We start from the raw sequence: 144179 nt of genomic DNA, 5'->3' as shown, positions 1-144179 counted from the left end.
GGTACGTAGAGAGCCCCTTTGCGGAGGAGTAGTCCGTCGCGTATCTGGAACTCGTCGTCCCTCGCTGTGCCGTTTCGCACCTCCTCCATCTTGGATTGCGCAAACGAATCCGCCTGTAGCGCACGACGGACTGCGTCCAGGTCCACTGCGGCTGAAGCGCACGCCCACACCTCTGGTGCGAAAATGTGTTTGGCCGCTGCCGGTGCCGCTTCCTCGAGATACTGCGGCTTCCTGGATAGCGCATCCGCCATGACGTTGTTGTCTCCCGGGATGTATTCTATCCGGAAATCGAAATCTGCAAAGAACTCCGCCCAGCGGATGTGTCTCTGGTTCAGGAACTTCGCCGTGCGCCAGTACTCCAGGTTCTTGTGGTCCGTGCGAACCTGCACTGTGTGTCTGGCTCCGACGAGGAAGTGCCGCCACGCCTTGAAAGCAGCATGAATGGCCAGCAACTCCCTGTCCCAGATGGTGTAGTTCTGCTCCGACGTGCTGAGCTTCCTGGAGTAGAATGCGCACGGTCTCCAGTCCCCTTGCGGATCTTGCTGCAACAGGACCGCCCCCACCGCTCTGTCCGAGGCGTCCGTTTCAACCCTCATCGGTTTGCTGGGGTTTACGTGTAGCAGCTGTTCTTCGGACGCGAAGAGACGCTTGAGCCTCCGAAAGGACTGCTCCGCCTGGTCCGTCCAGGTGAACTTCTTCTTCTTGGAGCTGAGGGTGTCCGTGATGGCTGCTGTCTCCTTCGCGAACCCCTTGATGAACTTGCGATAAAAGTTGGCGAAACCGACGAACTTCTGGACCTCCTTCCGGTTGCGCGGGCTCTTCCAGTCCAACACTGAGCGGACCTTGGCGCTGTCCATGGCAAGTCCCTTGTCGGACAGCTTGTAGCCCAGGAAATCCACCTCTGTCGTGTCGAACTGGCACTTCTCCAGTTTGGCGTAAAGTCTGTGCTCCCGTAGTCTTTGCAGGACCTCCTTGACGTCCTCCTCGTGCGCCTCCTGCGAGTCCGAAAAGATCAGGATATCATCTAAGAAGCAGACGCACTTCTTGTAGAGGAGTCCCGCTAGCACGTGGTGCATGAAAGCTTGGAAACAATGGGAGCCATTTTGGAGACCAAACGGCATGACTCTGTATTCATAGGTTCCTAAAGGCGTAAACATGGCTGTCTTCCACTCGTCGCCCTCCCGCATGCGTATAAGGTTGTAGGCCCCTCGTAGATCCAACTTGGTGAAGATCCGCCCCTTCCTCACTGTCGCGAGCAGGTCGTCAATTTTGGGCATGGGGAATGCTGTGGGCTTTGTCCTGGAATTGATGAGTCTATAATCCACTATGAGCCTCCGTTCGGGCGTGTCTCTCTTCTTCACGAAAAACACGGGACTGCCCCCCACTGCTTTGGATTCCCGGATGAATCCCCGCTTCAAATTGCGATCTATGAACTCCCTGAGTTCTTGCATTTCGTCTTCAGACATGGAGTACAGTTTCCCAGTCGGCAGCGTCGCCCCTGGCAGGAGGTCAATCTTGCAGTCGTAGGGTCTGTGGGGAGGCAGCTTGTCTGCTTCCTTCTCGCAGAAGACTTCCAAAAAGGCCTTGTACTTGTTGGGCACCGCTTGCACCATGCCTAGGTGTAGCTGCGGTGCATCCTCTTGCCCCTCCTCTTCCTGGCAGGTCTGGATGCAATGCGCTGCGCAGTAGGAAGAGCAGAAGGTCAATTGCCGCTGGTACCACGCTAATGCCGGGCTGTGCCTATCCAGCCAACTCATGCCCAACACTATGGGCGTGTCCGACAGGTGAGTGACGTTGAAACTGATGACTTCACGGTGGTTCCCAATTTGCATCACCAGAGGCGGTGTCTGCTGTACCACCTCTCCTCCCAGTATCTTCCTGCCATCTACTGTGACAACATTTAGGGGCGTCGTGGCTGGCAGGAGTGCTATGCGATGCTGCTTGACGAAGTCCAACCCTACAAAGTCTGCGTTGCTACCAGAGTCAATGGTAATAGGGACCTCCAGGGTGAGCCCATCGGGCAGCTGGAGCGATGCAGTGAGTTGCACCACTGGTTTGGGTGGGAGGGGGTCCGTGGGCTGCAAAATCTCTGGGGACTGCTTCACTGACTCGCCTGGTTGAGCCCCAGTGCCTCTGTCTCCAACCAGGCTCCTCCGTTTCCCTGGGGCTGCTCCTCCTGCTGAATTGCTCCTTTAACAGTTGCTGAGGCTGCAGTGTGCTTCTGGAGCCTCTGGGGACACTCTTTGGCCATGTGCAGTGCACTGTCGCAGATGTAACACTTCCTGCTCCCTCTAGGAGCCTTCGCCTTGACTGCTCCTGGTGTTTGGGCTCTGCTTGCTGTCTGAGCCCTTGCACCTCCGATTTCCATTGGCTCCTCCCCCCTCATCAGAGCAGGCGTGGACTGAGCGCGCTCTGTCTCTCTGGGTAGGAAGGGAGTCGTTCTAACTGACGTGTTTGCTCTTCCCCCCTGCTCCCTGCTCCACGGGCGTTCTTCCAGGCGCACCCCAATTGCGAGCGCCCTTTGGACAACTTCTGTTGTATTTTGGGGTCTCTCTCCCCTCGCCAGCTCATCTTTCACGGCTCCATTCAGCCCCTCCCAGAACAGATCCCTGACGGCAGCTGAGTCCTTCTGCCAGCCCAGCACATTTACTAACCCAAAAAAGCGGGAATGATACTGGCGCACTGTCGCTTTTCCTTGCCGCAATCCATGCATTTCCCTTCTAGCGACATCCACATCCACCATTGATTTAAAGCAAGCGTCCATGGCTCCAATAAAGGCACTTGAATCTTTGAGGGCGGGGTCATTTTCGCGTAACAAGGTTCGCAGCCACGACTTAGCTTCCCCATGCAGATGAGTGATTATGAAACCCACTTTCTCCTCCTCATCTCTAAAATCTTTCCGAAGCAAATTGAGCGCGAAAACTACTTCTGCTCTGAAGTTAGGGTACTGCTGCAGGTTCCCGTCAAAATGGGTCACCAGGCTTGCCCCCCTTTTCCCGAGGGCAACTCCCTCCGGCTTGGCTCCCAGCTGCCCCTCCTTTCCCCATTTGTCCCACCTGGCTTGCAGATCCTGGCAGAGCGCAGCTGTTTCTCCTTCTTTTTTCTTAGACGCAGCCAATTCTGCGTAGAGCGTTGACACCGCTTCCTGCAATTGCTTGATTTTTTCCTCTGTAGTCATCTTTGCCTATCTTCGTGAGCTTGCAGAGTTTTTAGGAGATGGGACTTACTGTCAGCGCTGCCCAAGGTCCCAGCTCACACAAGACCAACGCTGCTTCTTGCTCAAGTTTAAAAGTCTTTATTGAAGTTCAGTCTCATTTCCAGACGTGCAGCGCGCAACGCTACATCTATCCGTCAGACCGTAGAAGTCCCATCTGAATCTCCACCCCCCTGACACCAGCTTAAGATTCTAGCTTTACTCCACCTTTTCCTCTGTTCCTTCTTTCTCTGGGTCCTTCTGCTAGTCGGAGTCTCTGCCCTCCGAGATTCTTCTGACGCTGATTCTCCCGACTCCTCCCCCCCCCCCTCTTTCGGGCTTTAGGACCTGGCTCCCAATCCGGGTTTTCTGCTGTCCCGCGCTCCTCCACATTTGAACTTGGCGCGCGCGCGCAGCCTCCCACTTTCCTTCTGACCGTTACACTTGTGTCACTGCTCCCCCTTTCGGGGAGGCTAGCTGGACCTGGCCTTCCCTCCTTCTCCCCACTCCCCGATGGAGGAGAAGATGGTCCTGACTCACGTGACTCTTCCCCCCCACTGTGCTCTGGTGGGGAAACTGGCCCTACTCCTCCGCTACTCCTTTGGGACTCCCCTCTGGTTCCTTGTTTATGGATCGTCCCCTCTGGGATTCGCCTCGCCCTTACCATAGGCGCCCTCTCCTGGGAATCTTCTGATTCGCTGGAGAAGCTCATGGAATCTCTCGGTCCACTGTCATATTCCCCTACGCTCCCCTCTGATTCCTCTCCTCCGCTCTCTATCTGCTCTCTCCCCTGCTCTTCTGCTCCTGAGCCTCTGACAGCAGCGTTTCCCAAATCTCTTGCGCGTATTCCAAATCCTGAATATGCACAAGTTGATCATCCGAGACACACAGAATTATAGCCGTCCTGGCCTTCACATTCTGTGATTCCCAACCTCGCGTTGGTGCTTGAGGGATGGGGTTCTCAATCACCCCAAAAAGCCTCTGATTCTGCAGCAGGGCCTTCATCTTTACAGACCAAGATGAATAATTGTCATTAGTCAGGGGAGGCGGGTAAGGCAAGGCTCCCCCCTTCTTGGCATCCATTTTGAATCCAAGTCTCAGCTCTCACTCTCGAGCCTGTAAAATCCAAAAGTCTCTTTTGGGTTGTTTTTCTGCCTTCCTGGCAGGCAAACTGCAAGCTGTCTGAAAGTCCTTGCAAAGAAGCGAAGACAAAACAACTTTCGCTTTCCCAGGCTCTGACTGAGCCAGCCCCAGGTGTCAGTAACTTTCCACTGTACTGACTGTCGTTGCCTAGCAACTGTGCATACCTTTCTTCAGATAGGAATTCTTATCTCACCACAAGAATCCCTGGTATGCAAGCCTTTGCTCTCAGAGCTGTTTTTCCAAACGCAGCTCCTGTGAACCAGAGAATCAAATCAATCTGCGTTCACACTTCAAGCCCGATATTCAGCATACCTTTTGGGGCTCCGTTGCTTGGAAAACACCCCCTCTTGGTGTCCAGCCGTCTGTTCAGCTTCTGGCTGCAATGCAGACGTTATCTACTTTCCTTGGTGCAGAGGATGGCACACGATCCATCAACCTCTCACCTCTCATGCTGATTCCCATGGATCAGATAACCAGCGGCGTCTGCTACCATTTGTCGGAATCAAGCCTTAATCAGTCAGAGGAATTGGCCACTCTCCAGGTGCCCGGCTTGAGTTCCTTGTTGATCTCCCCCGTCAGCGACTCCCGGCAAGACAAGGCGAGATCCCGGCGATCCTTCTTCAAACGTGAGAAGAACACACCTTTCCTCCCCCATCCCCAGGGAGGGGAGAGAGACAGACAGAAATGTATTTACATGCCTTTATTTCTGTCTTTCCAGCAGTACAGAGAAAACGTGTCTGCACTCTTTCTACACTGACAGCAGAGAGTGAAAAACTCCACCCATGTACATCCAGTACAGGGTCATGTGGCACTCTGAGCTAACATCCGGTGCTCAGTGCACATAATAGACTGTCCCTTGTTCCCACGGTACAGTCCCATAACATCAACATCCTGTTTGGCTTTCCAGCCATCTGGAGCACTCAGCAGCATTGCTCCTTTTTCGTAACAAGAAAGGACTCTCTTCAACTGAAGCCATTGTCTACCTCCAAGTTAGAACTACAGTTTGGGGCACATGCTGTCAGTCACCCACCATTTGGCCTTTGGCTGAATTTACTGTTAGAATTCCCCTTCATGGATCACTGCCTTGCCTGGCAAAGGGGCTTGAAGAACTCAGAGAAGCTATGAACTATGCCAAGCAGGGCACCCAAGATGGACAGGTCATAATGGAGAGTTTGGACCAAACGTGATCCACCTGGAGGAGGAACCGGCAAGCCACTCCAGTATCCCTGCCAAGAAAACTCCATGGACAAAGACAACAGGCATATAAAAGTTATGACGCTGGAAGATGAGCCCCTCAGGTCAGAAGGCGTCTAACATGCTACTGAGGAAGAGCGGAGGACAAGTACAAGTAGATTCAGAGCTGATGAAGCGGCTAGGCCAAAGCCGAAAGGACGCTCAGTTGCGGATATGCCTGGAAGCGAAAGGAAAGTCCAATGCTGTAAAGAAAAATATTGCATAGGAACCTGGAATGTAAGAACCATGAACCTGGGTAAGTTGGATGTGGTCAAAAATGAGATGGCAAGAATAAATATTGACATCCTGGGCATCAGTGAACTAAAATGGACGGTGTCAGCGCTGCCCAAGGTCCCAGCTCACACAAGACCAACGCTGCTCCTTGCTCAAGTTTAAAAGTCTTTATTGAAGTTCAGTCTCATTTCTAGACGCGCAGCGTGCAACGCTACATCTATCCGTCAGACCGTAGAACTCCCATCTGAGTCTCCTCCCCCTTGACACCAGCTTAAGATTCTAGCCTTACTCCACCTCTTCCTCTGTTCCTTCTTTCTCTGGGTCTTTCTGCTAGTCGGAGTCTCAGCCCTCCGAGATTCCTCTGACGCTGATTCTCCCGACTCCTCCCCCCCCCTCTTTCGGGCTTTAGGACCTGGCTCCCAATCCGGGTTTTCTGCTGTCCCGCGCTCCTCCACATTTGAACTTGGCGCGCGCGCGCAGCCTCCCACTTTCCTTCTGACCGTTACACTTGTGTCACTGCTCCCCCTTTCGGGGAGGCTAGCTGGACCTGGCCTTCCCTCCGTCTCCCCACTCCCCGATGGAGGAGAAGCTGGCCCTGACTCACGTGACTCTTCCCCCCCACTGTGCTCTGGTGGGGGAACTGGCCCTACTGCTCCGCTACTCCCTTGGGACTCCCCTCTGGTTCCTTGTTTATGGATCGTCCCCTCTGGGATTCGCCTCGCCCTTACCATAGGCGCCCCCTCCTGGGAATCTTCAGATTCGCTGGAGAAGCTCATGGAATCTCTCGGTCCACTGTCATATTCCCCTACGCTCCCCTCCGATTCCTCTCCTCCGCTCTCTATTTGCTCTCTCCCCTGCTCTTCTGCTCCTGAACCTCTGACAGACGGGAATGGGGGAATTCAGTTCGGATGACCACCATATCTACTACTGTGGGCAAGAAACCCGTAAAAGAAATGGAGTGGCCCTCATAGTCAACAAAAGAGTGGTGAAAGCTGTACTAGGATGCAATCTCAAAAATGATAGAATGATCTCAATACGAATCCAAGGCAGACCTTTTAACATCACAGTAATCTAAGTTTATGCACCAACTACTGGTGCTGAAGAAACTGAAATTGACCAATTCTATGAAGACGTACAACACCTTATAGAAGTGACACCAAAGAAGGATGTTCTTTTCATCATAGGGGATTGGAATACTAAAGTAGGGAGTCAAGAGATAAAAGGAACAACTGGCAAGTTTGGCCTTGGAGATCAAAACGAAGCAGGGCAAAGGCTAATAGAGTTCTGTCAAGCGAATAAGCTGGTCATCACAATCACTCTTTTCCAACGACACAAGAGACGACTCTACATATGGACATCACCAGATGGGCAGCATCGAAATCAGATTGATTATATTCTCTGCAGCCAAAGATGGAGAAGCTCAATACAGTCAGCAAAAACAAGACCTGAAGCTGACTGTGGCTCAGATCATCAGCTTCTTATAGCAAAATTCAGGCTTAAAATGAAGAAAGTAGGAAAAACCACTGGGCCGGTAAGATACAATCTAAATCAAATCCCTTATGAATACACAGTGGAAGTGAGGAACAGGTTTAAGGATTTAGATTTGCTGGACAGAGTGCCTGAAGAACTATGGATGGAGGCTCGCAACATTATACAGGAGGCAGCAACAAAAAACATCCCAATGAAAAGGAAATGCAAGAAAGCAAAGTGGCTGTCCAACAAGGCCTTACAAATAGCAGGGGAGTGAAGGCAAGCAAAATGTGAGGGAGATAGTGAAAGATACAGGAAATTGAATGCAGATTTCCAAAAAATAGCAAAGAGAGACAAAAAGGCCTTCTTAAACGAGCAATGCAAAGAAGTAGAGGAAAACAACAGAATGGGAAGAACCAGAGATTTGTTCACGAAAATTGGAGATATGAAAGTAACATTTCGTCCAAAGATTACCATAATAAAGGACAAAAGTGGTAAGGACCTAACAGAAGCAGAAGACATCAAAAAGAGGTGGCAAGAATACACAGAGGAATTATACCAGAAAGATATGGATGGCTCGTACACCCCAGGTAGTGTGGTTGCTGACCTTGAGCCAGACATCCTGGAGAGTGAAGTCAAATGGGCCTTAGAAAGCACTGCAAATAACAAGGCCAGTGGAAGCGATGGTATTCCAGCTGAACTATTTAAAATTTTAAAAGATGATGCTGTTAAGGTGCTACACTCAATATGCCAGCAAGTTTGGAAAACTCAGCAGTGGCCAGAGGATTGGAGAAGATCAGTCTACGTCCCAATCCCAAAGAAGGGCAATGCCAAAGAATGCTCCAACTACCGCACAATTGCACTCATTTCACACGCTAGCAAGGTTATGCTTAAAATTCTATAAGGAAGACTCAAGCAGTATGTGAACCGAGAACTCCCAGAAGTGCAAGCTGGATTTAGAAGAGGCAGAGGAACCAGAGACCAAATTGCAAACATGCGCTGGATTATGAAGAAAGCTAGAGAGTTCCAGAAAGACATCTACTTCTGCTTCATTGACTATGCAAAAGCCTTTGACTGTGTCGACCACAGCAAACTATGGCAAGTTCTTAAAGAAATGGGAGTGCCTGATCACCTCATCTATCTCCTGAGAAATCTCTATGTGGGACAAGAAGCTACAGTTAGAACTGGATATGGAACAACTGATTGGTTCAAAATTGGGAAAGGAGTACGACAAGGCTGTATATTGTCTCCCTGGTTATTTAACTTATATGCAGAATTCATCATGCGAAAGGCTGGGCTGGATGAATCCCTAGCCGGAATTAAGATTGCCGGAAGAAATATCAACAACCTCAGATATGCAGATGACACAACATTGATGGCAGAAAGTGTGCAAGAATTAAAGAACCTTTTAATGAGGGTGAAAGAGGAGAGCGCAAAATATGGTCTGAAGCTCAACATCAAAAAAAGGAAGATCATGGCCACTGGGCCCATCACCACCTGGCAAATAGAAGGGGAAGAAATGGAGGCAGTGAGAGATTTTACTTTCTTGGGCTCCATGATCACTGCAGATGGTGACAGCAGCCACGAATTTAAAAGATGCCTGCTTCTTGGGAGAAAAGCAATGACAAACCTAGACAGCATCTTAAAAAGCAGAGACATCGCCTTGCCGACAAAGGTCTGTATAGTTAAAGCTATGGTTTTCCCAGTAGTGATGTATGGAAGTGAGAGCTGGACCATAAAGAAGGCTGATTGCCAAAGAACTAATGCTTTTGAATTATGGTGCTGGAGGAGACTCTTGAGAGTCCCATGGACTGCAAGAAGATCAAACCTCTCCAGTCTAAAGGAAATCAGCCCTGAGTGCTCACTGGAAGGACAGATCCTGAAGCTGAGACTCCAACACTTTGGCCACCTCATCAGAACAGAAGACTCCCTGGAAAAGACCCTGATGTTGGGATAGATGGAGGATGCAAGGAGAAGGGGACAACAGGACGAGATGGTGGGACAGTGTTCTCGAAGCTACCAGCATGAGTTTGACCAAACTGCGGGAGGCAGTGGAAGACAGGAGGGCCTGGCGTGCTCTGGTCCATAGGATCACGAAGAGTAGGACATGACTAAATGACTAAACAACAAAAATCCATTAGTCTTCAAAGCAGGGGTTGCGAACCTTTGGCCTGTGAGCCAAATTTAGGCCAGCACAGGTCTCAACTTGACATGTAAGGCTGTTTTCTCCAAACCACACCCACCTGTCCTATAATATGCGACATCAGGTGTGGGGCAGAGGCAGCAGCCATCGAGGCTTTGACCGCCAGAAGGGGCCGTGGCAGCAGCGCAGGTCATTGAGGCTTTGACAGCTAGAAGGGGCTGCGGCAGCAGCGCAGGTCATCGAGGCTTTGACAGCCATAAGGGGCCGCGGCAGCATTTAGACAGCTAGAAGGGGCTGCGGCAGCAGCGCAGGTCATCGAGGCTTTGACAGCCATAAGGGGCCGCGGCAGCATTTAGACAGCTAGAAGGGGCTGCGGCAGCAGCGCAGGTCATCGAGGCTTTGACAGCCAGAAGAGGCAGAGGCAGCAGCGCAGATCGTTGAGGCTTTGACAGCTAGAAGGGGCAGCGGCAGCAGCGCAGGTCATTGAGGCTTTGACAGCCAGAAGCGGCAGCGGCAGCAGCAGCAGCGCAGGTCTTTGAGTCTTTGTTTTTTTGTTTTTTTTTATAATATTTATTGAAATTTCAAAAAATTACAAAAATAAAGAAAAATAAAACAAAAAATACAAAATACAGAAAAATAAAAACAATTATAAACAAGTCAATCTTTCCATATCTTATCTTTCTTTCTTTTTTTAAATTTCTTTTTATTGAGTTCTTTACTACAGAAAACATAAAAACATTGAGAAACAAAACAAAGAAAAATACCAACGAGAAAAAAAACAACGAAGACAACACACATAGCAAATAAACAAACAAATCAACTCTAAAAAACTAATTGACTTCCCTCCATCTCGGTTTGAGCTATACAAACACAATACCTCTCTGCAGTTTTATTTGGCTAAATCTGTACGTCGCAGGTTTTATATTTCACCTACTGTGATTTTAATATTTCCTAGATTTGCTTCAATGTATGTTGTAAATTTGTTCCAGTCATTAATAAACTTTATACTTTTTTGATGTCTGATTTTCTGTGTCATCTTTGCTAATTCTATATACTCGAATAATTTAATTTGCCATTCTCTGACGGTTGGGATGTTAGGAGTTTTCCAGTTTTGCGCTAGCAGTATCCTGGCGGCTACCGTTGCATACTGGAATAATGTTTGATCTTCTTTTTTAATCTCTCCAATAATATCTTATCTTATCTTTCATTTGCTTATTTCCTTGACCTCCTCACACCTCCCTTTTTTGTATTCTAGTTCAATTAGTTAATTCAGCAAATCCTTTCCATCTTTGTTTTTATCTTAGTAATTTATCTTAATATATTGTGACTTTACATTCTCACCTGTTAACAATCCATTTTTACTTACTCCTTTGTAACATTGCTGCTAAAACCACATAACTTCATTCCAGCATTCCTTCTAACATTCCTTAATTTTACAATGTTTCTGAGGAAAATTGGCTTCCAGGTGGAAAAATCTAAATTAGAAACAGAAGTGCTAGAACTTAAAACTAAAATTATGTCAAAAATGTATAACTTGCTGCTGAAATGGAACACACAGGATGAAACGGTTAAGTCAGCTATGATTAAATGGGCACAAGATCTTGGACACAACATCATGTTTGCTGACTGGGAACAGTTATGGACCACAGGTATGAAATTTACGGCATGTAATGCCTTAAGAGAGAATATTATGAAAATGATATATAGGTGGTACATGACCCCTGTCAAGCTTGCAAAAATATATCATTTGCCCGATAATAAATGCTGGAAATGTAAGGAGGTTGAAAGTACATTCTTTCACCTTTGGTGGACGTGCCCAAAGATTAAGGCTTTCTGGGAAATGATTTATAATGAAATGAAAAAGGTATTTAAGTATACCTTCCTGAAAAAACCAGAGGCTTTTCTCTTGGGCATAGTCGGTCATTTGGTGCCAAAGAAGGACAGAACTTTTTTTATGTATGCTACAACGGCAGCAAGAATACTTATAGCAAAGCACTGGAAGACTCAAGATCTACCCACTCTGGAAGAATGGCAGATGAAGTTGATTGACTGTATGGGACTGGCAGAAATGACCGGCAGAATCCGCGACCAGGGAGAAGAGTCAGCAGAAGAAGATTGGAAGAAATTTAAGGACCATTTACAGAAATACTACAAAATTAATGAACTCTGAAAAGATGTTGGATTGAATTTTTGTGGTCTCTAGCTGTTATGATAAAGATAATAGGGATTAAAATTGTTTAAGTCACTAAATTTAAAAAAAGTTGAGTGGAAAATAAGGTGTTATTTTAAAAGGAATGTTAAGAGATTAGGATTTGCTGGATCAACAAGTTGAACTAGAAAACAAGAAGGGGAGGTACGAGGAAGTCAAAGAAACATGTTATTGAAAAATTGTTATGGAAATTGACTTGTTTTTAATATTTTTCTTTTTCTTTTTCTTTTTGTGTTTATATAAAATTGGAAAATCTAATAAATATTTATTAAAAAAAATTTTTTTTACAATGTTTCTGTAGATAGTCTTTAAATTTCTTCCAACCTTCTTCTACCGACTCTTCTCCCTGGTCTCGGATTCTGCCAGTCATTTCCGCCAGTTCCATGTAATCCATCAACTTCATCTGCCATTCTTCCCGGGTGGGTAGATCTTGTGCCTTCCAATACTTTGCGATAAGTATTCTTGCTGCTGCTGTAGCATACATAAAAAAAATTCTATCCTTCTTTAACACCAATTGGCCGACCATGCCCAGGAGAAAGGCCTCTGGTTTCTTCAGAAAGGTATATTTAAATACCCTTTTCATTTCATTATAGATCATCTCCCAGAAAGCCTTAATCCTTGGGCACGTCCACCAAAGGTGAAAGAATGTACCTTCAGTCTCTTTACATTTCCAGCATTTATTATCAGGCAAATGATATATTTTTGCAAGCTTGACTGGTGTCAGGTACCACCTGTATATCATTTTCATAATATTCTCTCTTAAGGCATTACATGCCGTAAACTTCATACATGTGGTCCATAACTGTTCCCAGTTAGCCAACATAATGTTGTGTCCAACATCTTGTGCCCATTTAATCATAGCCGATTTCACCGTTTCATCCTGAGTATTCCATTTCAGCAGCAAGTTATACATCCTTGACAGAATCTTAGTTTTGGGATCTAACAGTTCTGTTTCCAATTTTGATTTTTCCACCTGGAAGCCAATTTTCTTGTCCAAATTGTATGCCTCCTGTCAGAGCCGCCCGAGGTCCCAGCTCACAAAGGACCAACGCTGCTTCGTTGTTAAGTACAAAAGTCTTTATTGAAGTTCAGTTTCACTTCCAGAGCCACAGCGCGCAGCTCTACGTCTCAACTGTCAGACCGCTGATGCTCCGTCTGAGTCTCCTCCCCCCAGACACCAATTTAAGACTCTAGCCTTACTCCACCTCTTCCTCTGTTCCTTCCGCCTCTGGTTCCGCCTGTCCGTTGGGGTCTCGCCCTTTCTAGACTCTTCTGACGCTGAATCCCCTGAGCCTTCCCCCTCCCTCCGGCGGGCTTTAGGAGCTGGTTCCCCATCCGGGTCTCCTGCTGTCCCCCGCGCCTGTACATTTGAACTTGGCGCGCGCGCCCAGCTAGTAACTTTCCTCCTGACCGTTTCACTGCTGCTGTCACTGCTTCCCCCTCTGGGGGGGCTAGCTGCAACTGACCTCCCCTCCATTCCCCCACTCTCCGATGGAGGCGTGGTCAGCCCTGACTCACCTCCTCTTCCCGCTGGAGGGGACGCTGGCCCTGACACATGTGACTCTTCCCCCCCACTACGCTCTGGTGGGGAAACTGGTCCTTATCCCCCGCTGCTGCTTTGGGGTTCCCCTCTGGCTCCTTGTTTCTGGTGCGTCCCCCCTGGGACCCCCCTTGCCCTGACCATCGGCGCCCCCTTCTGGGAATCTTCTGACTCACTGGAGAAGCTCATGGAATCTCTCGGGCCACTGTCATACTCCCCTACGCTTCCCTCGGATTCTTCCCCTTCGCTCTCCATTTCCTCTCTCCCCAGTGCTCCTGCTCCGGAGCCCCTGACACCTCCATTATTTGATAATAATGAAGCCAATCTCACACTTCGTTTTTTAGTTTTTCAAAGCTCTGCAATTTTAATTTATCTCCCTCTTGTTCCAAAATTTCCCAATATTTCGGCCATTTGGCCTCCAAATAGAGCTTTTTGTGAGCCTTCGCTTCCATCGGTGACAACCACCTTGGGGTTTTATTTTCAAGTAGGTCCTTATATCTTGTCCAGACATTAAACAATGCTTTCCTGACAATATGGTTTTTAAACGCTTTATGTGCTTTGACCTTATCATACCACAAATATGCATGCCACCCAAATACATTATTGAAACCTTCTAAATCCAAAATGTCTGTGTTTTCAAGAAGCAGCCATTCTCCCAGCCAGCAAAATGCAGCTGATTCATAGTAAAGTTTAAGGTCTGGCAGGGCAAATCCACCTCTTTCTTTTGCATCAGTTAGTATTTTAAATTTTATTCTGGGTTTCTTGCCCTGCCAGACAAATCTAGAAATATCTCTCTGCCACTTCTTGAAACAGTCCATTTTATCCAAAATTTGCAGTGTTTGAAACAAAAACAACATTCTTGGCAATACATTCATTTTTATCACAGCAATACGGTCTAGCAATGAAAGCTTCAGATTTGACCATATTTCTAAATCCTTTTTCACTTCCATCCAACATTTTTCATAATTATCTTTGAATAAATTCACATTCTTGGCAGTCATATTAACCCCCAGGTATTTCACTTTCTTAACCAATGTTAATCCTGTCTCCTTCTGAAACCTCTCTCTCTCAATCACTGTTAGATTTTTCTCTAGAACCTTAGTTTTTAACTTATTCAACTTAAATCCCGCAACCTGACCAAATTCTTGAATCAGTTCCAATACTCTTTTAGTACTAGATTCTGGCTCCTGTAATGTCAATACTAGATCATCAGCAAATGCTTTCAATTTGTACTGTTTGGCTCCGACTTGTATACCTTTAACCAATTGGTCCCTTCTAATCATATTTAAAAGAACCTCCAGGACCGATATAAAAAGCAATGGGGAAATTGGGCAACCTTGTCGTGTTCCTTTCTCTATCTTAAATTCCTCCGTCACTACATTATTGACAATTAATTTAGCCTTTTGTTCTGAATATATTGCACCTATGCCATTTCCAAAACCTTGACCAACCCCCATCCCCTGTAAATTCTTCTTCATAAAGCTCCAGGAAATATTGTCAAAAGCTTTCTCTGCATCCACAAATATCAAAACTGCTTTGGTATTCATATGCACTTGTAGTTTTTCTAAAATGTTAATTATATTTCTCGTATTATCAGACAAGTGTCTGCCCGGGAGAAAGCCTGCTTGATCTTTATGTATCTCTTCTGCTAATACCTTTTTTAGTCTTTTGGCCAAAATATCTGCAAAAATTTTATAATCCACATTAAGCAAAGATATGGGGCGGTAATTCTTAAGCTGTGTCTTCTCGGAGTCTAGGAGTCTTGGTTGACCACAAACTTGACATGAGCCAACAGTGTGACACGGCAGCTAAAAAAGCCAATGCAATTCTGGGCTGCATCAATAGTATAGCATCTAGATCAAGGGAAGTAATAGTGCCACTGTATTCTGCTCTGGTCAGACCTCACCTGGAGTACTGTGTCCAGTTCTGGGCACCACAGTTCAAGAAGGACACTGACAAACTGGAACGTGTCCAGAGGAGGGCAACCAAAATGGTCAAAGGCCTGGAAACGATGCCTTATGAGGAACGGCTAAGGGAGCTGGGCATGTTTAGCCTGGAGAAGAGGAGGTTAAGGGGTGATATGATAGCCATGTTCAAATATATAAAAGGATGTCACATAGAGGAGGGAGAAAGGTTGTTTTCTGCTGCTCCAGAGAAGCGGACACGGAGCAATGGATCCAAACTACAAGAAAGAAGATTCCACCTAAACATTAGGAAGAACTTCCTGACAGTAAGAGCTGTTCAACAGTGGAATTTGCTGCCAAGGAGTGTGGTGGAGTCTCCTTCTTTGGAGGTCTTTAAGCAGAGGCTTGACAACCATATGTCAAGAGTGCTCTGATGGTGTTTCCTGCTTGGCAGGGGGTTGGACTCGATGGCCCTTGTGGTCTCTTCCAACTCTATGATTCTATGATTCTATGATTCTATGACTCTGTTTTTGGTATAAGTGTAATATAAGCTTCCTTCCACGACTCTGGTTCTTTTTTCCCTTCCAAAATTTCATTACAGACTTCCTTTAATGGTTGTATTATCCATTCTTTCAAAGATCTATAGTATCTTGAAGTCAAGCCATCCGGCCCTGGAGATTTACCCAATTGCATATTCTGAATGGCACCCTCTACCTCCTGCTCGGTTATTTTATAATTCAGCATTAACTTATTTTCTTGAGAGATTTTTTGTAGTCCGTTTATTTTCAAAAATCGGTCAATATCAATTTCTTTCTGTGTCCCTTGTGTATATAATTGTTTAAAGTACCTCTGGAAGCTCTTTCTAATCTCCACTGGATTCTGTATATTCTTTCCTTCCACTTCCAAATTTGTAATAGTATTGGGTTTTTGTCTTTTTTTCATTTGCCAAGCCAGCAATTTCCCACATTTATTAGCCGATTCGAATGTCTTTTGTCTCATTTGTTTAATTTCCATTCTATTTCCTGGTTCATCATTGTCAGAGGCTCAGGAGCAGAAGAGCAGGGGAGAGAGCAGATAGAGAGCGGAGGAGAGGAATCAGAGGGGAGCGTAGGGGAATATGACAGTGGACCGAGAGATTCCATGAGCTTCTCCAGCGAATCAGAAGATTCCCAGGAGAGGGCGCCTATGGTAAGGGCGAGGCGAATCCCAGAGGGGACGATCCATAAACAAGGAACCAGAGGGGAGTCCCAAAGGAGTAGCGGAGGAGTAGGGCCAGTTTCCCCACCAGAGCACAGTGGGGGGGAAGAGTCACGTGAGTCAGGACCATCTTCTCCTCCATCGGGGAGTGGGGAGAAGGAGGGAAGGCCAGGTCCAGCTAGCCTCCCCGAAAGGCGGAGCAGTGACACAAGTGTAACGGTCAGAAGGAAAGTGGGAGGCTGCGCGCGCGCGCCAAGTTCAAATGTGGAGGAGCGCGGGACAGCAGAAAACCCGGATTGGGAGCCAGGTCCTAAAGCCCGAAAGAGGGGGGGGGGAGGAGTCGGGAGAATCAGCGTCAGAAGAATCTCGGAGGGCAGAGACTCCGACTAGCAGAAGGACCCAGAGAAAGAAGGAACAGAGGAAAAGGTGGAGTAAAGCTAGAATCTTAAGCTGGTGTCAGGGGGGCGGAGATTCAGATGGGACTTCTGCGGTCTGACGGATAGATGTAGCGTTGCGCGCTGCACGTCTGGAAATGAGACTGAACTTCAATAAAGACTTTTAAACTTGAGCAAGAAGCAGCGTTGGTCTTGTGTGAGCTGGGACCTTGGGCAGCGCTGACAGTAAGTCCCATCTCACAAAAACTCTGCAAGCTCACGAAGATAGGCAAAGATGACTACAGAGGAAAAAATCAAGCAATTGCAGGAAGCGGTGTCAACGCTCTACGCAGAATTGGCTGCGTCTAAGAAAAAAGAAGGAGAAACAGCTGCGCTCTGCCAGGATCTGCAAGCCAGGTGGGACAAATGGGGAAAGGAGGGGCAGCTGGGAGCCAAGCCGGAGGGAGTTGCCCTCGGGAAAAGGGGGGCAAGCCTGGTGACCCATTTTGACGGGAACCTGCAGCAGTACCCTAACTTCAGAGCAGAAGTAGTTTTCGCGCTCAATTTGCTTCGGAAAGATTTTAGAGATGAGGAGGAGAAAGTGGGTTTCATAATCACTCATCTGCATGGGGAAGCTAAGTCGTGGCTGCGAACCTTGTTACGCGAAAATGACCCCGCCCTCAAAGATTCAAGTGCCTTTATTGGAGCCATGGACGCTTGCTTTAAATCAATGGTGGATGTGGATGTCGCTAGAAGGGAAATGCATGGATTGCGGCAAGGAAAAGCGACAGTGCGCCAGTATCATTCCCGCTTTTTTGGGTTAGTAAATGTGCTGGGCTGGCAGAAGGACTCAGCTGCCGTCAGGGATCTGTTCTGGGAGGGGCTGAATGGAGCCGTGAAAGATGAGCTGGCGAGGGGAGAGAGACCCCAAAATACAACAGAAGTTGTCCAAAGGGCGCTCGCAATTGGGGTGCGCCTGGAAGAACGCCCGTGGAGCAGGGAGCAGGGGGGAAGAGCAAACACGTCAGTTAGAACGACTCCCTTCCTACCCAGAGAGACAGAGCGCGCTCAGTCCACGCCTGCTCTGATGAGGGGGGAGGAGCCAATGGAAATCGGAGGTGCAAGGGCTCAGACAGCAAGCAGAGCCCAAACACCAGGAGCAGTCAAGGCGAAGGCTCCTAGAGGGAGCAGGAAGTGTTACATCTGCGACAGTGCACTGCACATGGCCAAAGAGTGTCCCCAGAGGCTCCAGAAGCACACTGCAGCCTCAGCAACTGTTAAAGGAGCAATTCAGCAGGAGGAGGAGCCCCAGGGAAACGGAGGAGCCTGGTTGGAGACAGAGGCACTGGGGCTGAACCAGGCGAGTCAGTGAAGCAGTCCCCAGAGATTTTGCAGCCCACGGACCCCCTCCCACCCAAACCAGTGGTGCAACTCACTGCATCGCTCCAGCTGCCCGATGGGCTCACCCTGGAGGTCCCTATTACCATTGACTCTGGTAGCAACGCAGACTTTGTAGGGTTGGACTTCGTCAAGCAGCATCGCATAGCACTCCTGCCAGCCACGACGCCCCTAAATGTTGTCACAGTAGATGGCAGGAAGATACTGGGAGGAGAGGTGGTACAGCAGACACCGCCTCTGGTGATGCAAATTGGGAACCACCGTGAAGTCATCAGTTTCAACGTCACTCACCTGTCGGACACGCCCATAGTGTTGGGCATGAGTTGGCTGGATAGGCACAGCCCGGCATTAGCGTGGTACCAGCGGCAATTGACCTTCTGCTCTTCCTACTGCGCAGCGCATTGCATCCAGACCTGCCAGGAAGAGGAGGGGCAAGAGGATGCACCGCAGCTACACCTAGGCATGGTGCAAGCGGTGCCCAACAAGTACAAGGCCTTTTTGGAAGTCTTCTGCGAGAAGGAAGCAGACAAGCTGCCTCCCCACAGACCCTACGACTGCAAGATTGACCTCCTGCCAGGGGCGACGCTGCCGACTGGGAAACTGTACTCCATGTCTGAAGACGAAATGCAAGAACTCAGGGAGTTCATAGATCGCAATTTGAAGCGGGGATTCATCCGGGAATCCAAAGCAGTGGGGGGCAGTCCCGTGTTTTTCGTGAAGAAGAGAGACACGCCCGAACGGAGGCTCATAGTGGATTATAGAATCATCAATTCCAGGACAAAGCCCACAGCATTCCCCATGCCCAAAATTGACGACCTGCTCGCGACGGTGAGGAAGGGGCGGATCTTCACCAAGTTGGATCTACGAGGGGCCTACAACCTTATACGCATGCGGGAGGGCGACGAGTGGAAGACAGCCATGTTTACGCCTTTAGGAACCTATGAATACAGAGTCATGCCGTTTGGTCTCCAAAATGGCTCCCATTGTTTCCAAGCTTTCATGCACCACGTGCTAGCGGGACTCCTCTACAAGAAGTGCGTCTGCTTCTTAGATGATATCCTGATCTTTTCGGACTCGCAGGAGGCGCACGAGGAGGACGTCAAGGAGGTCCTGCAAAGACTACGGGAGCACAGACTTTACGCCAAACTGGAGAAGTGCCAGTTCGACACGACAGAGGTGGATTTCCTGGGCTACAAGCTGTCCGACAAGGGACTTGCCATGGACAGCGCCAAGGTCCGCTCAGTGTTGGACTGGAAGAGCCCGCGCAACCGGAAGGAGGTCCAGAAGTTCGTCGGTTTCGCCAACTTTTATCGCAAGTTCATCAAGGGGTTCGCGAAGGAGACAGCAGCCATCACGGACACCCTCAGCTCCAAGAAGAAGAAGTTCACCTGGACGGACCAGGCGGAGCAGTCCTTTCGGAGGCTCAAGCGTCTCTTCGCGTCCGAAGAACAGCTGCTACACGTAAACCCCAGCAAACCGATGAGGGTTGAAACGGACGCCTCGGACAGAGCGGTGGGGGCGGTCCTGTTGCAGCAAGATCCGCAAGGGGACTGGAGACCGTGCGCATTCTACTCCAGGAAGCTCAGCACGTCGGAGCAGAACTACACCATCTGGGACAGGGAGTTGCTGGCCATTCATGCTGCTTTCAAGGCGTGGCGGCACTTCCTCGTCGGAGCCAGACACACAGTGCAGGTTCGCACGGACCACAAGAACCTGGAGTACTGGCGCACGGCGAAGTTCCTGAACCAGAGACACATCCGCTGGGCGGAGTTCTTTGCAGATTTCGATTTCCGGATAGAATACATCCCGGGAGACAACAACGTCATGGCGGATGCGCTATCCAGGAAGCCGCAGTATCTCGAGGAAGCGGCACCGGCAGCGGCCAAACACATTTTCGCACCAGAGGTGTGGGCGTGCGCTTCAGCCGCAGTGGACCTGGACGCAGTCCGTCGTGCGCTACAGGCGGATTCGTTTGCGCAATCCAAGATGGAGGAGGTGCGAAACGGCACAGCGAGGGACGACGAGTTCCAGATACGCGACGGACTACTCCTCCGCAAAGGGGCTCTCTACGTACCGGGAGACGACCTTCGCGCGAGAGTCTTGCAGCAGCTGCACGACGCGCCCAGCGCTGGGCACTTCGGCAAGGACAAGACGGCGGAATTAGTCACCAGGGACTTTTGGTGGCCCAAGGTGCGGGGAGAAGTTGCGGATTACGTTTCCAGGTGTGACACCTGCCAAAGGGCCAAGCCAGTACACAGGAAGCCGGCGGGTCTGCTGGAACCGCTGCAGACGCCGCTCGAACCATGGGAGAAAGTGGCCCTGGACTTTGTTACAGATCTGCCCAGTTCGTGCGGCAAAACAGCGGTACTCGTGGTCGTAGACCTCTTCACCAAGATGGCGCATTTCATTCCGTGCGCGAAGGTGGCCACAGCGGAACAGACCGCCAAGCTGTTCATAGACCACGTTTTCAAAGCTCACGGCCTGCCGCGGTCCATCCTGTCCGACCGGGGTCGCCAATTCATCTCGAACTTTTGGCAGAAGCTGCTGGGCATCCTGAACGTCAAGATCAACTTAGCGTCGGCACGACACCCGCAGACCAACGGACAAGCGGAGAGGGTCAACGCCATCATGCAGCAGTACCTGCGATGCTACGCCAATCAACAGCCCTCGACCTGGGTGGACTACCTACCGCTAGCCGAGTTTGCCTACAACAACACGAAGCACGGGTCTACAGGGGTGACACCGTTCTTCGCCAACAATGGGCGCCACCCCAGAACCTTCCCGGGGTTGGAGACCGAGGCAGAGGGGGAGCCACGGGGGGCAGAGCACTTAGCCGCAGAGTTACAGGAGGTCCATGAGCAACTCCGAAGGCACTTGGAACTCGCGAAACACGCCTACAAGATGCAGGCAGACAGGCACAGGAGGGTTGGGGAAGACATACAGGTAGGGGACTGGGTCTGGTTAGCAGCTCAGGCAGTGCCGGCCAGAACGCTAGCTAAGAGGAAGCTAGGACACAAGCAGCTGGGACCTTACCAGGTCGCGGCACAAATCAATCCAGTGGCCTACCGGTTGACACTCCCGGAGGGCTCCAGAATGCACCCAGTCTTTCACAGGTCAGTGCTCACGCCTTACAAGGCGCCCCACAGGTTTCAGGCGCCAGGGAACGCACCAGCTCCACGTAGCCCATCGCCAACAGGGGAGGGACCACAGAGGGCGACGCCACTCAACGAGGTCACAGAGATTTTGGACTCCAGATGGGGGGAAGAGGGAGTTGAATATCTCCTCGCCAGGGAGGGTACTCCGGCCAGCGCCAACGAGTGGGTGCCTTGCTACGCCGTGGAGGAGCACTATCTCAAAGACGAGTTCCATTCGATCTTCCCACACAGACCCATGCCGGCGGAGTATTTCGACGACTGGCTTTTCACACCCACACTGTCAGCCAGCACGTTCCAAGGTTTCTCCTCAGATGAGGAGCCGACGCCGGGGATGAGCTCCCCGGAGGGGTCGCTCTCGGGGTTTGCCACGGACCGCTCCTATTGGTGGGACACTCAACCAGAAGTGGGGTGGAGCAGGGAACTGCTGAGGGGGCCCTTGCACACAGCCTCACCCGAGGGACCGGGTGGAGAGGAGGACATGGACGTGTGGGGGGAGGATCTTGGTTTTGAGCACGACAGCAGAGAAATGGAAGCAGGGGAAGTCGACGTCGACGAACCCATCGTGGGGGGGCCTGATCCCGCGGGCCGGTTGCACACCAGGGGGAGAGAACAGAAGCCAGCACTCACACCCCCAGCGCTGGAGCACCTGGAACCCACACCCGAAGAGGGGGAGGGGGGAAGGGGGGGCTTCGAGGGGGGGATGGATGTCAGAGGCTCAGGAGCAGAAGAGCAGGGGAGAGAGCAGATAGAGAGCGGAGGAGAGGAATCAGAGGGGAGCGTAGGGGAATATGACAGTGGACCGAGAGATTCCATGAGCTTCTCCAGCGAATCAGAAGATTCCCAGGAGAGGGCGCCTATGGTAAGGGCGAGGCGAATCCCAGAGGGGACGATCCATAAACAAGGAACCAGAGGGGAGTCCCAAAGGAGTAGCGGAGGAGTAGGGCCAGTTTCCCCACCAGAGCACAGTGGGGGGGAAGAGTCACGTGAGTCAGGACCATCTTCTCCTCCATCGGGGAGTGGGGAGAAGGAGGGAAGGCCAGGTCCAGCTAGCCTCCCCGAAAGGGGGAGCAGTGACACAAGTGTAACGGTCAGAAGGAAAGTGGGAGGCTGCGCGCGCGCGCCAAGTTCAAATGTGGAGGAGCGCGGGACAGCAGAAAACCCGGATTGGGAGCCAGGTCCTAAAGCCCGAAAGAGGGGGGGGGAGGAGTCGGGAGAATCAGCGTCAGAAGAATCTCGGAGGGCAGAGACTCCGACTAGCAGAAGGACCCAGAGAAAGAAGGAACAGAGGAAAAGGTGGAGTAAAGCTAGAATCTTAAGCTGGTGTCAGGGGGGCGGAGATTCAGATGGGACTTCTACGGTCTGACGGATAGATGTAGCGTTGCGCGCTGCACGTCTGGAAATGAGACTGAACTTCAATAAAGACTTTTAAACTTGAGCAAGAAGCAGCGTTGGTCTTGTGTGAGCTGGGACCTTGGGCAGCGCTGACAATCATTTTCATATATTGTACTTGATGTAATTTTATCTCTCTCAAGATCTCCTGCGACTTTGGTTTCGCTCTCAATTTCTTCTCTCCTTCCTTTATTTTCTCCAAAATTTTGTCTTTTTTCTCATTTTGAGCTCTCTTCTTTATTGCATTCTGTTGTATCAGAAATCCTCTCATAACCACTTTGCTTGCATCGCAGATTACTCTTTTTTCAACAATGGTATCCATATTTATCTCAAAATAATCTCTTAAGGTTTTTTGGGCCTTCTTAGTCACTTCTTCGTTCCTAAACAAGGTGTCGTTCATCCTCCATCTAAAGGAACCAATTGGTGTTAGTTTCATTTCCATCTTCACAGCATTATGGTCGGAGCAAGTTTATAGGCAAATTTCCACTTTTCTTGTCTTCGGAGCCAGCCCTCTAGTTACCCAAATTTGGTCAATTCTTGTCCATGTCATTTTGGCTTCAGAGAAGAAAGTTCCCTCTCTTCCCAAGGGGTTCTTTATTCTCCAAATATCAACTAAATCCATATTGTCAGTCATGTCAAAGAAGGTTTTTGGTAGTCTGCCATCCTTAGTAACTACCTGTCTCTGTGCCTTGTCCATATTTGTAGATACCACTCCATTCATATCCCCCATCACGATCATATTGTAATCCAAATAGTCCATCAGAGTCTCATGCAACTTCTTAAAAAATTCTGATCTCCCCTCATTTGGTGCATAAACGCCTACTATCAAAAATTTCTCTCCTTGTAATTGAATTTCAATAGCAACAAATCTTCCTTGGTCATCTTTACTACTGCATAAATTACTACTCCTCTTTTTTTAACTTTGTCTGATGAAATAAATTCCTGGCCCAATCTTTTATTACTCAATACTTTCCTGTGCAGCCTTATCAAATGTGTTTCCTGTAGGCAAATCAAGTCCAATTGTTCCTTTTTTAATAAATGAAAGACTCTTCGCCTTTTTTGAGGGGAATTGAGTCCATTCACGTTCCAGCTTAATAGTTGCAGTGCCATGATGAAGTTACTCTGTCGACGCTTTGACAGCCAGAAGAGGCAGAGGCAGCAGCGCAGATCGTCGAGGCTTTGACAGCCAGAAGAGGCAGAGGCAGCAGCACAGGTCCTCAAGGCTTTGACAGCCAGAAGAGGCAGAGGCAGCAGCGCAGGTCGTCGTGGCTTTGACAGCCAGAAGAGGCAGAGGCAGCAGCGCAGGTCATCAAGGCTTTGACAGCCCTAAAAGGCAGAGGCAGCAGGGCAGGTCATCGAGGCATTGACAGCCAGAAGGGGCAGTGACATCAGCACAGGTCGTCGAGTCTTTGACAGCCAGAAGAGGCGGAGGCAGCAGTACAGGTCGTCAAGGCTTTGACAGCTAGAAGAGGCAGAGGCAGCAGCACAGGTCGTCGAGTCTTTGACAGCCAGAAGAGGCAGAGGCAGCAGCGCAGGTCATCGACTCTTTGACAGCCAGAAGAGGCAGAGGCAGCAGCGCAGGTCATCAAGGCTTTGACAGCCCTAAAAGGCAGAGGCAGCAGGGCAGGTCATCGAGGCATTGACAGCCAGAAGGGGCAGTGACATCAGCACAGGTCGTCGAGTCTTTGACAGCCAGAAGAGGCGGAGGCAGCAGTACAGGTCGTCAAGGCTTTGACAGCTAGAAGAGGCAGAGGCAGCAGCACAGGTCGTCGAGTCTTTGACAGCCAGAAGAGGCAGAGGCAGCAGCGCAGGTCATCGACTCTTTGACAGCCAGAAGAGGCAGAGGCAGCAGCGCAGATCGTCGAAGCTTTGACAGCCAGAAGGTGCAGGGGCAGCAGCGCAGGTCGTCGAGGCTTTGACAGCCAGAAGGGGCTGTGGCAGAAGCACAGGTCGTCGAGTCTTTGACAGCCAAAAGAGGCAGAGGCAGCAGCGCAGGTCATCGACTCTTTGACAGCCAGAAGAGGCAGAGGCAGCAGCGCAGATCGTCGAAGCTTTGACAGCCAGAAGGGGCTGCGGCAGAAGCACAGGTCATCGAGGCTTTGACAGCCAGAAGGGGCAGTGACATCAGCACAGCTCGTCGAGTCTTTGACAGCCAAAAGAGGCAGAGGCAGCAGCGCAGGTCATCGACTTTTTGACAGCCAGAAGAGGCAGAGGCAGCAGCACAGGTCGTTGAGGATTTGACAGCCAGAAGAGGCAGAGGCAGCAGCACAGGTCGTCGAGTCTTTGACAGCCAAAAGAGGCAGAGGCAGCAGCACAGGTCATCGACTCTTTGACAGCCAGAAGAGGCAGAGGCAGCAGCGCAGATCGTCGAAGCTTTGACAGCCAGAAGGGGCTGCGGCAGAAGCACAGGTCATCGAGGCTTTGACAGCCAGAAGAGGCGGAGGCAGCAGCACAGGTCATCGAGGCTTTGACAGCCGGAAGGGGCAGAGGCAGCAGCACAGGTCATCGAAGCTTTGACAGCCAGAAGGGGCTGCAGCAGCAGCGCAGGTCGTCGAGTCTTTGACAGCCAGAAGAGGCAGAGGCAGCAGCGCAGGTCATCAAGGCTTTGACAACCAGAAAAGGCAGAGGCAGCAGCGCAGGTCATCGACTCTTTGACAGCCAGAAGAGGCAGAGGCAGCAGCGCAGATCGTCGAGGCTTTGACAGCCAGAAGGGGCTGCGGCAGAAGCACAGGTCATCGAGGCTTTGACAGCCAGAAGGGGCTGCAGCAGCAGCGCAGGTCGTCGAGTCTTTGACAGCCAGAAGAGGCAGAGGCAGCAGCGCAGGTCATCAAGGCTTTGACAACCAGAAAAGGCAGAGGCAGCAGCACAGGTCGTCGAGTCTTTGACAGCCAGAAGAGGCAGAGGCAGCAGCGCAGGTCATCGACTCTTTGACAGCCAGAAGAGGCAGAGGCAGCAGCGCAGATCGTCGAAGCTTTGACAGCCAGAAGGTGCAGGGGCAGCAGCGCAGGTCGTCGAGTCTTTGACAGCCAAAAGAGGCAGAGGCAGCAGCGCAGATCGTCGAAGCTTTGACAGCCAGAAGGGGCTGCGGCAGAAGCACAGGTCATTGAGGCTTTGACAGCCAGAAGGGGCAGTGACATCAGCACAGCTCGTCGAGTCTTTGACAGCCAAAAGAGGCAGAGGCAGCAGCGCAGGTCATCGACTTTTTGACAGCCAGAAGAGGCAGAGGCAGCAGCACAGGTCGTTGAGGATTTGACAGCCAGAAGAGGCAGAGGCAGCAGCACAGGTCGTCGAGTCTTTGACAGCCAAAAGAGGCAGAGGCAGCAGCACAGGTCATCGACTCTTTGACAGCCAGAAGAGGCAGAGGCAGCAGCGCAGATCGTCGAAGCTTTGACAGCCAGAAGAGGCGGAGGCAGCAGCACAGGTCATCGAGGCTTTGACAGCCGGAAGGGGCAGAGGCAGCAGCACAGGTCATCGAAGCTTTGACAGCCAGAAGGGGCTGCAGCAGCAGCGCAGGTCGTTGAGGATTTGACAGCCAGAAGAGGCAGAGGCAGCAGCGCAGGTCATCAAGGCTTTGACAACCAGAAAAGGCAGAGGCAGCAGCACAGGTCATGGAGGCTTTGACAGCCAGAAGGTGCAGGGGCAGGAGCGCAGGTCATCGAGGCTTTGACAGCCAGAAGGTGCAGGGGCAGAAGCACAGGTCATCAAGGCTTTGACAGCCCTAAAAGGCAGACGCAGCAGCGCAGGTGATCGAGGCTTTGCCAGCCAGAAGGGGCAGTGACGTCAGCACAGGTCGTCGAGTCTTTGACAGCCAGAAGAGGCAGAGGCAGCAGCGCTGGTCGTCGAGGCTTTGACAGCCAGAAGAGGCAGAGGCAGCAGCGCAGGTCGTTGAGTCTTTGACAGCCAGAAGAGGCAGAGGCAGCAGCGCAGATTGTCGAAGCTTTGACAGCCAGAAGAGGCAGAGGCAGCAGCGCAGGTCATCGACTCTTTGACAGCCAGAAGAGGCAGAGGCAGCAGCGCAGATCGTCGAAGCTTGGACAGCCAGAAGAGGCAGAGGCAGCAGCGCTGGTCGTCGAGGCTTTGACAGCCAGAATGGGCTGCGGCAGAAGCACAGGTCATCGAGGCTTTGACAGCCAGAAGAGACAGAGGCAGCAGTGCAGGGCATCAACTCTTTGACAGCCAGAAGAGGTAGAGGCAGCAGCGCAGATCGTCGAAGCTTTGACAGCCAGAAGGGGCAGAGGCAGCAGCGCAGGTCATCGAGGCTTTGACAGCCAGAAGGGGCAGTGACATCAGCACAGGTCGTCGTGGCTTTGACAGCCAGAAGAGGCGGAGGCAGCAGCACATTACGTTCATTTTTATTGCCGCCATCCTTCCCATCCACGAAAGTTTAACTCTATTCCATATATCTAGATCTTTTTTAATTTCCTTCCATGTTGTCAAGTAATTATCTTGGATTAAATTTATATTTTTTGTAGTTAGCCAAATTCCCAGATATTTTTTTTTTTTAGCCACCTTAATTCCATTCTGTATCTCTAATTCTTCTCTTTCATCCTTTCCCAGATTCTTAGTCATCATTTTTGTCTTTAATTTATTCAGTTTAAAACCGGATAGTTTGCCATATTCTTCTAATATTTCCAGCACCTTGCTGACACTTTTTTGCGGCTCTTCTAGGGATAGCATCAAATCATCTGCGTAAGCTTTTAATTTATATTCTTTCGTTCCTACTTTAATCCCTCGAATCTCTGGTGTTGCTCTTATTTTACTCGCGATAACCTCTAATACTATGATGAACAAAAGCGGGGAAAGAGGGCAGCCCTGTCTTGTTCCTTTTTCGATTCTAAATGGATTTGTTAAGTTGTTATTTATAATCAATTTGGCAGACTGACTCGAATATACTGCCTTTATTCCTTTCATGAATTCGCCCTCTATCCCTGCCTTTTCCATACTTTTTAATAGGAACGACCATGAGACATTGTCAAATGCCTTCTCTGCGTCGATAAAAATCAGCGCCGCAGGTATCTCATTCTTACACTCCAGATATTCAATGATGTTTATAGTATGTCTTACATTATCTTTAAGAAACCTGTTTAGGAGGAATCCTGCTTGATCTTATGAATTAGATTTGCTAGACACTTTTTAAGTCTGTTTGCCATTACCTCTGCAAAGATTTTGTAGTCATTATTTAATAATAATAATAATAATAATAATTTATTATTTGTACCCCGCCCATCTGGCTGGGTTTCCCCAGCCACTCTGGGCGGCTTCCATAGAAACCAAAAATACACTAAAACATCACAGATTAAAAACTTCCCTGAACAGGGCTGCCTTAAGATGTCTTCTGAATGTCAGGTAGTTATTTATCGCTTTGACATCTGATGGGAGGGCGTTCCACAGGGCAGGCGCCACTACCGAGAAGGCCCTCTGCCTGGTTCCCTGTAGCTTTGCTTCTCGCAATGAGGGAACCGCCAGAAGGCCCTCGGCGCTGGACCTCAGCATCCGGGCAGAACGATGGGGGTGGAGACGCTCCTTCAGGTATACTGGGCCGAGGCCGTTTAGGGCTTTAAAGGTCAACACCAGCACTTTGAATTGTGCTCGGAAACGTACTGGGAGCCAATGTAGGTCTTTCAAGACCGGTGTTATATGGTCTCGGCGGCCGCCCCCAGTCACCAGTCTAGCTGCCGCATTCTGGATTAGTTGTAGTTTCCGAGTCACCTTCAAAGGTAGCCCCACGTAGAGCGCATTGCAGTAGTCCAAGCGGGAGATAACCAGAGCATGCACCACTCTGGCGAGACAGTCCGCGGGCAGGTAGGGTCTCAGCCTGCGTACCAGGTGGAGTTGGTAGACAGCTGCCCTGGACACAGAATTGACCTGCGCCTCCATGGACAGCTGTGAGTCCAAAATGACTCCCAGGCTGCGCACCTGGTCCTTCAGGGGCACAGTTACCCCATTCAGGACCAGGGAGTCCTCCACACCAGCCCGCCCCCTGTCCCCCAAAAACAGTACTTCTGTCTTGTCAGGATTCAACCTCAATCCATTAGCCGCCATCCATCCTCCAACTGCCTCCAGGCACTCACACAGGACCTTCACCGCCTTCACTGGTTCTGATAATAATGATATAGGCCTGTAGTTTTTGATGTTTAATTTATCCGTGTCCGGTTTAGGGATCATCGTGATGTGAGCCTCTTTCCATGACTCTGGTATCTTTCCTCCCCCTAATATTTTATTCATGATATCACATAGCACTGGCGTTAGTTGATTTTCTAATACTTTGTAGTATTTTGCAGACAGTCCATCCGGTCCTGGGGCCTTCCCTAGTTTCATTTTTCTTATCGCATTCTGGATCTCTTCTATTTTTATAGGTTTGTTTAGTTATGGTCTTCCCGCTGCAGTCTTCTAAATATTTTTCTATTTGGTTTAAATCTTCATCTTCCTTTTTATACAGTTTCTCATAAAATTTGAGGAAATTTTCCTTTATTCCTTTTGGATCTTCTATCAATTGCTCCCCTATTTTTATCTTATTTATCACATTTTGTTTTTGCCTTCTTCGCAATTGCCAAGCCAGTAGTTTACCTGTTTTATTAGCTGATTCGAAATATTTTTGCTTCATTAACTTAATTTTCCATTCGATTTCATGATTTGTCAGCATTGAATATTGTGTTTGTAATCAGGTCGTCGAGTCTCTGACAGCCAGAAGAGGCAGAGGCAGAAGCGCAGATCGTCGAAGCTTTGACAGCCAGAACGGGCTGCGGCAGAAGCACAGGTCACCGAGGCTTTGACAGCCAGAAGAGGCAGAGGCAGCAGTGCAGGTCATCGACTCTTTGACAGCCAGAAGAGGCAGAGGCAGAAGCGCAGATCATCAAAGCTTTGACAGCCAGAACGGGCTGCGGCAGAAGCACAGGTCATCGAGGCTTTGACAGCCAGAAGAGGCAGAGGCAGCAGTGCAAGTCATCGACTCTTTGACAGCCAGAAGGGGCAGAGGCAGCAGCACAGGTCATCGAAGCTTTGACAGCCAGAAGGGGCTGCGGCAGCAGCGCAGGTCATCGAGTCTTTGACAGCCAGAAGAGGCAGAGGCAGCAGCGCAGGTCATCGACTCTTTGACAGCCAGAAGAGGCAGAGGCAGCAGCGCAGATCGTCGAAGCTTTGACAGCCAGAAGAGGCAGAGGCAGCAGCGCAGGTCATCGACTCTTTGACAGCCAGAAGAGGCAGAGGCAGCAGCGCAGATCGTCGAAGCTTGGACAGCCAGAAGAGGCAGAGGCAGCAGCGCAGGTCATCGACTCTTTGACAGCCAGAAGAGGCAGAGGCAGAAGCGCAGATCATCGAAGCTTTGACAGCCAGAACGGGCTGCGGCAGAAGCACAGGTCATCGAGGCTTTGACAGCCAGAAGAGGCAGAGGCAGCAGTGCAAGTCATCGACTCTTTGACAGCCAGAAGGGGCAGAGGCAGCAGCACAGGTCATCGAAGCTTTGACAGCCAGAAGGGGCTGCGGCAGCAGCGCAGGTCGTCGAGTCTTTGACAGCCAGAAGAGGCAGAGGCAGCAGTGCAGGTCATCGACTCTTTGACAGCCAGAAGAGGCAGAGGCAGCAGCACAGGTCATCGAAGCTTTGACAGCCAGAAGGGGCTGCAGCAGCAGCGCAGGTCGTCGAGTCTTTGACAGCCAAAAGAGGCAGAGGCAGCAGCGCAGGTCATCGACTCTTTGACAGCCAGAAGAGGCAGAGGCAGCAGCGCAGATCGTCGAAGCTTTGACAGCCAGAAGGGGCTGCGGCAGAAGCACAGGTCATCGAGGCTTTGACAGCCAGAAGGGGCAGTGACATCAGCACAGGGCGTCGAGGCTTTGACAGCCAGAAGAGGCAGAGGCAGCAGCGCAGGTTGTCGTGGCTTTGACAGCCAGAAGGGGCTGCAGCAGCAGCGCAAGTCGTCGAGTCTTTGACAGCCAGAAGAGGCAGAGGCAGCAGCGCAGGTTGTCGAGGCTTTGACAGCCAGAAGGGGCAGAGGCAGCAGCACAGGTCATCGAAGCTTTGACACCAGAAGGGGCTGCGGCAGCAGCGCAGGTCGTCGAGTCTTTGACAGCCAGAAGAGGCAGAGGCAGCAGCGCAGGTCATCAAGGCTTTGACAGCCAGAAAAGGCGGAGGCAGCAGCACAGGTCATGGAGGCTTTGACAGCCAGAAGGGGCTGCGGCAGCAGCGCAGGTGATCGAGGCTTTGCCAGCCAGAAGGGGCAGTGACATCAGCACAGGTCGTCGAGTCTTTGACAGCCAGAAGAGGCAGAGGCAGCAGCGCAGATCTTTGAGGCTTTGACAGCCAGAAGGGGCAGAGGCAGCAGCACAGGTCCTCAAGGCTTTGACAGCCAGAAGAGGCACAGTCAGCAGCGCAGGTCATCGAGGCTTTGACATCCAGAAGAGGCACAGTCAGCAGCGCAGGTCATCGTGGCTTTGACAGTGAGAAGAGGCGGAAGCAGCAGCACAGGTCATCAAGGCTTTGACAGCCAGAAGGGGCAGCGGGAGCAGCGCAGGTCATCGAGTCTTTGTTGTTGTTTTTTATAAAATATTTATTGAGATTTTACAAAAACATAGGTTTACAAAATACAAAGAAGACATATGAAAAGAAAAAGATAAAAAAGAAAACATACAGAAATACATAAAAAATAAAAAATAAAAATAAAAATACAAAATACAAAAAATGAGTAGATAAATAAAAATTAAAAACAAATCGTTTTTTGTAACTTTAAACTCATTAGCTTGTTTCCTTGACCTCTTCACACCTCCCCTTTTTGTATTCCCATTTAAATAATCAAATCAGCAAATCCTTACCCTCTTTTGTTTATCTTAACTCTATATCTTAACATATTATAACTCTATATTTCCATCCATTATCAATTCATTTTTGCATATTCTTATTAACTTTGTTGCTAATGCCACTTATTTTCAATCCAACATCATTTTAGGATTCATTAATTTTACAGTGTTTCTGCAGATAGTCTTTAAATTTCTTCCAATCTTCTTCCACCAACTCTTCTCCCAGGTCTCGGATTCTGCCAGTCATTTCCGCCAATTCCATATAGTCCATCACCTTCATCTGCCACTCTTCCAGGGTGGGTAAATCTTGTGTCTTCCAATTCTTTGCAATAAGTATTCTTGCTGCTGTTGTTGTATACATAAAGAAAGTTCTATCCTTCTTTGGCACCAATTGGCCGACTATGCCCAGGAGAAAGGCCTCTGGTTTCTTCAGGAAGGTATATTTAAATACCTTTTTCATTTCATTATAGATCATCTCCCAGAAAGCCTTAATCTTTGGGCACGTCCACCAAAGGTGAAAGAATGTACCTTCATTTTCTTTACATTTCCAACATTTGTTATCGGGCAAATGATATATTTTTGCAAGCTTGACTGGTGTCATGTACCACCTGTATATCATTTTCATAATATTCTCTCTTAAGGCATTACATGCCGTAAATTTCATACCGGTGGTCCACAACTGTTCCCAGTCAGCAAACATAATGTTGTGACCAATATCTTGTGCCCATTTGATCATAGCAGATTTAACCGTTTCATCCTGCGTATTCCATTTTAACAGCAAGTTGTACATTCTTGAAAGTATCTTAGTTTTGGGATCTAACAGTTCTGTTTCCAATTTTGATTTTTCCACCTGGAAGCCAATTTTTTAATCCAAATTATAGGCCTCTCTTATTTGATAATAATGAAGCCAGTCTCGCACTTTATCTTTTAATTTCTCAAAACTCTGCAATTTCAATTTGTCTCCTTCTTGTTCCAATATTTCCCAATATTTCGGCCATTTGTTGTTGTTTTTAAAGATATTTATTGAAATTTTCAAAAAATAAAGAAAAAACAAAAAAATAAAAATAAAAATAAAAATAAAAAACACACGTATTGTTACATTCCTTTCTTTCAATAACATATTTCCTTGACTTCCCCACACCTCCCCTTCTTGTATTCCAATTCAATTTTTAGTTCAGCAAGTTCTTATCCCCAAATTTTACCTTATTATATTTAAATCCTTTTGGTTAACCAATTTTAACATAAACCTCAGTCTTTATGCATCAGTACTTATTCTTAATATCTTTTTCTAAGATCGACCCCAATTCCCTTTCACGAGTTCCCCATTTTAATATAAGTAACTGTCAGCGCTGCCCAAGGTCCCAGCTCACACAAGACCAACGCTGCTTCTTGCTCAAGTTCAAAAGTCTTTATTGAAGTTCAGTCTCATTTCCAGACGTGCAGCGCGCAACGCTACATCTATCCGTCAGATCATAGAAGTCCCATCTGAATCTCCGCCCCCCTGACACCAGCTTAAGATTCTAGCTTTACTCCACCTCTTCCTCTGTTCCTTCTTTCTCTGGGTCCTTCTGCTAGTCGGAGTCTCTGCCCTCCGAGATTCTTCTGACGCTGATTCTCCCGACTCCTCCTCCCCCCTCTTTCGGGCTTTAGGACCTGGCTCCCAATCCGGGTTTTCTGCTGTCCCGCGCTCCTCCACATTTGAACTTGGCGCGCGCGCGCAGCCTCCCACTTTCCTTCTGACCGTTACACTTGTGTCACTGCTCCCCCTTTCGGGGAGGCTAGCTGGACCTGCCCTTCCCTCCGTCTCCCCACTCCCCGATGGAGGAGACGCTGGTCCTGACTCCCATGCCTCTTCTCCCCCACTGTGCTCTGGTGGGGGAACTGGCCCTACTTCTCCGCTACTCCTTTGGGACTCCCCTCTGGTTCCCTGTTTATGGATCGTCCCCTCTGGGATTCGCCTCGCCCTTACCATAGGCGCCCCCTCCTGGGAATCTTCTGATTCGCTGGAGAAGCTCATGGAATCTCTCGGTCCACTGTCATATTCCCCTACGCTCCCCTCTGATTCCTCTCCTCCGCTCTCTATTTGCTCTCTCCCCTGCTCTTCTGCTCCTGAGCCTCTGACAGTAACAAAACAAAGTATATAAAAACAAAGTATAATTGTACAGCCTTTGGATACCCAAAACCCCACTCCCCACCTTTCCCGGTTTCAAGCTCCAACAAATGTCCATCAGTCTATCTGCTGTCAGCCTGGTGATCTCACATCCGAGGCTCTTAAGTCTCTCTCATTTCCTCTCTGCCGGTTTTTTTGGTAGTCCTTTATATTAAACACTAAATCTCAGAGAAGCTCTGTCCCAATAAGGTCCATGTTTCTTCCAGCCAGACCTCCATATTTAAAATTGTAGTCCAAATCTTGTTTCTTACTTCTTTTAAGTCCAAATGTCCCAGAAACTCCAGCTTCCACTTTAGTCAGGTTTGTAATCCATAAGTCTTCAGATCTCCACATGAGGAGATCTCTCCATTCCTCATTCTTCCATTCAAACCAGATTTTCATAATCTCATTCTTCTTTTCCTTTATATCCATCTTAGCAGGCCTCTGGCTCTCCTTAATCATCTGCGGCATTATAGCTCCTCCTTCCTTTCCCTCTAAATTATCATGTATCTCTTTCCCCACTTTCTCAAATTTATCGGATTTCTTTTCTTGTTCAGCTGCAAAATTTTTTAGCTTAGATACAAAATCTTTTTGTTCTGATACAAAGACTTGAGTCAAGTCCCTTCCAGTTTCAGCAAGATTATTTACTGTTTCATTCAATGTTGTAACATTTATAGCCAAAACATTGCTTTGTTCTTGGAATTTTCCCAGAAGAAGAAAGGTCTTTTCCAGTTCAATCAGTATTTTTCCACTTACAGCCATTCTTGTAATGTCCCAGAGCCCCCTCTAGAGGAGTTCTGGTTACGTAGTATTCCTTCCAGTTCCAATCCAAAAGTCAATATAACTTTTTCTCTTTATTTTCAACAATTTATTACCTGAATGTAACAAATATAACCAGCCGAGGCAACAGAAACAAAGTTCTCTTTTTCCCCCAGCTTTGACAGCTAGTTTGACAGCTGTCAAAATCTTCTATGTCTCTTCAACAGGCTCTCTCACGAATCACTCCCGGGTCCTGGGGGGGGGTGGCAGTTCCACTCTCAAAATTAGCTCTTATCCTCCAGCAAAGTCACTTATACTGCCAAAACGTGAAATTAATTACTTTTATCCTCTCAAGAAGAAGGTGTTCTCTCAACCTTAGTTATCTAGTCCTTGCTTTAAAATGTTTACAAGACGGGGAGACGGACTTCCTCTTTGCGCCTTCCCCGCTCGTGCCAAATCCAAAAAAGAAATTTTAAGTCCAATTTCTGTATTACTCACGGGTTGTTACTTTTAGTCCAAATGTTCAAAGGAAGAAGTCAGCACTCTCCGACCATGGCATGCGACTTCACTCCGTAGGGGAAGCAGTCGACTCACAGCACCTTCGCGGGTCGGGGGGCGCAAATGGTGCCCGCCGAGTCACCAGGTCCACAGGCTTCAGCACCTGTGGTTTCTGAGGGTCCCCGCGTCGCCGCCGCGGCAGGACCCGTCCCCTACTGAGCAGATTCCCTCCGGAGCTCGGAGGGAATCCGCCATTAGCCGTTCGCGCTAACCCGGAAGTCCAATTTGGCCTCCATATTGAGCTTTTTCTGAGCCTTCGCTTCCATTGGTGACAACCACCTTGGGGTTTTATTTTCCAGTAAATCTTTGTAACTTATCCAGACATTGAACAATGCTTTCCTGACAATATGGATTTTAAATGCTTTATGTGCTTTAACCTTGTCATACCACAAATATGCATGCCATCCAAAAACGTTAAAACCTTCTAGGTCCAAAATGTCTGTGTTCTCAAGAAGCAGCCAGTCTTTCAACCAGCAGAATGCTGCTGATTCATAGTAAAGTTTAAGGTCTGGCAGGGCAAATCCGCCTCTTTCCTTTGCGTCAGTTAATATTTTAAATTTTATTCTAGGCTTCTTGCCCTGCCAGACAAATTTAAAAATGTCTTTCTGCCACTTCTTGAAACAGTCCATCTTGTCCAAAATTTGCAATGACTGAAACAGAAATAACATTTTTGGCAATACATTCATCTTTATAGCTGCAATTCGACCCAACAAGGAAAGCTTCAAATTTGACCATATTTCCAAATCTTTTTTCACTTCTATCCAACATTTCTCATAGTTATCTTTAAATAAATTTAAATTCTTAGCAGTCATATTAACCCCCAAATATTTTACTTTCTTAACTAATGTTAAACCTGTCTCCTTCTGAAACCTCTCTTTCTCAATTGGTGTAAATTTTTTCTCAAGCACTTTAGTTTTTGACTTGTTCGGCTTAAATCCTGCCACATGACCAAATTCTTGAATCAATTCTAATACTCTTTTCGTACTAGATTCTGGCTCCTGTAACGTCAAAACTAGGTCATCTGCAAAAGCTTTCAATTTGTATTGTTTAGCTCCGACCTGAATACCTTCAATCAGACGGTCCCTTCTAATCATATTCAGCAAAACCTCCAGAACCGAAATAAAAAGCAATGGGGAAATTAGGCAGCCTTGTCGTGTCCCTTTCTCTATATTAAATTCCTGTGTCATCACATTATTGACTATTAACTTAGCCTTTTGTTCTGAGTAAATTGCACTTATACCATTTTCAAACCCTTGGCCCACCCCCATTCCCTGAATATTTTTCTTCATAAAATTCCAAGAAATATTATCAAAGGCTTTTTCCGCATCTATAAAAATTAAAACTGCTTTGGTATTGATGTTCACTTGCAGCTTCTCCAAAATGTTAATTATGTTCCTCGTATTGTCAGACAGATGTCGACCTGGGAGAAAGCCGGCTTAATCTTTATGTATCTCTTCAACTAATACCTTTTTTAATCTGTTAGCCAAGATATCAGCAAAAATTTTGTAATCCACATTAAGCAGGGATATGGGGCGGTAGTTCTTGAGTTGTGTCTTTTCAGACTCAGTTTTCGGTATAAGTGTAATGTAAGCTTCCTTCCACAACTCTGGCGCCTTTTCCCCCTCCAAAATTTCATTACAGACCTCCTTTAGTGGCTGAATTAACCACTCTTTCAAAGATCTATAGTATTTGGAGGTTAGACCATCCGGCCCTGGAGATTTACCCAACTGCATGTTCTGAATGGCACCTTCTACCTCCTGTTCTGTAATTTTGTAGTTCAACATTATCTTATTTTCTTGAGAGATTTTTTTATAATCCATTTGTTCTTAAAAATTGGCCTAAATCAGTCTCTTTCTGTGGCCCTTGTGTGTATAGTTGTTTAAAATATCTCTGGAAGCACTTTATAATCCCCAATGGATTAGGTCATCGAGTCTTTGACAGCAGAAGAGGCAGAGTCAGCAGCGCAGGTCATCGAGGCTTTGACCGCCAGAAGGGGCAGAGTCAGCAGCGTAGATCGTTCAGGCTTTGACAGCCAGAAGGGGCAGAGGCAGCAGCATAGGTCGTCGCGGCTTTGACAGCCAGAAGAGGCGGAGGCAGCAGCGCAGGTCATCGAGGCTTTGAGAGCCAGAAGGGGCAGAGGCAGCAGCGCAGGTCGTCAAGGCTTTGACAGCCAGAAGGGACAGCAGTGGCAGCGCAGGTCATCAAGTCTTTGACAGCCAGAAAAGCCAGAACCAGAGGCAGCAGCACAGGTCATCGAGGCTTTGACAACCAGAAGGGCCAGCAGCAGCAGCACAGGTCGTCGAGGCTTTGACAGCCAGAAGGGGCAGCAGCAACAGCGCAGGTCGTCAAGGCTTTGACAGCCAGAAGGGGCAGCGGCAGCAGCGCAGGTCGTTGAGGCTTTGACAGCCAGAAGGGGCAGCGGCAGCAGCGCAGGTCGTCAAGGCTTTGACAGCCAGAAGAGGCAGAAGCAGCAGCACAGGTCGTCGAGGCTTTGACAACCAGAAGGGCCAGCGGCAGCAGCACAGGTCGTCGAGGCTTTGACAGCCAGAAGGGGCAACGGCAGCAGCGCAGGTCATCGAGGCTTTTACAGCCAGAAGAGGCAGAGGCAGCAGCGCAGGTCGTCGAGGCTTTGACAGCCAGAAGAGGTGGAGGCAGCAGCGCAGGTCGTCGAGGCTTTGACAGCCAGAAAAGCCAGAGCCAAAGGCAGCACCGCAGGTCACCGAGGCTTTGACAACCAGAAGGGCCAGCGGCAGCAGCGCAGGTCATCGAGGCTTTTACAGCCAGAAGAGGCAGAGGCAGCAGCGCAGGTCGTCGAGGCTTTGACAGCCAGAAGAGGCGGAGGCAGCAGCGCAGGTCGTCGAGGCTTTGACAGCCAGAAAAGCCAAAGCCAGAGGCAGCAGCACAGATCGTCAAGGATTTGACAACCAGAAGGGGCTGCGGCAGCAGCGCAGATCGTTGAGGCTTTGAAAGCCAGACGGGGCAGCGGCAGCAGCGCAGGTCGTCGAGACTTTGACAGCCAGAAGGGGCTGCGGCAGCAGCGCAGGTCATCAAGGCTTTGACAGCCAGAAGAGGCAGAGGCAGCAGCGCAGATCGTCGATGCTTTGACAGCCAGAAGAGGCGGAGGCAGCAGTGCAGGTCATCGAGGCTTTGACAGCCAAAAGAGGCAGAAGCAGCAGCACAGGTCATCGAGGCTTTGACAGTCAGAAGGGGCAGCGGCAGCAGCGCAGGTCGTCAAGGCTTTGACAGCCAGAAGGGGCAGCGGCGGCAGCGCAGGTCGTCAAGTCTTTGACAGCCAGAAGAGGCAGAAGCAGCAGCACAGGTCGTCGAGGCTTTGACAGCCAGAAAAGGAAGAGGCAGCAGCGCAGGTTGTTGAGGCTTTGACAGCCAGAAAAGCCAGAGGCAGCAGCGCAGGTCATCGAGGCTTTGACAGCCAGAAGAGGCGGAGGCAGCAGCGCAGGTCATCGAGGCTTTGACATCCAGAAGAGGCACAGGCAGCAGCGCAGGTCATCGAGGCTTTGACAGCCAGAAGAGGCGTATATTACACTTATACCGAAAACAGAGACTGAAAAGACCCAGCTTAAGAACTACCGCCCTATATCGTTACTTAATGTGGATTACAAAATTTTTGCTGATATTCTGGCCAAGAGATTGAAAAAAGTATTGATGGAAGAGATTCATAGAGACCAAGCGGGCTTTCTCCCGGGAAGACATTTGTCTGATAATCTGAGGAACATAATTGATATTTTGGAAAAATTAGAAGTGAATATAAACACTAATGCAGTTCTGATATTTGTGGACGCGGAGAAAGCCTTTGACAATATCTCTTGGAGTGTTATGAAAAAGAACCTACAGGGGATGGGGGTAGGCCAAGGTTTTGAAAATGGTATAGGTGCAATATATTCTGAACAAAAGGCTAAATTAATAGTAAATAATGTGGTGACGGAAGAATTTAAGATAGAAAAAGGGACACGACAGGGGTGCCCAATCTCCCCATTGCTTTTTATATCGGTCCTGGAGGTTCTGCTGAATATGATTAGAAGGGACCGGTTGGTTAAAGGTATACAGGTCGGAGCCAAACAGTACAAATTGAGAGCATTTGCAGATGATTTAGTATTAACGTTACAGGAGCCAGAATCTAGTACTAAAAGGGTTTTAGAACTAATTCAAGAATTTGGTCAAATGGCAGGATTTAAATTGAACAAGTCAAAAACTAAGGTTTTAGAATGCTGTTTTTGTTTCAAACACTGCAAATCGTGGACAAGAAAATGATATACAGGTGGTACATGAGACCAGTCAAGCTTGCAAAAATATATCATTTGCCCGATAACAAATGTTGGAAATGTAAAGAAAATGAAGGTACATTCTTTCACCTTTGGTGGACGTGCCCAAAGATTAAGGCTTTCTGGGAAATGATTTATAATGAAATGAAAAAGGTATTTAAATATACCTTCCTGAAGAAACCAGAGGCCTTTCTCCTGGGCATAGTCGGCCAATTGGTGCCAAAGAAGGACAGAACTTTCTTCATGTATGCAACAACAGCAGCAAGAATACTTATTGCAAAGTATTGGAAGACACAAGATTTACCCACTTTGGAAGAATGGCAGATGAAGATGATGGACTATATGGGACTGGCAGATATGACTGGCAGAATCCGGGACCAGGGAGAAGAGGCGGTGGAAGAAGATTGGAAGAAATTTAAAGACTATTTACAGAAATATTGCAAAATTAATGAATGTTAGAATGATGTTGGATAGAAATTAAGTGGTTTCCAGCTGTAATGCTTTAAGAATATGGAAGAAGGGTATAATTAGGTAAAAAAAAACAAACTAAAATGGTGTTGGATTGGAAATAAGTGGTATTGGCAACAAAGTTAATAAGAATATGCAAAAATGAATTGATAATGTATGAAAATACTGAGTTATAAAATGTTAAGTTATAGAGATAAGATAAATGAAAGAGGGTAAGGATTTGCTGATTTGATTATTTAAATGGGAATACAAGAAGGGGAGGTGTGAGGAAGTCAAAGAAACAAGCAAATGAGTTTTATGTTATGAAAAATAATTGTTTTTAATTTTTCTTGTTGTTTCTGTATGTTTTATTTATCTTTTTATTTTTAATTTTTTCTCTTTTATTATTATGTGTTTTTGTATATTTGTCTTTGTAAAATCTTAATAAATATTTCTTAAAAAAAAAAGGAAGAGGCAGCAGCGCAGATCGTCGAGGCTTTGACAGCCAGAAGGGGCAGCGGAAGCAACACAGGTCATCGAGGCTTTCATAGCCAGAAGAGGCAGAGGCAGCAGCACAGGTCATCGAGGCTTTGACAGCCAGAAGGGGTAGCGGCAGCAGCGCAGGTCGTAGTGGCTTTGACAGCGAGAAGAGGCGGAGGCAGCAGCACAGGTCGTTGAGGCTTTGACAGCCAGAAGAGGCACAGGCAGCAGCGCAGGTCATCGAGGCTTTGACAGCCAGAAGAGGCAGAGGCAGCAGCGCAGATCGTTCAGGCTTTGACAGCCAGAAGGGGCAGCGGCAGTAGCATAGGTCGTCACGGCTTTGAAAGCCAGAAGAGGCAGAGACAGCAGCGCAGATCGTCAAGGCTTTGACAACCAGAAGGGGCTGCGGCAGCAACGCAGGCCATCGAGGCTTTGACAGCCAGAAAAGGAAGAGGCAGCAGCGCAGGTCATCGAGGCTTTGACAGCCAGAAGAGGCGGAGGCAGCAGCGCAGGTCATCGAGGCTTTGACAACTAGAAGGGGCTGCGGCAGCAACGCAGGTCATTGAGGCTTTGACAGCTAGAAAAGGAAGAGGCAGCAGCACAGGTCGTCGAGGCTTTGACAGCCAGACGGGGCAGCAGCAGCAGCGCTGGTCATCGTGGCTTTGACAGCCAGAAGAGGCGGAGGCAGCAGCGCTGGTCATCGAGGCTTTGACCGCCAGAAGGGGCAGCGGCGGCAGGGCAGGTCGTCAAGTCTTTGACAGCCAGAAAAGGAAGAGGGAGCAGCGCAGGTCGTCGAGGCTTTGACAGCCAGAAAAGCCAGAGGCAGCAGCGCAGGTAATCGAGGCTTTGACAGCCATAAAAGGCGGAGGCAGCAGCGCAGGTCATCGAGGCTTTGACATCCAGAAGAGGCACAGTCAGCAGCGCAGGTCGTCGAGTCTTTGACAGCCAGAAGAGGCAGAGGCAGCAGCATAGATCGTCGAGGCTTTGACAGCCAGGAGGGGCTGCGGCAGCAGCACAGGTCATCGAGGCTTTGACAGCCAGAAAAGGAAGAGGCAGCAGCATAGGTCATCGAGGCTTTGACAGCCAGAAGGGGCAGTGGCAGCAGCACAGGTCATTGAGGCTTTGACAGCCAGAAAAGGAAGAGGCAGCAGCACAGGTCGTCGAGGCTTTGACAGCCAGACGGGGCAGCAGCAGCAGCGCTGGTCATCGTGGCTTTGACCGCCAGAAGGGGCAGTGGCGGCAGCGCAGGTCGTCAAGTCTTTGACAGCCAGAAAAGGAAGAGGCAGCAGAGCAGGTCGTCGAGGCTTTGACAGCCAGAAAAGCCAGAGGCAGCAGCGCAGGTAATCGAGGCTTTGATAGCCATAAAAGGCGGAGGCAGCAGCGCAGGTCATCGAGGCTTTGACATCCAGAAGAGGCACAGTCAGCAGTGCAGGTCGTCGAGTCTTTGACAGACAGAAGAAGCAGAGGCAGCAGCATAGGTCGTCGAGGCTTTGACAGCCAGAAGGGGCTGTGGCAGCAGCACAGGACATCGAGGCTTTGACAGCCAGAAAAGGAAGAGGCAGCAGCACAGGTCGTCGAGGCTTTGACAGCCAGACGGGGCAGCAGCAGCAGCGCAGGTCGTCGAGGCTTTGACAGCCAGAAAAGCCAGAGGTAGCAGCACAGGACATCGAGGCTTTGACAGCCATAAAAGGCGGAGGCAGCAGCGCAGTTCATCGAGGCTTTGACATCCAGAAGAGGCACAGTCAGCAGCACAGGTCGTCGAGTCATTGACAGCCAGAAGAGGCAGCGGCAGCAGCGCAGTTTGTCAAGGCTTTGACAGCCAGAAGAGGCGGAGGCAGCAGCGCAGTTTGTCAAGGCTTTGATAGCCAGAAGAGCCAGAGGCAGCAACGCAGATTGTCGAGGCTTTGACAGCCAGAAGTGGCAGCGGCAGCAGCGCAGGTCGTCGTGGCTTTGACAGCGAGAAGAGGTGGAGGCTGCAGCACAGGTCATCAAGGCTTTGACAGCCAGAAGGGGCAGCGGCAGCAGCGCAGGTCGTCGAGTCTTTGACAGCCAGAAGAGGCAGAGGCAGCAGCACAGGTCGTCGAGGCTTTGACAGCCATAAGAGGCGGAGGCAGCAGCGCAGGTCATCGAGGCTTTGACAGCCATAAGAGGCGGAGGCAGTAACGCAGGTCATCGAGGCTTTGACAGCCAGAAGGGGCAGCGGCAGCAGCACAGGTCATCAAGGCTTTGACAGCCAGAAGAGGCGGAGGCAGCAGCGCAGGTCATCAAGGCTTTGACAGCCAGAAGGGGCAGCGGCTGCAGCGCAGGTCATCGAGTCTTTGACAGCCAGAAGAGGCAGTGGCAGCAGCACAGGTCATTGAGGCTTTGACAGCCAGAAATGGAAGAGGCAGCAGCACAGGTCGTCGAGACTTTGACAGCCAGACCGGGCAGCAGCAGCAGCGCAGGTCATCGTGGCTTTGACAGCCAGAAGGGGATGCGGAAGCAGCGCAGGTCATCAAGGCTTTGACAGCCAGAAGGGGCAGCGGCAGCAGCGCAGGTCGTCGAGTCTTTGACAGCCATAAGAGGCGGAGGCAGCAGCGCAGGTCATCGAGGCTTTGACAGCCAGAAGGGGCAGTGGCAGCAGCACAGGTCATTGAAGCTTTGACAGCCAGAAATGGAAGAGGCAGCAGCACTGGTCGTCGAGACTTTGACAGCCATAAAAGGCGGAGGCAGCAGCGCAGGTCATCGAGGCTTTGACAGCCAGAAGAGGCAGCGGCGGCAGCACAGGTCGTCGAGTCTTTGACAGCCAGAAGAGGCAGAGGCAGCAGCGCAGGTCGTCGAGGCTTTGACAGCCAGAAAAGCCAGAGGCAGCAGCGCAGGTAATCGAGGCTTTGACAGCCATAAAAGGCGGAGGCAGCAGCGCAGGTCATCGAGGCTTTGACATCCAGAAGCGGCACAGTCAGCAGTGCAGGTCGTCGAGGCTTTGACAGCCAGAAGGGGCTGTGGCAGCAGCACAGGACATCGAGGCTTTGACAGCCAGAAGGGGCTGTGGCAGCAGCACAGGTCGTCGAGGCTTTGACAGCCAGACGGGGCAGCAGCAGCAGCGCTGGTCATCGTGGCTTTGACCGCCAGAAGGGGCAGCGGCGGCAGCGCAGGTCGTCAAGTCTTTGACAGCCAGAAGAGGCGGAGGCAGCAGCGCAGGTCATCGAGGCTTTGACAGCCAGAAGGGGCTGTGGCAGCAGCACAGGACATCGAGGCTTTGACAGCCAGAAGGGGCTGTGGCAGCAGCACAGGTCGTCGAGGCTTTGACAGCCAGACGGGGCAGCAGCAGCAGCGCTGGTCATCGTGGCTTTGACCGCCAGAAGGGGCAGTGGCGGCAGCGCAGGTCGTCAAGTCTTTGACAGCCAGAAAAGGAAGAGGCAGCAGCGCAGGTCGTCGAGGCTTTGACAGCCAGAAAAGCCAGAGGCAGCAGCGCAGGTAATCGAGGCTTTGACAGCCATAAAAGGCGGAGGCAGCAGCGCAGGTCATCGAGGCTTTGACATCCAGAAGAGGCACAGTCAGCAGCGCAGGTCGTCGAGTCATTGACAGCCAGAAGAGGCAGCGGCAGCAGCGCAGTTTGTCAAGGCTTTGACAGCCAGAAGAGGCGGAGGCAGCAGCGCAGGTCATCGAGGCTTTGACAGCCAGAAGGGGCTGCGGCAGCAGCATAGGTCGTCGAGTCTTTGACAGCAAGAAGGGGCTGCGGCAGCAGCACAGGTCATAAAGGCTTTGATAGCCAGAAGAGCCAGAGGCAGCAACGCAGATTGTCGAGGCTTTGACAGCCAGAAGGGGCAGCGGCAGCAGCGCAGGTCGTCGTGGCTTTGACAGCGAGAAGAGGTGGAGGCTGCAGCACAGGTCATCAAGGCTTTGACAGCCAGAAGGGGCAGCGGCAGCAGCGCAGGTCGTCGAGGCTTTGACAGCCATAAGAGGCGGAGGCAGCAGCGCAGGTCATCGAGGCTTTGACAGCCATAAGATGCGGAGGCAGTAACGCAGGTCATCAAGGCTTTGACAGCCAGAAGGGGCAGCGGCTGCAGCGCAGGTCATCGAGTCTTTGACAGCCAGAAGAGGCAGAGGGAGCAGCATACGTCATCGAGGCTTTGACAGCCAGAAGGGGCAGTGGCAGCAGCACAGGTCGTCGAGACTTTGACAGCCAGAAGAGGCGGAGGCAGCAGCCCTGGTCATCGAGGCTTTGACCGCCAGAAGGGGCTGCGGAAGCAGCGCAGGTCATCAAGGCTTTGACAGCCAGAAGGGGCAGCGGCAGCAGCGCAGGTCGTCAAGTCTTTGACAGCCATAAGAGGCGGAGGCAGCAGCGCAGGTCATCGAGGCAGCGGCAGCAGCGCAGGTCGTCGTGGCTTTGACAGCCAGAAGAGGCGGAGGCAGCAGCCCTGGTCATCGAGGCTTTGACCACCAGAAGGGGCAGCGGCAGCAGCGCAGGTCATCGAGTCTTTGACAGCCATAAGAGGCGGAGGCAGCAGCGCAGGTCATTGAGGCTTTCACAGGGAGAAGAGGCGGAGGCAGCAGCACAGGTCATCAAGGCTTTGACAGCCGGAAGGGGCAGCGGCAGCAGCGCAGGTCGTCGAGTCTTTGACAGCCAGAAGAGGCAGAGGCAGCAGCACAGGTCGTCGAGGCTTTGACAGCCATAAGAGGCGGAGGCAGCAGCGCAGGTCATTGACGCTTTGACAGCCAGAAGAGGCGGAGGCAGCAGCGCAGGTCATCAAGGCTTTGACAACCAGAAGGGGCAGTGGCTGCAGCGCAGGTCATCGAGTCTTTGACAGCCAGAAGAGGCAGAGGCAGCAGCATAGGTCATCGAGGCTTTGACAGCCAGAAGGGGCAGTGGCAGCAGCACAGGTCATTGAGGCTTTGACAGCCAGAAAAGGAAGAGGCAGCAGCACAGGTCGTCGAGGCTTTGACAGCCAGACGGGGCAGCAGCAGCAGCGCTGGTCATCGTGGCTTTGACAGCCAGAAGAGGCGGAGGCAGCAGCGCTGGTCATCGAGGCTTTGACCGCCAGAAGGGGCTGCGGAAGCAGAGCAGGTCATCAAGGCTTTGACAGCCAGAAGGGGCAGCGGCAGCAGTGCCGGTCGTCGAGTCTTTGACAGCCAGAAGAGGCGGAGGCAGCAGTGCAGGTCATCGAGGCTTTGACAGCCAAAAGAGGCAGAGGCAGCAGCATAGATCGCCGAGGCTTTGACAGCCAGAAGGGGCAGCGGCAGCAGCACAGGTCATTGAGGCTTTGACAGCCAGAAGAGGCAGAGGCAGCAGCGCAGATCGTCAATGCTTTGACAGCCAGACAAGGCAGCGGCAGCAGCGCAGGTCGTCGTGGCTTTGACAGCCAGAAGGGGAAGTGGCAGCAGCACAGATCGTCGAGGCTTTGACAGCTAGAAGAGACGGAGGCAGCAGCGCAGGTCATCGAGGCTTTGACCGCCAGAAGAGGCAGAGTAAGCAGCGTAGATCGTTCAGGCTTTGACAGCAAGAAGGGGCAGCGGCAGCAGCATAGGTCGTAGCGGCTTTGAAACCCAAAAGAGGCAGAGGCAGCAGCACAGGTCTTCGAGGCTTTGACAGCCAGAAGTGGCAGCGCCGGCAGCGCAGGTCGTCAAGACTTTGACAGCCAGAAGTGGCAGCGGCTGCAGCGCAGGTCATCGAGTCTTTGACAGCAAGAAGAGGCAGAGGGAGCAGCATAGGTCATCGAGGCTTTGACAGCCAGAAGGGGCAGTGGCAGCAGCACAGGTCATTGAGGCTTTGACAGCCAGAAATGGAAGAGGCAGCAGCACAGGTCGTCGAGACTTTGACAGCCAGACCGGGCAGCAGCAGCAGCGCAGGTCATCGTGGCTTTGACAGCCAGAAGAGGCGGAGGCAGCTGCACAGGTCGTCGAGGCTTTCACAGCCCGAAGAGGCAGCGGCAGCAGCGCAGTTTGTCAAGTCTTTGACAGCCAGAAGAGGCAGAGGCAGCAGCACAGGTTGTCGAGGCTTTGACAGCGTGAAGGGGCTGCGGCAGCAGCACAGGTCATCGATGCTTTGACAGCCAGAAGAGGCAGAGGCCGCAACGCAGATTGTCGAGGCTTTGACAGCCAGACGGGGCAGCGGCAGCAGTGCAGGTCGTCGTGGCTTTGACAGCCAGAAGAGGCAGAGGCAGCAGTGCAGGTCATCGAGGCTTTGACAGCCAAAAGAGGCGGAGGCAGCAGCACAGGTCTTCGAGGCTTTGACAGCCAGAAGAGGCAGAGGCAGCAACGCAGATTGTCGAGGCTTTGACAGCCAGAAGGGGCAGCGGCAGCAGCGCAGGTCGTCGTGGCTTTGACTGCAAGAAGACGCGGAGGCAGCAGCGCAGGTCATCAAGGCTTTGACAGCCAGAAGAGGCACAGGCAGCAGCGCAGATCATCGAGTCTTTGACAGCCAGAAGTGGCAGAAGCAGCAGCACAGGTCGTCGAGGCTTTGACAGCCAGAAGGAGCTGCAGCAGCAGCACAGGTCCTCGAGGCTTTGACAGCCAGAGGAGGCAGAGTCAGCAACCCAGATTGTCGAGGCTTTGAGAGCCAGAAGGGGCAGCGGCAGCAGCACAGGTCGTCGTGGCTTTGACAGCCAGAAGAGGCGGAGGCAGCAGTGCAGGTCATTGAGGCTTTGACAGCCGAAATAGGCAGAGGCAGAAGTACCAGTCGTCGAGTCTTTGACAGCCAGAAGGGGCAGAGGCAGCAGCGTAGATCGTTCAGGCTTCGACAGCCGGACGGGGCAGCGGCTGCAGCATAGGTCGTCGCGGCTTTGACAGCCAGAAGGGGCAGCGGCAGCAGCGCAGGTCGTCGAGGCTTTGACAGCTAGAAGATGCGGATGCAGCAGCGCAGGTCGTCGAGGCTTTGACAGCCAGAAAAGCCAGAGGCAGCAGCACAGGTCGTTGAGGCTTTGACAGCCATAAGAGGCGGAGGCAGCAGCGTAGATCGTTCAGGCTTTGACAGGCAGAAGGGGCAGCGGCAGCAGCACAGGTCGTCGAGCCTTTGACAGCCAGAAGAGGCAGGTGCAGCAGCATAGGTCGTCTCGGCTTTGACAGCCAGAAAGGGCAGCGGCAGCAGCACAGGTCGTCTCACCGTCAGATCCTAAGTGACACCAGATAAAGTCAAGCAACATTTATGGACTCAAGCCTGATATTCACCTGAGAAGGTGGTGCCTTGTTTTGACCCCCAGGCTTGTTGTGACCCATGGAAGGTATAGAGCTGCCGCCCCCCCTTATCAGACAACAAATATCACGTATTTCATAAGCATATAATGTCATGGTTTTACAGTTGGAGTGTGAGCTCAGTTTCTAAAAAGCACCTCTTGAACGGGTTATTTTGTTTTTTGTTTTTTTATAAATATTTATTAAGTTTTCCAATTTTATGCAAATACAAAAAGAAAAAGAAAAAGAAAAATATTGAAAACAAATCAATTTCAATAACAATTTTTTTGAACGGGTTATTTTGGGATTGATTCAGGTTGGCCCCCAAAGCAGCTCACTTCAGTTCAATGGTCTCCAGCAAGAAGCACCCAGCCACGCATGACCCCTCCTGCCCCTTCTCATCCCAAACTGGCCGCAGCAGAAGCTAGACTGGTGCTTCCATTTGGAACTATGGAGTTCTCCGGTGGTTTCTGGTGGGCCTGGACCCCGCATTCCAACCTCTGGGGCCGGGCATGGCCCTCCCAATCTAATTTGCCTCTGCTCTTCACAGTCAGGTACATTTTGGTGGGAAAGGGAAGGAAGGAGTATGAGCTGGTTGGAATCATGCTGAACCAAATGCATCCTAAGCTGGGTCTGAACTGCAGGAGGGTTTGGACCTGGCTCATAAAGAGCATGAGATGAGGCTTGAAACTGGAGAAATCTCTTCAGTTCAAAGACTTAGTGGCCTCAATAAATAAATGAAAAAAGCTTATTTGGACGAGCAAAGGATGATGATGATGATTATTATTATTATTATTATTATTATTATTATTATGTCTCCCCACCCCGATACATAGTGGAACAAAGAGAAAAAAAGATATATAATAAACCAGCAGACACACATAAATCAATCTTTAAAGCAGGCAAAAATAAATACATATGAACTTATACCAGCTTTAAGGTGTTTCCAATAGTACATATAAAAATGTAATTTTAAGAAAAATCTTAGCCTTCCAAAGGTGAAGACTTGTCCATCCATTAACGGAATACCTGTATGATTGCTGCCTGCAGTAACTTGCGCGCTAGGTCATGGAAGTGTCTGTATCAGAGTCGGACATCCCCTAAGTTGGAGCAAAGCCACTGTAAGTGCATCTTTTATTATGTATACATTCATCTTCTATCAAAAAAATATTGTCCATATATATTAGACATGATAGCAGTGAATGCAGCTGAAGTTGTACAATTAAATAAAAAATGTGTAAATGCTAAAGAACATTTGACAGTTAAATTGCGAGGAATAAAGAAACCATTAGAAACATTAGAACAGGCATTCCCTTTTTCCAGTTCCTACCTCCAAGTAAAACGCCATGCCGATGGCTCTCTTCTTATTGTTTGGACAGCACATATATTCGCGTGCCAATCGGGCAATCCTCTTGTACTGTTCAGTTGAGGAGGTGAACAAGGTCCTGAAACATAAGAGTAAGAGACAAAGGATTCACAAGCCTGAAGCTGGCAGGAAGAACCGCTCAGCGTTCCTGCACAACAACCACCACCACCAGGTTACTGTGGTGCCCCGCAAGACGAACGCCTCGCAAGACGAAAAACCCGCTAGACGAAAGGGTTTTCCGTTTTGGAGGCGCTTCGCAAAACGAATTTCCCTATGGGCTTCCTTCGCAAGACGAAAGCCCATAGGGAAATCTCCAGGACAGCGGGGAAGCGCAGCGCGTCTTCCCCACTGTCCTCGGACCTCCTCCGAAGGCTGGCGGTGGGGCGGAGAGACCTCCTCTCTCCGCCCCACCGGCAGCCTTCAGAAGGCTGCTCCGAAGGCTGGCGGCGGGAGGAGGTCTCTCGGCCCCACCGGTAGCCTTCGGAAGGCTGCTCCGAAGGCTGGCGGTGGGGCGGAGAGACCTTCTCCCCGCGCCAGCCTTCGGATGGCTGTCCTGAAGACTTGCGGTGGGAGGAGGGTTTTCCTTCCCACCGCCAACATTCAGAATGCTGTTCTGAATGTTGACGGTGGGGAGGAAAAACCCTCCTCCCACCGCAAGCCCCGGGAACAGAGGAGAAGCGCTGCGCGCCTTCCCCTCTGTTCCCGTACCTGTCCTGAAGGCTTGCAGTGGGGAGAAAAGCCCTTTTCCGCACCGCCAGCCTGGCAAGTGGTCTCCATAGGAACGCATTAATTGATTTTCAATGCATTCCTATGGGAAACCGTGCTTCGCAAGATGAAAAACTCGCAAGAAGAAAAAACTTGCGGAACAAATTAATTTCGTCTTGCGAGGCACCACTGTACTTGAACGCTGAGCAGAGCCTCCCGCCTGCATTCGCTCCATAAGACGCACACACATTTCCCCTTACTTTTTAGGAGGGGAAAATTGCGTCTTATAGAGTGAACAATATGGTACATTTTCTGAAATAAATAAGAAGTTTATCCCCATTTCCCCAGAAAGCAGGCCTTGCTCTTCATGCCTCACCTGCCAGTCCTTTTCACCTTCTTACCTTGCCAGAAGACGAATGCCTTCGAAAAAGCTTTCTGGACTTGACAGCATATCCCAGCAGCCCAAAACCTCAAATTCGTCAAGGTATTCAACACGCCCAATCAGTTGTTTCAGGGCCTGCACAGCGGTCCTGAGTCAAGTGAAGGAATTAAGAATATTATATTTTAAAAATTTGTATACTGCCCTTCACCCGTAGATCTCCGGGCAGTTCACAACATAAAAATGCAAGTTAAAAAGCACAAAATACAGAATAAAAACAAGAACCAAAGCAAACCAATAACTCCTCTCCCTCCAACAAACACAGTTGAAAGGGCATAGGAGGTTAATCTGCCAATGGCCTGATTGAAGAGGACCATTTTTGCCTGGCATCTAAAGGCACCTGGCAAGCCTCCCTGAGGAGAGCAACCCACTAATGGGGAGCCACCACAGAAAAGGCCCCTTCTTGTGTGGAGGAGGCACGTGAAGAGGGGCTTCCGATGATGAGCGCAAGGTCTGGGTAGGTTCATCTGGGGAGTTTTAGGTCCTTGACATCTTGCAGTCCAACCCCAACCATCACCCCCTGCAGCCTCCCCCATGTTTCCAGCACAAGCGGCAACCTTTCGGCTGTGATGGAGACTTAAGGTTTCATGACACGTGAGTCCACCACACCCAAATCAGCCCATCGTACGGGAGAGTCTCCAACATCCTCTCCCATCCTAGGGTCCTTCAGATGTTTTGGGCTACAACTCCCATCTTCAGTCCAGTTGTGCTGGCTGGGGCTGGTGGGAGTTGTGGTCCAAAGCGACTGAAGAGCACAGGGGTTGGGGAAGCCTGGGTCTCCTAGCTATCTAACCTAAGCAGAACCTCCTTGTCCAAATGAAGCCTATCTCTTGGGGGAGGGCTGAGCCATCACCGCTATGGGTCAGAGAGAGAAGGGAGGGCCCCCCCAAATGCATTAGCAGGTCCCTTACGTCAGCGGATCGAGATGCAAAGAGGGCTCCGGGATTAGACTTGTCGCCCTCGAACCTCTTCTTCTCGCCTCATGGACAAAACAGATCCGAGTGCTAAGTGCAAACAGCAGGTGGTGGAACTTGCTCTTCAGGATACCTGCAGCCTCAGGCAACGACAGGATATGACACAGAGCGTTGGTAGCCTGGAGGGACAAGGACAGGAGAACGGCATTCAGCAGAGGTCATCGTCAGATCAAGATCTCAGACGCGACTCAGAGCCCCGGTCCATCTCACTCAGTGTTGTCTACACTGACTAGCAGTGGCTGTCCAGGGTTTCAGGCGAGGGACTCCCCGACATGGAGATGCTGGGGCCCTTCTGCATACAAAGCAGGTGCTCACAGGATGGACCACTTATTAAGATGCACCCCCCTCCCAGCAAGAAGCCCCCAGCCCCATCCAGCTCCCATGCAAAACAATCCAGGAGAGAGAAACTGAGTGGTTTTGTACCGCCATTGGCATTTGAGAAGTGCTGCGTCGCCTGGAAGTGACTTCCGCTTTGGGGTCTTCATCCTGCAGCCTTTTCAGGAGGGGTCTCAGCAGCTTGACGCTGGAATACGGATCGGTGACCAACGACTTCCAGATCGTTGCGGCACTTCTGCAATTTTTCAAAACAGAATTTTTCCTTTTTCCTTTTCTTAAAAAAAGTCAGGCCTTTGATATTTTCTTTATATTGCACATACATTAGCAAAGAAAGAAACCACAACTCGGAGCACAATTTTTTGCAAATACGAAATTCAATATCATCAGAGCTGCCCAAGGTCCCAGCTCACAAAGGACCAACGCTGCTTCGTTGTTAAGTACAAAAGTCTTTATTGAAGTTCAGTTTCACTTCCAGAGCCGCAGCGCGCAGCTCTACGTCTCAACTGTCAGACCGCTGATGCTCCGTCTGAGTCTCCTCCCCCCTGGCACCAATTTAAGATTCTAGCCTTACTCCACCTCTTCCTCAGTTCCTTCCGCCTCTGGTTCCGCCTGGCCGTTGGGGTCTCGCCCTTTCTAGACTCTTCTGACGCTGAGTCCCCTGAGCCTTCCCCCTCCCTCCGGCGGGCTTTAGGAGCTGGCTCCCCATCCGGGTCTCCTGCTGTTCCCCGCGCCTGTACATTTGAACTTGGCGCGCGCGCCCAGCCGGTAACTTTTCTCCTGACCGTTTCACTGCTGCTGCTGTCACTGCTTCCCCCTCTGGGGGGGCTAGCTGCAACTGACCTCCCCTCCGTTGGAGGCGTGGTCAGCCCTGACTCACTCACTCTCCCCGCTGGAGGAGACGCTGGCCCTGACACATGTGACTCTTCCCCCCCACTACGCTCTGGTGGGGAAACTGGTCCCGATCCCCCACTGCTGCTTTGGGGTTCCCCTCTGGCTCCTTGTTTCTGGTGCGTCCCCCCTGGGACCCCCCTTGCCCTGACCATCGGCGCCCCCTTCTGGGAATCTTCTGATTTGCTGGAGAAGCTCATGGAATCTCTCGGGCCACTGTCATACTCCCCTACGCTGCCCTCGGATTCTTCCCCTTCGCTCTCCATTTCCTCTCTCCCCAGTGCTCCTGCTCCTGAGTCCCTGACAAATATAAATAAATATAAATTAAGAAACCCCTTAAATCTACCCCTCCCCATTTTCACATCACAAAAACTTACTCATCACACTCCATCGAGCAGTCCAACAGGCTGTCTACGACCGGCTGTAGGCGCTTGGTGGCTAGGCTGACAATAGCCGAAAGCGTCTCTTCCTTAGTGCGGGTGTCGGGGATCTGGTGGAGATGGTTGTAAATCTCCTTCACAACCATAGGCAGCTGGAAGAAGATTAAAGAAGACCAGGATGAGAAAGTGTGGTGAACCTGGAGGACTTCCAGTCAGCGCCGGCGATTAATGGCAGACTTTCCCCCGAGCTCCGGGGGAAGCCTGCTCCGCGGGTTCGGGTCCTGTCGCAACGGCGAAGCGGGGACCCTAAAAAATCACAGGCGCGGAAGCCTGTGAGCGAAGAGATCCGGCGGGCACCTTTTGCGCCCCCCCAAAACCGCAAAGAAGCCTTTTTAAAGGCTTTGGAGCGGCAGCGGGAGAACGGCGCGGTGCTGAGGGTCGCTGACAAAGCCTGCTGAGTGAAGCCGCATTGCCATGATCGGAGAGCGCTGATTTCTTCTCTGAAATTTGGACTTTAAAGCAACTACTCATTAGTAGTAATAACGGGCTTAATTTGAAACAAAATTGGGAAGAAATTTGGTACTGCACGGGAAAGGTACAAAAAGGAAGTCTGCCTCCCCGTTGTGTAAATAACCTGAAGCAAAGAGACTGAAAGCTGTAACTTAAGAGGGAATATTTTTTTGGAACTAGTAATCCATCGTTTGGAAGAGTATTTCCCCCCAACATTTGACAGGAGCGGAGGGGGGTGGAAATTGAACTTTTTATGCCTGTAAGAAAGGAACGCTTAAAAAGAACGTCCGCTGCTTTGATCTCTGGAGTCGGACTGCCTTGACATGGAAACTGAATGGTGGACTGTCAATACATTGGGACTGTTTACAACAGTAACTTTATGTAAAGATACAGTGTCTTTGAATGGACTTATATATAAAATAGCATTGAAAATAAATTTGAAACTGTGGCTAATTGGAAAAAAGGGGGCTTTTAAGAGATATTGGTTATAAAGTTACAAAGTGAAGCTGGAACTTTTCCCCCTAGTGGAGACTTTGTTGTTACAATAACAATCAAGCCACCAGAGTGAGAGCCAGTGGAAATTTCCTTCTCAAAACAAAGTACAAGAGTAAGACGTGACCTTGGCTCCGAATGAGAGTGTTATGGATAAAGAAAAGGGGAAGTCTGAAGAAAGAAGTTTAAGATCAGGCAGACAATACAAGACTGATTTTTCCCACCAGCGGAGAGCTTCAACATCCGGAGGCACGGGCACAGCTGCTGCCTCTCAAACTAAACCAAAAGTTATGTCAGCAGAAGACGCTTTAGCACAAGCACTTGGCAAGATTAATGTATCTTTGGAATATTTAACGAAGCAGGGAACAGAGACAAGTAAACAAGTTGTGGAAACTAATAAACAAATTCAGGAAACTAATAAACAAGTGGCTGAGATCTCAGCAAAAATTGATCTGAACACGAAAAGTATTGATGAATTGGGAAAGAAGGTAAATTCCAACACAGAGACTATTGTAAGACTTTTGGAGGACTCGGCCACAACTCGAAAGATTGCAGAGGAAGCAAAGGAAATAGCGGTTCTCACCCAAGAGAGGATACCACCGGTCATCAGGAAATTGGAGGATCATGATCTGACTTTGTCTATGATTGAACTGCAGAGAAAAGAGAGGAATTTAAGGATAAGATCGGTTCCGGAAAGTGAGAAAGATAACTTGGTGGACTTCCTGACAAAAGAATTTTTGGACTTTTGGCAACAGGGCCTGGAGAAGGAAGAATTTAAGATAGTGAGTGCATTTAGGCTTGGTACAAGACAAAGGAAGAATAAGGCAAGAGACTGCTTAATAACATTAAGGACAAAGGAAGAAAGGGATAAAATTTTGAATCTGCACTATCAAAAAACCCTGGAGATTGAAAATTCTTACGTGGAGATCTTTAAGGATATTCCGAAGCACATTTTGGACGTAAGAACCTACTACAGAGATCTGGTCGTTTTATTGAAGAAAAACAAAATATTCTTCAGGTGGGAATTTCCACAAGGCCTATCTTTCAAATACAGAGGAAGGAAGATAAGAATAAGAACATTGAGTGATAAAGACAAATTCCTGAGAGACCACGAAGAGGATCTACAGAAGGAGGTGGATTCCGGGCAGGAACTGACATCATTGGGAAAAGGAACACTGGATATATCAGACATATCGAACTTGTCATTTGGTTTGAAACCATCGACAGAGGAAGAACAACTACTTGGAGCAACAGGAATAAGTAAATAGTCTCATCATGGCTCTGCAACTTCTAAGTTGGAATTGTAATGGCTTGAATATGCCTCGAAAGAGGAAAGCTGTTTTTCATATATTGAAGAAAGAACAACTGGATTTGATCTGTTTACAAGAAACACATGTGACGAGGTTACAAAGGAAAATATTGGTGAATAAAAGATTGGGTCAAGAATTTATTTCATCAGACAAAGTTAAAAAAAGAGGAGTTGTGATATATGCAAAGGAAAAATTACTACCGAAATTTGTTTTTAAAGATGAACAAGGAAGATTCCTGGCAATTGAAATTCAAATCCAAGGAGAGAAATTTTTAGCCGTAGGAATTTATGCACCGAACGAGGGGAAATCTGAATTCTTTAAGAAGTTGCATGAGATTTTGTTGGACTATATGGATTATAATCTTATTTTGATGGGAGACATGAATGGAGTAGTATCTACTAATATGGATAAAGCACAAAGACAGGTACTCACTAAGGATGGAAGATTACCAAAAACTTTTTTTGAAATGACTGACAATATGGACTTGATTGATATTTGGAGAACAAAGAATCCTCTTGAGAGAGAGGGAACCTTCTTTTCTGAAGCCAAAATGACATGGACCAGAATCGACCAAATCTGGGTTACTAGAGGAATGGCATCAAAGATAAAGAAAGTGGAAATCTGCCCAAAAACCTGCTCCGACCACAATGCAGTAAGAATGGAGATGAAGCAAATATCAACTGGATCCTTTAGATGGAGGATGAATGACACCTTATTTAGAGAGGAAGAAGTGTACAAAAAGGCCCAAAAAACTTTGAGAGATTATTTTGAAATAAACATGAACACTAATGTGGAAAAAAGAGTAATCTGGGACGCAAGTAAAGCCGTTATGCGAGGATTTCTGATACAACAAAATGCAATAAAAAAGAGAAGCCAAAATGAGAAAAAAGACAAGATTTTGGAGAAGATAAAAGAAGGGGGAAAGAAACTAAGATCAAAACCAAAGTCCAAAGAGATTCTGAGAGAAATCAAATTGTATCAAACACAATATATGGAGCTGATGAATCAAGAAATAGAATGGAAAATTAAACAAATGAGACAAAAGACATTTGAATCAGCAGATAAATGCGGCAAACTATTGGCTTGGCAAATGAAGAAAAGACAAAAATTAAATACGGTTACAAATCTAGAAGTGAAAGGAAAGAATGTATATAAGCCAAATGAGATTAGAAACTGCTTCCAGAGATATTTTAAACAATTATATACACAAGGGCCACAGAAAGAGACAGATATAGACAATTTTCTCAAGACTTACGGATTACAAAAAAATTCTTATGAAAGTAAAATACGTTTGAACCAGAAAATAACTGAACAGGAAATAGAAGGTGCCATTCAAAATATGCAACTGGGCAAGTCTCCGGGACCGGATGGGCTTACTTCCAGATACTATAAAACGTTAAAGGAGTGGCTATTACAACCTATGAAGGAAGTTTGTAATGAAATTTTGGAGGGGAAAAAGGCACCAGAAACGTGGAAAGAAGCTTATATTACACTTATACCAAAGACTGAGACTGAAAAGAACCAACTTAAGAACTACCGCCCTATTTCGTTACTAAATGTGGATTACAAAATTTTTGCTGATATTCTGGCTAAGAGACTGAAAAAAGTTTTGATGGAGGAGATTCACAGGGACCAAGCGGGCTTTCTCCCGAGAAGGCATATGTCAGATAATGTAAGGAATATAATAGACATTTTGGAAAAGCTAGAAGTGAACATAAATACTAAAGCAGTTTTGATATTTGTGGATGCGGAGAAAGCCTTTGACAATATTTCTTGGAGTTTTATGAAGAAGAATCTTCAGGGGATGGGGGTAGGCCAAGGATTTGAAAATGGTATAGGTGCAATATACTCAGAGCAGAAAGCAAAGTTAATTGTAAACAATATGGTTACGGAAGAGTTTAAGATAGAAAAAGGGACACGTCAGGGGTGCCCAATCTCTCCATTACTTTTTATATCAGTCCTGGAAGTCTTGCTGAATATGATTAGAAAGGACCAGTTGTTTAAGGGAGTACAGGTCGGAGCTAAACAATACAAATTGAGAGCATTTGCAGATGATTTGGTACTTACGTTACAAGAGCCAGAATCTAGTACTAAAAGGGTTTTAGAACTAATTCAAGATTTTGGCCAGGTTGCAGGATTTAAATTGAATAAATCCAAAACTAAGGTATTGGAAAAAAACTTAACACCTATGGAAAGGGAGAAGTTTCAGAATGAGACAGGTTTAACTGTGGTTAAGAAAGTGAAATACTTGAGGAGCAATATGACAACTAAAAATGTGAATTTGTTTAAAGATAATTATGAAAAATGCTGGACAGAGGTAAAAAAAGATTTAGAAATTTGGTCAAAATTGAAGCTTTCCTTGTTGGGTCGAATTGCAGCTATAAAGATGAATGTATTGCCTAGAATGTTATTTTTGTTTCAAACATTGCAAATTGTTGACAAGATGGACTGTTTCAAGAAGTGGCAGAAAGATATTTCAAAATTTGTCTGGCAGGGCAAAAAGCCCAGGATAAAATTTAAGATATTAACTGATGCAAAAGAAAGGGGGGGGGGATTTGCCCTGCCAGATTTTAAACTTTATTATGAATCAGCGGCTTTTTGCTGGTTGAAAGACTGGCTACTTCTTGAGAATACAGATATCTTGGATCTAGAAGGGTTCAATAATATTTTTGGGTGGCATGCATATTTGTGGTATGACAAGGTCAAAGCTCATAAAGCTTTTAAAAACCATATTGTCAGGAAAGCACTGTATAATGTCTGGATTAGGTATAAAGACCTGCTGGAGAACAAAACTCCCAGGTGGTTGTCCCCAATGGAGGCAAAGGCTGTGAAAAAACTTAATATGGAGTCTAAATGGCCGAAATATTGGGAAATTTTGGAGCAAGAAGGGGATGTAATGAAATTGCAGAGTTATGAGAAATTGAAAGATAAAGTGAGAGATTGGCTCCATTACTACCAAATAATGGAGGTCTTTAAGTCAGACAGGAAAATTGGCTTCCAGGTGGAAAAATCAAAACTGGAGACAGAACTATTAGAATCCAAAACTAAGAATTTGTCAAAAATGTATAACTTGCTGTTGGAATGGAATACACAGGATGAAATAGTTAAATCAGCTATGATCAAGTGGGCACAAGATATTGGTCATAACATTATGTTCGAGGACTGGGAACGGTTGTGGACCACCGGTATGAAATTTACGGCATGTAATGCCTTGAAAGAAAATATTATGAAAATGATTTATAGGTGGTACATGACTCCAGTTAAGCTCGCAAAAATTTACCACTTGTCTGATAATAAGTGTTGGAAATGTAAAGAGACTGAAGGTACATTCTTTCACCTTTGGTGGACTTGCCCAAGGATTAAGGCTTTCTGGGAAATGATTTATAATGAAATGAAAAAGGTATTTAAACATACCTTCTTGAAGAAACCAGAGGCCTTTCTCCTGGGTATGGTCGGCCAATTGGTGCCAAAGAAGGACAGAACTTTTTTTATGTATGCTACAACAGCAGCAAGAATACTCATCGCAAAGTATTGGAAGACACAAGATCTACCCACCTTGGAAGAATGGCAGATGAAAGTGATAGACTATATGGGACTGGCAGAAATGACCGGCAGAATCCGAGACCAGGGAAAAGAGACGGTGGAAGAAGATTGGAAGAAATTTAAGGACTATCTTAAGAAACATTGTAAAATTATTGAAGGCTAGAACGATGTTGATTTAGAAATTAAGGAGTTAAAAGCTGTAATGATTATGTGGTTAAGAAAAGAAAGGTTAAAAAGTACATAGAAATTAGGGAAAGGATTTGCTGAATTGACTTAATTAGAGAATGGAATACAGAAAGGGGAGGTATGAGGAGGTCGGGAAAGTAAGTTTTATGAATATAAGGGATGGAAATTATACCTGTTTTGTATGTGTGTTTTTTCTTTTTTGGATTGTATGTATTGTTATTGTTTTTGTTTTTACTGTTCTGTTTATTCTGTTTTATATAAATTCCTAAACTTTAATAAATATTATATATATATATAAAAAGAGAAAGTGTGCTGAACCTGTTTCTATTTGGCTTAATGTATGTAGGGTTTGGTGTCAGCGTTACTCGTGCCGGTTCTCTGCTGTTCACTTGTGTTCCTTTGGTGGTGAGAGAGGTTGGGGTTGGCCTAGGGTGTGGTTGTTTGTTTGTGATTGGCTGTGGTGATCTTTGTTTTCGTGTGTGAGTGGGGTGAGTGGGTGTTTTGGATCAGGTTAGCCATATTGATTTGTATGCTGTTGGTGGATTATTGTCATTGTCTTTTTGGGCTGTGTTTGTGATAAAGGGGAGCCATACCAGGATAAAGGCGTCTTCTTCTGTTTGTCCCCGTGTCAGTTTCAGTTTATTGGTTAATTTTTCTAGTAGGGCTGTTTCCCATACTATTTGGTACCATTGGTCCATGCTTACTCCTGACAGGTCTCTCCAGTGTCTGGTTATGGTGTTTCTGGCTGCTGAAAGTAGGTGGGTTATGAGTTCTTTGTGGTGTAAGTGGGCATTGTTGTCTTGGAAGATGTTTAGTAGGGCCAGTTCTGGGGTGATGTCTAGTACTTGCTTAGTTATTTTACATATTTCTCGTATGGCTGTTGTCCAGAATAGTTGGATTTTGGGGCATTCCCACCACATGTGGAGGTATGTGCCTGTGGAGGTGCACCCTCTCCAGCATTTTGGTGAGGTTCCTGGGCGTATTAGCGCTAGTTTTCTTGGTCTTAGGTACCACCTGTAGGTGAGTTTCAGAGTGAGTTCTTTTCGTTGATATGGATTTAAAGGGGGGGGGGGTTAGACCACATTCTGATCCATTGAGTGGGGTTAATCTCATAGCCTATGTCATTCTCCCATTGTTTTTTGATTGCCTCTAGGGGGTTTGTGGGATTTTGGAGTAGTATTTTGTATATTGCGGATACCATCCTTTTACCGTTTCCCTTTGTTGTTAGGAGGAGGTTTTCAAAGGTTATCAGGGGCCTAGTTGCTGCTGATTTTACTGTTGGATTGTTTAAGAGGGCATGTAATTGGTGTTGTGTTAACCAGGGCATTTGGGTGTCTTCTAGTTTGTCTTGTATTTCTTGTGTTGACAAAGGTTTGTTATTTTTACAGAAGTCTATTAGGCGATATAAGCCTTTGGTTTGCCAGGTTTTTATTTGGAGGTTTTGTGCTGCATGGTGGAATAATGGGTGGTACGGCAGGGGGATTAGTGGGGATGGGGTTGGTATTTTCAATTATGTCCCTCTCTAGGTGCACCCATTGTTTTGTCTCATCTTCTAGTATATATGGGATTATATGGAGTATTTGGCTGGCAATGTAATATGCTTCTATGTTGGGGATTCCCCATCTTCCTTCTGAGGTGGGGAGGTGCAGGTATTTGGGGCTTATTTTTGGTTTTTTATGTGAGAAGATAAAAGAGTGTAGTTTTCTCTGCCATCTGTGGAGTTGTGTTGGGGGAATCCAGATTGGGAGGGTTTGGAATAGGTAGGTTAGTTTTGGGAGGGTGATCATTTTGATCATAGCAAAGTTTTATTAATTGACCTCAGTGTTGTACACATTGTGTTTCCTTTGCACTGAAATGAACAGGGTGGAATAATGTAATTAAAATACTACCAAAGCAGACAGCGAGATGAAAAACAGGGGGGTTGATTTTTGGAAGCCAAACTGCAGCAGGATGGAAACAGAGGCGCGAGCCACAGACACGGAAATTGAAGAAGTTTGGATTTGATATCCCACTTTATCACTACCCGAAGGAGTCTCCAAGCGGCTAACATTCTCCTTTCCCTTCCTCCCCCACAACAAACACTCTGTGAGGTGAGTGGGGCTGAGAGGCTTCAGAGAAGTGTGACTGGCCCAAGGTCACCCAGCAGCTGCATGTGGAGGAGCGGAGACGCGAACCCGGTTCCCCAGATTACGAGACTACCGCTCTTAACCACTACACCACACTGGCTCTTCTTACTTCCCACACAATGCCTTCTTACTTCCCAGAAACAAGCTAATTCTAAGTCCGAAGAGAATGTTTAATTTAGAGGAAACCTGCTCCCCCTGCCTCCGTTTTGAGCCTTACGTCCTCCATTTCCATCCCACATTCCTCAAGGAAGGACCTCAGGAGCTTTCCTGCAGCCTGAGAGACGGCTCTGTCTTCCACTGTCAGGTTGTCAATCGCCTTCAACACGACTTCGTTGATCTGGCTGGGCTTGAGGTGCTCCCCAAAAGCCTGGCACAAAGAAGAAAGAAGAGGGAGTTTTCTTCTGCTCCACACTCTGACCACGTTTCAGTAGTCCAAGGGTGCCTTCACAAACCAAGTGAAAGACATCTCCACTCTGCCTTGAGAGGGTTGAACTAAGTGACCCCCACGTCCCTTCCAACTCTACAATTCGGTGATTCTGTTTATGTGTTTATTTAAGTAGCTGAAAGATTTTACAACAAAGAAAACTAAAAGTCAGGTGACGCCTTGCTATTTCCGATCCACATCTTAAATTGGTTATGACATTGGAACATGAAGAGGTTCAATCTAAAATCAGACTAGAAAATTAAAAAAAAATTCTCGCAGGAACAGAGAGGGTGAATAATAGTGGCTATCCGTTATATAACCAATGCCAAACAGACTGGGTGGGAACCTGCTGGCTGTGTGTTTAGTTCTTAATATACAACAAAAACACCCACCACAAGGTTGGCATAGTTCATTGGCTTGGCAGTGCCTTGTGAAAGATGTATCGAATGAGTCAACTTTTCCTATTCTTTTTCCGCCCTGAGGAGCCCAAGGTGGCAATGCATGGTTCTCTCTCCTCCCCGTTTTAGTCTCATGAGGTAGGTTAGACTGAGAGACTGTGACTGACTCGTGAGTTTCAGGGCTGAGTGGGGATCTGAACCCTAGGTCTCCCAGCACCTGGTAGAATTTCAATAAGTAGAATTCTGCATGCAGTTTAGGCTACCGGGCACTTGTCTTTGAGCAATTTATTCTAATACAATGCATTTCTGAATGTTATTTACACTAATAGCTCACGCATGGATTTTTTTACACACTGTTTGGCATTGCGAAATTCAAGGACGTGTGAATTTCAAAGGCGGGTTGTGTTTCAGTTCTCCTATTGTTTCTGAAAGCCTCGATTTGATAGCTTTGGCTTCCAGTGTGAACTGCTCTGAATCTCTCCCTCATCCCTAGAAGGCGTGGGCTGCCTGAGGGCAGGCTGAAGTTGGTGGGGCAGGGCCCCATTGGCCCGAGTGAGCAAATCTTTGCTAACTGGGAGTGGCTGCGGTCTTAGCAATAAAGAGTACAAAAAGCCACCCCTACCTTGGCCACTTTTGCGATGTGGTAGTGGAAGAGGGAGGGCCCAGGGATGAAGAAGTCTTCTCGGACCCATCTGACCATGTTGCCTTTCTTATTTTTATTCCTCCTCTTCTCCAGTTCCTTACCTAAGCAGGGTCGGGTTTTGGAATATGCATGCAAAAGAACCCAGCATTAGTGCTCCCTGCTCAAAACCTCCAGTTTTCCCACTGGAACCAACAAAAACAATTATCGATTTCACCTCAAAAATTATAATTCAGAACTGGGAAAAAGGTTCAGAAGGGGGCAACCAAAAGGACTGGGGTGCTTGTGGAGCTGGTTGCAGCATTTGGGGGGGGGGGTTCCGTTTAGAAAAATGGCGAGGAAGAGGAGACACAATGTATGGCATGGAGAAAGTGGAGAGAGAAAGCTTTCTCTCTCACCGTCAGAACATGAGAACAACTGGACCTCCAATGAAACTGAAGTTTCAGGATGGTCCTTCTTCTTGCAGTGCACAGCTAAACTCTGGAACTCCCTGCCGCAGGAGGCACTGATGGCCACGGACAAAGATGGCTTTCAAAGAAGATGAGGCAAATTCATGGAAGAGAAGGCTACCCATGGCTATTAGCCAGGATGGCTATGCTCTGCCTCCATGGTCAGAGGCAGCAAAGTACAGGAGTAGAAAGAGCTTGAATTCTGCTTGCTGGATTCCCACAGGCATCTGGTCAACCCTTGTGGGAACAGGATGCTGGACTGGGCTGGGCCACTGGTCAGGTCCAGAAGGCTTTTCTGATGTTCTTCAGCAGTGAATCCCTCCCCCAAGACTGCCCTCTCATCTCTGGCCAACGGGGTGTTGGCGTTAGGCCAGTGCTGGCACGAATTCTGGCCCTCCTAAACTCCCTGATCAACACCAGCAGCAGCCAGCATGGGCAACACTCAGGGATGATGGGAGTTGGAGCAGCCTCTGGAGGGCTACAGATCTCCCACCCTGCGGCTTACAAGAAACAAGCCATTTCCCAGCATCACCCTCACCCATTTTGGCTATCATGATGTAATGGAGATGGTACAAGGCCTCCGCTGACTGCAGGCCAATCTCCTTCACGTTGTCTGCGAGGTGAAGGGACAAGAGCGCCACCAGCTGTCCAAGAAGGGGGAAATCCTGGGATACCTAGGAGGTGGAAAGAGAGAGATGCACAGTCAGCCCTCGTCCCACAGAGCCCAGCAAGAGAAAACCGTCTGGCATGCTTTCAGTCGGCAAAGGTGACAGAGGGGCGCAGGGCAAGAGAGCTGTGCTTAGGTGGCCCACCCTAGGCTTGCCCCAGGGCTTTTCCCCCAGCCAGAACTCACTGGAACTCAGTTCTGGCTGTTGAATGGTTGAATGTTGAATGGTTGAATGTTGAATGGCTGTGTCATTCATTGAATGGCTGTGTCAGCATTTGGGTGTAGTATATAAGGAGCAGCACCTAGCTCTCCCATTACCCTGGGGGATGAGTTGGTGGTTGGGTCTGGTTTGTTGATGATGTATTTAGTGTATAAGGAGTTTTTGTTTTTGTTATTAAAACCTTGTTTAAGTTATTTTTGAGTCCCTTTTTAATGCATGGTCTCCCCAGCAAGCTCTCTGCAGTGCTACTATACTGCAAATAGCTAACATCTTTGGTTATGGGCCCAGCTGCTGAGTGGATGACTGCATATTTTTGGACTCTGAGAAAGGTTTGAAAACTCCTTCTCCTGTTAGTGTAGTTTCTGTGGGTCTGGAAGAGTTCCAGAATGGTTGACCGGGTTCCAGAAGCCAAGAAGGCTCTGGTGTTCCCACAGCTAACAGATGAGAACTATAGTTTATGGTCTTTTCGGGTGGAGGCGCTTTTGACCTCTAGAGAAGTATGGACCTATGTAACTGATGACCCTCCTGACCCTGTAACTAATGCTTGGTCAAAAGGAGATGCGAAAGCCAGGGCAATAATTAATTTGGCAGTCAGCAACCAGCAAGTAGTCTATATAAGAAATAAGAAAACTGCCAAAGAAATGTGGGACAGTCTTGCAGCAGTGCATATTAGAAAAGAGTCAGCGTCCGCATTGACGTTTTTCAAGCAGCTGTACCAGACCAAGTTGCAGCCTGGTGGTGATTTGGCAGCACACTTTTTTAAAAAAAAAAATAATATTTATTAAAATTTCAAAAGAAATTACAAAAGTAATAAAGAGATAGAAAAAAGAAAACAAAAGATACAAAATACAGAGGAAATAAAAACAATTAAAAATAAATCCATCATTCCATGTCTTGCCTTTCATTTACTTGTTTCCCTGACCTCCTCACACCTCCCTTTTTTGTATTCCAGTTCGAATGGTTAATTCAGCAAATCCTTTCCCTCTTTGTTTTTATCTTAATTCTTTATCTTAACATATTATAACTTTATATTTTCATCTATTAACAATCCATTTTACATACTCCTTTTAACATTGTTGCTAAAACCGCTTCATTTCATTCCGACATCATTTTAGCATTCCTTAATTTTACAATGTTTCTGTAGATAATCTTTAAATTTCTTCCAATCTTCTTCCACCAACTCTTCTCCCTGGTCTCGGATTCTGCCAGTCATTTCCGCCAATTCCATATAGTCCATCACTTTCATCTGCCATTCTTCCAAGGTGGGAAGATCTTGTGTCTTCCAGTACTTTGCAATGAGTATTCTTGCTGCTGTTGTAACGTACATTAAAAAAGTTCTATCCTTCTTTAACACCAATTGGCCGACCATGCCCAAGAGAAAGGCCTCTGGTTTCTTCAAGAAGGTATATTTAAATACCTTTTTCATTTCATTATATATCATCTCCCAGAAAGCCTTAATCCTTGGGCAAGTCCACCAAAGGTGAAAGAATGTACCTTCATTCTCTTTACATTTCCAACATTTATTATCGGGCAAATGGTAGATTTTTGCAAGCTTGACTGGTGTCATGTACCACCTGTATATCATTTTCATAATATTCTCTCTTAAGGCATTACATGCCGTAAATTTCATACCGGTGGTCCACAACTGTTCCCAGTCAGCAAACATAATGTTATGTCCAACATCTTGTGCCCATTTAATCATAGCAGATTTAACCGTTTAATCCTGAGTATTCCATTTCAACAGCAAGTTATATATTCTTGATAGTATCTTAGTTTTGGGGTCTAACAGTTCTGTTTCCAATTTTGATTTTTCCACCTGGAAGCCAATTTTTTTGTCCAGATTGTAAGCCTCCCTTATTTGATAATAATGAAGCCAGTCTCACACTTTATCTTTTAGTTTCTCAAAACTCTGCAATTTCAATTTGTCTCCTTCTTGTTCCAAAATCTGATTTGGCAGCACATTTGAGACGTCTGGAGGCAATACGCTGCAAATTAATTCAAAGGGACATAGAGATACCTGATATTCAGTATGTTTTTATCATTCTTTGTTCCCTTAATGAGGACTTTGATGGTGTAGCTAGCCAGATATCTGCCGTTCCACCAGCACAATTAACTGTGGAAGGGATAACGGCAAGATTAATGGGCGAGTTGGATAGAAGGGAGGCTTGTGCCATAAGCACTCCTATTTCCAGAAACAATGAGGAACGCCATATGCAAACTTGTGGTGATACGACTGCATTTAAAGCTGCAAAGCGTTATTGGTTCTGCAATAAGCAGGGACATTTTGCAAAGGACTGCAGATCCAAAAGAAAGCAAAGTACTCCCAAGTCTGTTTCTGTTCGTCAGTCACGGTCGTCAGCCCAGCAGCCGACATCGTACCGTAAAGACAGAAACGAGCCGCGAGCTCGGAGTACAGATCGTAAAAGAATTAAAGGTGCCAAGTGGAAGTCTTTTATTGTGGACTCAGGAGCATCCCAGCACATTTGCAATGATCGAAGCTTGTTTATTTCTTTTGAAGAGGAAATTGGTAATGTACATTTAGCCAATTCACAAGTCTTGCAGTCGCTTGGCAGGGGTACTATTAAACTTGACTCTTTAAACATTACGATAGCGAACTGCATTTACTGCCCGTCAGTGGACAATTTATTGTCAGTAAGATGTTTTGCTCGTCAAGGCATAACTGTGCGTTTCTTAAAGTCAATGTGTGAGTTTTTCGATGGGAACAAACATCTATTGTATGCCCAGGACTCTGATGGTTTATATAGACTGTATTTTTGCACCTACTCCCAATCGCCTATAAATTGCAGAGCAGCACAGTCAAGCCAGGGGTTGAGGAATGTAAGGCCACATTCCGGGTGTGCCCATGAAGCACACAGAATTCTGGGACATCTGAATTTTGCTGATGTAATTAAGACAAAGAATATTGTTAATGGCCTAAACTTAAAACCATGTAAATTCTTTATACAATGTCTATCCTGTTGCAAGAATAACATTAAGGTTGCACTCAAGGGTAGGTGCTCAGATAGGAAAGTAACTGAGCCATTTGAGCGTGTACATTATGATTTAGTTGGGCCACTCCCACCATCATTAGGGGGTTCTAAGTACTGGCTTACCCTGACTTCCGGAGGCGGCACCATCGGTAATGGCGGATTCCCTCCAGCTGTGAGGGAATAGCTCCACGGAAATCGGGTCTAGTCGCGACGGCGATGCGGGGACCCCTTAGAAAACTACAGGCGGGAGAAGCCTGTGTTCGTGGGACTCAGCGGGCACCTTCAGCGCCCCCCTAACTGCGAGGGAACCCCGCAAGGGGTCCCGGAGCGAAACGGGGAGATAGGCGCGGTGCTGAGAGCCAACTGCTTCTTCCGTGGAGCGAAGCCGCACAGCTGTTGCCGGAGAGCGCTGACCTTTTTCCTGGGACAATTTGGCTAACAAACAACTACCCGTGAGTAGGTCAAGTTCAAAGACCGGGGAATTTAAGGAAAATAGGATTAATTTGGCACTGAAACGGGAAGGCGCAAACAGGAAGTCCGCCTTCCTTTTTGTATATAGATCAAAGCAAAGACTGATCAAGCTAACGCTGGAGAGCTGGGTTTAAAAGGACTTAAATCCTAACGTCAAATTAAAAGATTTCCCTCCCTGAATTGCAGGAGAGGGGAGGGAAGAGGAGAAAATGTATTTTGCCTGCAAAAAAAGTGGAGAGAAAAAGGAGTAAAGACCACCACTTAATCCTTGGGAACGGACTGCCAGATTAATAAAATTGCTGTACTGAGAATCACACTATTTATGGACAATGTAACTTTGTGACAGTTAACTCTGCAAGTGAGACACTTTTACTCTGAGGGTTACTTTGGACTTGGAACTGTTGCTTTTTTCTTTTGTAGAAGGGGGACTTTGGAAAATCGGAAAAGAGACTCTATTGCAATACCATTGATCGTTACTGTGTCCCCCTAGAGGAACTTTGAAATTGTTGCAACTAGCCAGGGGATTTTCCACTCTCGACTGGCCTGGGAAACTTCCACAGCAAAACAAGTTTTGGCCGTGGGATTGACCTTGATTTTCAGATCCTTAGATAAAGTGGCATGGCAGACTTGCTTCAGGAAAAGACAACAAGATCAGGAAAGGTTAGACAGCAGCAGACTAGTGTAACGCAGCAGCGCAGAGCATCCATATCTGCCTCTGCATCTGTATCTGCCCCTTCTGCATCACAAGGAAAAGATCCTGCACAAGGAAAAGATCCTGCACAAGTTGGGTCTAAAGGAATGGCTACTGAAGAGGGATTCACTTCAGTATTAAATAAAAATTTTGAAACCTTGGAAAAATTAAGTAACCAAGTTACTGAAGCGACTACTAAAATTGACCAAAATACTACTAGCATCAACAATTTGGGGCAGAAGGTGAACTCAAATACAGAAGCTATTGAAAGACTGTTGCAAGAATCCGCTTCGAACCAAAAGGCAGTTGAGGAAGCAAAGGAAAAAGTGCTGGCTGTAGAGGAAAAGATTCCAACTATATGCAAAGAGCTAAAGGACCACCGGTCGCTTCTGTCTATGATCGAACTTAAGGAAAAACAGACTAATCTGAGGATCAGGGCGGTCCCTGAATTGGAAAAAGACAGTTTAAGTGACTTTCTTACGCAGGAATTTGCAGAATTTTGGAATTTGGATGCTAAGCAAGATTTCAAGATAGTAAGTGCTTTTAGACTTGGAAGAGGAGGGAGAAAGAACAGGGTGAGAGACTGTTTGGTTACCCTCCGAACGAAAGAAGAGAGAGATAAAATACTGAGTCTGCACTTCCAGAAGACCGTGGAAATAAACGATTCAAGAGTGGAGATATTCAAGGATATTCCGAAATACTTATTGGATCTTAGAACTAACTACGGAGATCTGGTGGCCCTGTTGAGAAGTAACAGAATTGTTTTTAGATGGGAATTCCCTCAAGGCCTATCCTTTACCTTTAAAGGGAAAAAGTTCAAAATAAGATCAGTGGAAGACAAGGAAAAATTCCTGAGAGACCATGAAGAAGACCTGCAAAAAGAAGTTCTAGAAGAGCTAAGAGCTTTAAAACCAGGAGTACTAGACATAGTACCACCACCTTTGGGATTGGACAAATTAGAAAAAGTGATACCACCGTCAGAACAAGAGGAATTACTGGGAGCAGTTGGAGGAAAGTAGAATAAATACACCATGTCTCTGCAATTATTAAGTTGGAACATTCATGGACTTAACTCCCCGGAGAAGAGGAGGAAAGTTTTTCATTTATTGAAAAAGGAACTGTCAGAGCTGCCCGAGGTCCCAGCTCACAAAGGACCAACGCTGCTTCGTTGTTAAGTACAAAAGTCTTTATTGAAGTTCAGTTTCACTTCCAGAGCGTGCAGCTCTACGTCTCAAACTCTAGATCGCTGATGCTCCATCTGAATCTCCTCCCCCCAGACACCAGTTTAAGACTCTCGCCTTACTCCACCTCTTCCTCTGTTCCTTCCACCTCTGGATCCGCCTGGCCGTTGGGGTCTCGCCCTTTCTAGACTCTTCTGACGCTGAATCCCCTGAGCCTTCCCCCTCTCTCCGGCGGGCTTTAGGAGCTGGTTCCCCATCCGGGTCTCCTGCTGTCCCCCGCGCCTGTACATTTGAACTTGGCGCGCGCGCCCAGCCAGTAACTTTCCTCCTGACCTTTTCACTGCTGCTGTCACTGCTTCCCCCTCTGGGGGGGGCTAGCTGCAACTGACCTCACCTCCGTTGGAGGCGTGGTCAGCCCTGACTCACTTTCTCTCCCCGCTGGAGGAGACGCTGGCCCTGACACATGTGACTCTTCCCCCCCACTACGCTCTGGTGGGGAAACTGGTCCTGATCCCCCGCTGCTGCTTTGGGGTTCCCCTCTGGCTCCTTGTTTCTGGTGCGTCCCCCCTGGGACCCCCCTTGCCCTGACCGTTGGCGCCCCCTTCTGGGAATCTTCTGATTCGCTGGAGAAGCTCATGGAATCTCTCGGGTCACTGTCATACTCCCCTACGCTGCCCTCAGATTCTTCCCCTTCGCTCTCCATTTCCTCTCTCCCCAGTGCTCCTGCTCCTGAGCCCCTGACAGGAACAATTGGACTTAATTTGTTTACAGGAAACACATGTGATAAGGCTACACAGGAAAGTATTGTTTAATAAAAGATTGGGTCAAGAGTTTATTTCATCGGATAAGGTTAAAAAGAGAGGAGTTGTAATTTACACCAAAGAGAGCCTGTCACCGAAATTTGTTTTTAAAGATGATCAAGGAAGATTTGTGGCAATCGAAATTCGATCACAAGGAGAAAAATTTTTAATAGTAGGAGTTTATGCACCAAATGAGGGAAAATCTGAATTTTTTAAGAAATTGCACGAGACATTGTTAGACTATATGGATCACAACATCATTATGATGGCAGATATGAATGGAGTGGTATCTACAAATATGGACAAGTCGCAGAGACAGATTGTAACTAAAGATGGCAGACTACCAAAAACCTTTTTTGAACTGACTGACAATATGGACTTGATTGACATTTGGAGAATTAAGAACCCCCTAGGAAGAGAGGGAACATTCTTCTCTGAAGCCAAAATGACATGGACAAGAATTGACCAAATATGGATAACTAGAGGACTGGCACCTAAGACTCAAAAAGTGGAAATTTGCCCAAAAACTTGCTCCGACCATAATGCTGTGAAAATGGAGATGAAACTAACACCAATCGGTTCCTTCAGATGGAGGATGAATGACACCTTATTTAGAGATCAAGAGGTTATCAAGAAGGCCCAAAAAACCTTGAGAGACTATTTTGAGATAAATTTGAATACTACTACTGAAAAAAGAATAATCTGGGACGCAAGTAAAGCAGTTATGAGGGGGTTTCTGATCCAACAGAATACAATAAAGAAGAGAGCCCAAAATGGAAAAAAGATAAAATTTTAGAAAAAATAAAGGAGGGTGAGAAGAAACTAAGAGCGAAACCAAAGTCACAAGAGATTCTGAGAGACATAAAGTTATATCAAGTGCAATATATGAAGATGATGAACCAAGAAATTGAATGGAAAATTAAACAAATGAGACAAAAGACATTTGAATCGGCTAATAAATGTGGAAAATTGTTAGCTTGGCAAATGAAAAAAAGACAAAAACTTAACACTTTCACAAATTTGGAAGTGGAAGGAAAGAACATTCAGAATCCAGTGGAAATTAGAAAATGCTTCCAGAGGTATTTTAAAGAGTTATATACACAAGGGCCACAGAAAGAGTTTGATATAGACCAATTTTTAAAAACAAATGGATTACAAAAAATCTCTCATGAAAATAAGATAATGCTGAACTACAAAATTACAGAACAGGAGGTAGAAGGTGCCATTCAGAATATGCAGTTGGGTAAATCTCCAGGGCCGGATGGCTTAACCTCAAAATACTATAGATCTTTGAAAGATTGGTTAATTCAACCACTAAAGGAGGTTTGTAATGAAATTTTGGAGGGGGAAAAAGCGCCAGAGTCGTGGAAGGAAGCCTACATTACACTTATACCGAAAACGGAGTCTGAAAAGACACAGCTTAAGAACTAACGCCCCATATCCCTGCTCAATGTGGATTACAAAATTTTTGCTGATATTTTGGCTAATAGATTAAAAAAAGTATTAGTGGAAGAGATACATAAGGACCAAGCTGGCTTTCTCCCAGGTAGACATTTGTCTGACAACACGAGGAACATAATTAACATATTGGAGAAGTTGCAAGTGAACATTAATACTAAAGCAGTTTTAATTTTTATAGATGCGGAGAAAGCCCTTGACAATATTTCTTGGAATTTTATGAAGAAAAATCTTCGGGGGATGGGGGTGGGTCAAGGGTTTGAAAATGGTATAAGTGCAATTTATTCAGAACAAAAGGCTAAGCTAATAGTCAATAATGTGATGACAGAGGAATTTAAGATAGAGAAAGGGACACGACAAGGCTGCCCAATTTCCCCATTGCTTTTTATTTCAGTCCTGGAGGTTTTATTAAATATGATTAGAAGGGACCGTCTGATTAAAGGTATCCAGGTCGGAGCCAAACAATACAAATTGAAAGCTTTTGCAGATGACCTAGTTTTGACGTTACAGGAGCCAGAATCTAGTACGAAAAGAGTATTAGAACTAATTCAAGAATTTGGTCATGTGGCAGGATTTAAGCTGAACAAGTCAAAAACTAAAGTTCTTGAGAAAAATTTAACATCGATTGAGAAGGAGAGGTTTCAGAAGGAGACAGGTTTAACATTAGTTAAGAAAGTAAAATATCTGGGGGTTAATATGATGGCTAAGAACTTAAATTTATTTAAAGATAATTATGAGAAATGTTGGACAGAAGTGAAAAAAGACTTAGTAATATGGTCAAATTTGAAGCTTTCCTTGTTGGGTCGAATTGCAGCTATAAAGATGAATGTATTGCCAAAAATGTTATTTTTGTTTCAATCATTGCAAATTTTGGACAAGATGGACTGTTTCAAGAAGTGGCAGAGAGATATTTCTAGATTTGTCTGGCAAGGCAAGAAGCCCAGAATAAAATTTAAAATATTAACTGATGCAAAGGAAAGAGGCGGATTTGCCCTGCCAGACCTTAAACTTTACTATGAATCAGCAGCATTCTGCTGGTTGAAAGACTGGCTGCTTCTTGAGAACACGGACACTTTGGACCTAGAAGGATTTAACAATGTTTTTGGGTGGCATGCATATTTGTGGTACGACAAGGTTAAAGCACATAAAGCATTTAAAAACCATATTGTCAGGAAAGCATTGTTCAATGTCTGGATAAGATATAAAGACTTACTGGAAAATAAAACCCCAAGGTGGTTGTCACCAATGGAAGCGAAGGCTCAGAAAAAGCTCAATATGGAGGCCAAATGGCTGAAATATTGGGAAATATTGGAACAAGAAGGAGATAAATTGAAATTGCAGAGTTTTGAGAAATTAAAAGATAAAGTGCGAGACTGGCTTCATTATTATCAAATAAGAGAGGCCTATAATTTGGACAAAAAAAATGGCTTCCAGGTGGAAAAATCAAAATTGGAAACAGAATTGTTAGATCCCAAAACTAAGATACTTTCAAGAATGTATAACTTGCTGTTAAAATGGAATACGCAGGATGAAACGGTTAAATCTGCTATGATTAAATGGGCACAAGATATTGGTCATAACATTATGTTTGCGGACTGGGAACAGTTCTGGACCACCGGTATGAAATTTACGGCATGTAATGCCTTAAGAGAGAATAATATGAAAATGATATACAGGTGGTACATGACACCAGTCAAGCTTGCAAAAATATATCATTTGCCCGATAACAAATGTTGGAAATGTAAAGAAAATGAAGGTACATTCTTTCACCTTTGGTGGACGTGCCCAAAGATTAAGGCTTTCTGGGAGATGATCTATAATGAAATGAAAAAGGTATTTAAATATACCTTCCTGAAGAAACCAGAGGCCTTTCTCCTGGGCATAGTCGGCCAATTGGTGCCAAAGAAGGATAGAACTTTCTTCATGTATGCAACAACAGCAGCAAGAATACTCATTGCAAAGTATTGGAAGACACAAGATTTACCCACCCTGGAAGAGTGGCAGATGAAGGTGATGGACTATATGGAATTAGCGGAAATGACTGGCAGAATCCGAGACCTGGGAGAAGAGTTGGTGGAAGAAGATTGGAAGAAATTTAAAGACTATCTTCAGAAACACTGTAAAATTAATGAATATTAAAAATGATGTTGGATTGAAAATAAGAGGTATTAGCAACAAAGTTAATGAGAATATGCAAAAATGAGTTGATAATGGATGAAAATATAGAGTTATAATATGTTAAGATATAGAGTTAAGATAAACGAAAGAGGGTAAGGATTTGCTGATTTGATTATTTAAATGGGAATACAAAAAGGGGAGGTGTGAGGAAGTCAAGGAAACAAGCTAATGAGTTTAAAGTTACAAAAAATGGATTTGTTTTTAACTCTTTTGTATCTATTCGTTTTTTGTACTTTGTATTTTTATTCTTCTTTTTTTCTTTTTTTGTGTATTTTTGTATGTTTTCTTTTTTTATCTTTTTCTTTTCTTATTTCTTTTATGTTTTTGTAAAATTTCAATAAATATTATACCAAAAAAAAAAAAAAGTACTGGCTTACCCTGATAGACCAGTATAGTAGATATTGTTGGACTTATGCAATAGCTGAGAAGTCCCAAGCATTTGAGAAGTACAGAGCTTTTTGCAACTGGGTAAAAACGCATTTTAACAAACCAATTAAGAACCTGTTTACTGACCGGGGCGGGGAATTTGTTTCTGAGGATTTTGAGAATTTCCTGGAAGCGCAGGGGACTACACATGAGTTATCTTGTGCCCGAAGTCCCTGGCAAAATGGGCTTGTTGAAGTTGTGCAGCGTGACCTGCAGGCAGGGGTTAAAACTTATCTGCACAATGCTAATCTGCCCAAAGTCTTTTGGGCTGAAGCGCTCGATGCCTTTTGTTACGTTAGAAATCGCAGTTATCATTCTGGTTTAGATGTCACCCCTGTTGCGATACTGCCAGGGAGACAAAGGCCATCATGCCCCCACGTCGACTTCGGACGATCCATCAACCTCCCGTAGGAACGCAGTATCAGTCGATTAGCGACACAAGCCTCAGAAACAGCTTTCCACATTCCGAGGACTTGTGCACGCCCTTTGCAGAGTTCGCACAACGAAAGATGCACTCAGGAGAGCATTATTTACAACTTTATTCAGCGTTGGTCAGAACAAAGAAAAAACATGACTGCTTGCCTGCGTGTTCAGGCACAGAGAGAGAAACAATAGCTATGTACAAAACATAAACTTCCTGTGAGCCGGAAGTACGCAGACTGTGACTCAAACAACAGCCTGCTCCCTGTTTAAGGTGGAACGGAAATATCCTAACAACCCCCTATGAGAAGCTGTTTAAAAAACGCCCTAATCTGAAATACCTACGCATTTGGGGTTCAGATGTAATTATGCATTATCCCGCTAAGCAGAAATTGGGTGAGCGTAGTGTTCAGGGAAAATTAATGGGCTACCAGCAGGGGGCGTACAGAATTTACATACCAGCAACTGGCAAATTTCATATTACCAGAAGCATGATACAAACTGTAAATTGGAATGGCGTTGCTGTTTTCCAAGATACTAACAGTATAAATGACACTGAGGAAGAAGAGGAAGCAGCAGCAGCAGCAGCAGCAGGAAATGGTGCTTCTGAATTAATGGAACAAGACAAAAAGCCTGTTGAATCTGATAATTTGTTTGATGATTTAAAGTCACAGGCACCCGAGGGGAGGTTAGATTCTCTTGAGTTTTCTGACTGTGAGCTTAGCCTACAGGCACCTCTTCAGTCTGACAATGATGATTTACAACCTGAAACTAGTAGTTCACTTAGTCCCATTAAGTCTGAGGAGTCTGACTCTCCTTCCGGACTGAGACATTCAGATAGAAAAAGACAGAAGCCACAATGTTTTGCAGATGAACATTTAAATACTGTGTATGCCAATAAGGCGGTTTTTGAGCCAAAAAGCTACAATGATGTTCAGAATTTACCTAAGCACCAAGCTGTAAATTGGTATAAAGCTACGAACTCTGAGATAGCTTCTTTAAAAGAGCATAACACCTGGTCTCTTGTACCACAAACCCCAGATATGAGACTTATTGATTCAAAATGGGTTTAAGAAAATGCAAATGGGAAGGAAACGCCTATGGTGTGTGGTTTCACCTTTACAGGTGAAGATAAGCCATTTCCTAACAAAACTTTGTATCGTTCTGCTATAGGCAAGCTAAATTTCATTCAAAGAATCTCAAGACCAGATATAACTTATGCCTTTCACTTTCTGGCAAAATTTGTGGAAAAGCCCACTACGCAATGTTTCTCTGCTCTTAAGAGAGTGGTAATGTACCTTAAACATACCAAACATTATAGGTTGCAGTTTACATCATGTATTGACAAAGGTTTTGAAATTTTCTGCGATGCATCTCATGCAGTGGAACAAAATAATTGCAGGGATGTGTCTGGTATGGTGTTTTGTTATAACGGTTGTCCATTTGAATGGAAGTCCCAGACACAAACCATTATTTGTCTCTCCACAACAGAGAGTGAATTATGTGCATGCGTTCAGGCCACTCATGATGTGGAATGGTATCTGCAAGTATTTGCAGACCTACAGATGAAAGTAACACTACCAGTAAGAGTTTACCTTGATTCCCAGAGCGGACTCGCTATCCTGTGTTCAGAGACCAATACGCAGCGCACTAGAGTCTTAAGGTTACGTTTACAGTTTGTAAAGAAACTAATTGCTGACGAAATGATTGTATTTCAATATGTTCCAGGTGACAATCAAATTGCAGACATTTTTACAAAAGCACTTCCAAAGCTTACTCATGAAAGACATGTACAAAATATGCTTTATGTTTTTGTTCCACAATGATGAACCGCAGGGGAAATGTTGAATGGTTTCTTTAAATGTAAAGGTTCATTATTGTTCCACCAGTTGTGTATGTCTTTAAGGGGCCAGAGCAAGGGCCAGAGCAAAATAACGAGACCCAGCTTTACAGCTGTGAAACACAGCAGGTGCTGAGTTGTATTGATTAAGCTGTGTCAGCATTTGGGTGTAGTATATAAGGAGCAGCACCTAGCTCTCCCATTACCCTGGGGGATGGGTTGGTGGTTGGGTCTGGTTTGTTGTTGGTGTATTTAGTGTATAAGAAGTTTTTGTGTTTGTTATTAAAACCTTGTTTAGTTATTTCTGAGTCCCTTTTTAATGCATGGTCTCCCCAGCAAGCTCTCTGCAGTGCTACTATACTGCAAATAGCTAACACTGGCACCTCTCAGGTGGGCGCTATTGCCATTATAAGAGAATGAGGGAGGTGAGTTCATGGTGAGTCCTGGCACCTCTTTTTCTAGAAAAATAGCACTGGCTGGCACCTTCCCCTGGGATGGCCATGCCATACAGCTTTCATCTAGTTCACACCTGAACTTTCCAACGCAATACGATTTGAAATTGCAGCGTTAAGCCTTGGTCACTCACATCAAAGTCCAAATGCTCGGAGACATATTTCATGAGTACGTTGGTGGTCTTGACTGCTCTTTGCCTCTCACTGATTTTTGTGGAGTCAATCCAGCCATTTGTGTGCTGCGAGAGAGAAATCATCGTCATCACATGGAAGGACAACCCTTAATCCAGGTTTGCAAATTCACAAAGCTTCATAGAGGGGACAAATTGCAAAAAGGGGTTGTTTTGTAAAGGAGAAAGTTTGCTGCAATTTGTTTATTATTATTATTAATAATAATAATAATACCCCACCTTTTTCCCAGACAGGGACTCGAGGCAGCTTACAAACAAAACAAGAACAACTAAAGACACAGAAAAAAGAAGCCATTAAAAAAAAAGCATTAGTAGAATTAGATATTAATTGGCTCTTGGGTTGCTTTTGTTTTATTATGCATTTTCTGTTCTGATTGTGTATTTTTATGTTGTGAACCGCCCTGCAATCTGTCATTTGTGTGTTTGTGTGTGTGATAATTACAACAATACAACATACACCTCACCACAACCATAGCAATGGAATGCAGGAAGCATCCTTAGACCAAGCCCAGCCATTGATCCACAGGTACTGAGGACTGGCAGTTGGCCCTTTGGCCTTTCAGGCAGAGAGCCTTTTCCCAGCCCCACCTGGAGATGCTGAGGACTGAACCGGGGACCTTGGGCATGCAAGACAGATGCTCTGCCCCAAGCCACGGCCCTTCCCCATACGCCATCAGCAGAGGACATATCTTGTGTGCCTTGCACAAGCATTGCTAGCAGAACAGAGGCCCACTTGACCATCAGCACCCACAACCAGCGAGTTGGCCGCAGATGCCCCCCGTGCAATCATTTCAAGAGGGTCTGTCCTCCAGCATGGAAGCTGCTGCTTCCCCCTGCTCTGACACCTTGGGGGCTCCCTTACCACTAATATCTCCTGCAGCGTCTCCAGAGAGGGGGCCTCCGACAGCAAGCTGGTGAGCATGTTGAGCCAGATGTAGATGGTCTCTTGAAAGCAGTCCTGGAAGGAGAGAAGCAAAAGCACTTAGAAGCTGAAGACCCCCATGGAAATCCCACATGCTCTGGAGCCTTCTAGTCCAAATTCGTAACAAAGCTTATGCAGGGCTTCAAGCAAGGCACACAAAGAGTCATAAACAGCAAACGTTTCTTGATATATGTAAGGTTACAGGTCATGTGATATAAAGATACAGGACTCCACACTGGGCTCAACTTCTTTGGGGTGTTCCAAGGCAGAGGGCCTTCTTGGTGGTGGGGCCCACCCCGTGGAACACCCTCCTATCAGATGTCAGAGAGATACATCATTATACTTCCATCTGAAGACATCTGAAGGCAGCCCTGCATAGGGAAGTTTTAAATATTTGATGTCTGGCTGTGTTTTAATTTGTTGGAAGCCGCCCAGAGTGGCTAGAGTAACCCAGTCAGATGGGCAGCATATAAACAAACAAGCAAACAAATAAAATTAAATGCAGCGTAGGAGGGAGGCATGAGAGTCACAAAATGCAGGCATGCAGGAATCATTTGTGGATGCATTTTAGCCAAAGGTGAAATGCAATAAATATGGAAACGTGATTAAAATCAAAAATATACACCCCAAGTCTCTGGCTGTTACATCATTGTGATGGGTCAAGTGTCTCGGGCAGCATTCTTTGCAGCTTACACGGCTCAGACTCTTTGCCCTCAAATCCTTTAACCTGGCAACCCCATTTTCCTCCAGAAGCAGAAGGTCCAGTCACCTGGCTCTGTGTTGCTGGCACAGAGCTCCCGGCTTTGACCTTCGTAACCTGCAATGATGGCAATTGGAAGACCTTCCTGATGGTTTTTTGTAGCAGCTGAGACCGGAGCAGGGGGTCCATGCGTGGTCTCAAGGCACTGAAAAGAGAAAGAAGGGGAGAGGAAAGGATCAGCACCCAGCAGTCCATAAACCTGGTGAAGAAATATGTACTGTGTCTGGCCGTACTTACGTCATGCGAATGATAGTTTCCATCGCTTGGTGTAATATGGTGAGCGATGCCATCGGCTCCTCTTTGATAACCTCCTGTGGTGGGGAAGCACACAGCATGTCAGGGAACTGGAGGCGCCATCCCTGCCACCACCACACCAAGCCCTGAGTTGTGCTCTCTATCCAGCCCACTTGACAACTTCTTTGCAATTGGCAAGTGGGTCCTCCTAGAGGAGAAGAGTGGGCTTCCTGGATCTGGGAATAAGAAGGACACTGACAAACTGGAACGTGTCCAGAGGAGGGCAACCAAAATGGTCAAAGGCCTGGAAACGATGCCTTATGAGGAACGGCTAAGGGAGCTGGGCATGTTTAGCCTGGAGAAGAGGAGGTTAAGGGGTGATATGATAGCCATGTTCAAATATATAAAAGGATGTCACATAGAGGAGGGAGAAAGGTTGTTTTCTGCTGCTCCAGAGAAGCGGACACGGAGCAATGGATCCAAACTGCAGGAAAGAAGATTCCACCTAAACATGAGGAAGAACTTCCTGACAGTAAGAGCTGTTTGACAGTGGAATTTGCTGCCAAGGAGTGTGGTGGAGTCTCCTTCTTTGGAGGTCTTTAAGCAGAGGCTTGACAACCATATGTCAGGAGTGCTCTGATGGTGTTTCCTGCTTGGCAGGGGGTTGGACTCGATGGCCCTTGTGGTCTCTTCCAACTCTATGATTCTATGATTCCCTTTTTCTCCTGGGCAGAGCTCTACCACATAAGAACAGCATAAGATCAGCCTTCTGGACCAGGCCAAGGGCCCATCTAGTCCAGCATCCTCACAGCATTCTCACAGTGGCCAACCAGACGTCTGTGAGAAACCAGGGAGCAGACCATGAGCCCAAGAGCCCTCTCCCCACCTGTGGCTTCCAGCAACTATATTCAGAAACATTGCTTCCTTCCTCTGTGGAGGTAGAACATAGCAATCATGGCTGGGAGCCATCGACAACCCTCTCCTCCTGGGAGAACCTAGCCTCTTTTACTTAGGCGCTGGTGACATCCTGCTGAGGTTGCCACAATGTAGGGCTGCCTTTCTAGAGGGTTTGGAAACTTGAGTTGGAGCAGAACGTGACCACCCAGAAATGGTTTGGGGCCAGATGGTCAGAACATGCAACCCAGAGCTAGACCTACACAGCTATTTTTAAGAAAAAACGCTCTGAAAATAAACCCCAGGAGATTCCCCCTCTTTTTTTCTTTTTCTTTTTACTCACTATGATGCAGAAGGTGAGCTCGTCTTTGTGGGGGAAGGTGACATATCCCACATTCGATTGCACAAGCGCCTTGGTTGTTAGAGCTGCTGCCTTCATAAAGCTCTTCTTCAAAGCCTGGTTCTGAAAGGAGAAGGGATTTTATAAAATTGAGTTTGAATCAAAATCACAAGGAAACATAAAGCCACACTGACCCTAACCCTAATTCTAATCCTTACCCTAACACTAACCCAATCCAAAAATTAACCCTAACCCAGAAATGGTCTTGTTAGATGGTTAAATTCATGGTAAATTGCTGTTTTAGGGTTTGTTTTAAAAAAGTCTGGAAAGAATTAATCCATTTTGCATTACTTTCTATGGGAAAGCGTGCCTTGGTTTGGAACGCTTTGGTTTCAGAATGGATTAAGTTTGAGAACCAAGGTACCACTGTAGTGCCCCATCTGGTCCTAAGGGTGGAGTCAGTATACACCCCAGTCTACAACCCTTCGGTGGATGAAGCCAGAGACCCTGCCCTAGGGCACAGTCTGAAGGCATGTGGTGCAAGGACCTTGACGGAGCTCAGGAGGTCTGCTCAGTGCCTGGATGGTGACCACGGGGGAAATGGAGTCGTATGACAGGAGAAAGGCAGGATATACCGTATTTTTTCGTGTATAAGACACCCCCTCTTTTGGGGGACTCCAAATTAAGAAAATGGGGGAAGGATTGCCCAGAGTTGCTGAGCTTTTGGGGGGGAGGATCACCCACAGTTGTTCAGCTATTTGGGGGAGGGGATTCCAAATATTGCTCACCTGCTGGACCTATGCTGCCACTCACACACGTCACAAAACCCACCTATTGTCTGTCCCTCGCCGGCAGAAACCGCCAATCGCCTTCCCAATTGCCGCAGCGACAGCCAGTCAACACCACCCCTTGCCGCAGCCACCAATAACATGCACAATAGCCGCTGACTATCTCCGGCTTGCAGCGGCAACCAATCCCACGTCCCCCTATGCACTATCTGTGTATAAGATGACCCTCATTTTTAAACATCATTTTTTAATAATAATAAAAAACACCTCGTCTTATACACGGAAAAGTATGGTATAGCTGAGAGAACAAACAACAGGAGTCCGTGTGATAATCAGAGCCATACCTTCCTGCTGTTCTGGAATTGGAAGAGGAGCTCCTCTGTGATGACGTCTATAAAAAAGGGGAGATCATCCTGCCGTGCCCCGAATGCCATTTGCCCGCAGCAAAGGATGACGGTGATACTGGCATTCGTCTTGCTAGTATTCTGGAGGGAAAGGATGGGGAAAGTGAGTTTGGGAACCTTAAGTGCAATTGGAGACAAATCACCATTTAGTTGGGACCTTTTAGCAGCTGGGAAAATATTCATAGAATCATAGAATCCTAGTGTTGGAAGAGACCACAAGGGCCATCGAGTCCAACCCCCTGCCAAGCAGGAAACACCATCAAGGCACTCCTGACATATGGTTGTCAAGCCTCTGCTTAAAGACCTCCAAAGAAGGAGACTCCACCACACTCCTTGGCAGCAAATTCCACTGTCGAACAGCTCTTACTGTCAGGAAGTTCTTCCTAATGTTTAGGTGGAATCTTCTTTCTTGTAGTTTGGATCCATTGCTCCGTGTCCGCTTCTCTGGAGCAGCAGAAAACAACCTTTCTCCCTCCTCTATGTGACATCCTTTTATATATTTGAACATGGCTATCATATCACCCCTTAACCTCCTCTTCTCCAGGCTAAACATGCCCAGCTCCCTTAGCCGTTCCTCATAAGGCATCGTTTCCAGGCCTTTGACCATTTTGGTTGCCCTCCTCTGGACACGTTCCAGTTTGTCAGTGTCCTTCTTGAACTGTGGTGCCCAGAACTGGACCCAGTACTGCAGGTGAGGTCTGACCAGAGCAGAATACAGCAGCACGATTACTTCCCTTGATCTAGATGCTATACTCCTATTGATGCAGCCCAGAATTGCATTGGCTTTTTTAGCTGCCGCGTCACACTGTTGGCTCATGTCAAGTTTGTGGTCAACCAAGACTCCTAGATCCTTTTCACATGTAGTGCTCTCAAGCCAGGTGTCACCCATCTTGTATTTGTGCCTCTCCTTTTTTTTGCCCAAGTGCAATACTTTACATTTCTCCCTGTAAAAATTCATCTTGTTTGTTTTGGCCCAGTTCTCTAATCTGTCAAGGTCGTTTTGAAGTGTGATCCTGTCCTCTGGGGTGTTAGCTACCCCTCCCAGTTTGGTGTCATCTGCAAATTTGATCAGGATGCCCTTGAGTCAGTTTAGTAGTCAGTAAGTCAGTTTAGTAGTCAGTAAGTTGTTGTGCGAAAGGTGGAGGGCACAAGGAGAAGGGGACAAGCTCTCTGCGTGCAAACAGCACGCAGACCTAGTGGTGGGAGGAAAAAATCCTAAAATAAGAGACACGGGGGAATGATTAATGGACTTCAATGTCTGTACACTAATGCGCAAAGCATGGGAAATAAACAAGATGAGCTTGAACTCTTGGTACAGCCAACTAAATATGACATAATAGGCATCACTGAAACCTGGTGGGATAAGTCCCACGATTGGAATGTAATAATGGAGGGATACAATCTATTTCAGAGAAACAGACCAGACAAGAAAGGAGGAGTGGCGTTATATGTCAGGGATGTGTATACCTGTAAAGAGATCCAAGATTTAGAACCTCAAAGCCAAAGTGAGAGCATTTGGGTCAAAATTAAGGGAGAGAAGAATAACAGTGACCTCATTGTGGGAGTTTACTATAGATCCCCAAGCCAAACGGAGGACATAGATGATGCCTTCCTGGAACAGATGGCCAAGCATGCAAAAGGATGGGAGATAGTAGTAATGGGGGACTTCAATTACTCGGATATTTGTTGGATGTCAAACTCAGCCAAGAGCATAAGGTCAAACAGATTCCTCACTGGCCTTGCAGACAACTTCATTGTCCAGAAAGTGGGAGAAGCAACAAGAGGAACAGGCATTTTAGATCTGGTCCTAACCAATGTTGATGACCTGGTTAGTGGGGTAGAAGTGGAAGGATCATTAGGCGCGAGTGATCATGCTCTTCTGAAGTTTACTATACAGCGGAAAGGAGCAGCCAAGCATACTAGGACTCAATTTCTTGACTTTAAGAAAGCCGATTTCATAAAACTTAGGGAAGTGCTTGGTGAGATCCCATGGACAGTAATACTAAAAGGAAAGGGAGTTCATGATGGCTGGGAGTTTGTTAAGAGGGAGATAGTAAAAGCACAACTTCAGGCAATACCAATGAGACGGAAACATGGAAGGTGCCTAAAGAAGCCAGGGTGGCTATCTAAAGAACTTTTAACTGAGTTAAGATTAAAAAAGGATGTGTACAAAAAATGGAAAAGGGGGGAAACCACCAAAGAGGAATTCAAACAAATAGCCAGCACGTGTAGACACAAAGTCAGAAAAGCTAAAGCACAGAATGAACTCAGGCTTGCTAGAGAGGTTAAAAGCAACAAAAAAGGCTTTTATGGGTATGTTCGTAGCAAAAGGAAGAACAAAGAAACAGTGGGGTCACTCAGAGGAGAAGATGGTGAAATGCAACCAGGGGACACAGAAAGGGCTGAACTCCTCAATGCCTTCTTTGCCTCAGTCTTCTCCGATAAAGAAAACAATGCCCGACCTGAAGAATTTGGAGCAAATGATTCAGCAGAGGAAACACAGCCCAGAATAACTAAGGAGATAGTACAAGAATACTTGGCTAGTCTAGATGTATTCAAGTCTCCAGGGCCAGATGAACTGCATCCAAGAGTATTAAAAGAACTGGCAGATGTGATCTCAGAACCACTGGCAGTCATCTTTGAGAATTCCTGGAGAACAGGCGAAGTCCCAGCAGACTGGAGGAGGGCAAATGTTGTCCCTATTTTCAAAAAGGGCAAAAGAGAGGACCCAAATAATTACCGCCCAGTCAGTCTGACATCAATACCAGGGAAGATTCTGGAGCAGATCATTAAGCAAACAGTCTGTGAGCACCTAGAAAGGAATGCTGTGATCACCAATAGTCAGCATGGATTTCTGAAAAATAAGTCATGTCAGACTAACCTGATCTCGTTTTTTGACAGAATTACAACCCTGGTAGATGAAGGGAACGCAGTGGATGTAGCCTACCTTGATTTCAGCAAGGCATTTGACAAGGTGCCCCATGATATTCTTGTAAAGAAGCTGGTAAAATGCGGTCTTGACTATGCTACCACTCAGTGGATTTGTAACTGGCTGACTGACCGAACCCAAAGGGTGCTCATCAATGGTTCCTCTTCATCCTGGAGAAGAGTGACCAGTGGGGTGCCACAGGGTTCTGTCTTGGGCCCGGTCTTATTCAACATCTTTATCAATGACTTGGATGATGGACTCAAGGGCATCCTGATCAAATTTGCAGATGACACCAAACTGGGAGGGATGGCTAACACCCCAGAGGACAGGATCACACTTCAAAACGACCTTGACAGTTTAGAGAACTGGGCCAAAACAAACAAGATGAATTTTAACAGGGAGAAATGTAAAGTACTGCACTTGGGCAAAAAAAAGGAGAGGCACAAATACAAGATGGGTGACACCTGGCTTGAGAGCAGTACATGTGAAAAGGATCTAGGAGTCTTGGTGGACCACAAACTTGACATGAGCCAACAGTGTGACGCGACAGCTAAAAAAGCCAATGCAATTCTGGGCTGCATCAATAGGAGTATAGCATCTAGATCAAGGGAAGTAATAGTGCCACTGTATTCTGCTCTGGTCAGACCTCACCTGGAGTACTGTGTCCAGTTCTGGGCACCACAGTTCAAGAAGGACACTGACAAACTGGAACGTGTCCAGAGGAGGGCAACCAAAATGGTCAAAGGCCTGGAAACGATGCCTTATGAGGAACGGCTAAGGGAGCTGGGCATGTTTAGCCTGGAGAAGAGGAGGTTAAGGGGTGATATGATAGCCATGTTCAAATATATAAAAGGATGTCACATAGAGGAGGGAGAAAGGTTGTTTTCTGCTGCCCCAGAGAAGCGGACACGGAGCAATGGATCCAAACTACAAGAAAGAAGATTCCACCTAAACATTAGGAAGAACTTCCTGACAGTAAGAGCTGTTCGACAGTGGAATTTGCTGCCAAGGAGTGTGGTGGAGTCTCCTTCTTTGGAGGTCTTTAAGCAGAGGCTTGACAACCATATGTCAGGAGTGCCTTGATGGTGTTTCCTGCTTGGCAGGGGGTTGGACTCGATGGCCCTTGTGGTCTCTTCCAACTCTATGATTCTATGATTCTATGATTCTATGATTCTCTAAGCTACCAGCATGAGTTTGACCAAGCTGCGGGAGGCAGTGGAAGACAGGAGTGCCTGGTGTGCTCTGGTCCAGGGGGTCACGAAGAGTCGGACACGACTAAACGACTAAGCAACAACAACAAGTTGTTGTGCAGACTTACAAATTTTGTATTTTTTTTTTCCTCCAGGAAACTCAAACTGCTGGCAAGCCAGGGCTCCCCCACCCTATATATGTGCATCGGGTTCTTCCTGCCTAAATGTAGAGCCTGACATTTGACCCTATTGAATTTCATTTTGTTAGTTTGGGCCCAGTTCTCCAATCTGTTAAGGTTATCTTGAATCCCGATTCTGTCTTCTGTGGCATTGGCTACCCTTCCCAGTTTGGTGTCATCTGCAAATTTGATGAGCATCCCCTCAATTCCTTCATCCAAGTCATTTATTTTAAAAAAAACGTGGAACAACAACGGGCCCAGGACAGAACCCTTTGACACCCCACTGGTCACTTTTTCCCCAGGATGACGAGGAACCATGAAGGTGTTCTCTTTGGGTTCGGTCAGTCAACCAGGGAGGAAGTGCAGGACAGTGTAGGGTAGACTGACCACTGGTGCTCTTTTCCATGGGAGCTGCTTTTTTAAAATTAAAATGAACCGGGTGGATCTGCTCATCTTCTCCATAGTGAGGGTTGGGAAATTTCCTTGGTCATTTCCCAACTCACAGCAAAAATCCAGGGGTACCACACTCCTGGGTTTCATTTCTCTTGGATGGCAGAGCACAAGAGAGTTCAGGACTGCGTTCAGATGTAACAATAAACCAGAGGGCATCAACATAGGTTGGCCTCTAGCTCCCATCAGCCTCAGCCAGCATGGCCAGTGGTCAGGAGGGATGGGAGTTGCAGTCTGTAGCATCTGAAGGGCCCCATTTTGGTTACCTCTGTGATAAACTATGGTTTATTATTGTGTGAATGAGCCTTGGACTCATCGGCTCCTGCTCCCTTCTCCTCTAGCACAGTTGCAAAACGGAGACCAGAAGCTTGAGGGAAGTTAACTGAAAGTGGAAGGAAAAGGTTCTGATCTCCTTCCAGCTGGGTTGGAGAATTGGAGAGTCGGGGGCACATGACCCCAAGGCCCCCTCAGGTTATGGAACTGTTAGATCCGCACGCAGTTACTATGCCTTTGTAATAATTCGCTTAATTAACGAATACATGGAGGTGAACACAGAGAGTGACACTCAACTATGCTTTGCTTCAAGTAGACCTGTCGAAATGAATGGGCCTAACTTAGTCATCTTCATTAAATTCAATGGGTCTGCTCTAGAACATAGTTGAATGGGGCCAGCAGGCACTCCCGTAAGGCAGAAGAACCCTTGCACGAGAGCAACTTGGGCAGCTGCCCTGCCCCGGGATGCAGCTGAAACCTCTCCCCTCTTTCTCTCTGCCTCTCCCAGCCTGCCGCCTGCCTGCTCTCTTGGGTTCTGCTCCCTCCCCTCAGTTGGAGAGGTGTCCCCTCTTCCAAACTCTAAGAGGTTCTTCATTCAAAGCTTTCTGACAGCAGAACACTCTCCCTTGGGAGGTTGTGGACTCTCCTTCATTGGAGGTTGGATGGCCATCTCTCAGGGATGCTTGAGCTGAGATTCCTGCATCGGAGGGGGTTGGGCTAGATGACCCTTGGGGGTCCCCCATTAGCTTCCACTATTGAAGAAATGCCAACCAACCATCTGACAACCAACCTAAAAACAGGGGTCAGCGTACTTTGGGGGATGACCAATGGTTTCTAACGAATCCGTTTGACTGACTGACTGAGCCAAGGGATCAGATCAGATCTAGGATCTGGAGCCACAGAGACAGGACTGCTGGAGCCCACTTCAGAAGGATGACTGAGACATACCCACAGAGGAAGCTGTCTGGCTTCCATACTGAGAGGATGAGCAGATCCAATTGCCTTTTTGGAATGGTAAGGATCCCATCCCTTGAAAAAGAGCATATTTGGAAATGGGGCAGGATTCGTTCTTTTCCAACACAGCTCTGTTTTACTAGATCAGAGGAACCCACAGGCTGCTTCACGTGCTTTGGTGTGGATGTAAATAGCCGCTAAGGATCCAATTTGCCAGGACCTTTGTCTAACCATTGGCCATGCTGTCAGGGGCTGATGGGAGTTCCAATTCAAAACACACGGATGGGGAAGGGGCACCAGGCTGGGGATGGCTGACCTACACTCTTGCTGCACTCTTTCCTCACTTCACACCCTTACCTCAGACGTCTCTGTCTTCCTTGCAATGGCTGCGCGGCCAAAATCCCGCACTGCCATCAGCGCCTGGGAAATATGGGTGCTTGAAGCCACACCAATAGCCTCAGAAATTCCCTAGGGAGAATGAGGCACGTCAAAAATGTTGTTTTCTTGATTGCAATTAGTGATAATAATAATAATAATAAATTTTATTTATATCCCGCCCTCCCCAGCCAAAGCCGGGCTCAGGGCAGCTAACAACAATAAAATAGTACAACATTCTAAAAACATTTCATTATAAAAGTTAATTAAAATCAATTAAAATGAAATTGATGGCAACCATTAAGCTAAGCTGATCATGAGGGATGGAGGATAAATGTGATTCTGTAAGCAGATTGCTGCAAAATGTGGGGAACCAAATTTAAGAATGGAGAAATGAGACACTTAGAGAACCAATTTGAACAGATCCTTTCATCCCGGATAATAATAGGGGTGGTTTGAAGAACGATATTTCTGTGGATTCTGATGTGAACTGACCAGACCACACCTCCCAGACTCATGTGCAGCTTGCAATGCAAGGATGCCTTGCATTCTGACATTTTCGAATCTTGTGATACAGTTCTTGGCTTCATTAAACACCCAACTACATTAAAATGCATCATTTATTCCCTGGAAGTATTTGTAATCCACCCCTCACCCAAAGGTGCCAGAGCAGAAATATGCACCATCTAAACCAGGGTGCTCCAATATCTCATACCAAGCGGGCCACAAGAGTAGTTCAGCATAGAACCTGTGGGCCGCACACTGACTTGTCGTGTGGGAGAGGGGAGCAAGGCCAAAATTTGACACACACACCCGGCCCGCATGCTGCCTTCCCAAAGGTAGGCAGGTGAGGCGCTGGGTTTTGGGAAGGAGGCACGAGGCTCTGGTGGGACCTAGCGCCTTCCCACCTTCTTGCCAAAGGTGGGAAAGAGCTAACTGAGGACTCTAGGACCCTGACAGATCACACCTGCCTCCTTCCCCAAGCCCATCACCTCCTTACCCAGCTTTAGGAAGGTGATGCAAGGCCTACAGGTGTGTAGGGGTGCCTCCAAGGTTGCTGAGGGCTGCCAAGAAAGGCATTGAGAGCCACTTGTTGGCTGCTCTGATCTAACCCAAAACTAAACAAATCTGCCCCAGATATGTTGAATGCTGAAAAGCGGTTCCTCCTGTAAGAGGCTTTGAGGGGGTGACTGGGTGGGCACGAAATCCTTGGAGGAAGGAAGGTCATGAGCAGAAATCAGGACAGAGGGCTGGTGGGGTCTGTGGGGTAATGTCAGGGACTGGCTGGATGAATAAGAGTGGGGGACCCTGGATTGTGGTGGTGGGACACTGGGGAGCAGCCTGGGGAGGCGCTTGAAGCAGGAGGGTTCAGAAGGAGGAGGCTCTTCCAGGACACGGCTGGAGGTGGAGAGTCTCCGTGTGAGCACAGTCCCAGTCCCGCTGGCTCTCCTCCCCCCTAACATCCCACACTTTCACTCACCTCTCTGTCTGCTTCCTCTTCGAGAGGCAACGTCAGGAGTAAGTGCAGGTACTGGTGGACTGTCTCTGCGCTCCTGGAATCCCGCAGCTTGAGTCCATAGTATCTATAGAGGGCGTTCTAAGGGTTGGGGAAGGTTTGGGTGAGTCACAGGGAGGAGACCCCACCAGCTACATCAACTGCTTTTGGAAAACCAAAGAATTTCAATTTTACCGTCTGAAAATGTCGGGTAATACTGAATAATAATAATAGATTGCAAGTACTAGGCAATTGTTTTAATGATTTGTATGCAATTTTACACATCTTCTGAATTCCCAAGTCATGTTACAACTCTTTAAAGGTAAAGGTAAAGGGACCCCTGACAAATAAGTCCAGTCGCAAACGACTCTGGGCTTAAAACTCATCTCGCTTTAAGGCCGAGGGAGCCGGCATTTGTTTGCTTCCACAGACAGTTTCTCCAGGTCATGTGGCCAGCATGACTAAGCCGCTTCTGGCGAAACCAGAGCAGCACACGGAAACGCCGTTTACCTTCCAGCCGGAGCAGTACTGGCTTCGGCTGGGGAGGGTGGGATATAAATAAATTATTATTATTATTATTATTATTATTATTATTATTATTATTATTATTATTTACTTGCACTGTGTGCTTTTGAACTGCTAGGTGTGTAGGAGCTGGGACCGAACAACGGGAGCTCACCCCGTCGCAGGGATTCGAACCGCCAACCTTCCGATTGGCAAGCCCAAGCGGCACAGTGGTTTAACCCACAGCGCCACCCGCGTCCCTATTACAACTCTTTAGTACTCCTCATTTGGGGAATTTGAAAGTTGACAAGTTCAGCATGTCCTAATTGCTCTGCCTCCACTGTTGGAGGCAGGAATGCTTCTGAATACCAGTTGCTGGAAACCACAGGAAGGGGAGAGGGCTCTGTGTTCGAATTCTGCTTTCCAGTTTCCCATGGGCATCTGGTTGGTCTCTGTGAGATAAGGATGCTGGACTGTGCAGGCTGCTGGTCTAACCCAGCAGCCTCGTCTTTCATTCTCATGACACACTTTTGTCCTGGATATGCTGACCCTAGGCTCTTCCCGCTTTTTAAGAGAACTAATACCTGCACCCGCAGCCTCTTACGGGTTTCCCCACCCTCCCTCCACGACTGAAATTGGGAGAGGGTGTTCTCTTTTGTGGCACCCCACAGTAATGTGATTGGCTGTCACCGGTTTAAAAGGGAAGCCTGTCCAATAGTGGTGGAGTGGTGTAGATGAGTGTGGAGTCTTCTTTTGCCTCAAGGCGCAGGTACTCTGTCTGATTAGATGAACTGCTTCTGTAGATATTTGTATATATCATAGAATCATAGAATCATAGAGTTGGAAGAGACCACAAGGGCCATCGAGTCCAACCCCCTGCCAAGCAGGAAACACCATCAGAGCACTCCTGACATATGGTTGTCAAGCCTCTGCTTAAAGACCTCCAAAGAAGGAGACTCCACCACACTCCTTGGCAGCAAATTCCACTGTCGAACAGCTCTTACTGTCAGGAAGTTCTTCCTAATGTTTAGGTGGAATCTTCTTTCTTGTAGTTTGGATCCATTGCTCCGTGTCCGCTTCTCTGGAGCAGCAGAAAATAACCTTTCTCCCTCCTCTATGTGACATCCTTTTATATATTTGAACATGGCTATCATATCACCCCTTAACCTCCTCTTCTCCAGGCTAAACATGCCCAGCTCCCTTAGCCGTTCCTCATAAGGCATCGTTTCCAGGCCTTTGACCATTTTGGTTGCCCTCCTCTGGACACGTTCCAGTTTGTCAGTGTCCTTCTTGAACTGTGGTGCCCAGAGCTGGACACAGTACTCCAGGTGAGGTCTGACCAGAGCAGAATACAGTGGCACTATTACTTCCCTTGATCTAGATGCTATATTCCTATTGATGCAGCCCAGAATTGCATTGGCTTTTTTAGCTGTCGCGTCACACTGTTGGCTCATGTCAAGTTTGTGGTCAACCAAGACTCCTAGATCCTTTTCACATGTACTGCTCTCAAGCCAGGTGTCACCCATCTTGTATTTGTGCCTCTCATTTTTTTGCCCAAGTGCAATACTTTACATTTCTCCCTGTTAAAATTCATCTTGTTTGTTTTGGCCCAGTTCTCTAATCTGTCAAGGTCGTTTTGAAGTGTGATCCTGTCCTCTGGGGTGTTAGCCACCCCTCCCAGTTTGGTGTCATCTGCAAATTTGATCAGGATGCCCTTGAGTCCATCATCCAAGTCGTTGATAAAGATGTTGAATAAGACCGGGCCCAAGACAGAACCCTGTGGCACCCCACTAGTCACTCTTCTCCAGGATGAAGAGGTACCATTGATGAGCACCCTTTGGGTTCGGTCAGTCAGCCAGTTACAAATCCACTGAGTGGTAGCATAGTCAAGACCGCATTTTACCAGCTTCTTTACAAGAATATCATGGGGCACCTTGTCAAATGCCTTGCTGAAATCAAGGTAGGCTACATCCACTGCGTTCCCTTCATCTACCAGGGTTGTAATTCTGTCAAAAAACGAGATCAGGTTAGTCTGACATGACTTATTTTTCAGAAATCCATGCTGACTATTGGTGATCACAGCATTCCTTTCTAGGTGCTCACAGACTGTTTGCTTAATGATCTGCTCCAGAATCTTCCCTGGTATTGATGTCAGACTGACTGGGCGGTAATTATTTGGGTCCTCTCTTTTGCCCTTTTTGAAAATAGGGACAACATTTGCCCTCCTCCAGTCTGCCGGGACTTCGCCTGTTCTCCAGGAATTCTCAAAGATGACTGCCAGTGGTTCTGAGATCACATCTGCCAGTTCTTTTAATACTCTTGGATGCAGTTCATCTGGCCCTGGAGACTTGAATATATCTAGACTAGCCAAGTATTCTTGTACTATCTCCTTAGTTATTCTGGGCTGTGTTTCCTCTGCTGAATCATTTGCTCCAAATTCTTCAGGTCGGGCATTGTTTTCTTTATCGGAGAAGACTGAGGCAAAGAAGGCATTGAGGAGTTCAGCCCTTTCTGTGTCCCCTGGTTGCATTTCACCATCTTCTCCTCTGAGTGACCCCACTGTTTCTTTGTTCTTCCTTTTGCTACGAACATACCCATAAAAGCCTTTTTTGTTGCTTTTAACCTCTCTAGCAAGCCTGAGTTCATTCTGTGCTTTAGCTTTTCTGACTTTGTGTCTACACGTGCTGGCTATTTGTTTGAATTCCTCTTTGGTGGTTTCCCCCCTTTTCCATTTTTTGTACACATCCTTTTTTAATCTTAACTCAGTTAAAAGTTCTTTAGATAGCCACCCTGGCTTCTTTAGGCACCTTCCATGTTTCCGTCTCATTGGTATTGCCTGAAGTTGTGCTTTTACTATCTCCCTCTTAACAAACTCCCAGCCATCATGAACTCCCTTTCCTTTTAGTATTACTGTCCATGGGATCTCACCCAGCACTTCCCTAAGTTTTATGAAGTCGGCTTTCTTAAAGTCGAGAAATTGTGTCCTAGTATGCTTGGCTGCTCCTTTCCGCTGTATAGTAAACTTCAGAAGAGCACGATCACTCGCGCCTAATGATCCTTCCACTTCTACCCCACTAACCAGGTCATCAACATTGGTTAGGACCAGATCTAAAATGGCTGTTCCTCTTGTTGCTTCTCCCACTTTCTGGACAATGAAGTTGTCTGCAAGGCCAGTGAGGAATCTGTTTGACCTTATGCTCTTGGCTGAGTTTGACATCCAACAAATATCCGGGTAATTGAAGTCCCCCATTACTACTATCTCCCTTCCTTTTGCATGCTTGGCCATCTGTTCCAGGAAGGCATCATCTATGTCCTCTGTTTGGCTTGGGGATCTATAGTAAACTCCCACAATGAGGTCACTGTTATTCTTCTCTCCCTTAATTTTGACCCAAATGCTCTCACTTTGGCTTTGAGGTTCTAAATCTTGGATCTCTTCACAGGTATACACATCCCTGACACTCCTCCTCCTTTCTTGTCTGGTCTGTTCCTCTGAAATAGATTGTATCCCTCCATTATTACATTCCAATCGTGGGACTTATCCCACCAGGTTTCAGTGATTCCTATTATGTCATATTTAGTTTGCTGCACCAAGAGCTCAAGCTCATCTTGTTTATTTCCCATGCTTTGCGCATTAGTGTACAGACATTGAAGTCCATTAATCATTCCCCCGTGTCTCTTATTTAAGGATTTTTTCCTCCCACCACTAGGTCTGCGTGCTGTTTGCTCCATTCGGTCTATGACATTTGGATGATCATCTTCATCAATTGATAGACTCCTACCTTCAGGACCACTGTCTCCCTCCCCCACATTAGTCAGTTTAAAGCCCTCCTGATGAGGTTTCTGAGATTTTTTGCAAAAACATTCCTCCCAACCGTTGTGAGGTGCAGCCCATCGCTTGCCAGAAGTCCATCTTCAAGAAGCTGCATTCCGTGATCTAAGAATCCAAACCGTTCCTGTTTACACCATTTGCGAAGCCAGTTGTTCACTTCCACTATTTTTCCCTCTCTCCCTGGGCCACGTCGTTCAACTGGGAGGACAGATGAGATGACAATTTGTGCATTTAATTGCTTCAATTTCCTGCCCAGAGCCTCGTAATCTCTTTTGATCTTCTGGAGGCTATTGCTTGCAGTGTCATTGGTTCCCACATGAACCAAGAGGAAGGGGCATTTGTCAGTGGGTTTTATGATTCCTTGCAGTCGTTCAGTTACATCTTGGATCTTAGCCCCGGGGAGACAGCACACTTCCCGAGACATCTTGTCAGGCCCACAGATAACTGCCTCTGTTCCCCTCAGTAGGGAATCCCCTATCACCACCACACGCCTCCTCTAAGGTCTGGTCGGGGTTCTTCCGTGAGCTGTCCGTTCCAAGGTCGCCTGCACATTCCCTGAGGGCTGACTTTGCTGCTCGTCTTCATATACCTGATCGACTGTTAATGAGGGAGAGATCCTCAAATGGAGTCTGCTCTTCGTCTTCCATGCTAGGGGAGAGGACCTCAAAGCGATTGTGTATTTCTAAACAATCAGAGCGAACCCTGGGCCTCCTACTTCTTTGAGTCACGTTTCTCCATATATCTGGCTCCTGTGTTGGTGAACTAGCCTCCTTCTCAGGGGAGTCCCCTGTCTCCTCCTTGGTGGAGACGGTGTGCTCTGTTGCTTCCAAGGAGAGCTCCAGCTCTCTAATTCTTTGGAGCGTAGCTACACGTTCCTCCAGTTGCTGGACTTTGTCTTTTAAGAGGGCAATCAACATGCAATTGCTGCAGGTAAAGCTGCCTGCAACCTTTGGCAAGATGGCAAACATTGCGCAGGAACCACAGGCGACTGCAGCTGTTCCCTCACCCTCCATCTTGAGAACGTGACGTTGGGGCTGACTACAGCGGTCCTCCATCATAAAAAGCGTGAAGACAGGACAAATAAATTCCCCCCCAAAAAAATATATATTTAGCTCACAATAATGAATACTGCACTAAAGAACCTGGGACTCTGAGCATTCTGCTAAAAGCGCCGCGAGGAATTCGTGACAGGGTTATGGGCCCAGCACGCTTCCGCTGCGCATGAGTACAGGTGGCAGTTATCTAGCCGTGGGTGCTGGAGGGGAGCTGCAGGGATGGAGCAGTCCAGAGCTGGCGTGTTGCTGGAGAAGCTGACGGCCACAAACTACAGGATCTGGTCAGTCCGCATGCAACACTTCCTCAAGCGTGAGGGCCTGTGGAAAGTGGTGGAAGATCCACCGCAGCCCCCTGAGGAGGATGAAAAGGATGAGAAAGCCTTGGCTACGATCATCCTTGGAGTGGACGACAGCCAGCTAATCTATGTAGCTGATAAGGTGACAGCAAGTGAGGCGTGGAATGCGCTCAAGGCTGTCCATGTGCGAGAGACAGCTGGCTCGCTGATAACACTGACCAGGAGAACGTACCGGTGTCGGAAGACACCGGGAGACTCCCTGGTGAACCACATAAAATTCCTAACAGGCTGTTTCCAGGAGCTAGTCTTAAGAGGGAGGCCTGTGGGGGAAGAGGACAAAGTCTTTATAGTCCTGAGTTCCCTTGATGACAGCTATGATATGCTGGTCAATTCCCTCGAGTCGGTAGAGACTGATAAGCTGACTCTGGAATACGTTACCGGACGGTTGTATGCAGAGGAGAACAGGCGTTCAGAGCAAAAGATCACCTCAGTCCAGCTGTTGGAGCATCCCAGAGCGAACAGCCGGGAAGAGCAGAGGTGTCAGGAGCCGGAGAAACAACCAGGAGGAGCTGCTGCAGACCAGCTGGTGGTCAACAAACTAAAAAGGTGTTTTTGCTGCAAGTCCAGTGGACATCTGCTTCGGGACTGCCCGAGGAAACAACAAAAACAGCAGAAGCACAGGAGGCAGCAGAGAGAGTCTAACACTTGGGTGTCTGCAGATGGCCAAGAAAATGAAGAGCTGTGGGTTCTGGACAGCGGAGCTTCTCAAACTTTTTGTAAAAGAAAAGCATTGCTAACTGATGCTAGGGCTTCCAACAAAACCATGTAAGTCTTGCCTCAGGCCAGAAAGCTAATATAGTCTGTGAGGGGGAGATTGTGTTCCCACAGCTGGGACACACATTCAGGAATGTGTTGTGTGTGCCTAGTTTGCAAAACAATCTCCTGAGTATTCCTGACTTAGCAAAAGCGGGCTTTGAAGTAAACTTTGTGGGAGATCAGTGCCAGATAAAGCCAAATGGGGCAGTATTGGCAAATGCTAACCTTAGAACTAATATGTATGTACTGCAGTGTGAGTCTAAGGTTGTGAATGTGCAAAATGTCCCGACCCATGATATGTGTATTCATCTGCTGCACAGGCGTCTGGCTCATGCCAGCTTTAAGGTGCTGAACAAAACATTGGAGTTGTGTGGGGGGATGAAAAACATTATAAGTTGTGATAATTACTTAGACTGCAATATCTGCAAGGAGGTTAAAAGCAGGGCTTGCCCAGTAGCAAGAGCAAGCCAGAGAGAAACAAAAAAAACCACTGGAGTTGGTTCATGCTGATGTAACTGGTCCTTTTCCACCAAGTGTCTCCCGCAACAAGTATTGTTTGATCCTAGTGGATGACTATTCTAGATTTGGCTGGGTCTATCCATTAAAGCAAAAATCTGATGTTGCCCAAACTTTGAAGTTCTGGGTAAGAAGGATAGAAAGACAACTTGGCCAAAAGGTGTGCTCTATTCAGACAGACAGGGGAGGAGAATTTATGGCAAGCTCCCTAAGAAACTGGTTGCGATCCCAAGGGATTAAACATAGGCTTACCAATGTGGCGACTCCTCAGGAGAATGGAGTAGCAGAGCGTAGGGGAGGTGTCTTGCAGACACAAATGAAAGCATTGTTGGCAGATGCAAATCTTCCAATTAAATACTGGACTGAGAGTATTAAGACAGCGAATTATATTGGAAATTGTTTGTGGTCAAGGGTACTAGATGACATACCCTATAAGATTCTCTATAACAAAAGTCCCAGTTTGCAACATTTGAGAATCTTTGGGACAAAGGCACGGGTTGACATACCTATAAAAAAACCGAAGAAAAGGTGGGAAAAGGGCACAGCAGTTGCTATTTCTTGGGTATGAAAGCGGTACGAAAGCCTACAGGTTTGAAGATGATAAAAATCTTTTGAGTTATAGTTGGTCAGCCAGCTTTAATGAGCAAAGAAATTGGCCCAAGATACATGCAAACCTGCTGCCAGAAAAAGTTTTACTGCCAAGCGTACCTGATAAGGCCGTTGAAAGAAAGCTAAGAATTGGCAGCTCTCCCAGAGAAATTGAAAGGGAGGAGGTAAAGACTGAGCATTTTTCTCCAGCTGCTAGCATGGAACGGGGGGGGGGGGGGAGAAAGTGCAACAGGGACAGGAGGAGGTAAATCTCCAGAGTCAATCCACCCCAAAAGCAGTCCTGAAGGTAGCCCAGGGGGTGAGATTAATGAACCAAGGAGGTCTGAAAGAAGTAATAAAGGCCAACCTCCAGCCCGTTATGGGTTCCCAGCCACCATAAACCAGGTTTGTGTAACTGAGCCAGAAAACTTTGAAGAAGTGCAAGAGTTACCTACTCTAGAGAAAGAGGTGTGGTTAAAGGCAATGCAGGCAAAGTATAACTCTCTGCTAAATAACAATGTGTTTGTACCTACTGAGGAGATTTCACCCCTCCCATATCCAAGAATCTGCTGATGTTCTCTGCTGATTCTCCAGAGAGGAGGGGGCGGTTTTTGCTCTCTATTTATTCCGCTCCAGCCTCACATCAAAGTGTCGGAGAGAGAGACTGAGTGTTAGAGAGAGATCATGTGTATAGATAAGGTTGCTGCTAAGAGCAGCTGCAGACACTCAGTGCAGTTCAGCATTCATTTTCGTTTAGACCTCATTTAGCTCTGTATATAGTTGTGTATTATAGTTGTAGATAGAATAAAGAAGATATTCTACAGAGCTGTTCTCCGAGTCATTTATGCTCTGCTGTACTCTGCTATACTCTGCTGTGCGACGACTGTCTTCTTGTGGAAGTGAATCTGGTGCTCACAACTCTAAGCTGTGAGTCCACAGCACTTTGACCTGTTCCTGTGCAGAAGGTGGTCTCTGGAAGTGCTACCCAGCTCGCCTAGCTCAGTTGGGGCTGAAGTGGATGAGTCCAGTTGGTGACACTGGCTCAAGGGCAATGCTGACACCTACAGAATTGCCTGAAGGTAAAAAGCCCATAAGCTGTAAGTGGGTTTTTAAAGTGAAAAAGCTGGCTGATGGTAGTTGTCAGAGGAAAGCCAGGCTGGTTGCAAGGGGCTTTACACAAAGGAAAATGATACATTATGATGAAGTGTTTGCCCCAAGAGCAAAGGCTGAAACAGTAAAATCAGTTTTAGCAATGGCAAGTCTGAGGGGGTTAAAAGTTAATCATTTTGATGTTGCCTCAGCATATCTAAATGCTCCTATTGACGCCGAGGTGTATTTACAGCAAATACCAGGTTATGAGCTGGAAAAAGACAGCATGGTGTTAAAGCTGCAAAGGGCACTATATGGTTTACACCAAAGTGCACGTCTATGGCATGAATGCATAGACACAACTTTGAAAAAGATGGGATTCAAACAAAGCCTGGCTGATTCCTGTTTATATTCAGCAATGGTGCAAGGAAGCGTTTGTTATTTACTTTTGTATGTTGATGATATCTGTCTAATAACAACTGCACTAAAGCAAGGGTCTTGGTTTATAAACAGCCTAGGTAACAAATACAAACTGAAGTATTTGGGAGAGATTCAGAATTACTTAGGAGTAGAGGTTCAGAGAAATGAAGAGGGCGTCTACTCTCTGAGTCAGAAGGAAAAAATCGAAAAGTTACTGAAGACATATGGAATGGAGAGGGCAAATGAGGTTGACACTCCCATAACTAAACAGTACAAAAATGAACCAGAAGGACAAAAATGTGAGAATGCAACTGTGTTTCATTCTTTGTTAGGTTTTCTGTTATATTTAAGTTGCTGGACGAGACCCGACATAACATTGGCAGTGCACATGTTAAGCCAAAGAAGTGCAGACCTGGCTCAGAGAGATTGGGTAGCACTTAAAAGAATCCTAAGGTATCTGAAAGGCACAAAAGATTACAAACTGGTGCTGGATACAGGATATGATCAGCAAGTGTATGCATATACTGATGCCAGCTGGGGAGACAGAGAAAATGGAAAGTCTACCACTGGCTATGCCATATATATTGGAAATGCCCTGGTTCAGTGGAAATCCCAGAAACAAACATTTGTTGCCACAAGTACTTGTGAAGCAGAGTACTCAGCCATAAGCGAATGTATGTCACAAGTAGAGTGGTTTGCTTGCCTAACAAAAGAGCTTGGAATACCTTCTGAAATGCCAATCTCTGTGCTCAGTGACAACATGGCTGCACAACAGCTTGCTAACCAACAGAACTTTAAGAGCAAGAGCAAACATATTGCTATAAGATACGGAAATGTGAAAAATGCTTTGGAAAGAAATGTGTTCAAGGTACAGCACTGTAACACAAAATGTAATGTGGCAGATTTGTATACAAAATGTTTGGATGCTCCTAAATTTCGAGACCTAAGAGAATTATTAGGTCTCAAGCCTTTGACTTAAGGAGGAGTGTTGGGATTCACAGGATGCTGTGCAAGTAAGTCTGCAGGCTTCAGTTTGCAACAGGCTGATGTGAAGGAATGGGTTTCCCAAACCCAAAACTGACTGTGAAGGCAGTTTGAAAACTGCACCAAAATCCCTATTTTTCCTTAGCTAAAATCCATTAACTTGAGCTCTGAGTCAATGTATAAACAAAAACCCGGCTGTGCTCGAAGCTCTCTCCCTTATCAGTCTGTGGCGGCAATGAGTGACCTTGCCAAGTTCCAGTAGAGCAGGGATGATGCGTGTGTGCCTTATCTTATGTGCTGACCACAAAAGACGCACAGACCCAATCTGGGAACAGCACCAGAGCGTGTTCCCGGAGATTATGACCTATTCCTCCCAGATAAGAGTAGGAAGAGGAAGATCCTTTTATGGTCAGAAGTACAGAAAGGAACACCCTTTTATGGTTAAGAATACCAGAGCAAGAACATATGTGATGTCAACCTGCGTACATAAGCTGATGTGGTTGGAAGGAGGGAGAGGGTGCCTGGAGGATATATATACTGCATGAAACTTGTCATTTCTTTGGACTTGCTGTGGACTTAATCACGCAAGTACCTTCTGCTATCCGGAAAGCAGAATAAACTCTTTCTTCTTTGAATCAACCTCGGTGTCATTTGGCTTCCTTCCTCCTGTCCCGGAGCAACGCAGACCCAATCAGTGAACTCCAATAAGGCTACAGATCCAATACTCTCTGTGGAAGTGCTGGGTCAGAATGATGCAGCAGTAATGTGATTGGCTGTCACTGGTTTAAAAGGGAAGCCTGTCCAATAGTGGTGGAGTGGCGTAGATGAGTGTGGAGTCTTCTTTTGCCTCAAGGTGCAGGTACTCTGTCTGATTAGATGAACTGCTTCTGTAGATATTTGTATATATATTGAGCTCACAATAATAAATACTGCACTAAAGAACCTGGGACTCTGAGCATTCTGCTAAAAGCGCCGCGAGGAATTCGCGACAAGGACTTACCTTGTTGTGTCCAGGTTTGGATGTATTCTGCTGGGAATAAAATGAAGAAAAGTGTCATGTTTCTTGTCTAGAGAACAGTTGCCATCTATCTGCCACTTGTCTTCTCTAAAAAAAAACCCACATGCCTAGAAATAGACTTATTGCAAAAATCATTTGGAGTAAAATCTATTGCAATCAATTCTTCTTCTTTTTTAAAGTAACACTCCAAAGAAGATTAAATAAATCCTCTGGACTGGGAGACACACCATTCATTTAAAGCACTTTGTTTCCTGCCATGAACAAACAGAATCTAGGCATTGTGGCTATTACTATTATTTATTAAATTTCTGTACTGCCCTTCATCCGAAGATCACAGGGCGGTTTACAATATAAAAACTCAAAAATACATACCATAATAACAAACAGACAATACCACTCCCAGTATGATTATTTATTAAATTTTCTGTTGCATAAAGTATTTGCTTGCCTGCTCTGCCAAATGCCCAGGCCTGGCAAATTAACTGCTCTTGAGAGCGAAGAGGAAATATTGGCCATATCAGGCACAATACAGTCACGAAAACTTTTACTGCACAATATCGGGTTCTCAAACGTTCCCAGATATCGGGAACGATCAGTTGCAAAAGTTAAAGAAAAAAATGCAACATTTCCTGGGGTCCAAGTCACCCCACCAAATCAAGTTCATGGATTGGTTCTTCTTCCGGTCTACAGATCCTGCACTGGTCGCCTTCTCTGCTTTCCCAAATTTGCCTGGTCCTCTTTTCAAGCCCCCCAGACTGGCGGCCACCACTCCTTCTCACCAGGGGAAAGTCGTCTCTTGCATCTGCAAATAGGACCTTCCTCCAAGCTGGGCTCCCAATAGTTCAGGCCTAGGCAAACACGGCCCTCCACCTGTTTGGGGACTCCAATGCCCATCACCCCTGACCCGCTGGTCCTGTTAGCTAGGGATGATGGGAGCTGTAGTCCCAAAACAGCTGGAGGGCCGAGTTTGCCTTTGCCTGTGATAGTTCATGGCAGTTCCCCTCAACTTGAACCCTTCTACATGCTCCCACCAGCCCCAGGCAGCATATGGTCCAGAACATTTAGAGGGCACCAGGTTGGGAAATCCTGGTTCACGCTGCGCAACATCAGACCAGGGTGGATAAAAATCAATGACCCATTTTTATTTTTTTTAAATGGATTTCTTTGATTTAAATCACATTTTTTAAAAAATTAAATTGGATTTCTAAAATAAAATGCTTTTGGAGGAAAAATCTTTCGAAATATATTTTTCTTTTTAAGTTGCATTATAGTCCAACGGCTATTCACTGGGAAGTAAGGATTTATTTTAAGTTTTTCATATATGCTAAAATTCATTTTAAGAATTTTTTTTAAAAAAATGTTTAACCACATCAGTTAACAAACATGGATATATATGCTATAATGTTATTGTTTTAGTTAAATAAATTGTTTAAATTCTTATTAAGGAAATGATTATTTTTATCCTTCCAATAAGGTACAGCAGAAAAGTTGTCCAAATATACAGTGGTACCTCAGGTTAAGAACTTAATTCGTTCCAGAGGTCCGTTCTTAACCTGAAACTGTTCTTAACCTGAAGCACCACTGTTAGAGGTATCGGTTGGTTGCTTGAGAGCAATCAGGAAATATGGCTCAAGAGTCTGTTTTCAAGCTTTCTTCTTACTGATCAAAACCTTTAGAATGCAGAGCGCCTCTATTCCGTGTCTTGCTCATTCACGGGCAGAATCTGAGAGTGGGCGGCCCTTCAACCTTCCCCAGCACAGTCTGTGCCTCCCCTCTCTGCGCAGAGGCCTACTGCGCAAGGAAGGCTTGGGTAATGGGGGACCCCCCTCCTCCCCGCTTTGCTCAGGCAAGGTGTCCTGGCACCGCCTTGCCTCCTCCGACCCCTGCATCTCCTCTCCTTCCTCCGCTGAGGAAGTGCTGCTTCCCACGATCTTTGGGGGCTCTTTGTAATCCACCCGGCTTTTCCCCTCTTGCCCCTGAGCCGATGGCAGTTCTTAACCCAAGGTACTATTTCTGGGTTAGCGGCGTCTGTAACCTGAAGCGTATGTAACCTGAAGCGTCTGTACACAGTTAACTTATTATACCCCACAATAATACCTGGGGAGGTGGCTGGAGGTGTTGGAGGATGGTGTCCAAAATCTCCCTTTCATCCATCATCTCCAAGGCTTCTCTGATGGTTCTTCCTCCCAGGATCTTCTTACCCATCCACAAGTACTCAAAGTTTTCATCAGAGAGTTCTTCAGAAAGAAAGAGAGAGAGAGAGAGAGAGAGAGAGAGAGAGAGAGAGAGAGAGAGAGAGAGAGGTGAGTAAATGAGGCGGATGAGAGGGAAAGGTACCGTATTTTTCCATGTATAACACGCCCCCATATATAAGACGCCCCCTATTTTTGGGCACTCAAAATTTAGAAAATGGGGGCAGATTGCCAAGACTTGTTAAGCTTTTTTGGGGAGGGGTTGCCCAGAGTGGTTGAGCTTTATTTGGGGGGAGGGAGCCATTAATCAAATTGCACAATTGCAGGCATCAACCACCAAGTCACCTATCGTCTGCCAGTCGACAACAGCCCTTTTCACAGCAAAGAAATCATGGCTGGGAATCTCTTCCTGGCGGCTACAACCAAGCGCCCGTCCCCCCTCAGCACTCCCCCTGTAGAAGAGGAGCCCCAATTTGACACTTGATTTTGTGGGTAAAAAACCTCGTCTTATACACGAGAAAAGACGGCAAGTTCTTTCTCAGGGGGCTTCTCGCCTGTTGCAATGAGTGGGTGCATGCCATATCTGAACAGGGATCATAGAACTGTAGCATCTGAAGGGACCTGCGGGGTCACCTAGTCCAACCCCCAGCAATGCAGAACAGGGGCAGCCACCCGGAAGTCCCTGCTCCATGTTACACGCTGTCAGAGCTGCCCGAGGTCCCAGCTCACAAAGGACCAACGCCGCTTCGCTGTTAAGTACGGAAGTCTTTATTGAAGTTCAGTTTCACTTCCAGAGCCGCAGCGTACAGCTCTACGTCTCAAACTTCAGACCACTGAAGCTCCGTCTGAGTCTCCTCCCCCCAGACACCAGTTTAAGACTCTAGCCTTACTCCACCTCTTCCTCTGCTCTTTCTGCCTCTGGTTCCGCCTGTCCGTCGGGGTCTCGCCCTTTCTAGACTCTTCTGACGCTGAATCCCCTGAGCCTTCCCCCTCCCTCCGGCGGGCTTTAGGAGCTGGTTCCCAATCCGGGTCTCCTGCTGTCCCTCGCGCCTGTACATTTAAACTTGGCGCGCGCGCCCAGCCAGCAACTTTCCTCCTGACCGTTTCACTGCTGCTGTCACTGCTTCCCCCTTCGGGGAGGCTAGCTGCAACTGACCTTCCCTCCGTTCCCCCACTCTCCGATGGAGGCGTGGTCAGCCCTGACTCATCTTCTCTCCCCGCTGGAGGAGACGCTGGTCCTGACACATGTGACTCTTCCCCCCCACTACGCTCTGGTGGGGAAACTGGTCCTGATCCCCCGCTGCTGCTTTGGGGTTCCCCGCTGGCTCCTTGTTTCTGGTGCGTCCCCCCTGGGACCCCCCTTGCCCTGACCATCGGCGCCCCCTTCTGGGAATCTTCTGATTCGCTGGAGAAGCTCATGGAATCTCTCGGGCCACTGTCATACTCCCCTACGCTGCCCTCGGATTCTTCCCCTTCGCTCTCCATTTCCTCTCTCCCCTGTGCTCCTGCTCCTGAGCCCCTGACACACACCTCTTAACAAGGGGGGGGGGACTTCCACCCAGACATCAAGGAAACCAAGAGAGACCCCGACCTTGTATCATAATAATAATAATTTATTATTTATACTCCGCCCATCTGGCTGAGTTTCCCCAGCCACTCTGGGCGGCACCCAATCAAGTATTAAAAACAATACAGCGTTAAATGTTAAAAACTTCCCTAAACAGGGCTGCCTTCAGATGTCTTTTAAAGATAGGGTAGCTACTTATTTCCTTCACATCTGAAGGGAGGGTATTCCACAGGGTGGGCGCCACTACCGAGAAGGCCCTCTGACTGGTTCCCTGTAACCTTACTTCTCGCAATGAGGGAACCACCAGAAGGCCCTCGGAGCTGGACCTCAGTGTCCTGGCTGAACGATGGGAGTGGAGAGGCTCCTTCAGGTATACTGGACCGAGGCCGTTTAGGGCTTTAACACTTTGAATTGTGCCCAGAAACGTGTTGTTGTTTAGTCGTTTAGTCGTGTCCGACTCTTCGTGACCCCATGGACCAGAGCACGCCAGGCACTTCTGTCTTCCACTGCCTCCCGCAGTTTGGTCAGACTCATGTTTGTAGCTTCGAAGACACTATCCAACCATCTTGCCCTCTGTCGTCCCCTTCTCCTTGTGCCCTCCATCTTTCCCAACATCAGGGTCTTTTCCAGGGAGTCTTCTCTTCTCATGAGGTGGCCAAAGTATTGGAGCCTCAGCTTCATGATCTGTCCTTCCAGTGAGCACTCAGGGCTGATTTCCTTCAGAATGGATCGGTTGGATCTTCTTGCAGTCCATGGGACTCTCAAGAGTCTCCTCCAGCACCAGAATTCAAAAGCATCAATTCTTTGGCGATCAGCCTTCTTTATGGTCCAGCTTTCACTTCCATACATCACTACTGGGAAAACCATGGCTTTTACTATACGGACCTTTGTTGGCAAGGTGGTGTCTCTGCTTTTTAAGATGCTGTCTAGGTTTGTCATTGCTTTTCTCCCAAGGAGCAGGCGTCTTTTAATTTCGTGACTGCTGTCACCATCTGCAGTGATCATGGAGCCCAAGAAAGTAAAATCTCTCACTGCCTCCATTTCTTCCCCTTCTATTTGCCAGGAGGTGATGGGCCCAGTGGCCATGATCTTCGTTTTTTTGATGTTGAGCGTCAGACCATATTTTGTGCTCTCCTCTTTCCCCTCATTAAAAGGTTCTTTAATTCCTCCTCACTTTCTGCCATCAAGGTTGTGTCATCTGCATGTCTGAGGCTTTGATATTTCTTCCAGCGATCTTAATTCCGGCTTGGGATTCCTCCAGCCCAGCCTTTCGCATGATGAATTCTGCATATAAGTTAAATAACCAGGGAGACAATATACAGCCTTGTCGTACTCCTTTCCCAATTTTGAACCAATCGGTTGTTCCATATCCAGTTCTAACTGTAGCTTCTTGTCCCACATAGAGATTTCTCAGGAGACAGATGAGGTGATCAGGCACTCCCATTTCTTTAAGAACTTGCCATAGTTTGCTGTGGTCGACACAGTCAAAGGCTTTTGCATAGTCAATGAAGCAGAAGTAGATGTCTTTCTGGAACTCTCTAGCTTTCTCCATAATCCAGCGCATGTTTGCAATTTGGTCTCTGGTTCCTCTGCCTCTTCTAAATCCAGCTTGCACTTCTGGGAGTTCTCAGTCCACATACTGCTTGAGCCTTCCTTGTAGAATTTTAAGCATAACCTTGCTAGCGTGTGAAATGAGTGCAATTGTGTGGTAGTTGGAGCATTCTTTAGCACTGCCCTTCTTTGGGATTGGGATGTAGACTGATCTTCTCCAATCCTCTGGCCACTGCTGAGTTTTCCAAATTTGCTGGCATATTGAGTGTAGCACCTTAACAGCATCATCTTTTAAAATTTTAAATAGTTCAGCTGGAATACCATCACTTCCACTGGCCTTGTTATTTGCAGTGCTTTCTAAGGCCCATTTGACTTCACTCTCCAGGATGTCTGGCTCAAGCTCAGCAACCCCACTACCTGGGGTGTACGAGACATCCATATCTTTCTGGTATAATTCCTCTGTGTATTCTTGCCACCTCTTCTTGATGTCTTCTGCTTCTGTTAGGTCCTTACCACTTTTGTCCTTTATTATGGTAATCTTTGGACGAAATGTTACTTTCATATCTCTAATTTTCTTGAACAGATCTCTGGTTCTTCCCATTCTGTTGTTTTCCTCTATTTCTTTGCATTGCTCGTTTAAGTAGGCCTTCTTGTCTCTCCTTGCTATTTTTTGGAAATCTGCATTCAATTTCCTGTATCTTTCTCTATCTCCCTCACATTTTGCTTGCCTTCTCTCCCCCGCTATTTGTAAGGCCTCGTTGGACAGCCACTTTGCTTTCTTGCATTTCCTTTTCATTGGGATGGTTTTCGTTGCTGCCTCCTGTATAATGTTGCGAGCCTCCATCCATAGTTCTTCAGGCACTCTGTCTAGCAAATCTAAATCCTTAAACCTGTTCCTGACTTCCACTGTGTATTCATAAGGGATTTGATTTAGATTGTATCTTACCGGCCCAGTGGTTTTTCCTACTTTCTTCAGTTTAAGCTTGAATTTTGCTATAAGAAGCTGATGATCTGAGCCACAGTCAGCTCCAGGTCTTGTTTTTGCTGACTGTATTGAGCTTCTCCATCTTTGACTGCAGAGAATATAATCAATCTGATTTCGATGCTGCCCATCTGGTGATGTCCATGTGTAGAGTCGTCTCTTGTGTTGTTGGAAAAGCGTGTTTGTGATGACCAGCTTGTTCTCTTGGCAGATCTCTATTAGCCTTTGCCCTGCTTCGTTTTGAACTCCAAGGCCAAACTTGCCAGTTGTTCCTTTCATCTCTTGACTCCCTACTTTAGCATTCCAATCCCCTGTAATGAGAAGAACATCCTTCTTTGGTGTCATTTCTAGAAGGTGTTGTAAGTCTTCATAGAATTGGTCGATTTCAGTTTCTTCAGCACCAGTAGTTGGTGCATAAACTTGGATTACTGTGATGTTAAAAGGTCTGCCTTGGATTCGTATCAAGATCATTCTATCATTTTTGAGATTGCATCCCAGTACAGCTTTCACCACTCTTTTGTTGACTATTAGGGCCACTCCATTTCTTTTGCGGGTTTCTTGCCCACAGTAGTAGATATGATGGTCATCCGAACTGAATTCGCCCATTCGCGTCCATTTTAGTTCACTGATGCCCAGGATGTCAATATTTATTCTTGCCATCTCATTTTTGACCACATCCAACTTACCCAGGTTCATGGTTCTTACATTCCAGGTTCCTATGCAATATTTTTCTTTACAGCATTGGACTTTCCTTTCGCAGCATTGGACTTTCCCCTTCATGGATCACTGCCTTGCCGTGGCGAAGTGGCTTGAAGAACTCAAAGAAGCTATGAACTATGCCGAGCAGGGCACCCAAGATGAACAGGTCATAGTGGAGAGTTTTGACCAAACGTGATCCACCTGGAGGAGGAACCGGCAAGCCACTCCAGTATCCCTGCCAAGAAAACTCCATGGACAAAGACAACAGGCATATAAAAGTTATGACGCTGGAAGATGAGCCCCTCAGGTCGGAAGGCGTCCAACATGCTACTGGGGAAGAGCGGAGGACAAGTACAAGTAGATCCAGAGCTGATGAAGTGGCTGGGCTAAAGCCGAAAGGACGTTCAGTTGCGGATATGCCTGGAAGCGAAAGGAAAGCCCGGAAACGAACTGGGAGCCAATGCAGATCTCTCAGAACCAGTGTTATGTGGTCCCGGCGGCCGCTCCCAGTCACCAGTCTAGCTGCCGCATTCTGGATTAATTGCAGTTTCTGGGTCACCGTCAAACGTAGCCCCACGTAGAGCGCGTTGCAGTAGTCCAAGCGTGAGATAACTAGAGCATGCACCACTCTGATGAGACAGTCCGTGGGCAGGGAGGGTATCAGCCTGCGTACCAGGTGTAGTTGGTAGACAGCTGCCCTGGATCAGAAGTAACCTGCGCCTCCATGGACAGCTGTGAGTCCAAAGTGACTCCCAGGCTGCGCACCTGGTCTTTCAGGGGCACAGTTACCCCATTCAGGACCAGGGAATCCCCCACACCCACCCGCCCCCTGTCCCCCAAAAACAGGACTTCAGTCTTGTCAGGATTCAACCTCAAACTGTTAGCCACCATCCATCATCCAACCGCCTCCAGGCACTCACACAGGACCTTCACCGCCTTCACTGGTTCTGATTTAAAGGAGAGGTAGAGCTGGGTGTCATCTGCATACTGATGAACACCCAGCCCAAACCCCCTGATGATCTCTCCCAGCGGCTTCATATAGATATTAAAAAGCATGGGGGAGAGGACGGAACCCTGAGGCACCCCACACGTGAGAGCCCAGGGGTCTGAAGACTCATTCCCCAACACCACTTTCTGGACACGGCCCAGGAGAAAGGAGCGGAACCACCGTATAACAGTGCCCCCAGCTCCCAGCCCCTCTAGACGGTCCAGAAGGATGTTATGGTCAATGGTGTCAAAGGCCGCTGAGAGATCCAGCAGAACTAGGAAACAGCTCTCACCTTTGTCCCTAGCCCGCCGGAGATCATCGACCAGCGCGACCAAGGCAGTTTCAGTCCCATGGTGAGGCCTGAATCCCGATTGGAAGGGATCCAAATGGTCTGCATCCTCCAGGCATGCTTGGAGTTGTTCGGCAACCACCCGCTCAATCACCTTGCCCAAGAATGGTAAATTTGAGACTGGGCGATAGTTGGCCAAACTGGCTGGGTCTAAAGATGTTTTTTTAAGAAGCGGTTTAATGACCGCCTTTTTCTGCGGGTCTGGGAAGGCTCCCTCACAGAGAGAAGCATTCACCACCCCGCAGAGCCCATCGCCCAGCCCTTCCCGGCTCGTTTTTATCAGCCAGGATGGGCAAGGATCAAGGAGACAGGTGGTCGGTTTCACTTGTCCAAGCAGCATGTCCACATCCTCGGAGGTAACAGATTGGAATTGATCCCATGTAACAGGACTAGACAGAACTCTAGCACTCTCCCACCCTGGCCCTGCTCCCACAGTGGAGTCTACCTCCTTCTAAATCTGAGTGACTTTATCTGCAAAAAAAACTTTGCAAAAGCATTGCAGGAGATCTTGGGGTCCCTACCATGCCCCGGTGGTGCAGGTGGTTCCGATAGATTGCAAACCACCTGAAAAGGTCTCCTGCTGCTCTTTTCTGCAGATGCAATGGAGGCGGCGAAGAAGGCCCTCTTCGCCGTCACCATTGCCACTTGGTAGGCTCGACATTGAGCTCTAGCCCGTGTCCGGTCTGATTCAGAGTGAGTTTTCCGCCACCAGCGCTCTAGCCGTCTCAACGATTGTTTCATCGCCCTCAGCTCTGGGGAAAACCACGGAACTGTCCGGGCTCCATGCAATCTGAGAGGGCGCTTCGGAGCCAGACAGTCAATAGCCCTGGTTATCTCCGCATTCCAAAGGGCCACCAGGGAATCAGCTGAGAGGCCATCAACGTGGGATAAAACATCCCCTGCCACTCTCTGGAAACCAGTTGGATCCATTAAGTAGCGGGGCTGGACCATCCGAATCGGTCCCACCTCCCTGCAGAGGGGAAGGGTCGTGGAGAAGTCCACTTGCACCAGGAAGTGGTCTGACCATGGCACTTCTTTTGTTTCGCTTTTAGTTAGTGTCAGATCACCAACATCCGTAGAGGTAAACACCAAGTCTAAGGCCAAGGGGAACCCAAAAGGGATCTGGTTCTGCCTACTCACCTGGGAGCGCTGGCCCAGAGTCCTCGAGGCTCTTCTTTTTTGAGGGCCGCTGCTGGCTTGGGTCTTGCTTGCTGGTCTGGGGCTTCACCAGCCCTGGCAAGACTAGGGGTCTGGCCTCTGCCGGTCTGGCCTCTGCCGCTGATGTTGAAGGCTTTGCCAATGCCGGCAGTAGGGCAGGGGCCTCGTCCTCATATGAGGGGTAGATCTTGTTTTTGCGTGCAACTTGATCTTTCCTCCTGCCCTCTGTGGCTGATGTTGAAGGCTTCGCCAATGCCGGCAGTAGGGCAGGGGCCTCATCCTCATATGAGGGGTAGATCTTGTTTTTCTTTTTTCCTTTTAGAAAAAAAGCCATCCTGCAAGATGCAAAAAGATTAGTAATTATTGGGGAATGATATATAATGAATTGAAAAAACTGTTTAAAAAGACTTTTGTTAAGAAACCAGAAACATTCCTTCTAGGAATTTTAGACCAAGACGTAAAAAAAGAAAATTGGAAATTATTTATGCATGCAACAACAGCAGCAAGAATTTTATTAGCACAAACTTGGAAGACAGAAGAAATACCAACGAAAGAACAATGGCAAGGGAAACTTATGGAATATGCAGAACCGGCAAAACTAACAAAAAAATTACATGAAAAGGACAACAAAGACTTTAAAAGAGAATGGGAACCATTTACAACATATATGAAGAGGCAACATAAATAAATGGACTCATTGGCAGGGTTTGAGTGAACAATCACAACTGTCTACAACAAAAAATAAGACTATATGTATTGAGGAACTTTTGGGGAAACATCAAATACGCAAGGTGAACAATAGGGAAATAAAACAAAATGTGAGTACGAGGGAAGTCCAGGGGAGGAGGGTCGAAATATGGAAAATTGTTAAAGATATATTGTTAGAAGTAGAATCCATGGAAAAATCAATAAAAAATTATTTTTAAAAAATAAATAGAATCTCTGGATAAGAAAGTGTCATTTTTAGGTATTCTATTAAGACTGGAATATGATATTCCAGTTTTGATTGCTGGAAATTTAGCAACTGGGAAATATTATCCTGAATAGTGACAGAATTTGGGAATGATTCAAAGTATTTGGTATGGTATTTTTATTTGTAAACATTGAAATGAGGAAGTCTTTTTACTCAGAGTGAGAAGGATGACCAAATATTTGACAGACCTGGAAATAGCAAGCTCATGTAGATCAAAGGGGGGAGGAAGTGGATTCCGCGGAAGAATATTGTAAAATTTGTGGAGGAAAATTATCTGACATGATCTACTATTCCAGCCTGGTTATCTCTTCCTAATTCTGGGTGCTGTGTTTTATTATCTTCAATATCTCTTGTGAAAAGGTCTTTTAATGTACGGTCAGTAAAAGCCTGGATGTAAGGCCTGCCTTTTGTGTGAATAGTTTTGTTTTAGTTTTCTCATTATGGGTGGATCCCAGGACAGACTAGGTCTGGCTGAAGGTCTGCCCTGAAACCTTGCTGGAAGGATCTCCCCTTGCTGGGCCACTTTGCAGAAGTCGACTCCTGCAGGCGGCTTGTCTTGTGTGCGGGTGGAGGTGCGCTGCCTGCAGAAGTTGACACTGGGACTAGCTACCTGGAAAACCTCTGTGCCTGAGGACGCCACAACTCCCGTAGCCTTTTCAGGCTTTGCCCTCAGGTGGGAAGAGCATTGCACCCGGGAGAGGGAAAGGGGAGTCAAACAGGCACTCAAGGGATAATTTCAGAGAAAGAGCTTTATTTCTATCATCCGGGCTTGGTAGAAGGAGCTAGTGTGATAACTTCATAAACAAGCACAAGTTCACAGCCATTTGCACAGAGCATATATTCCCCTCCAGTTCCCTCCCCCTTCTCCCCCTCCTCAGGAGTCCTGCCTCATGAGTTTCCCTGAGCATGAACAGAAAGCTCCTGTCCTGAGACTCTTGGGACTCTTGGCGCCCTTCCCAGGAAAGGGGGATGAGAAGCCAAGGGGGTTGAGAAGCCTTGCGTTCAGCGTGTCCAAGATGTGATGCAACTGGATGAGATAAGACTCAGTTCCCAGACCTGCTTATTCCTGGCATTGACAGAGCCCATTCATTAGCTTTTTGAAGCCTTCTTGTACTGATAAAAAATAACCTTTTGCTTATGCAGCAGCATCTTGTGAGAAAGCAGAGAAGAGCAGAGAAAAGCTGTTGTAGACGAGAGAAATGGGAAATTTGGTTTTGAGGCCTGGGGTGACTTTGGGCCTAGGGGGGGTCACCTGTCCTCACCTCCTTCACTCCCTGGCTTCTCCCCCCCCCGGAGAAAGGGGAAGGCATGGACAACAGACAGTCGCTTCAGGACACCGATCCGCTCTAAAGAAGCTGGCGCATGGGAAGAGCCGCACCCCATCAGCTGCGAGCAGTACCTGTTCCGCCTCCAAATAATCATTTGGGCTTCTGTGTATATTCCCAGGTTGTACTTTCAGTTAGTTGGAAGGGGGGGCGGTTCTCCAGCAGATGCAGGAGTGAAACGCCATCCCTTTTGTTGTGTTGAAAACAACAACTCATCTGTGGGAGCCTCAGCTTCTGATCCTAAGGATGAGGCTAATGCTTCTGGTCCTATCCCTGAAGTTCTTTTATAGGTACTGAAGATTGACTGGATATTCTGTTTATTGGTTTGGTAATGCTGTGTGTCATTTAGAATGTGGTTGAACAACTCACACCGCTCATGTGATGGCTGTCTGGGAAGTCAGCCCAAATCACGGCGTGCACCGCATCCCAGAGAAAGAGGGAAAGTGAATTGCTGTTATTAAGATGAATGTGTTGCCGAGAATGTTGTTTTTGTTTCAAACACTGCAGATTGTGGACAAGATGGACTGTTTCAAGAGGTGGCAGAAAGACATATCTAGATTTGTCTGGCAGGGCAAAAAGCCCAGAATAAAATTTAAGATATTAACTGATGCAAAAGAAAGAGGGGGGTTTGCCCTGCCAGACTTAAAACTGTATTATGAATCAGCGGCTTTTTGCTGGCTGAAAAACTGGCTACTTCTTGAGAACACAGACATTTTGGATCTGGAAGGGTTTAACAATAGGTTTGGTTGGCATGCATATATATGGTATGACAAGGTTAAAATTCATCAAGGATTCAAAAACCATATTGTTAGGAAAGCACTATATAATGTTTAGATTCGGTATAAAGATTTGTTGGAAAACAAAACCCCTAGGTGGTTGTCACCAATGGAAGCTAAGGAAGTGAAAAAACTTAACATGGAATCTAAATGGCCAAAATACTGGGAAATCATAGAACAAGAGGAGGGAAAAGTGAAATTGCAGAGCTATGAGAAATTGAAGTCAAAAGTAAGAGACTGGCTTCATTACTACCAGATAAATGAAGTTTTCAAACAGGACAGGAAAATCGGCTTTCAGGTGGAGAGATCAAAATTAGAAACTGAATTGTTGGAACCCAATACTAAGAATTTGTCAAGAATGTATAACTTGTTGTTGAAATGGAATACACAGGATGAGATGGTTAAATCAGCTATGATTAAATGGGCACAAGACATTGGTCATGACATTATGTTTGCTGACTGGGAACAGTTATGGACTACCGGTATAAAATTTACGGCATGTAATGCCTTAAGAGAGAACATTATGAAAATGATTTGTAGGTGGTACATGACCCCAGTCAAGCTTGCAAAAATCTATCATACGCCCAATAATAAATGCTGGAAATGTAAGGAAACTGAAGGTACTTTCTACCACCTTTGGTGGACGTGCCCAAGGATCAAGGCCTTCTGGGAAATGATCTATAATGAAATTAAGAAGGTACTTAAGTGTACCTTTCATAAGAAACCAGAGGCCTTTCTCCTGGGCATGGTAGGCCAATTGGTGTCAAGGAAAGATAGGACGTTCTTTATGTATGCTACAACAGCAGCAAGAGTTCTTTTAGCAAAGTATTGGAAGACACAAGAACTACCCACGCTGGAAGAGTGGCAGACAAAGGTGATAGACTATATGGGACTGGCTGAGATGACTGGCAGAATCCGTGACCAAGGAAAAGAGACGGTGGAAGAAGATTGGAAGAAATTTAAAACTTATCTTAAGAACTGTTGTAAAATTAATGAGTGCTAAAATGTTATGGGTAATGTAAAACAGAATTGCAGTGACAAATAATTGGGTAAGAGAAAAAGGATTAAAGAAAGTGAATTATAAGTACAGTGGTGCCTCGCAAGACGAAATTAATTCGTTCCACAAGTTTTTTCTTCTTGCGAGTTTTTCGTCTTGCGAAGCACGGTTTCCCATAGGAATGCATTGAAAATCAATTAATGCGTTCCTATGGAGACCACTTGCCAGGCTGGCGGTGCGGAGAAGGGCTTTTCTCCCCACTGCAAGCCTTCAGGACAGGTACGGGAACAGAGGGGAAGGCGCGCAGCGCTTCTCCTCTGTTCCCGGGGCTTGCGGTGGGAGGAGGGTTTTTCCTCCCCACCGCCAACATTCAGAACAGCATTCTGAATGTTGGCGGTGGGAAGGAAAACCCTCCTCCCACCACAAGTCTTCAGGACAGCCATCCGAAGGCTGGCGCGGGGAGAAGGTCTCTCCGCCCCACCGCCAGCCTTCGGGGGAGCCTTCCGAAGGCTGGCGCGGGGAGGAGGTCTCTCCGCCCCACCGCCAGCCTTCGGAGGAGCCTTCCGAAGGCTGGCGCGGGGAGGAGGTCTCTCCGCCCCACCGCCAGCCTTCGGGGGAGCCTTCCGAAGGCTGGCGCGGGGAGGAGGTCTCTCCGCCCCACCGCCAGCCTTCGGGGGAGCCTTCCGAAGGCTGGCGCGGGGAGGAGGTCTCTCTGCCCCACCGCCAGCCTTCGGAGGAGGTCTGAGGATAGTGGGGAAGACGCGCTGCGCTTCCCCGCTGTCCTGGAGATTTCCCTATGGGCTTTCGTCTTGCGAAGGAAGCCCATAGGGAAATTCGTCTTGCAAAGCGCATCGAAAAATGGAAAACCCTTTCGTCTAGCGGGTTTTTCGTCTTGCGAGGCGTTCGTCTTGCGGGGCACCACTGTAATTGAAATTAGGGGTTGCTGGAAAAGTTTAAAACAGGGATGCAGAAAAGGGAGGTATGGGGAAGTCGTTGAAATAAGGTTTAAGAAAAAGAGGTTATGAAATTATACGTGTTTGTATGTGTGTTTGTTTGTGTATTGTTAGTTGTGTTGTGTTTTGATATATGTTGGAAAATTAATAAAAAATTTATTTAAAAAAAGAGAAAGAGGGAAAGTGAGCCTTAAAAACCCTTTTGGATCTCTATCCCAACAGAACAGCTGCATTATTTCTCTGGGAAAGTTTTAGTTTAGGTTTTAGAATCCCAGTTGCTCCCCCCCCCAATTCAGGTGACCCACCAAATCAGAAATCAGTTAGAGAGATGCCCGAAGTGGCGTGCAAGAAAATACTTAAAGAAATTAAGGCAGGGAGGGTAGCCGGCCCCTTTTCTGTCCCTCCCATAGAGGGTTTGCATATATCCCCATTAGGCATCGTCCCCAAAAAGGCACCCAGTGAGTTTTGCATGATTCACAACCTATCCTACCCAAAGGGAGGGTCCGTCAATGATGCGATACCTCAGGAACTTTGCTCTGTGAGGTATGCCTCATTTGACCAAGCGGTTAAACTTATTCGCAAATTTGGAAAAGGCGCGTTGCTGGCGAAATGTGATATAGAGTCTGCTTACTGACTCCTGCCAGTCCACCCGGAAGATTTCCGGTGGCTGGGTTTTAAATTTGATGGGGCATACTTTGTAGACACGGGACACGGGTGGCGCTGTGGGTAAAACCTCAGCGCCTAGGACTTGCCGATCGTATGGTCGGCGGTTTGAATCCCCGCAGCGGGGTGAGCTCCCGTCGTTCGGTCCCAGCTCCTGCCCACCTAGCAGTTCGAAAGCACTCTTAAGTGCAAGTAGATAAATAGGTACCACTTTATAGCGGGAAGGTAAACGGCGTTTCCGTGTGCTGTAATGGTGCTGGCTCACCAGAGCAGCTTCATCACGCTGGCCACGTGACCCAGAAGTGTCTCCGGACAGCGCTGGCCCCCGGCCTCTTAAGCGAGATGGGCGCGCAACCCCAGAGTCGGACACGACTGGCCCGTACGGGCAGGGGTACCTTTACCTTTACTTACTTTGTAGACAAAGCAATGCCTATGGGTTGCTCAGTGGCCTGTGCAGCCTTTGAGGCATTTAGTACCTTTTTGGACTGGGCGCTTCGTTTTAGAACAGGCTCTGAGGGTGTGTCACACTACTTGGACGACTTTATTCGCATAGCTGATAGTAGGCATAAGTGCTCGGCCCTTCTGGAAGCCTTCACATCTTTAGCAGGAGAGCTGGGAGTACCTTTGGCTGCAGATAAAATGGAGGGCCCAGCTACAACTATGGTTTACCTAGGCATTGAGTTGGACACAGTCGCCCAAACCTCAAAACTTCCTAGTGAAAAATTGGTTGCGCTTAGGGACCTCATTCAGCAACTTCTCCCTCTAAGAAAAGTTACGCTCAGGCAGATTCAGTCATTGTTAGGCCATTTGAACTTTGCTTGCCGAGTGGTTTCCCCAGGCCGCCCATTTTGCAGCCGCCTCGCGAGGTTGTCAGCAGGCTTGCGGTCACCCCATCACAGGGTTCGCCTATCTAAAGAGGTAAAATCTGATCTGGAAGTCTGGCTGAGGTTCTTGGAAAGGTATAATGGTGAAGAAGCAACCGTTGGAACGCAAAGGCAACGCGGCCAGTACCAAATGCAAAGGGGTAGCGACAAAGACGTGTCCTTTTAAGCCTCCCTCCTTTTGCTCCACCAAGCCCCCCACAAACGTTAAAGGTGCCCCACCACCCTGCGAATGTGGCTAGAAATAAAAACCCCCAGCCAAACCTGATCCGTCGGGCGAGCTGTGCGCTTCCAAGTAAAAGGACTAAACGGCGATGGGCTGGCGCTGAACGTGCAAACCGCGTTCCGCAAAGCTCCGCTGCAGAGAAGCCACCCAGAGAGAAGGGAACACCCGGTCGATGGGGTTTTCCAGCGCGGTTTCAGCCCTGCTGTTCCGGAGCTAAATGGCTCTGGCTGCCGAAGCCGCTGCCTGGAACACGGGTGGGCTTGAAGCAGGCAATCCGATGGGAGGCACAACACCGATGCGCGGGTAAATCCAAGTGAAAATCGATCACCGAAGGAATTGAGATACACAGCCTAAAGAAAAGGTAAGCAAGAGACAAAACAACCTTAATACAAACCAAAGCGGGATGGCTGGCGAGGTGAAAAGAGGGCGAGCCCCGGCCGCGCCGGCCCTAAATAGGGCAGGCTATGCCCCCCAGCCACCCAACTGGCTGGCTGGGTTGACGACGCGGCCAGGATTCCCTCAGTCTCACGGGGGCTGGAACCAGCCCCCGCGCACATGGAGTGGGCGTGAAGCCCACAACCCCAACTCCTCGCCAGGTTCGGAAGTGGCTTTGTTGTGTTGAAAACAACAACTCTCATCTGTGGGAGCCTCAGCTTCTGATCCTAAGGATGAGGCTAATGTTTCTGGTCCTATCCCTGAAGTTCTTTTATAGGTACTGAAGATTGACTGGATATTCTGTTTATTGGTTTGGTAATGCTGTATGTCATTTAGAATGCGGTTGAACAACTCACACCGCTCATGGGATGGTGTGATAGGCGCACATACATAGATCAGCACAGGAAGACCGACCTGAAGCCATTTTGATTCCTAAACTGAGCAAATGTTTTCTCTGCAAGGTCAGACTGGAAAAGCCTCCCCATTGTCTTTTCCTTCACAAATCCTGTCTTAAGGGTATGTCTGTGTTTGAATAGGGTGAGTCTGTGACCATCCCAGGAACTAAGTATTTATCATTACGAAAGACTGGCCGGGCTCCCCAGGCAATCCAATCAAGTAAAGCCACTTCCGGCCTGCCCAGGAGGTGGGGTTGCGGGCTTCATGCCCACCCCACGTGAGCAGGGGAATCCCGGCCGGGTCTGCCCCCCCAGCCAGCCAATCAGCTGGCTGGGGGGGCGTGGCCTGCCCTATTTAGGGCCGGCGCAGAGGGGGCTCGCCCTCTTTTCGCCGGCTAGCCCTCACGTTTTCCCACCCTCCCTCCCTTTAAGTAGGCTTTAGGTAGGTCTTTGACTTTGCTATGGACTTCGGTCTGTCGCCGCAAGGGGCATGGTAGGAATTTTTCCCAATTGGCAATTTCTAGCCTTTTGGTTTTTCAATTTCTAGCCTTTTGGTTTTTCAGGCAATCCAGTCAAGTAACCTGCCAAACAGGAGATAAACAAGGACAAAAACAACATCAAATTTCTGTTTAGACCGCCTTTTCTGTGATGTAGGTGTGATGTATCTGAGGGGTGGTCTTAGGTTACACCCCTTCTGTGATGTATGTATGATGTTCCAGGGGTGGTCTTGGTCTACAGGGTGGCAATTTCAAGAGTCCATATAAGGCCTTGCGCACCATTGTTCTGGGTTCCTCGTCTCTCCTGCGGGTGAGGGGAGCACCCTGTTGCAACAGATCAATAAAGATCAAGCTTACTAGCTGCCTTGCTTCTCAATATTCTCTGGTTGGCCTCTGTTATCTTCTCCTACCAATAGGGAACCTATGTAAGGACTCTATATGGGCTCTTGGATAACCCCATAAGGAAAAAGGGCAATTTTTTATTTACAACAGAGGCTCTCTGGGAAGTCAGCCCAAATCACGGCCTGCACCGCATCCCAGAGAAAAAGGGAACGTGAGCCTAAAACGTACAGGGGAGGGAACCAAGCAAGCTGTTAGGGGCCAATTCTCATTTACTGCACCCTCATGGTAAGACCTTGGGAAAATGCCACCTTTTCCCAGACATGAGCTATATAGAGAATGGTTATTTCTCTTGTGAAATCAGGGAGACGTTTAATTAGTAAGGAATTCCATGGGTAGTAATGATACCACCACAAATAGCTCTGAACAGGCCTCTGTCTCCAATTTCTACATTTTACCCTGGCCAGCCCCTGAAAGAGCTGAATGGTTCTGGCTTTGGAACAAAATTCTGCCTAAAAGGTCCTTCCTGGGGGTTTTTTATGATGTTAGCCGCTCCGAGCCCAGCCTCAGCCGGGGAGGGCAGGATACAAATAAAAAATTCTCATTCTTATTCTTATTCTTATTAAAAGGGAACACAAATGCCAAATTAAAACTAAATATACCACACTGACTTTGGGGAGAACAAGAAAACACACTCACTCTCTATGGAGGTCGCTGTGTACCAGCGTTGCTAAGGGCTCCCAAGCCCCTGGAGACATGAGGTCACAGCACTATGACAACATGATGGAATGATGATGTCAGTGGAAAGGAGACCTCTTGCTCATCTCTTTTTCTATTTACATTATATTTGCTGATTTATGATCCGGCAAACCTTCATCGAAGATGAACTAAGAACTTATTAATGGATTGAATATTTTTAAAATTAATTCTCCATTAATAACATTCCAATGATAACAAATCAAATCAATTCTTGCCACATCATAATACAAACAATAAAGCCAATTATACATTCCAAACTAAAAATTTTGGGGAGGCCTTTCCATGTTCTGGCTGTCGGGAGAAAGCTTCTTTCACTTGTTCCTGCGTTCTTCTCTCTTGTTCCCCCCCAGATTCAGCTAGGTAGACCAACTACCTACCTCTAAGGGGCTACTGTACAATTTCTTAATTTTTTGGAAAGGATTCTTTTAAATACTTTTTTAGGACTTTTTTTTAAAGACTTGATTCTTTTAAAGGGATTTTTGGAAGAGTTTTTTAAATATATTTTTTCCAAGTTTTCCCCCCATTTCATAATTCTGATCTTCCAGTCATTTTGAAATATCCTTCCTTCCAGAACACTCTCCTGTTTATTAGTCCAAATTCTAATAGTTTTTGAAGAGCTGAGTCCAGGGTGTCGTACATTGTCCTGGGCAAAGGTGGTTAGCATTGCAGGGTAAATATTAGGCTCAAGTGGCACCGCAAATTTTGCACACAGTGATCTCTAGGATAAGCCAGGCATGTGTTGCACTGGGACCTATAGTGTTTAGAGGTCAACTACAGTTCCCATGATTCTCGGGGGGAAGGAGTCATGTGCTGTAATGTTATGGCATGTCCACAGCCACTAACAACAACCAAGGTGAATAGTTTCTGATGAATTTTCCTTAAAATGTCTTGTCTCAATTATATTTTTAGAGTTTATCATTGCAATGGTGAGCTAGATACTGCAGTTTTTGGTTGTGGTGACCTGCTATTCGATATAATTAGTTAAAGATGTTTCTATATGTAACAACAGCAGCCAGGATTCTATATGCGCAGAAATGGAAGGAAAAAGAAGTTCCAAAGAAGGGATAAGTGAGATAATGGACTATGCAGAACTAGCAAAATTAGCAGTTTTGTGGACAAATAGGCCTTTTTCGGATTATAGTACGCTGAACTCGTAAGGAGGATTTGAGCTATGAGCAACGTAAGTAATTGGATTATAATACTGGGGTTATGATTTGACAAACAGAAGATGGGGTGCAGCAGGAGAGAAGTAACAACTCCATGGAAAACAGGGTGGGAAGTCAACAAAAATTAAGAGAAAAGTCAAAATTGTGTTTTGACTGTATATGATTTTTAAAATATTGAAACAATAAAATATAATTGTAAAAAAAGAAGAAGTTGTAACCACTTTTAAGCTTCTGGGTAGGGGCTTGTAAATGTACTTTGAAGAAGCCAGCTTTGGCAGAGGCCACTGTGACTTCAATGCCAGCCCATAATAGGCCTTACGGCAGATGGAAGCTGGGCTCTCTTCCGGCACCTCGGAATTCAAAGAGGTCAGCTCAAGCCCTGCTGTTTCCTAGCTCAGGGCACCATATCACCAAAGTCTACCCCTGGGGTTTTTTGGGGGGGGGGTATTTTGTTGAGTGCTCTCTTGTTGCCACACCTGCTCCTTGCATTTCCTCCTGACCTGAGCACAAGGAGACCCTTTTGTTTCTGGCGGACCACCTGATACAAGCGTTTCCTCACATGCGCAAGCAGACAAATACCTCTGTGCATGCGAAATGCTTTGCTCTGCCTATTTGCTTCTGAATCCCAGTTGCTGGAAACCTCAGGAGCGGGGAGGGCTCATGCGCTCGGGTGCTGCTTGCTGGTTTCCCACGGCCATCCGGTTGGTCACTGTGAGAACAGGAGGCTGGACTAGATGGGCCATTGGCCTGACCCAGCACAGCCTTTTCTTCTGTTCTTAAGCAACCATAAGGCCTGATTGAAGTGGAAGAAGGTTGCGCTCCATAGACAGAGGGGCATGGAGCTGAGCATGGCTGCGAGGCAAAAGGCTGGGGCAAGGTTTTGGAAAATGCTCCATTCAGTTCTGCCAAGCTTCACCTGGAAACCCAAATCCCCTCTATCGTAGGGCAGCAGTATTCTGAGGGCATCTTCCATGGGCCATGGGCCTGATCCAGCAGCCTCTTCTTGTGTTCTTAATGTAGAACGGTAGCAGAGGAGCGGAATCAGGGTTTCCAGGTGAAGCTGACCTTCTGATTGGCAAGTCCTAGGCTCTGTGGTTTAACCCACAGCGCCACCCTTTGTAGCAATATAGCAAGTGGGAAAATGAAGAAGGGAGAATCAACAAAAGATCCATGAAAATGTCAATGAATATCAAGCAATACTCATTGGTTAAAATCATGATCCCTGTTTCAGCAAACCAACAAAGCTTTCCAAAGATCTCTGAAGGAAGGGAGGGCTGCTCCTTGACAATATCCGCCCTCCCTTCCCCACAGGTGGGCAGGGTTTGCGGCACCGAGCGAGGCTCACCTGAGCGGGTGCCACCCACCTGCTTGAGCTGGCCTTTGACCCGCCCTCGGCCAGGGAGGACAATGGACGGCCGGCCGGGGGTGGGCCTAAGGCCAAAAGAAAAGAGGCTGACCCCTGAGCTCAAGCCTCTTTTTTTTTTTTTTAATAAATTTTTATTAGAGTTTTACAAAAAAGAAAAGTAAAAATTTACAGAATAAAAAAGAAACCACAGATAAAAATAAACAATAAAAGAAGAAAACACAAAAAATACACAAAAAACAGCTAATTAAAAAAGAAGTTAAAAAAGTAGAACAAATCCATTTTTCTCAATATCCTCAAATTCATATGCTTGTATCCTTGACCTCCTCACACCTCCCCCCTTTGTATTCCCATTTAGATACTTAGTTCAGCAAATTCTTACCCTTTTTCAATTATCTTAACTTTGTGTCATAACATAATATAACTCAATACTTTCAACCATTTATCAATACATTTTTTTACATAATCTTATTAACTTTTGTTGCTAATTACCACTTATTACTAATCCAGGCATAATTTTAACATTCATTAATTTTACAATATTTCCGAGGATAGTCTTTAAATTTCTTCCAGTCTTCTTCCACCAACTCTTCTCCCAGGTCTCGGATTCTGCCAGTCATTTCCGCCAATTCCATATAGTCCATCAACTTCATCTGCCACTCTTCCAGGGTGGGTAGCTCTTGTGTCTTCCAATACTTTGCGATAAGTATTCTTGCTGCTGTTGTTGCATACATAAAAAAGTCCTATCCTTTTTTGGTACCAATTGGCCGACTATGCCCAAGAGAAAGGCCTCTGGCTTCTTAAGGAATGTATATTTAAATACTTTTTTCATTTCGTTATATATCATCTCCCAGAAAGCCTTAATCTTTGGGCACGTCCACCAAAGGTGAAAGAATGTTCCTTCATTTTCTTTACACTTCCAGCATTTATTATCGGGCAAATGATAGATTTTTGCAAGCTTGACTGGTGTCATGTACCACCTGTATATCATTTTCATAATATTCTCTCTTAGGGCATTACATGCCGTAAATTTCATACCTGTGGTCCACAACTGTTCCCAGTCAGCAAACATTATGTTATGACCGAAATCTTGTGCCCATTTAATCATAGCAGATTTAACTGTTTCATCCTGCGTGTTCCATTTTAGCAGCAAGTTATACATTCTTGAAAGTGTTTTAGTTTTGGGTTCTAACAATTCAGTTTCCAATTTTGATTTTTCCACCTGGAAACCTATTTTTTTATCCGAATTATAGGCCTCTCTTATTTGAAAATAATGCAGCCAATCTCGCACCTTGTCTTTTAATTTCTCAAAACTCTGCAATTTCAATTTGTCTCCTTCTTGTTCCAATATTTCCCAATATTTCGGCCATTTGGCCTCCATATTGGACTTTCTCAGTGCCTTTGCTTCCATTGGTGACAACCACCTTGGGGTTTTATTCTCCAGTAAGTCTTTATATCTTAACCAAACATTAAACAATGCTTTCCTGACAATATGGTTTTTGAATGCTTTGTGAGCTTTAACCTTGTCGTACCACAAATATGCATGCCACCCAAAAACGTTATTGAAACCTTCTAAGTCCAAAATGTCTGTGTTCTCAAGAAGCAGCCATTCTTTCAGCCAACAAAATGCGGCCGATTCATAATAAAGTTTCAGGTCTGGCAGGGCAAATCCACCTCTTTCTTTTACATCAGTTAGTATTTTGAATTTTATTCTGGGCTTCTTGCCCTGCCAAACAAATCTAGAAATATCTCTCTGCCACTTCTTGAAACAGTCCATCTTGTCCAAGATTTGCAGAGATTGAAACAGAAATAACATCTTTGGCAATACATTCATCTTAATAGCCGCAATTCTACCCAACAAGGAAAGCTTCAGGTTTGACCATATCTCTAAATCTTTCTTCACTTCTAACCAACATTTCTCATAGTTATCTTTAAATAAGTTTAAGTTCTTAGCAGTCATGTTAACCCCCAAATATTTAACTTTCTTTACTATTGTTAGGCCTGTCTCCTTCTGAAACCTTTCTTTCTCAATCGGTGTTAAATTTTTCTCGAGAACTTTAGTTTTTGACTTGTTCAGCTTAAATCCTGCCACCTGACCAAATTCTTGAATCAATTCCAGAACCCTTTTCGAACTAGATTCTGGCTCCTGTAATGTTAAAACTAGGTCATCTGCGGAAGCTTTCAATTTGTATTGCTTGGCTCCGACCTGAATACCTTTAATCAAACGGTCCCTTCTAATCATGTTCAATAATACCTCCAGGACTGAAATAAAAAGCAATGGGGAAATTGGGCAGCCTTGTCGTGTACCTTTCTCTATCTTAAATTCCTCTGTCACCACATTGTTAACAATTAGTTTAGCCTTTTGTTCTGAGTAAATTGCACTTATACCATTTTCAAACCCTTGGCCCACCCCCATCCCCTGAAGATTTTTCTTCATAAAACACCAAGAAATATTGTCAAAGGCTTTCTCCGCATCTATAAAAATTAAAACTGCTTTGGTGTTTATGTTCACTTGCAGCTTCTCCAAAATGTTAATTATATTCCTCGTATTGTCCGACAAGTGTCTACCCGGGAGAAAGCCAGCTTGGTCCTTATGGATCTCTTCCAGTAATACTTTTTTTAACCTATTAGCCAAAATGTCAGCAAATATTTTGTAATCCACATTAAGCAGGGACATGGGGCGGTAGTTCTTAAGTTGTGTCTTTTCAGACTCAGTTTTCATTATAAGTGTGATGTAGGCTTCCTGCCACGACTCCGGCGCCTTTTTCCCCTCTAGGATCTCATTGCAGACCTCCTTTAGTGGCCGAATTAACCAATCTTTCAAAACTCTATAATATTTGGAGGTTAAACCATCTGGTCCTGGAGATTTACCCAACTGCATATTCTGAATGGCACCCTCCACTTCCTGTTCTGTAATTTTATCACTCAACATTGTCTTTTTTTCTTGAGAGATTTTTTGTAATCCATTTTTTCTCAGGAATTGGTCCAACTCAGTCTCTTTCTGTGGCCCTTGTGTGTATAGTTGTTTAAAGTATCTCTGGAAACAGTTTCTAATTTCCAATGGATTCTGTATGATCTTTCCATTTACCTCCAAATTTGTAATAGTATTTAGTTTCTGTCTTTTCTTCATCTGCCATGCTAGCAGTTTCCCGCATTTGTTAGCCGATTCAAATGACTTTTGTCTCATCTGCTTAATTTTCCATTCCACTTCCTGGTTCATCATTTTCATATATTGTACTTGATATAACTTAATTTCTCTCAGAATCTCTTGCGATTTTGGTTTCGCTCTTAATTTCTTCTCTCCTTCTTTTATTTTTTCCAGAATTTTATCTTTTTTCTCATTTTGAGTTCTCTTCTTTATTACATTCTGTTGGATCAGAAACCCTCTCATAACTGCTTTGCCTGCGTCCCAGATTGTCCTTTTTTCAACCATAGTGTTCAGATTTATCTCAAAGTAGTCTCTCAAAGTTTTTTGGGCCTTCTTAATCACCTCCTGGTCTCTGAACAGGGTGTCATTCATCCTCCATCTAAAGGAGCCGATTGGCGTTAGTTTCATCTCCATCTTCACTGCATTATGGTCGGAGCAAGTTTTTGGGCAAATTTCCACTTTTCGTGTCTTAGGTGCCAGTCCTCTAGTTATCCATATTTGGTCAATTCTTGTCCAGGTCATGTTGGCTTCAGAGAAGAATGTTCCCTCTCTTCCAAGGGGGTTCTTGATTCTCCAAATATCAATCAAGTCCATATTGTCAGCCAATTCAAAAAAGGTTTTTGGTAATCTGCCGTCTTTAGTTACCACCTGTCTCTGCGACTTATCCATGTTTGTAGATACCACCCCATTCATATCTCCCACCATAATGATGTTATAGTCCAAATAGTCCAACAATGTCTCATGCAATTTCTTAAAAAATTCAGACTTCCCCTCATTTGGTGCATACACTCCTACGATCAAATATTTTTCACCTTGTGATTGAATCTCAATTGCAACAAACCTTCCTTGTTCATCTTTAAAAACAAATTTCGGTGATAGGCTCTCTTTAGCATAAATAACAACTCCTCTCTTTTTGACTTTGTCCGATGAGATAAATTCTTGGCCCAATCTTTTATTAATAAGAACTTTTCTATGGAGCCTTACCACATGAGTTTCCTGTAAACAAATTAAGTCCAATTGTTCCTTTTTCAATAAATGAAATACTTTCCTCCTCTTCTGCGGGGAGTTAAAACCGTGAATGTTCCAGCTTAATAATTGCAGAGACATAATGTATTTATTTTAATTTCCTCCAGCTGCTCCCAAAAGCTCGTCAAGTTCTTGCGGTGGTATCTTTTTTTTTGATTTGTCAGGTCCCAAAGGTGGTGGTGCTATGTCTAAAACTCCTGGTCTCTGGACTCTCAGCACTTCTGTCGCTTCTTTTTGTAAGTCTTCTTCGAAATCTCTCAAAAATCTTTCCTTGTCTTCCACTGATCTGATTCTAAACTTTTTCCCTTTAAAGGTAAAGGACAGTCCCTGGGGGAATTCCCATCTGAAGGCTATACAATTCCTTCTCAGTAGGGCCACCAAGTCTCCGTAGTTGGTTCTCAGATCCAAGAGATATTTCGGTATATCCTTAAAAATCTCAACTCTGGAATCGTTGATCTCTAAGGTCTTCTGAAGGTGTGCACTCAGTATTTTATCCCTCTCTTCTTTCGTACGGAGGGTCACCAAACAGTCTCTCACCCTGTTTTTCCTCCCCCCTCTTCCAAGTCTGAAGGCGCTCACTATCTTAAAATCTTTTTCCAGCTCCAAGTTCCAAAATTTCACAAATTCCTGTGTAAGATAGTCACTCAAATTGTCCTTTTCAAGTTCCGGCACGGCCCTGATCCTCAGGTTTGTCTGTTTCTCTTTCAATTCGATCATAGACAATAAAGCCTGATGATCCCCAATCTGTTTACGCATAGGTTTGATTTCTTCCTCCACAGCCACAACTTTTTCTTTTGCTTCCTCAGCTATTTTTCTAGTAGACGCCGATTCCTCCAGCAATTTTTCAATGGCTTTTGTGTTTGAATTAATGCTGGCTGTGTTCCCTTCAATTTTAGTTGATTGGTCTGAGACCTGTTTACTTAGGCCTTCCAGTTTCTCATAGATTTTATTCAGTACAGATGTAAATTCCCCTTCTGAGGCCATTCCTTTTATCTCAGTTTGCCCCAAATCTTCCTCCTGAGTCACAGGAAGACCGGGCACAGATGCTCTACGTTGCTGGGAGACTGTACTAGACTGTTGCACTCTGCCCTTAGATCTTGTTGCTCTTTGTTCAGTCATCCCCTTTTATCTTTCAGTCAAGGTCGGTCCCACGGTCTGGCCTTACTGTGGAAATTCCCCAATGTCAGCAATGGAAAATTCCCCCAGCTAGATGCACTCTTCAATAGTCCTCTAGGGGGACACTGTAGCAGCCATAAAGTTCACAGTAACAAAGTACTTTTCTAACTTTCCATGTCCCCTCCAATAAAAACATGCAACAGTTTCCAATCCAAAGAAGACTCTCAAGATGTATCTCCTTGCAGAGTTAAATCTTAAATGTAGCAATGTTCTTAAATAGTGCGAGTCCAAATGTAACAGTCCTCATAAACCTGGCAGTCCGTTCCCAGGGATTCCAAAAGACAGGTTTTTTTAAAAAATTTCCCAGAAGAAATAAAGTCACTTTCCTTGCTTTCCCCCCTCTCCTGATCTGGGGGGGGGGAATTCTTTCGTTTTAATGCTTGGATTTAAAGTTTTTAAAACTCCACTTTAAAGTACTAGCGTAGAAACGTCTTTGCTTTGATCTGTTACAAAGCGGAAAGGCGGACTTCCTGTTTACACCTTCCCGCTTCAGTGCCAAATTTTCAGGTTTTTTTTTTCTCTTCGAATCCAAATCTTTTAAGTTCACCTACTCACGGATAGTCGTTTAGCAGCCAAATTTTCACAGGAAAAAGGTCAGCGCTCTCCGGCAACAGCTACGCGGCTTCACTCCGCAGAAGCAGCAGTTGACTCATAGCACCGCGCCGCTCCCGTTACGCTCCGGAACCCCTTACGGGGCTCCCTCGCTAAATCGGGGGGCGCTGAGGGTGCCCGCCGAGTCCCACGCTCGCAGGCTCCTTCTGCCTGCGATTTTCAGCCGGGTCTCCGCTTCGCCGTAGCGGACAGACCCACTTTCTGCGGAGCTTCTCCCTCCTACTCAGAAGGAGACCGCCATTGCCGTTGGCGCCGCCTCCGGAAGTCCTCCCGAGCTCAAGCCTCTTTTGCTGTTCTTACGCAAAGCCTTATCTGCTTGCGGTGTTAGTCCCCAGGAATATTCCGGGCACTCGTTTTGTATCGGGGCTGCTACTTCAGCAGCGATACAGGGTTGGGACCTCACACACATCAAGACACTGGGGCGCTGGCGCTCAACAGCCTACAAAAGTCACATTCGTCCCGGCTCCTCCTCCTTATCACTTGCAATTTAATTGTCTTACAGGTTTGCCCACCATGAAGATCTGGGTTATAGGCCACAGCATTGTCCATTGGGCAGCGGATTATGCACAGTCTCAAAATCGTGGCCATAACCTTAACATCCACCCCAAGGTACGCTTTTGTTGGATGGCCCAGCGGAGCATGCGTTGGTGGAGCTTGATGCCCATGCTGCGTAGTGCCGCAGCGACCCATGGCCCTCCAAGGGTCTTGATTATACATGCGGGGGAGAACGATCTAGTGGAGCAAAAAGGCATTGCCCTTGCCCTTGCTGCAAGGGCAGATTTAAAAAGCCTACATGCCTTGTACCCATCAATGACCATCGGCTGGTCCAATCTCCTACCCCGTCTTCTCTGGAGGGGGGCTTCCATGTTGAATGGTTTCTTTAAATGTAAAGGTTCATCATTGTTCCACCTGATGTGTATGTCTTTAAGGGGCCAGAGCAAGGGCCAGAGTAAGATAACGAGACCCAGCTTTACAGCTGTGAAGCATAGCAGGTGCTGCTGAGTTGTATTTGATTAAGGTGTGTCAGCATTTGGGTGTAGTATATAAGGAGCAGCACCTAGCTCTCCCATTACCCTGGGGGATGGGTTGGTGGTTGGGTCTGGTTTGGTTGTTAATGTATTTAGTGTAAAAGGAGTTTTTGTTTTTCTTATTAAAACCTAGTTTAAGTTATTTTTGAGTCCTTTACTTTTTAATGCATGGTCTCCCCAGCAAGCTCTCTGCAGCGTTACCATACTGCAAACAGCCAACATCTTTGGTTATGGGCCCAGCTGCTGAGTGGATGACTGCATATTTTTGGACTCTGAGAAAGGTTTGAAAACTCCTTCTCCTGTTAGCGTAGTTCTGTGGGTCTGGAAGAGTTCCAGAATGGTTGACCGGGTTCCTGAAGCTGAGAAGGCTCTGGTCTTCCCACAGCTAACAGATGAGAACTATAGTTTATGGTCTTTTCGGGTGGAGGCGCTTTTGACCTCTAGAGAAGTATGGACCTATGTAACTGATGACCCTCCTGACCCTGTGACTAATGCTTGGTCGAAAGGAGATGCAAAAGCCAGGGCGATAATTAATTTGGCAGTCAGCGACCAGCAAGTAGTCTATATAAGAAATAAGAAAACTGCCAAAGAAATGTGGGACAGTCTTGCAGCAGTGCATGTTAGAAAAGAGTCAGCATCTGCATTGACGTTTTTCAAGCAGTTGTACCAGACGAAGTTGCAGCCTGGTGGTGATTTGGCAGCACACTTGAGACGTCTGGAGGCAATACGCTGCGAATTAATTCGAAGGGACATGGACATACCTGATATTCAGTATGTTTTTATCATTCTTTGTTCCCTTAATGAGGACTTCGATGGTATAGCTAGCCAGATATCTGCCGTTCCACCAGCACAATTAACTGTGGAAGGGGTGACGGCAAGATTAATGGGCGAGTTGGACAGAAGGGAGGCTTGTGCCATAAGCACTCCTATTTCCAGAAGTAATGAGGAACGCCATATGCAAACTTGTGGTGATACGACTGCATTTAAAGCTGCCAAGCGTTGTTGGTTCTGCAATAAGCAAGGACATTTTGCAAAGGACTGCAGAGCCAAAAGAAAGCAAAGTACTGTTTCTGTTCGTCAGTCACGGTCGTCAGCCCAGCAGCCGACATCGTATAGTAGAGACAGAAACGAGCCCCGAGCTTTTCATGCTCGGACAACAGATCATAAAAGAATTAAAGATGCCAAGTGGAAGTCTTTTATTATTGACTCAGGAGCATCTCAGCACGTTTGCAATGATCGGAGCTTGTTTATTTCTTTCGAAGAGGAAATTGGTAATGTACATTTAGCCAATTCACAAGTCTTGCAGTCGCTTGGCAGGGGTACTGTTAAACTTGACTCTTTAAACATTACAATAGCGAACTGCATTTACTGCCCGTCAGTGGACAATTTATTGTCAGTAAGGTGCTTTGCTCGTCAAGGCATAACTGTGCATTTCTTAAAGTCAATGTGTGAGTTTTTCGATGGGAACAAACGTCTATTGTATGCCCGGGAATCTGATGGTTTATATAGACTGTATTTTTGCACCTACTCCCAATCGCCTATAAACTGCAGAGCAGCACAGTCAAGCCAGGGGTTGAGGAATGCAAGGCCACATTCCGGGTGTGTCCATGAGGCACACAGAATTCTGGGACACCTGAATTTTGCTGATGTAATTAAGACAAAGAATATTGTTAATGGCCTCAACTTAAAACCATGTAAATTCTTTATGCAATGTCTATCCTGTTGCAAGAATAAGATTAAGGTTGCACGCAAGGGTAGGTGCTCAGATAGGAAAGTAACTGAGCCATTTGAGCGTGTACATTGTGATTTAGTTGGGCCACTCCCACCATCATTAGGAGGTTCTAAGTACTGGCTCACTCTGATAGACCAGTATAGTAGATATTGTTGGACTTATGCAATAGCTGAGAAGTCCCAAGCATTTGAGAAGTACAAAGTTTTTTGCAACTGGGTAAAAACGCACTTTAACAAACCAATTAAGAACCTGTTTTCTGACCGGGGCGGGGAATTTGTTTCTGAGGATTTTGAGAAATTCCTGGAAGCGCAGGGGACTACTCATGAGTTATCTTGCCCCCGAAGTCCCTGGCAAAATGGGCTTGTTGAAGTTGTGCAGCGTGACCTACAGGCAGGGGTTAAAACGTATCTGCACGATGCTAATCTGCCCAAAGACTTTTGGGCTGAAGCGCTTAATGCCTTTTGCCATGTTAGAAATCGCAGTTATCATTCTGGTTTAGATGTCACCCCCTATGAGAAGCTGTTTAAAAAACGCCCTAATCTGAAATACCTACGCATTTGGGGTTCAGATGTAATTATGCATTATCCCGCTAAAGAGAAATTGGGTGAGCGTAGTGTCCAGGGAAAATTAATGGGCTACCAGCAGGGGGCGTACAGAATTTACATACCAGCAACTGGCAAATTTCATATTACCAGAAGCATGATACAAACTGTAAATTGGAATGGAGTTGCTGTCTTCCAAGATACTGATGGTATAGATAATACTGAGGAAGAAGAGGAAGAAGCAGCAGCAGCAGGAAATGGTGCTTCTGAATTAATGGAAAAAGACAAAAAGTCTGTTGAATCTGATTTGTTTGATGATTTAAAGTCAAAGGCACCCAAGGGGAGGTTAGATTCTCTTGAGTTTTCTGACCGTGAGCTTAGCCTACAGGCATCTCTTCAATCTGACAATGATTTACAACCTGAAACTAGTGGTTCACTTAGTCCCATTAAGTCTGAGGAGTCTGACTCTCCTTCTGGACTAAGACGTTCAGATAGAAAGAGACAGAAGCCACAACGTTTTGCAGATGAACATTTTAATACTGTGTATGCCAATAAGGCAGTTTTTGAGCCAAAAAGCTACAATGATGTTCAGAAATTACCTTAAACACACCAAACATTATAGGTTGCAGTTTACAACATGTATTGACAAAGGTTTTGAAATTTTCTGCGATGCATCTCATGCAGTGGAACAAAATAATTGCAGGGGTGTGTCTGGTATGGTGTTTTGTTATAACGGTTGTCCATTTGAATGGAAGTCCCAGACACAAACCATTATTTGTCTCTCCACAACAGAGAGTGAATTATGTGCATGCGTTCAGGCCACTCGTGATGTAGAATGGTATCTGCAAGTATTTGCAGACCTACAGATGCAAGTAACACTATCAGTAAAAGTTTACCTTGATTCCCAGAGCGGACTTGCTATCCTGTGTTCAGAGACCAATACGCAGCGCACTAGAGTCTTAAGGTTACGTTTACAGTTTGTAAAGAAACTAATTGCTGACGGAATGATTGTATTTGAATATGTTCCAGGTGACAATCAAATTGCGGACATTTTTACTAAAGCACTTCCAAAGGTTACACATGAAAGACATGTACAAAGTATGCTTTATGTTTTTGTTCCACAATGATGAACCGCAGGGGAAATGTTGAATGGTTTCTTTAAATGTAAAGGTTCATCATTGTTCCACCTGATGTGTATGTCTTTAAGGGGCCAGAGCAAGGGCCAGAGTAAGATAACGAGACCCAGCTTTACAGCTGTGAAGCATAGCAGGTGCTGCTGAGTTGTATTTGATTAAGGTGTGTCAGCATTTGGGTGTAGTATATAAGGTATATATATAGTATATTAAGCAAACAGTCTGTGAGCACCTAGAAAGGAATGCTGTGATCACCAATAGTCAGCATGGATTTCTGAAAAATAAGTCATGTCAGACGAACCTGATCTCGTTTTTTGATAGAATTACAACCCTGGTAGATGAAGGGAACGCAGTGGATGTAGCCTACCTTGATTTCAGCAAGGCATTTGACAAGGTGCCCCATGGTATTCTTGTAAAGAAGCTGGTAAAATGCGGTCTTGACTATGCTACCACTCAGTGGATTTGTAACTGGCTGATTGACCAAACTCAAAGGGTGCTCATCAATGGTTCCTCTTCATCCTGGAGAAGAGTGACTAGTGGGGTGCCACAGGGTTCTGTCTTGGGCCCGGTCTTATTCAACATCTTTATCAACGACTTGGATGATGGACTCAAGGGCATCCTGATCAAATTTGCAGATGACACCAAACTGGGAGGGGTGGCTAACACCCCAGAGGACAGGATCACACTTCAAAACGACCTTGACAGATTAGAGAACTGGGCCAAAACAAACAAGATGAATTTTAACAGGGAGAAATGTAAAGTATTGCACTTGGGCAAAAAAAATGAGAGGCACAAATACAAGATGGGTGACACCTGGCTTGAGAGCACTACATGTGAAAAGGATCTAGGAGTCTTGGTTGACCACAAACTTGACATGAGCCAACAGTGTGACGCGGCAGCTAAAAAAGCCAATGCAATTCTGGGCTGCATCAATAGGAGTATAGCATCTAGATCAAGGGAAGTAATAGTGCCACTGTATTCTGCTCTGGTCAGACCTCACCTGGAGTACTGTGTCCAGTTCTGGGCACCACAGTTCAAGAAGGACATTGACAAACTGGAACGTGTCCAGAGGAGGGCAACCAAAATGGTCAAAGGCCTGGAAACGATGCCTTATGAGGAACGGCTAAGGGAGCTGGGCATGTTTAGCCTGGAGAAGAGGAGGTTAAGGGGTGATATGATAGCCATGTTCAAATATATAAAAGGATGTCACATAGAGGAGGGAGAAAGGTTGTTTTCTGCTGCCCCAGAGAAGCGGACACGGAGCAATGGATCCAAACTACAAGAAAGAAGATTCCACCTAAACATTAGGAAGAACTTCCTGACAGTAAGAGCTGTTCGACAGTGGAATTTGCTGCCAAGGAGTGTGGTGGAGTCTCCTTCTTTGGAGGTCTTTAAGCAGAGGCTTGACAACCATATGTCAGGAGTGCTCTGATGGTGTTTCCTGCTTGGCAGGGGGTTGGACTCGATGGCCCTTGTGGTCTCTTCCAACTCTATGATTCTATGATTCTATTCTATGATTCTAGGAGCAGCACCTAGCTCTCCCATTACCCTGGGGGATGGGTTGGTGGTTGGGTCTGGTTTGGTTGTTAATGTATTTAGTGTAAAAGGAGTTTTTGTTTTTCTTATTAAAACCTAGTTTAAGTTATTTTTGAGTCCTTTACTTTTTAATGCATGGTCTCCCCAGCAAGCTCTCTGCAGCGTTACCATACTGCAAACAGCCAACATTCCAATCCCTCTCGCCTCAATTATGCAGTGAGTAAAATTAGCAGGGCCACGTGCAACACCATGCGCCAAATTGGTGGGTTCTCTATCCCACATCCCACCATCACAGCAGATAGAGTTGACCTATTCCGGGGGGACAGGGTGCACCTGACCCCACTGGGCAATGACTTCTGGCTCCACAACTTGTGACGAGCCCTTGGGGACTGGATAGATTGCGGGGTTTGATTGGTCCTCGGTTGTGGGACTTGGCGGCAAGGCCCCTTAGGGCCTCAAGTGGCGGTTGGCCTTGGCAAGGTAGCCTTTAGTCTAACATCAAGTTGGGGGGGGGTGCAGTCATGCTTGCAGGGCCCATTGAAGGGCAAAACCAGGAGTCCCTGGCCCTAGAGCGGCGGCATGTAGGTCAAACTCCCCAGATGAGGTCAGTGGAAGGGCATGCTGTGTAAGTTTGCGCTTTGCAGTCCCCTCTCACTGGGCCTCAACTGCCTGCATATCCTCAGCCAGGCGGGCTGAGAGGGTTGCCTGCCAAGGCCTGGGCCAAGTTCCCCACTTCTGAAGCTCAATCAAGTTGTGGCCAATTTGAACCCATACTCTGGTCTCTTATCATTTGGGGAAAGGGGTAGGCACCACAGACAGGGTTTAGCGCGTGTGCCCGCAAACGTCTAGTAGCAGGGAGTTCCACAGGGCTTGGCTCTGGGTACATCCCTAGTGAAGACTAGATGAAACTCAGGGGTGCTGGGAACCACCAGAGATTCTCCGTGAGGGAGGTGGAATCATTTGGGTCCTAGTCGTTGAGGGCTTTTCTTTGCTTCAAAGAGCCTTCTTCCCCTGGGGGTTCCCCAGCTTGGGCCTCCCCCCAGTTCTCTGCATCCAGACAGTGCATGACACCCCTGTCCTGAGACCAAGCTTCTGGTCAGCAGAAGCAGGAAGGCCTAGAAGGCCTGGCAAGACCTGCACAAATCTCTCCAGCCTAACTGTTAGCAGTCAAATGCTGGGACTCCTCCCTGTGATAGGAATTTTGAGGTCTTAGATATATGTTAAATGTTCATAAGTGCACCAACCAAGCACGTACATAGATCAGCACAGGAAGACCGACCTGGAACCATTTTGATTCCCAAACTGTCCCAAACTGACCAAATGTTTTCTCTGCAAGGTCAAAGGAAAATGGAAAAGCCTCCCCATTGTCTTTTCCTTCACAAATCCTTTTTTCTTTTTTTTTTTATAAATTTTTTATTGGTTTTTTAACACATATTAAAAGACAATACAAGACAATACATAAACAAACAAACATATAAACACGTATAATTTCTTAACCTTTTTTTCCTTAAACCTTCTTCCAGCGACTTCCCCATACCTCCCTTTTCTGCATTCCTTTTTTAAATCTTTCCAGCAACCCCTAATTTCAAACTTGTGGCACTTTCTTTAAATCCTTTTTCTCATGTCCAATTGTTTGTCACTGCAATTCTATTTTGCATTACCCAAGACATTTTAACACTCATTAATTTTACAACAGTTCTTAAGATAAACTTTAAATTTCTTCCAATCTTCTTCCACCGTCTCTTTCCCTTGGTCACGGATTCTGCCGGTCATCTCAGCCAGTCCCATGTAGTCTATCACCTTAGTCTGCCATTCTTCCAATGTGGGTAGCTCTTGAGTCTTCCAATACTTTGCTAAAAGCACTCTTGCTGCTGTTGTCGCATACATAAAAAACGTCCTATCTTTCCTTGACACCAATTGGCCTACCATGCCCAGGAGAAAGGCCTCTGGTTTCTTCACGAAAGTGCATTTAAGCACCTTTTTCATTTCATTATAGATCATTTCCCAGAAGACCTTGATCCTTGGGCACGTCCACCAAAGGTGGTAGAAAGTGCCTTCAGTTTCCTTACATTTCCAACTTTTATTATTGGGCGTATGGTAAATTTTTGCAAGCTTGACTGGGGTCATGTACCACCTATAAATCATTTTCATAATGTTCTCTCTTAAGGCATTACATGCCGTAAACTTTATACCGGTAGTCCATAACTGTTCCCAGTCAGCAAACATAATGTCATGACCAATGTCTTGTGCCCATTTAATCGTAGCTGATTTAACTGTCTCATCCTGTGTATTCCATTTCAACAGCAAGTTATACATTCTTGACAAATTCTTAGTATTGGGTTCTAAAAGCTCTGTTTCTAATTTTGACCTCTCCACCTGGAAGCCAATTTTCCTGTCCTGTTTAAAGACTTCATTTATCTGGTAATAATGAAGCCAGTCTCTTACTTTAGACTTCAATTTTTCATAACTCTGCAATTTCACTTTTCCCTCCTCGTACTCTAAAATTTCCCAATATTTTGGCCAATTGGATTCCATATTTAGTTTTTTCACTTCCTTAGCTTCCATTGGTGACAACCACCTGGGGGTTTTGTTTTCCAACAAATCTTTGTACCGAATCCAAACATTATATAATGCTTTCCTAACAATGTGGTTTTTGAAACCTTGATGGATTTTAACCTTGTCATACCATATATATGCATGCCAGCCAAATCTGTTATTGAACCCTTCCAAATCCAAAATGTCTGTGTTTTCAAGAAGCAGCCAGTTTTTCAGCCAGCAAAAAGCCGCTGATTCATAATACAATTTTAAGTCCGGCAGGGCAAACCCCCCTCTTTCTTTTGCATCAGTTAGTATCTTAAATTTTATTCTGGGCTTTTTGCCCTGCCAGACAAATCTAGATATGTCTTTTTGCCACCTCTTGAAACAATCCATTTTATCCACAATCTGCAATGTTTGGAACAAAAATAACATTCTCGGCAAAACATTCATCTTAATAACAGCAATTCGGCCTAACAAGGAGAGTCTCAAATTTGACCATATTTCTAGATCTTTCTTCACTTCTGTCCAGCATTTCTCATAGTTATCTTTAAATAGGTTTACATTCTTGGATGTCAAATTAATCCCCAGGTATTTCACCTTCTTTGCTACCATTAAACCAGTTTCACTCTGAAACTTCTCTCTTTCGGCAACTGTTAGATTTTTATCCAATACTTTCGTTTTTTGTTTGTTCAACTTAAAACCTGCTACATGACCAAATACTTGTATTAACTCTAAAACTCTTTTCGTACTAGTGTCTGGCTCTTGTAAGGTTAGTACTAGATCATCTGCAAACGCTCTCAGTTTATACTGTTTAGCTCCGACCTGAATCCCTTTAACCAGCTGGTCCCCTCTAATCATGTTTAATAAGACCTCCAGGACAGATATAAAAAGCAGTGGGGATATTGGGCATCCCTGTCGTGTCCCTTTTTCAATAGCAAATTCTTCTGTTACCACATTATTTACAATCAATTTTGCTTTTTGTTCAGAATAAATTGCACTTATACCATTCTCTTTTTTTTTTTTCCTTCCTTTCTTTTTTTTTTTTTTTTTAAAATTTATTGGTTTTTTCCACACATAATACAAGACAATACAACACAATACAAGACATACAAACATGTAAACACGTATAATTTCTTAACCTTTCATTTCTTAAGCCTTCTTTCAGCGACTTCCCCGTACCTCCCCTTTCTGCATCCCTGTTATCAATCTTTTCAGCATCCCCTAATTTCAATATAATACTTTCTTTAGATCTTATTTCTCATATCCAATTGCTAATCGCTGCAATTCTATTTTGCATTACCCAAAACATTTTAGCATTCATTAATTTTACAACAGTTCTTAAGATAAATTTTAAACTTCTTCCAATCTTCTTCCACCGTCTCTTTCCCTTGGTCACGGATTCTGCCGGTCATCTCAGCCAGTCCCATATAGTCTATTACCTTAGTCTGCCATTCTTCCAGTGTGGGTAGTTCTTGTGTCTTCCAATACTTCGCTAATAGTACTCTTGCTGCTGTTGTAGCGTACATAAAAAACGTCCTATCTTTCCTTGACACCAATTGGCCTACCATGCCCAGGAGGAAGGCTTCTGGTTTCTTCACGAACGTGCATTTAAGCACCTTTTTCATTTCATTATAAATCATTTCCCAGAATACCTTGATCCTTGGGCACGTCCACCAAAGGTGGTAGAAAGTACCTTCAGTTTCCTTACATTTCCAACATTTATTATCGGGCATATGATAAATTTTTGCAAGCTTGACTGGGGTCATGTACCACCTATAAATCATTTTCATAATGTTCTCTCTCAAGGCATTACATGCCGTAAACTTTATACCGGTGGTCCATAACTGTTCCCAGTCAGCAAACATAATGTTATGACCAATGTCTTGTGCCCATTTAATCATAGCTGATTTAACCGTCTCATCCTGTGTATTCCATTTCAACAGCAGGTTATACATTCTTGACAAGTTCTTAGTATTGGGTTCCAATAGCTCTGTTTCTAATTTTGACCTCTCCACCTGGAAGCCAATTTTCCTGTCCTGTTTGAAGACTTCATTTATCTGATAGTAATGAAGCCAGTCTCTTACTTTTGACTTCAGTTTCTCATAGCTCTGCAATTTCACTTTTCCCTCCTCCTGTTCTATAATTTCCCAGTACTTTGGCCATTTGGATTCCATATTAAGTTTTTTCACTTCCTTAGCCTCCATTGGTGACAGCCACCTGGGGGTTTTGTTTTCCAACAAATCTTTATATCGAATCCAAACCTTATACAATGCTTTCCTAACAATATGGTTCTTGAAACCTTGATGGATTTTTACCTTGTCATACCATATATATGCATGCCAGCCAAATCTGTTGTTAAACCCTTCCAAATCCAAAATGTCTGTGTTTTCAAGAAGCAGCCAGCTTTTCAGCCAGCAAAACGCCGCTGATTCATAGTACAACTTTAAGTCTGGCAGGGCAAACCCCCCTCTTTCTTTTGCATCAGTTAATATCTTAAATTTTATTCTGGGCTTTTTGCCCTGCCAGACAAATCTAGATATGTCTTTTTGCCACTTCTTGAAACAATCCATTTTGTCTAAAATCTGCAATGTTTGAAATAAAAACAACATTCTAGGCAAGACATTCATCTTAATAACAGCAATACGGCCTAACAAGGAAAGTCTCAAATTTGACCATACTTCTAGATCTTTCTTAATTTCTGACCAGCATTTCTCATAGTTGTCTTTAAATAAATTCACATTCTTAGATGTCAAATTAATCCCCAGGTATTTCACCTTCTTTGCTACCATTAACCCCGTTTCACTCTGAAACTTTTCCCTTTCAACAGCTGTTAAATTTTTGTCCAGTACTTTCGTTTTCTGTTTGTTCAACTTAAAACCTGCTACTTGACCAAATGCTTGTATTAGTTCTAAAACTCTTTTCGTACTAGTGTCTGGCTCTTGTAAAGTTAAAACTAAATCATCTGCAAATGCTCTCAATTTATACTGTTTAGCTCCGACCTGAATCCCTTTAACCAGCTGGTCCTCTCTAATCATGTTTAATAAAACCTCCAGGACAGATATAAAAAGTAGTGGGGATATTGGGCATCCCTGTCGTGTCCCTTTTTCAATAGCAAATTCTTCTGTAACCACATTATTTACAATCAATTTTGCTTTTTGCTCAGAATAAATTGCACTTATACCATTCTCAAAACCTTGGCCTACCCCCATCCCTTGGAGATTCTTTTTCATAAAACTCCAAGAAATATTGTCAAAGGCTTTCTCCGCATCCACAAATATTAATACTGCCTTAGTATTAATATTAACTTCCAGTAACTCCATAATGTCTATTATATTTCTCACATTGTCTGACAAATGTCTTCCTGGAAGAAAGCCCGCTTGGTCTTTATGAATCTCCCCCACCAAAACTCTTTTCAGTCTTTTTGCCAAAATGTCTGCAAAAATTTTGTAATCCACATTGAGTAATGATATAGGGCGGTAGTTCTTGACCTGATTCTTCTCGGTCTCTGTCTTTGGTATAAGTGTAATATAGGCTTCTTTCCACGATTCAGGTGCCTTCTTCCCCTCCAAAATTTCGTTACAGACCTCCTTCAACGGTTGCATAAGCCATTCTTTCAAAACTTTGTAGTATCTGGAGGTCAGTCCATCCGGTCCTGGAGATTTTCCCAATTGCATATTTTGAATGGCTCCCTCAATTTCTTGATCCGTTATCTTCTGATTCAAAATCACTCTACTTTGTTCCGAGATTTTTTGTAATCCATATTTTTAAAGAAATTCTTCAATTTCTTTTTCGTTCGCCGGCCCTTGTGCATAGAGTCTCCTGAAATAGCTCTGAAAACAGTTTCTAATCTCATTTGGTTTATAAATGTTCTTTCCCTCAACTTCTAAGTTGGTAACCGTATTCTGTTTTTGTCTCTTCTTCAATTGCCATGCCAAAAGTTTCCCACATTTATCTGCCGATTCGAATGTCTTTTGTCTCATTTGTTTTATTTTCCATTCTATCTCTTGATTCATCAATTCCATATATTGTCTCTGATGAAACTTGATTTCTCTCAAAATTTCATGAGACTTTGGTTTAGATCTCAATCTTTTTTCTCCTTCTTTTATCTTTTCCATGATCTTATCCTTTCTCTCATTCTGTCTCTTCCTTTTTACGGCATTCTGTTGTATTAAAAGTCCTCTCATGACAGCTTTGCTTGCGTCCCAAACTATTCTTTTTTCCACTTCTGTTCTCAGATTTATCTCAAAGTAGTCCTTAACCGCCTTCTGGGCCTTTTTATATACCTCTTCATCTCTAAATAGGGAGTCATTCATCCTCCATCTGAAGGAACCAGCTGTTGTTGGGTTCATTTCCATCTTTACAGCGTTATGGTCGGAGCAAGTCTTTGGGCAGATTTCCACTTTCTTGACCTTTGCTGCCATCCCACTAGTTATCCATATTTGGTCGATTCTCGTCCATGTCATTTTTGCTTCAGAGAAAAAAGTTCCCTCTCTCTCGAGAGGGTTCCTTGTTCTCCAAATGTCAATCAGGTTCATATTGTCAGTCATTTCAAAAAATGTCTTAGGTAATCTCCCATCCTTGGAGATCACCTGTTTTTGTGCTTTGTCCATATTTGTAGAGACCACTCCATTCATGTCTCCCATTAAAATTACATTATAGTCCAAATAGTCCATTAATGTCTCATGCAATTTCTTAAAGAATTCTGACTTCCCTTCATTCGGTGCATAAACTCCTATTATCAATAATTTTTCTCCTTGAACTTGAATTTCAATTGCCAAATATCTTCCTTGTTCATCTTTAAATATTAATTTAGGGACCAACTTTTCCTTTGCATAAATCACCACTCCTCTTTTCTTCACTTTATCCAATGAAATGAATTCTTGTCCTAGTCTTTTGTTAATAAGTAATTTTCGGTGTACTCTTGTCATGTGGGTTTCTTGTAAACAAATCAAGTCCAATTGTTCTTTTTTTAAAATATGGAAAACCTCCCGTCTTTTCCTGGGAAGATTGAGTCCATTACAATTCCAACTTAGAATTTGCAGAGACATCTTGTTGTTTACTTAGTTACTCCTCCAGCTGCTCCGAGCAGATCTTCTTCTGTTGGTGTTTTAGTCCCAAAGGATAGATTTGAAATGTCTGGTAATTCTTCTAGGTCCGTAGGTTCCACCGTTTCCTTCGAAAGGTCCTCCTCGTTCCTTGCCAAAAATTGTTCTTTATCTTGCACTGTTTTTATCTTGATTTTCTTTCCTTTATAGTTGAAAGACAGGCCTTGTGGGAACTCCCATCTGAATGGTATGTTGTTCTTTCTCAATAGGGTGACCAAATCCTTGTAGTAGGTCCTCACTTCCAGGATATATTTAGGAATATCTTTAAAAATCTGCACGCGAAAGTCTTCAATCTCAAGGGCTCTTTGAAAGTGTAAGTTTAATATCTTATCTCTCTCCTCCTGAGATCTCAGAGTTATCAAACAGTCTCTTGGGCTCTTTCTGTTCTGTCTCCTGCCCAGTCTGAAAGCAGTTATTATCTTAAAATCCTCTTCTTTCAAGCTGTCCTGCCAAATTTCCAGAAATTCTTTTGTAAGATAGTCTATCAAATTGTCCTTTTCACTTTCTGGGATCAATCTTAATCTCAAATTTCTACTTTTCCTCTGTAGTTCCAATAAAGACAGGGCCGCATCATGTTCTTCCAGCTTTTTACAGACTGGTACTAACTTTTCCTGTGCAGTTCCTGCAGAAATTTTTGCTTCCTCTGCAGAGGTTTTTGCCTCCTCCGCAACCTTTCTAGTTATCTCATTTTCTTGAACTAATTTATTTATTGTCTCTTTGTTTAAGTCCAATTTTGTTGACAATTCAGTCAGCTGTTTGGAGTTTTCAGTGCTCTGCTTTGTGAGCACTTCCAAAGATTCATTTATTTTGACTAGTGCCTTTGTCACTGCCACAGTATCCATGGAAAAGGTTGTAGCAGCTGCAGTTGGATTTGTAATTGAGCCCCTTCTTTTGTAATCAACTTTACTCTTAGCTCTTGTTACTCTCTCTTCTGTTGGGCCACTCATATCCCAAGGTCGTTCCCACGGGAATTACTTTCAGATGGGAAATTCCACAAGCCTATTTCTTACAGTAAGAATAATAACTATTTTCCTGCAGCCTCTAGAGGGAGCAGTTCAAAGTTCCAAGTACAAAGAACAAAGGTTCCCTTCAAAGGTAGCAAATCCTGTCTTAAGGGTATGTCTGTGTTTGAATAGGGTGAGTCTGTGATCATCCCAGGAACTAAGTATTTATCATTACGAAAGACTGGCCGGGCTCCCCAGGCAATCCAATCAAGTAAAGCCACTTCCGGCCTGCCCAGGAGGTGGGGTTGCGGGCTTCATGCCCACCCCACGTGAGCAGGGGAATCCCGGCCGGGTCTGCCCCCCCCAGCCAGCCAATCAGCTGGCTGGGGGGGCGTGGCCTGCCCTATTTAGGGCCAGCGCAGAGGGGGCTCGCCCTCTTTTCGCCGGCTAGCCCTCACGTTTTCCCACCCTCCCTCCCTTTAAGTAGGCTTTAGGTAGGTCTTTGACTTTGCTATGGACTTCGGTCTGTCGCCGCAAGGGGCATGGTAGGAATTTTTCCCAATTGGCAATTTCTAGCCTTTTGGTTTTTCACCTACCTCGTAGCAACTCGTCACAACTTCTCGGCATTGGCGGTAGGCATTGGTAAGAAGGGGTTAAGAGGATGGGGGGGGGAGGAACGCCATCACTTCCCCCCAGCGAGCGAAGGGAGGTCCGTTAAAGGACTCCGGGGGGTGTGGCCCTGTCCGAAGCCTATGGAGGTGTGGGCCAAAGGCACGCCCCAGAGCGGTGACCCGGGGGAGCTCCTAGTCGACGTGCCTCGGCAGGAGACTCCCCCGATATTGTGTTGACCCTTCCCCGTGTCTCCAGCAAATGGGCTGGAGCCGGATAGTCGTTAGGACCAATGCCTAAGCCAATGCCTCTCATTCCTGAATTCAATAAAGTTGTGGCCTAATTTGCCCAATTAACCTTAAAATATGGTGTCTCGTGTCTTTATTTATCCCGGTGGGGGGCGGGAACTCGCCACGCAACCTGCTAGACAGGAGATAAACAAGGACAGGAGAAAAACAACATTCAAATTTCTGTTTTAAACATCCCTCGAAATAGTCGCCAGGTGCTCTGTGGGCCTGAGGGTGTCTCAGCCAGGAGAAGTCTGTGGAATTGGGCTGCTGCTGCTGCTGCTGCTGCTGCTGTGTAAACTAAGGCAGAGTGGCTCCAGGACTGCAGTTAATCTGTAAGGAGCTACTCTGAGCACTCTGTGTATGCTCTTTGGCTGTGCTGTTTAGGAGCAAGTTTATTTTCTCAAGTCAAGTCTCACCGCTGCATGACAACCACTGCACGACGGCTTCCATCGGCTGCCAATCTCCCAGAGGTCTGGGGGAAGACGGAATTGAAGCACGAGTTTCTTAGCCAATCAAAATGACCAAGGATTTGAGGGAAAGCTGCCCTTGATTAGTTGCAACTAGTCTCCAATCTCGAGAGACTGAAGCGATGTATGCACTTCAGGCCAGACCTTGGACCCATTTCGAAAGGCAAGCCCCTCATAACGTAGGAGCAATGAAAACTGCTGCTCTGACATCATTTATGACGCAGGATGGAATTCTACAGCGCCACTTTCTTATCTTCAAAGGGTCTTCCATCCTCCGGAGTTGGCCAGTTTTCTCGCTTCCTGGGTGAATGTGGCCTAGGTCGCAAGGATTTCCTAAAGGGCAATCACTTACTGTTCTCTTCTTTCAGTGTTGGGGTCTCCGTATTAGCTTTGGGGGTACATTCTGTCCTTTTGGTCTCTTCCAAGCAATCTTAAATCTTACAAGCTTCTTTTTAAGGCATTTATTCTCTTGTTGCCCTGTGTCTTCCTTGAGCTATTTTAACTCCCCTTCATTAGCAAGCTCTTGCCTTCCAAGGTAATATCTGTCTCCTATCTCCTGACAAGGTTCCAGCTGCTAGTTTGCTGTTGTTGTTGTTTAGTCGTGTCCGCCTCTTTGTGACCCCCTGGACCAGAGCATGCCAGGCACTCCTGTCTTCCACTGCCTCCCTCATGCTGGTAGCTTCCAGAACACTGTCCCACCATCTCGTCCTCTGTCGTCCCCTTCTCCTTGTGCCCTCCATCTTCCCCAACATCAGGGTCTTTTCCAGGGAGTCTTCTCTTCTCAGGAGGTGGCCAAAGTATTGGAGCCTCAACTTCACGATCTGTCCTTAGTCTTCCTAAAATAGTACTCATTATAAGCAGTTTTCCAAGACTTTTCTATATTTATAGATAATATTGGGGTACACAACAGCCTTCTGTTCAGAGAGACTCTCTACTCAGCTTTTAGGGTGTCCATGTAAATAATACTCTTTGAGGACAGACAGTCTCTTATATGGATTTTGATCACCTTTTAAAATCATTAAACTTGTAGCAGGAACCCCCCCCCCAATCATTCAGTTTGTACAAACTTCACACACACTCACACTCACACACTACATACGCCACGCTTCTGTTATAAATTCATAGAAAAATCAACTATACATCGGATTTGCACTGTTCCACTTTTATTTTACTCCATGAAGGAAAGACTACAAAATGGGGAAGGTTTGATACAGGGCACCATAATCCCTTCATCATCCCAGCACATCCACAGGAGCCCTGCCCAGTTGCTATGCCAACCCTGATGGTCCTAGACAGAAGACAATCAAGATCACAAAGAACTTGCATATGGGAGTGGGTTCAGCATGGACTGGAACAAAGGACAATGATCAGATCTTCCCTCAGGGGACAGGAAACTGCGACTACCTTTTGTCTTC

General features: G+C 46.3%; 1 protein-coding gene across 1 annotated transcript; it reads right to left on the bottom strand.

Annotated features, from left to right (window-relative positions):
* Positions 1-48521: 48521 nt before the first annotated feature.
* On the bottom strand, positions 48522-116890 carry LOC128413489 (uncharacterized; the record flags this gene model as incomplete). The annotated part of the gene is made up of 15 exons (XM_053387489.1): positions 115963-116890; positions 109113-109465; positions 101742-101881; positions 88515-88631; positions 78262-78335; positions 78034-78169; positions 77205-77300; positions 76286-76390; positions 62896-63031; positions 61891-62012; positions 60664-60813; positions 52277-52431; positions 51099-51246; positions 50613-50794; positions 48522-48636 (listed from the first exon to the last, which is right to left on the bottom strand). Coding segments are annotated over exons 2-15 (2028 nt in total), but the record flags the coding sequence as incomplete, so codon positions are not given.
* Between the last annotated feature and the right edge of the window lie 27289 nt (positions 116891-144179).

The sequence above is a fragment of the Podarcis raffonei genome, chromosome 5 (genome assembly GCF_027172205.1).
Source record: "Podarcis raffonei isolate rPodRaf1 chromosome 5, rPodRaf1.pri, whole genome shotgun sequence".
Lineage (NCBI taxonomy): Eukaryota > Metazoa > Chordata > Lepidosauria > Squamata > Lacertidae > Podarcis > Podarcis raffonei.
This window is presented reverse-complemented; position numbering and strand designations above follow the sequence as displayed.